The sequence below is a fragment of the Rhea pennata genome, chromosome 1 (genome assembly GCF_028389875.1).
Source record: "Rhea pennata isolate bPtePen1 chromosome 1, bPtePen1.pri, whole genome shotgun sequence".
Lineage (NCBI taxonomy): Eukaryota > Metazoa > Chordata > Aves > Rheiformes > Rheidae > Rhea > Rhea pennata.
The window spans coordinates 189,566,514-189,710,692 of record NC_084663.1 but is presented as its reverse complement, the minus strand read 5'-3'; positions in this window follow the sequence as shown (position 1 = coordinate 189,710,692).

Genomic DNA, 144,179 nt, shown 5'->3' with positions numbered 1-144,179 from the left:
TAGCCAGTCTAGTAAGAAGGGCTTTAAACCAGGAAGGATGGGGGAAGGGGAGAGTTACAGAGACAGGGTAGTCAACAAAATGCAGCTTAAGTCAGGAGGCCTCCAGTGGTGCATGCAGCCGGGGATACGCATATGAGATATGGCTATGGGGGATCCCCTTTGATCCCCCCTGCGAAATCTGCATGCACAACTACCTTTCTGAAATGCCTGTACACCAATGCATGCAGCATGGGGAATAAACAAGAGGAACTGGAGATCTGTGTGCAGTGGCAGGGCCATGATCTCGCTGCAGTTACAGAGATATGATGGGATAACACATGACTGGAATGTTGTCATGGATGGCTGTGTGCTTTTTAGGAAAGACAGGCTAGGAAGGTGAGGTGGTGGAGCTGCCCTTTATGTGAGAGAGCAACTGAAATGCATGCAGCTTTGCGTACAGGTGGATGAAGAGCAAGTTGAGAGCTAATGGGTAAAGATTAAAGGGCAAGCTAAGATGGGGGACACTGTTGTGGGTGTCTACTGCAGGCCACCTGATCAAGAAGAGGAAGTCGATGAGGCCTTCTACAGACAGCTGGAAGTAGCCAGAACTTCCAGCTGGAAGAACCAGATCCGAGGACAACACAGCTAGACACGAACAGTCCAGGAGGCTCCTATAGAGCATCGATGATAAATTTTTGTCATAGGAGGTTGAGAAGCTAATGAGGAGAGGTGTGCTGCTGGACCTTGTACTAACAAAGAATGACTGGTTGGAGATGTGAAGACTGGGAGTAGCCTTGGCTGCAGTGACCATGAGATGGTGGAGTTCAGGATCCTGAGAGGCAGAAGCAAGGCAATAAGTAGGATTGCAACCCTGGACTTCAGGATAGAAAACTTTGGCCTCTTCAGGGAACTACTTGGAAGAATCCCATGGGTTAAGGCCCTAGAAGGAAGGAGGGTCCAGGAGAGCTGGCTAGTATTCAAACATCACTTCCTCCAGGCGCAAGAGCGGGGCAGGTGACCTGTATGGGTGAGCAAGGAGCTCCTAGCAAAACTCAAACAGAAGAACTATACAGAATTTGGAAAAATGGATAGGCCACTTGGGAAGAACATAGGAATGTTGTCAGAGTATGCAGGGATGCAATGAGGAAGGCTAAGGCCCATTTGGAATTAAATATTGCGATGGATGTCAAGGACAACAAGAAGGATTTCTTCAAAATACATTGGCAGCAAGAGGAAGACTAGGGAAAATGTGGAGATGCTACTGAATGGTGTGGGTATCCTGGTGACAAAGGATACAGAGGAGGCAGAGTTACTGAATGCCTTCTTTGCTTCAGACTTCACTGCTAAGGAATCCCAGACCTAAGAGATGAGAGAGAAAGTCTGGAGAAAGCAAGACTTTCTTTTGGTTGAGAAGGATTGGGTTGGAGATCCTTTAGGCAAACTTGACATCTGCAAATCCATGGGCCCTGATGGGATGTACCCACGAGTGCTGAGGGAGCTGGCGGATGTTGTTGCTAAGTTGCAAGGTCATGGAGAACTGGAGAGGTGCCTGAAGACTGGAAGAAAGTCAGTGTCACTCCAGTCTTCAAAAAGGGCAAGGAGGAGGACCCAGGGAACTTCAGGGCAGGTAATCTCACCTTGCATTCCCAGAAGGATGATGGAACAGCTTATTCTGCATGTCATCTCCAAGCATATGGAGGAAAAGAAGGTGATCAGGAGTAGCCAGCATGGATTCACCAAGGCGAAATCCTGATTAACCAATCTGATAGCCTTCTCTGATGGAATGATTGGCTGGGTAGATGAGGGGAGAGCAGTGGATGTTGTCTCCCTTGACTTCAGCAAGGCTTTTGATACTGTCTCCCATAACATCCTCATAGATAAGCTCAGGAAGTGTGGGTTAGACGAGTGGACAGTGAGGTAGATTGAGAACTGGCTGAAAGGCAGAGCTCAGAGGGTCGTAATCAGTGGCAAAGAATCTAGTTGAAGGCCTGTAGCTAGCGGTGTCCTCCACGGCTCAGTACTGGATCCAGTCTTGTTCAACTTCTTCATCAATGACCTGGATGAGGGGACAGAGTGCCTCCTCAGCAAGTTTGCTGATGATACCGAGCTAGGAGGAGGAGCTGACACACCTGAGGGCTGTGCTGCCATTCAGAGAGACCTGGACAAGCTGGAGAGTTGGGCAGAGCAGAACCTCATGAGGTCCACCAAGGGCAAGTGCAGAGTCCTGCACTGAGGAAAAAAACAACTCTATGCACCAGTACAAGCTCGGGGCTGACCTTCTGGAAAGTAGCTCCGCAGAGAAGGATCTGTGGACAAGAGTGATGGACGGGTGGACAAGAAGTTGACTATGTGCCAGCCATGTGCCCTTGTGGCCAGGAAGGCCAATGGTCTCCTGGGGTGCATTAGGAAGACTGTTGCCAGCAGGTGGAGGGAGGTGATCCTGCCCCTCTACTCAACCCTGGTGAGGCCACATTGGAGCCTGTGTCCAGATCTGGGCTTTCCAGTACAAGAAACACAGGGTATTTTCATCTAAGATTTTTTTTATAGTCACTAGAGAAAAATAAGCAACTTTAAAGTGTGGATTATCTCATCCTAAAGTAGAAATCTACATATAATCAGAGACACTCTTTAAGACCCTATTTCTCTCCATTGACTACAAAAGGAACTGGGAGTGATGGGGCTCAGATATAAATCCTTACGTTGTAGCTGTCTAAAGATAAATAAGATGAAGCATATGTTTGGTATGCACAGTCCCAAATTATTGCAACTGAGAGCTGCACTGAAAAGATGAAATAATCATTCCAAACATTAGGTTCCTACTTTTGGCTATATGTTTTCTCTGAACTAATTCCTGTATGAAATGCAGCACCTTTTTTTTTTTCAGAAAAATGTTGATTTTAAAAACTCAGTGAGATAGGATATACTGTAGTTATTGGTAATTCATTGCAGTAAACTGAAAATAATAATAAAAAAACAGGCTGGCTAATTCTGCTTAACAGACTGATTTTGTTATATCTCTATAAAATCCTCTACTATCAAACTTCTATTCCTTGTGTAAATAATTATGGCCTTTGAGAAAGCAACACCACAACCTGCCCTTTAAATAACTAGTAGATGTAATTTATTGTGTGTTTCAGTCTCAAAAATGTTTTTAAGCCCTGTAATACAGTGGTTTCTGAATGAAGGCTTGTTGTTCCCACTGGAATTGCAAACTCAGAAGTAGAAATGGAAGAGGGATTGCAGTTCTGGGAACAGGGTCACAGGAGAAAAAATACCCCACGAACTGTTACACTGTGCTGTAATCATCCCCAGAGCTCTTATCTGAAGCTCATCCAGCTGATCAACATTCTGCTTGAACTAAGAACCCAGCAGTTCAAGGCCAGCTGTGCAAGCAAGAACTGTATTCAAATCTAGTGATATTTGAAAAATACAGTATTTTTATTTTCACTTGAAGGGGGCAACATCATTCTTGATTATTTTGGAATATACCTCCGATCTTTGTGCCATCTTTAGCAGTAAGTGCTACATGGCATACAGAGACTGATCTTTGCAGAACCTCACCTGAAAAATGTTGGTGTGATGTGTGTTTCCCAAAAACTCTCTGGCAGTTACATTTTGAAACCTGTCACTCAGGTACTGAACCAACAATATATCTACTTGTTTTTAGCTAGAATTTCTTTTGTGTATTTCAAAGAGTTTAACATTAACATTCCCTTTAGACATTTAAAGCCCACCAAATTTCATGGTTGTTGTCAAATAAAAGCCCATCTGATGTAGAGTTATAAAGAGAAATGAATAATATCTGCTGGACTGTAGCACAAATGAGATCTGTAGTCAGAACTGCAGTCAACTAGAATTTGTAGGCTTAGAAGTTACACAACAGTGCTGCAAGCCTCTAGATCTGACAAAAAGAAAAGTAATAAGTAAAACTGACTTTTTAACATTTCTATTCAAGAAAAAGCAACAGAACAGCAGCTGAAAATATTGTTAGAATTCTCAATTTTTAAAGTGGGCAATTAAGTATCCATTTCAAGTTCTAAATAATTTCTCTTTAGTACTGATGTACAAATATTCTAATTTATAAATTACTTGGCTGTTTTGATAAATTGTTTTTCTTTGGAAAGGAAACCCAGACAAATTACTGCCATGTGAAAATCACAGAGAAAATATGTGAACTACAATATGTTTTACTGAAGGACTGCTTTTGTCAACAAGTATTAACATTTGAATTCATCTGTACTCCTTGAAAACAGATGTTTAAATGCTGTCATGCCTGACTCAGCCTTTTGACCTTTTAGGACAGACAAGCTATGTATTGTTGTAGGTCTTTTCAGTGACATCTAAAAAAGTCTAAGTCATCAATGTCTCTATGAGAAGTAAAGGAGAATGAGTTTGTTCTGTATCTTCATCCAAAACAGCTTTTATTTCTGTGTGTTGGCTATTTTCCTGCTTGCCACCCTTGAGATAATTTAATACTGCTTTATATAGTTACTTTGTGAAATGGATAAGCTGTAAAGCTGCTGGGAAACTTTCTCATTGGAAAGTCATTATTTTAGTAAAATCTTCATCAAACTTCCTGTTTTTTGGAATTGTTTTTGATTTTCACACAAGCCACTCCAAACCTCAAAAACTTTGTCTGGAAGAAAAAAAGTAAAGATACGTTTTGATTCTCTTGAAGTGCTACTGTGATGCTTCATCTGACTTGTTTTTTGGCAATTCCAGGAGCCTCCTTGCATTTCTAGGCTCAGTACTCAATCTGCAAACTTTATAACCCATCACACACCATTGCCATATGACTGAGTTGATTTACTACTATGCATCATGATGAATGACGGGAGGTGTAGTTTAGGACAAGAACTTTGTCTAGGCAGGAGGATGGGATCATGAATTGTCTCATTCAGTATTCCTGTGAGGCACCATGGGTGCATTTTAGAAATATTTTGGAGCCTGTGTTTGTTTTGTAACTTTTATGAAGTCTGAATATTTTCTATGAAGAAAACATCTCATTTTCTCATCAGTTTTTAGGACAAATCTTGAATACATGTATCCCACCATTATATAAAATCCACTACAGACTTTATGACTTGTATGAGTTCAGTTGTTCAATTCAAAAACAAAGGAATAGTGGGTCTGGGCAGATGCATTCTGTACAACATCTTTGTTGATCTCATGCCTTACAAGGTTAGGGGCTAGTACAACAACTAAACTATGATGCAGTTAATTCTCAGAAGGTCAGTACCATAAGATGAGTAAATTTGCATTGGTTGAAATAAAGCTTGAGCTAAAAAGGTGGAGAAATGCTGATCTCAACAATTTACAAAAATGCCCTGGAATGAAATGTAAAGCTAAAACTGATATGCTGATTTAATTTTTTTTTTTTAAAAGGCTTTTGTGTCACATACAAGCAATCTATTAAGGACAATTGTGTAAGGGATAGTGAAGAGTATTGGTACAGAGTGACTGGGAAAAGCTGTGCTACCAGTTTTAGGGGGAAGACTGTCAGTAACACCTGGGATTTCATTTAGAGACATCAATTGTAAGAAGAGACATTAGGGAAGAACAGATCAAAAAATGCCTGAAGGATGCAAAAATGTAAGATGAGGGTCGGAGATGTATGGGCTTCAGATAAACAGAAAAAGCTGTTACGGCTGACATTTTTTGTCAATCATACACGCCAAGTCCAGCAAGAGGGTCTCTGTTGATCACTGAGAAAAAAATGTCGTTCAGCAACAAATTAATAACTTCATTTAAAATTGCTAAGAAAACTAACAGAAACCAACCTCTGATTGTATTTGGCCTGGACAATTTTTTCGAAACCCCTGGGACTGCATTGTTAGGTAACATGCTAGCTAAATAGCTTGAGTAGCTATTTAGCTACTCAATTCAGCTCATTTTGTGAATGTGCTGAATTCTGCTCCTTGCTACAAGAACGATTTTTTTAGCCTATGATTTTATAATGTTAAATACATTCTTGAGACCTGCTCTTTCTTAGCTGCTGCTGCAAATTTTGCGGTCACATGTTGTAAACTTTTTGATTGTCTTTGTTACAGCCCATGATCCATCATTCTTGGCATCATGACCCACCTTCAACACTGCAGGATAAGAGAAGGTGAAGCAGACAAAGATGCAGATATGTGTCCTCTTGGACTGAGGAGAGAATGAGATTCAAATCTCTCATTTCTCTGTTGTGTGCTCTGCTAACAGATGAGTAGCAATTCATATAGCTTTTTGTTTTTTTCTAATTAAGGGTAGTTGCAGCATTTTGGACTCAATGCTTTCAATGTCTCTTAAGCTTAGAGCAAATCTAACGTGTTGGACACTTCTGGGTATTCAAGTGGTCTTTAGATACCTCTTTGCAGAGCCCTTTCTGCTTTAGGTTTAAATCATGCCAAAGCACAACAAGAACTAAGAAGCATCTTCTATACATGCTTAGGTGTACACTGAGAAACCTGGGGAAATATTCAGTGTATCCATATAGCAAAATAGGAGATGTCCAGGGAATAAGCTTGAAAATCACATCTCTCCCATATGTTAGCCCTCTCATTGTCTCTGTTTTGGACCTCTCCTGCTACCTCTTGCCAAGACAATACCCAGGTGTGGTCAAAGGAAAATCCTCTTAGGGACCTCCAGAGAATGTGGACAAGATTGTGCTAGGTTTATCTCCATGATCCTTGTACAGTCCTCCAAAACTATCTCAGCAGGCTTTATACCCTCAGAAACCCATATATACCCTCAATATATACCCTCAATCTAATACATCCTGAATTTTGCCGTCTAAGAACATAACTCAGGTGGCCATAATATAACCCTTGCATTATTTTGGATGCTTTAAAATGGATGAAATGCACAATATTAATGATAAGCCACACTAATGGGCTACAAATGTTAATGAATGTCCACACAGAAACAAAGACATAGGGGGCTCATCTGAGACATAGGTTAAGTTCTAGTTTATGTGGAAATGATCCAGGTATCATGTGGCTTCAGGACGGCAAGTGGTTCATGATCCTCTTTTTTATCAGTATAAACTTAGTCTTTGAGTCCAAAGCACGGGCATCTCCAGGGTTATGGAACCTGTGCTTCATACTTCTTTCTGATACTTTGATACTGTAAAGATATTCTGTATTTCAACCCAAGTAATTTATCTCAGATCCCATAAGTACCCTTCTGTAGCAGAAAAGTGAATTGATCTCAGAACTTTAGTATCTAAGCTAACTGATGAGCTAGTTCATTTACCCACACCTTGCCTCAGAAAATCTCTGGATTTCTGGTAGCTGGAAAATAAATACTTTTTGATCAACCATCTTACCTCTACAGTCCGTATTCTTGAAACTAGTTTATTTTCTGGGGATGATTCTTCATGTTCAACAATTTCAGGCTTCAGGGGCACCCCTCCTACCTAACATATTTTCCCAGGGCCAAGATTATGTACTGTTAAGTCACTTATTAAAATCAGCCCCAAACAGCACACATATCAGTCTAGTTGTCAAGTTTGAATTTTATCTTTTCTCTCTAGAAATACTGAAAAAATACTCAAAAAGTAAGTGGGAAAAGTTGCTCACAAAATGCCATTCTTGACTTTGAATTTCTTAAAAGGCTACATATGACATCATGACACTGATACTGATTTATGCTGGGAATAGGCTTTCTTCAAATATAGGAAAAAAAGTAGAGAATTAACAGAAAAAAACTGTCAAAACTGTGTTCTGAAAGACAACATAAGAGATGGACTGGACTTCTTTTTGTTGCCAGTCCTCCAATGGCCACTAGCAATTATTCTACAATATCTGCAGAAACAGTGGAAATAACTAACTTGCATCCCATAGTCAATTTGCAAACCCCAAGCTTCTTGGCATTTTTCACATTTTTTCTTCTGACTGTAAAGAGACTAGTCACTGAATATTTTGCACTTGCCCCATGCCCTCCACTTTAGCTAAAACCATATTTCAATGCTCTTAATGTGTAATGTGTCCCAGCTTTCTGAAAAAAAAAAGTGGCTGAATATGATATTTTGAAAATAGCATTTTTTTTGCTATAAAACTGAAATTTGGTCCTGAGAGAGATGCAAAAAATGGTGTGTATCCCTCAGTAATACTGTGAATGGTTTTGGACCAGATTCTACATATTTAACTGTATATCCCTGATTACTTGCACTGACTGCAGTGGTGTTACTCACTAGGAAGAATTTAAGAACTCACTCAAATATTAGTGGTCAAGAAAAGTAATTTGTGTTAAATCAGTCCATCATTCCCAGCCCTTGTCCATGCTTAGCAGTCATTGCTGGGGTTTCTGCTAATGAAGTGAAACCCCCCAAGCAATACCTCAGAGTACTAGCTTTGATGGGTTCAAGAATTACTTAGAAACAAGACTAGGCAGGACAGTAAACCAAATCCATCTTCCACTGATTTAGCAGGAATAGCCATTTGAAACTGCTCTAGTATAACTACTAGAGCACTATAACACTTTGCTATAGCTGTTGCTTGTCAGTATCTCCAAGTTTAAAACGTGTAGCAGAAGACTATGAGACTTATGAAAAGCCATCAACTTTGGAATAGTTCAGGCCCTCATGGAGAAGGACTGCTGAGAGAAAGAAGTCGAAAGCCTGGATTTGTACCACCTCACATCAGGTGTGTATGTATGTATAAGGTATGTAAGATACTGTAGTCATGCTAAGCTCCATCTGTAGTCAGGGGAAAGAGATATCTGGGAAGATTTTACCACACTTTTGATATCTAATATAGGCACTTTGAGAATGTAGTTGATCCTAATGCAGATATCCAGAGCAGATCAAATAAACTGTATTCAAAAGATAGTTATTTTCTTCCACTGACAATGAAAAAAATCTAGAATGACTATCTCAGATAATAAACATTTATACTGTAGTTATATAAAATTAGATGAGCTGAATCCTAACCACCTAAGTGCTAATTAATACTCTCTTGTCAGTTAATATGCAGAGACCCTGAAATAGCTACACTATTAAGTGCCTCGCTTAAGTGCCTAAATTTACCTGCAGCTGCTTTTCTGCAGGAATTGGCAATAGCTAATCTTTGTAAATCAGTGGAAGGTGACTGTAGAACTATTGTAGGGTGATTTGAAGGAAAGAACTGAAAAACTAGGATATTTCCTGCTATTACTGAATGGTTCCTGAGAAGCTATCAAAAGGACAAACCCAGACCAGTGTGACTCAGTTTTGCCACTGACAAGAAACTGTACAGAACCAGTGAGGGTAAAGAGGAAGGAAAAGAGGGTAGGATACAAAGGATCTGTTTTCTCACAGTCGGTGGACATGTACTTGCAGAAAGAGTAGCAAGGGTCCAGGGATGGTTAGAACTCTCCAGTCTGTGATTAAAACAGAAAACAACCATGTACTCAAGGCTTTTTCTTTGAATAGATTCAAAGGGCTATGACATAGATCTTTGTCTGTAAGCAGAGATATTTTATATCTTTTTATTCTAGCTTTCGCCTACTGTTAAGCACAGTGAGGCCCCTAAACACTGGTAGGTCAAAACCCAGCAGCCAGAAGTTTTTTCTTCCCCTAAATAAATTGCACAGAAATTAATTTGAACTAGTTATCTACACAGGGAAAGCTAATCAGACTGTTTTAATTTTAAGAGGTTCATGCTCTATTTCCATAACTGTGCTATACTTATATAAATATTTATTATAGAAAACAGATATGTTAACTAGCACATCATGCACCCATGTGGCTTTGCATTTTTTATGAATAAAAGTTTTTTGGGGCTTCTTCTTTTTTTTTTTTTTTAACCACATGAGCTACTTCCCACAATGTTTTGTAATCTATATAAATGCTTACTTTAGCAAAGTTTCTGAGGAATCAGATTGTCCTATAAACTCTCTCATGGCTAGTATGCAGAGAAAGTTGCCTGAAAACTGTTGTTCTGCTCCTAGGACCGTAAGTTAGATGGGAAGATCTGAGTCAGTAATTGTAGACATATGAAATAAGATTTATTTCACCTTAATTGCACAGTTGTAGAGATTACATAAAAATGTAAATAATCAAAAGCAATTGCACCTTCCATATTTTTTATATATATACACATATATAATTGGCTGGCTTTATCCTCGCTGACACAGAAAAGTGTTTATCGCTAAAGATTGCAGATGATACTGGCATCAGCTCCATGGTAGCTCTACCTTGTTATTTCTAGGATATTGATTCACTCTGGGTCTTCTGTGTAATAGACTTTTAAAGGCTTCCCTAGATGCCTTATATCTTCCCTGCACCAAAGAAATGCTTTTCTATGGACACTACAGAGTAAATTAAGCACAGTATAACTTAAGGTTAACTCTAAGGGTATTGTAGATTTCTAAAATCCTGTATTTTTTTAATAGTTCTTCTTGGGCGGATAAGTTTTCTTCTATTCTTGCATAAATCACAACAACAGCAGCCACATCCAGTCATATGATCTTGGATTGTGGAATCACAGTTGGTAATTACATATACTCTTTTTTAGGGCAAAACTGTTCCAGCTTAATTTCCACATTTTGAAGAGATTAGAAGGTGAAGTAATGACAGTTAGGGAAAGGATTATATCTCTGCCAAACTACTTGAAACTGCTGACATTTTAAAAATTGCCTCAGGCAAAGCTTCACTTCAGATGATCTAGTGGGAAGCATACAACATTTTTTCAATGAGGAAAAAATCTTAGCATTAAAATCAGTGGATACAGTCAATGCCTGATCAATGTTTTTTAGGATGTCACTGCTAGGATGAAAATAATTAAAAATATGTTTGTATTCTTAAAAAAAATCTTTTATTTGTTTAACCAGAAACTATTTCTTAATACCTAAAGCTTCTGAGCATGCTATTTGCCATTGATAAGCAACATGGATAATGATACCTGGAGATGATCAATTTCCCTGCACTTTCCAGCTACAAGTTCCCTTGAAGTTTATAAATGTTTTTAAGCTCACATACTAGTAACAGTATGTAATTAAGGAAATCACTTGTATGGAAACAAACAAAACCTTCCTGTTTATCAGTTTTACTCAAATATTTATGCTGATAGTCTTTCAAAAACAGTATTTGCTTTCATAAACAGAACTGTAGAGTTAACCTGGTTAGATTGCGCTCTTGAAGCTTATCTTACTGAACAGTCTCCATTTTGAGAATTTTTTGTCAGTGTGACAGAGCTTGCTGTCAGAAATAGAGTTTTCTGTTAGAAATTTCTGTTGTTTACCTATCTATCTTGGAATTCAAAAAAAAAGTGTCTAAGCTGTACTTGGCAGAATTACCACAGTAATAGTTGTATTGTTATTCTAGTGTTTGTATTGCAGCAGAAAAGTCCTACTGTACTGGACAAATGTATAACAGAAAGATGTTCCCTGCTTCAGGGTATTTAGTCTTAAAAAATATGTTTTTGTAGCTAAATTCCAGGAAAACTATGGTTCATTCTGCTATCTTGACCCCTTGACTATCAAATTTAGAGAAACCTTCTGGCCTCCCCACTGCTGCCCTCTTAGCCTGATTCTTGGATGTACTTCCAATTGAAATCTGTGCAAGTGCAAGGAGGACGATGCTCAGTAGCTGGGTCATGCTTTGATATGGATTCAAGTTATTTTTCGTGTTTGCATCCCGAGTTAGGACCTGAGACATGGTGGTATATTACCTCTTTACTATTATTTGTTAGTCCAAAAAAATGTTATTAGCTATGATTACATTGTCGTGTTCTTGGTCTTACTAACAGTTAAAATATCAACATTCTGTTGTTACATGATCTCGCCAGTGTTAAATCAACCAACTGGCATGGTGCTACCAGTACTGCCTAACACTTTTCATTATGGCAGGATGGATGTCTGTGATTGTTAAGATGAAGTTTCTAGTTTAAGCACAGCTCATGTACTATTACCTTACAAATCTGAACTTAATGTGGTGTGAAGTTCAAAAAGCAAAAAGATGTGAAAATAATAACCATATTTTTCACATTTAGTGATTTCAGGTTTCATTTCCAGAAAATTTTGTAGCCCTTTGTAGGGGTCACTGGGAAAGGGAGAAGTCAATAACATGATTTTCAAATATTGTGATCATCATCATTGTGATCACTTACAAGGGAACTGCAGATGGTCTGCTGGAAGTTGATTGTGTTCATATGATTAGTCACAGGATTGCTTGTCTGTCAGTCTTGAAAGAACAACAATATCAGATCGGTCACTACGGTTCCATCTTCCAACAACAGGTAGGAAACAAGGAAACCAGCCAATCAACCAGAGTTGTTGTTGGTGGGTTGTTGCAAAGATCATTTTTTGTATATCTTCTGCACAAATCTGGACCATCTTAACGAGGTACTTAATTTTGATGCAAATACACCTCAAAATGCAATCTTTGGATTTCAGACCTTTGTCTAGCAGGGTGATCCTAATTTCCTATGATAGCACCTGGATGGAGGCCCCTGAGAAACTCTGAGGGAAAGAAATGCCCATTAGGAGGCCCTGTAAAAAAAGTTTCAGATCTAGCCAGTAGCAAGCAAGGTACAGAGGTGGGTATCTACTGTTTTTCACAGTTTTAACCCCACAATTCAGATGTGTGAACATCAGGTGTACTTATAATTCAGGGTATCCTGCTGGGAATGGAGAGGCAGAGTGCCACTCTCTAATGCAGCGTGCAAAAGGCACAAAATTGGAGAGCCCTCCTAACAAGTGGCACATTTTAGGTGCAAGTCCTTCCAAGAGAAGGCATATATGAACCTGTATTGCCATCACTATCAGGCTAGAAAGCACTGCAAAAAACTGGTAATGCCATACTGTTTGTTAAAAACGATGATGTGGGGCCAGAAGATAGCACAAAAGAAATAAAACAGTGGAAAATCTGTAAAATTCCCCTCTAGCTCCCAGTTTGTAGTTAGCACATGTAGGCAAAATTAAAAAAAAGTTTGGAACCATCATGCTGGACAAGGAGATGTCCTTTGCTTTAGACAGTGCTGCTGGGAACTGGGGAGTAGGTAGTTAGGATTGCTTTCTCAGATTAGGTGCTTCTAATTCACTTGAAGTTCTGATTTAAGTGATCTGAATATAGCCTGTGAGTGTTATTGTAGTCATAAAAGGTTTTCAGCTCAGTCAAGCCCAAGTACTCATGCTCATTTACAAATGATAGATCATAGTACCTTCAGCAACAGGACAGTCAAAAAAAGAAAGCAGCACTTCAAAAGAAAAGTAGCAATGAGAGAGTAGTGTGAGCTATTTGAACAAATTTGCTTGACAGGGAATGAAGGCAGCAAACCTAGACACAGACTGTACAGGAAGTGGTTGGATGGCATAAATTACTGTCCTAAGCTGCGGTATGCTGAAGTGTAAGGCTGAACACAAGAACTTGGGTACAACATGTGCCTGGCCCCTTTAGCACCTAGACTGTAAGGCAAAGAGGAAGGAAAGACCACATAACTTGGATTTTCTTCTTGCTCGTCTTGCTACTTGACACTAATCATGCTGCTATAATTTTTTCTCTTTTAGCTGTAAAACTACTTTACTTGTTTTCTTTTGAACAAGGGCAAGCATTAAGAAAAGCCAAATGACACAGCAGCTTTTGACTGCTGGAAGCTAGAATGCAAACAACTTTGCAGACATCCTAGTAAGAATAGGAAACTAGTAGTGTTTCTTTTTCCTTTGTGTTTTAAAAATAGCTCTAACTTAATCACTCTTGAGGACAGACTACCTCAGGGAATTGCTATGAATACATGGAAGCCTGTCAACTCAGCTGCATTGGTTTGAAACTCACTATTATCAAAAATGACTAAGTGCTGGACTGGAAATGCATTGATTTACTCAGCCCATATTGAAGGATATATGCCTCTTTCATAAGAGCTATCACTGATTTTCACCTTTTGGCACTCTGAGAGAAGAAGTGTCTCATCTCTGAAGGGGGACTTTAGCTGGAAAGAGGTGAGTGTCAGGAAATTTGTACTTCTGTAATAACAGTTGAAATTCAGGGCTTGTAAATTTGCTGCTTGAAGTGACGCAGGTCTTGATCCAAGGTTTAATAAACTATGAGGATATTTTTTTTTGGTAACCACAGTGAATTTTATTAGACTAATAGAGATACTCCTGCAGTAACTCCCCTATCAAGAATGGAATCTCCTCAGTGTGGCTAGGACCTGCCACAGCTGAGCCAGGAGCAAATACTGATGTTGCCCAGAACTACCTCAGAAAACAAAACTGGAATGAATTACAGTCTGGGTACTCAGAGCCTGTAGGGCCTGATTGTCTGGATTTCAGTTCTAATGGAGAAAGACTCTGTGCTGTAGCGTGCTTCCTTATGGAAAGTACTGGATTAGAGCACAGACCTTGGCACTGTAATTGCAGGATCTTAAAGTCTCTAGGACATAGCGTGAGGAAACCAGATGAGTTACATTAACCATATGTCCGCAGCTTCTAAAACTGGCATGGGCTCATGTTTCTTTCCAGAACAAGGATCTCACTGATAGAGCAATGTGACCACTGAGATATATATAAAGATATATGAGTGCATTTATATATGTACATACAACATAGTTTTTGGAATATATAAACACATAAAAGTATTTTTAAAAACTCTTATAAATGGGAATCAGTGAGAACTTGCCTGCTGGAGACTTGCCTCACTGAAGATGATGCCAAAATATGTATAACCTGGTGGATAATATGAAATTAATAATCTCAGGCCAGAGGAGTCACATGCCTCTTGCACAAGAATTTAAGCACACACATTTTAGCTAATGAGGTGCTTTTTCTTGGAGAAAGATTATGTGCAATATTTATGGTCCATGAAAGCATTCTCCTATTTTTCCTTAACTCAAACCACAGTCATAGGGATAGATTTTGTCCTTCTTTTATGATGAATAGTATAAAGTTTGTTTGCTCACCTTTCATTGTGTGTTTTGTTAAAAGTTATTCTTGGGCAGCAAAGTGGATGGCTCTTTTCCATGTCTTGGATGGTGCATTCCGGGTTGGGCAGATCTCTCTGAGAAAGGAGGAAATTCTTCTTTCCACAAGAGCAATAGTAGGCAAGACAGAGGAGCTTTAGAGTACAAGGGGTCATGGGAAAGCGCATGCAAGCAGAGGAGGAAAGAAACAGAAAGCAGGGTGTGTGCATCAGGAATGCAACTTGAGGGACATCTGACTTCCTAAAGCACCTGCTCAGGACTGTGTAGCATGTTTAAGCACAGGACAAAAGAGTTGCCGGCCTGGTGGGCAAAACGGATGAAAAGGCCTCTCTAGGAGGTCCTTGCCATTTCAGAAGGTTGTGGGTCTCCTAGAAGTCCTCTCGCTCCCTTGTGGATAGCTTGGATAACGAAACTTGGATAACTCCAACAAGGTTTCAAATATCAAGAGGAACCTGTGGTTAGATAAGTTAGTCAAGCACCTAGTCAATACAGTCAAATGGAGTCTGGAGTGAGTGCAGGTAATGAAACGTTGCCTAGTTTGGGCTGAGCTAAAGAGCTTTCCAAACTTCGCTGACCATATTGACTGGATGTCTAGCTTATACTTTATTGTTTAGTTATTATCTAAATACAAATGTATACAATTTTGATTTGAATTTCATTCTAAATATAGAAAATATTTTATATTGCAGGGACCCCTGCTGGCCCAGGAGAAGCTGGGGCTTCCAAAGATCCTCTGTACACAAGGCTTTGGCTTAAGCCTCAGCAACATGGTTCCACAGGTTGTGTCTGGCACTCTGCTGACCTTTCCCTTTCCGTTTTAGATTGCCTTCCCCAGGCAGGAGGAACACAGCGTGGCTTGCTGCTGCAGATAGCACCATTGCCACTCACACCTTCAGCAATACAGCGGTGCCAATGGTGAATGGGAGGTTCCCTTCTAGCAGGAGACATCTGGAGCATAAAGCCTGGCTGTGTCGGGGGCTGTGCAACTGAATGCTTTTGAGCTGGGTGCTGCAATTACAATACTGATGACATTCATTGGTTGTGAAGGCTGGGGCAAGGAGAGGAAACTTTTCCAGATAAGCAGAAGAGGAATAAGAATAAAAGTGGGCAGTGGAGAATCAGCCTACTCAAGCCTTGCTGGAAACTTGATGAGCCTGGTTATGCAGGCAGGAAAGCACTCTCGCACGTCCTTGCTCTTCAAGCCTTCAGACACTTAGAGGGCAGGAACTGGGAGTTGTCTAGGAGGCAGTGGTACACACAAGTACAAAGCTGTGTTCAGAGCAGGGACCTCTTAGGGTCCTGAAGTCTTGGGAGAATGTGAGGAGAGGTCCCTGTATACCCAAAGACAGGATCAGGTCCCTAGCACTGGGAAAGGGCTTTGCTGTGTAGTGGTCAGGGAGCAGCTCAGCCAGGAAGATTTGGGGTCAGGAAGCCAGTCTGACCTAGAAGAAGAGAATGGCTTCCCACTCTGACAGACGAACTCTGCAGACACCTGCAATTTGCTCTATTACTGCAATGAACACTTTTATTCTCTCCAACACTCTCCCGTGGGCTCCAACCAGAGCTCTTTGCTTCAGTGCTGGCCAACCTCCCATAATATGGCTCTTTCATCCCTGCTGAAGGTATCAGCTTCTTCAAGAGTCTGTGTATTTCTAGAGATTTATTAAATCTATTAAATCTCTTTTGGCACTATGCAGGTTTATATATAATGGTCATGTGCCCCTTTCCTGAAGTGTAGCTTCAGGTGAATCTGAAGTGATGCACTCAGGATTATACAGTACAACAATCCTGTGGTGCAACCAAGTTTCCTTCTGGGTGGAAAGACCCCAACCCCTGTAGTATTACTTTGTTGCTACCCGTATATATTAGTGATCCCTTCAAGTTTTACTGTATTGTAGAAATCACAACTTTGTTTCTGCTGCTGTAATGTCTCCTTATCCAGATACCTGGTTCAGAGGTTTTGAAGCCTCAGCTCTTCTTTTACTGTTAGCCTTCTCAAAAAGGAAAGGGTTCTCTGGAAGTGTTCTCAGCTGCTTCTTGATTGTTACCACAGTAGTGAAAGTGAAGTCTTCAAAATGTCAGGATCAGATGTTGGGAAGTACACATGGTTCCTGGACATACAATAGACGCATGCAGCAGAAAACACGTTTCTGGCCCTGATGGTTCTCTCTAAGACAGGGCTAAAGGCAAACTCTGTGTTTGAGCAGGCAGACCACTTTATGTGCCGTGTGTGCTCTCTGATTAAGGAATTTGAGAAATAGAGGTATTTGATGACGTCTTCTTCCTCCAGATGACAGTTCCATTCACAGCTCAGGTATCTATACTAAAGTTACTTGGAATTTATGAGCTACCAAAATCACTGGATTACCTCTATGCTTCCCCCATGACTTTAGTCTGAAGTGTTGTAGCCTGGAAGAGCTCAACTACTCCAGACTTAAAGAACTGAAGTGCAGCTGAAAAATCTAATTTGTTAGGTAAGTGCAAACAGTAAATCAAGCAGTTACCAGTCACTAGAACAGAGGAGTACAGATTAAATTATATCCTTAGCCTCTACAGTAGCCAATGAACATTAAGAGTGAAACACTTTTGGTTTGATGGATAAAAATACTTCCAGATATTTTGAAGCTGAATGTTTTAAATGGAAAATTCCTATTAATAGAATTAAAAATCTGATCTTACAATACGTGCTGCCCTCTCACACCTTAGTAGAAGAGAGGCAGAAGAAAGCTGCTGAAAGCCACTACCAAAGTAAGTTATCTCCCTTTTTCCTTCCCTTTTCCTTCTTAATCCTATAGCAATATTAATTTATAATAGAATGAGTGACCTGTTACAACTGATTAAATAAGATGGGAAATGATCCCATGAAAGGAGGAAAAAATGGTTGTGAACATCTTCTACTAGAAATGGTGTCCATTGATCAAAAGTAACACAAAAATAGAGCTGTCATTACTGTGTAAGTAAGCAAGCTAGAGCTATTACAGAGCTAGTAGAGAACGTAAATATCCCACTGACAGAAGATGGAGATAAAGAGACCTAGTAGAGAGCACAATATATTGGCATAGCATATGGAGGGTCAGCAAACATTGCAGAACAAGCCATTTCCTATCATATTGTCAAGGCACATTGTTTTTTCAGTGTGTTATTTTGTGGTTTCTTTACCATTTAATGGTCTGAAGAATCTCTGCCTTAATGGTAGAGTATAATCTTTCAGCAGATTGTATTCTGCCTTTGACAGATGCACACTCAAAGAGATAATCAAGGGGACTAAGCCAACATACACAATAAGGTTCAGAAGAAGTAGCTAATGAGTAGAATGGTCATGTGAGTGGGAATTCACAGGTGGGGAATTCTAAAATTTTTTAATACGTTTTTCTTTGAAGGCTGGGAAATCTGAGACAGAGATGAAGATGACTAACAAGACAGCACCTTGGGCAACTTGTGGGACAAAAGGAAGACCTATGGGGATATGTAACAATAAAGGTAAAGTAGAAGAGACTGTCTGGTAGAGGAGAAACCTAACTGAAACACAGAAAAGTCTCTGAACTGTGAAGAAGGACATACAAAGACTGTGCTGAGAAAGTATCACTATGGACTTGTCCTTCACTTACTATTAAGCATCTGCTGTTGCCCACAGCGGCAAGATACAAGGCCAAAGGTACCTCTGTTTTGACCTAGTACAGCAATTCTTATCCTCTTTCATTTCATAGCAAAACAACAGTGAGCCTTTCAAAAGACAGGAAAAGACAATGGACCACTAGAAGGCAGGCACTAGAAGAAACAAGGAGTAAATACAAAGAAGGCTGTGACAATGATCCTTGGAACAAGCAGGGAAAGAAACTGAGATTCATACCAGCACAAAGAAGAGACAGGTCTACATGACTCCTGTTAAAAACAACAAACTCTTAAGGAGAATGAATATGACTATTAATAGAGCAGAACCAAAGAAAGAAAGGAAAAATGTATGTCTACCATTAGTATGAGTTACAGGATAAAAAAAAATAGAGATGATATCATGGAAGTATTCATGTTTTAAGTTGGATGTTGAGCAAATCATATTGCATGGCTCCCACTGGAACGAACTGAGATAAACTACAGCAGAGCTAGGCAAAGAGCTCAAAAGAGTAAAGACTAAAATTTTCTTAGCCAAAATTCTCTCTGGACCAGTCTTCAACAAAGGCAAGATAAGCTCAGTGCCCGCACATTGAACTGTCCTGCGTCCACACAAAATTTTTACTGTATATGACAGTTCACCTGAAGACATATGGATATCTAAAATAGAAAGTAAACAGCAATTAGTGAAGGACAAAAATACCCACAAATAGATAAGCATAATGACTACTGCGAAGAATGACAAAATAGTAATGTATATAAATGGTGAAAGCATTGTACCTAATCTGTTTAGAGAATCCCCAGAAGACAGTCTTGGAGAGAAGAGGGGGTCTAGGAAAGCTGGTTGATTTTCAAGAATAATCTTTGCCAAGTCCAAGAATGGTCCATCCCAACAGGCAGGAAGTCAAGCAAAGGTGGCAGGAGGCCTGCACGGACAAACAAGGAGCTCCTAATAAAACTCAAACATAAAAAAAGGAAATATAGAAGAGAGGGAAGCAGGGACAGACTATCCAGGAAGAATATCAAGACACTGTTGTAAGGTGCAGGGATGGGATTAGGAAAACCAAAGCCATCTGGAGTTGATACTGGTGAGGGATGTGAAGGGCAAGAAGAAGGGCTTCCACAAGTACATTAGCCGCAAAATCAAGACTAATGAAAATGTGGGCCTGCTGCTGAATGGGGCTGGGGATCTGCCAACAAAGGACATGGATGTCTTCTCAATGTCTTCTTAATGTTGATCTTTACTGGTAGGATTTGCCTTCAGGAATGCCAGGTCCCTGAGACCAGTGGGACACTCTGGTGCAGTGAAGACTCATATTTTGGTTTTCAGAGGGACAATGTTGATTGTCCTAACTAAAGGAACATGCCAATGAAGTTACATAGGCTATTGAGCTCTGGGATGGAAATATGAAGGAAACTTAAAAAAGATGGGTAAAATTTATCTGGAATTTATATTCAAGTGGATGGAAACAGCTTGTGGGAAAGATATCCTAAAGTAATTAGATAATTAACCGCAGAAAAGGATATTAATGACAGAACCAGAGAATCTACTAGGAGTGGAAATCCAGATTGATCTGCAGAAAAGTTTTGTCCTGGAGATCAGAATGTGCAGGAACCAAGTGAGAAACTGTAGAAAATGAAGATGAGCTCAGCCTTGTAGCAGTGAAAAAGACACTAGTGATTTCTGGCTCTTTTGGGTGCAGTCATTCCTATAGAAAAAGAGAAACAAAAGCAGCAAGGCACAGGCATAGCCTTGCCTAGTACAAGACTGCCATCCACATGCATAAAGGAAAAATTCAAATTGGATGAAATGCAGGTCTGCTGACTAGCTGAATACCTGATAAATTGTGGGGACAACCTGGGGAACAGGTGAAGACAACACAGGAAAAAGCTGTGAAGATGGGATCTACACCTTGACATCTAAACTACCTGTCTAAATGAAAAGAGACATATAGGCTCTCTGGCACACCATGGAGATAGAGAGGTAACTGGAAGGCTATCCATCTGCACCCACTGCAACCTTGGGCCCTTGATAAACACCAAGGTGCTTGTAGCCACATGGGGACACACCGTGTCCTGAGTGAGCTAGGTGGCTTCCCTGCCTGTGCTCGTGCAAGTTCATTGCTTGCACAGACTGCAAATCTCCTTCTGGGGTTATCAGCAGGGTACAATACAGATACAGGTACTATGCTCTCTTGGGAAAGAAAAGGAGTCTGGAGTATAGAATGAGAGAAACCAGTTGTATTCCTGAATGGAAAAACAGAAAAATCTTCAGGTTGACCAAGACCTGGAAAGAAGAAGACATCTCTGTTCCTCTCTATATACAGCTCATTAACTTCACTGAGATGGTAGAGACATCACAGGATTAGATTCTGTATCTTTTTTCAATCACTGTTCATTCAAATTCCTAACTCTGTAAAACCATGTGGGTTTTACAAAGAAAAATGGGCCATGACACTGGTTTAATTGTCTTCACTATGTTTTTAAACCTAATTTTTTAATACAAATATTTCTTTTTAAGTATATCAAATCCAAGTGGTCAAGATTTCTGTGAACCATATAATATAAAAAAACTAACTCATTTGTTGTTGAAAATTTCCTTCCAGATTAGAATTTGATTAAAAAATGTTAACAGATGTCTTTTAAGATATTTTTCTAGTAATAACAAAAAGAAACATGTCATGAAGTGTCTTTATTTGTTTCTACAGCCATCTTGACATCCAGAAAGAATTGAATAAATTAAGTGGACTTTTGTTACAGGAATGACAAACAGATCTTTAATTTACTCTACTTAAATAGATTCTTTTTTATTTATTTTTTACATAGGATCATCATATTATACAAGTATCTCATATTTATCATTTTAATAAGCACAACAGGCAAAACCACAAAGATAAAGGAATACATCAATACTGGACAATTAGAACCCAAATGTGAAGACTGAAGAACTGTGAATCCTTTTGGATTTTGCTGTCCTTGTCTGTGTCTCTCCTTCGTCTGCACAAATCAAGAAATAACCCAAGTCTTAGCTCCGGTTCCATTGCCACTGAACTCTGTGAAATTTGGGTTTTATCTTGAGGTTTTGAGTGAATTTGTCCTCAGTACTTATTCCAATCACTCTGATGCATATGTAAAAATATATTTCCAAAACATATGAACATATACTCAAAAAGAAAAAGACAACAAAACAGATTACTACGTAGTCAGGAACTATCTGTTCGTTCACATTCTCTGAAATCTCCTGATATAAGGCCTCATAGTTCACGTGGAGGGCTATGGTTTTAGCACAGTATCTAGGATATCAAATTAAAGAAAAATCCAAACATATAGGGTTTATTGGGGTTTATATATATTAGATAAAATGCCTGTGTTTATGAATAAAACCAAAGAGGTTAAAAGGGTTAGGAGGTTATATAAATTTCATCTGAAGCTTTGAGTATGTAGGTTTTTTCGTTAGTTCCTTCAAAAATATGTATCTCTATCTCGCTATATACCTACACATACATATAGGTATATATACACATATATATTTTTATATACATATATATACACACACACACACACACACACACACACATATATATATATCAAACACATGACTTCACTACCATGAATGAAAGACTCGAAAAAACAGAATCTGTATAGCCCTCCTGATTCGCTTTGGTTAGCTGAAAGTTTCTAAGTTCTTTGTGTGCTTGCAGTTGGTTTCACCTTTTTGGTTTTTGCACATTACCTCAAGCATCTAAACATATTCCTCTAGGCAGTTCTGCTGTACAGTGGGTCTAGAAGGAGAGATTCGGCTACTTGCCTCCCTGAATCAGATTTTCCTTAATCAAATTTTCCTGCAGAAAAGCCAGAAGCAATGGCAGAATACAATTAAATAACTAAAAATGAGAAATGCAGAAACACTAGATTTCTTCTGCAATGTCTCCTGCAGTCTTTAAGATTGTTTTAAGCAGTGCTTCAGCCTCTGGAAGTGGAAAATCACACTGGAGTGCAACAGATTACCATCCCAAAGACACATAATCTCTACTGTACCTGTTGCTTTCGGTAACTCTTTTATGTGATTAATTTATACCATATCCTGCTTTATAATAACAACCCAAAATAAGTTCAACAAGGATGTTTGAGTTGGCAAGCTGTTGTATCTGTTGACTTAGTTCCTACCTTAGCACACCCAACCTTTCACCCGAGTGAGAAAACAACATAGGGCTACTGATTCAAATAAAGAAAATTACAGAGGGAACAGAGTATGTCCAACATGGATTTGCTGGGAAGGCGGGAAATGCAAAATGATGTTTTTCCACAATGCCCCCATGAGCTGATATGGTGCAAGAATCTGAATCATGAGGAGGCAGCTGTGCAGTCTCTCTCTCTCTCGCGCCCTCATCTCTATTCAGATCAGCATGCCCCTTGGTATTCCTTGTGCTCTGCACCTAGGATTAACATTCCTTCCTGGAAGACCCCCACAGCAGGAGAAACACACCCAGGAATGTTTTTCATAATCTAGCACTAGATCAGAAGACTAGTTTTGGAGAAAATACTCTATTTTGATCTCTGAGAAGATAGAGCACAAGATTAGTTCAGTGTTTTATAGAGGACATCCAAAAGGGGAGGAGAATTAGAATGGGAAATTCACAGAACATGTCACTATTGCAAAATGTTGAATTCTGAGAAAATTTGCAAACTTTTGAATTTTCCAGTAAAATTGGTTTTAATTTATAAATAAAACTGTGCAATTATGTGCATCTGTATTACGTGATACTTGATGGGAATGGTCCGTGTTGTAACTTTTTAGTACCTAGAACAATACCACTATGTTAAGCGGAATACAAATAAGTAACTAACAAGGTTTTGGAAATCTGTGAGAAAGAACAGCGGTTGGTTACATACAGATTCTGTGGCTAGAAGCCACAGAGTCACCATGAGAAGCAGTCAACATGAAGGTCAGAAGTTGAACAGTAATGAAATAGTGACCCCCAAAGTCAAATGTGGCCCCCAAAATAAGTCTGCACGTATGCACAGTATCATAGCCCAGTTATGCAACTGGGGTGGAGTTGGGCTAGACTCCCTGCACTTGTTGACCCCATGTGTCAGGACTTCTGCCTACCTCAAATAATCATAAATAATACCGGAACTTTTCCGAAGGAGAGAGAGGCTGCTACACAACAGAGGACCACGTTGCCTTCTCGGGGACGCCCAAAAAGATTGTGCCTGCTGACTCTCTCTCATCATGTAGATGATTGGGACAAGCATTGGAGTGGTCCTTCTCAAGATTACCATTGGGTCGGTCTGTTTGTACATATCTACTAATAAACTGCTTGCTACTGAAGAGCGTTTGTGTGTGTGTGTGCATGTGTTTGTGCTGGCTTGCCAAACTGGATGTTTGGCCCCCGGGAATCTAACTAGAACATTATGCAAGAAATTTGTCCTTTTTTCACCTGTTCTGGGGATTAAAATACTTTCACTAATTTTCAAAAAAAAAAAAAAAAAAGAAAGAAAGAGAGAGAGAGAGAGAGAGAGAGAGAGAGAGAGAGAGAGAGAGAGAACTGTTTATCCAGAGTTGCTGAAGTATGTGCAGGACTCTTACATGCTAACTTTTTAAAAATGGTAACTTTGGTATATGAGCTATTTACTCAGCTCATTTACACTGAGAAGCTGAGAAGCCAAAGAAGTTCACAGCACTCCATATATACAAATAGCAATGTACAGTACAGGAATGAGGCCCAGCATCTCAATTTTTACTGTCTCTGAAGGTTTTCAGATTTTTCCAAAGCCAAAAATCAAAATTGAACTAAAGAAATGTAGTTCAGACCGATAAAAAATAAAATGATTTTTCTAAATTTCTGAGTAGTTTTTTTGAGAAACTATATAGCTTTTCAGCTTCTTTTTCAGCTGACCTACTTAATCTCCTAGCAATTCAAGATTCTGTTAATCTAATCTCTTTAAATAGGTGTATTTATCACAAAATGGCAAATGCATTTAGCATCCTTCCTGCTGTTAAAGGCACCATTGATCACAAATACTGCAATAGCATTTAATATAGGCTTTTGTACAGGGGACTGTTCCAAATAACAGAACATTGAGTTTTGTCTACCAGCACAATCATCTGTGCATCTAATCCGTATTATAAGTAGGTCTTATGAATAAAGAACTAACCAAAAATAGTTTTTATGTTCAAATCTCCTATGACAGCAGGAGTTTTTAATAGCTGTTTGTAAGAACATTTCCGCATGTGGGAAAAGCACAGCAATATATAGTTGTCTATCAGGCAATTTGTTAATTATATGTCAGTTTTACAACAGCAAGTATTTAAAAGACTAATGATAAAGCATCCATACTCACAAATCTCTTTTACTGTTTCTTTATTTTGGCACTGGAAGATTTTCAAGCATTTCTTGTACATGTAGATTTGTAATTCATATGCCTTTCTGCTTTGATTATCTTGCTGTAACTCATAGCTTGTGTCACGCTGTTTTGGTGATTAACTATGAAATTCTAAACTTCTGTGTTCTGGAATATTTAAAATTGGCGCTCCTTCTGGCTGACCTCGCCTACAGGACTGCCACAACCTCAAGCTCCCTCCGACGCCACTGCAAAGCTGGCTAATTTCCATCAGAGTTGTGTCTGGCTTTATTGTTGGGTGCTAGAGAGAGAAGAAAGCTACTTTATAATAAAAGCACATAAGCTGACACCTTTCCTTACCTGCCGTTTTGTCTGTTTCGGTAAGCACTGGTTGTGAGGCTGCTGGCTGTTGTGCGGAGTGATGGTGCTGAGGAAAGCCCCGCGTTGCCGCCCTGGCGGTTGCAGCTCTGCTGCCCACCCTGCCAGGCGGGAGCATTCGCACCATGTGCCGGGGCACGTGTAGGGACAGCTGTTCTCCCCAAGAGCCTTAAAAAAACAGACACAGAGCTACAATAATTTAATCAGAAACAACCAGTAACGCACCTAATTCTCTAGTCTTTAACAGTGTTGCCAAGCTCTGTCTATAAACAGGCAGCGGGCTGCGCCCGGCCCGTGCGGGAGGCGCCCTGAGCTGCCCTGGGCCGGTCACAGCCGGTTCCAGCCGGCTCTGGCTCTTCCCGTGCCCAGCCGCAGCCGCTGCCCCTGCCGCTGGGGGCAGCCGGGCGCCCCATCACGCGGGTTAGAGGGAGGGCGGCAGCCCGTGGGGCGGGCGGCGGTGCGCACCCCGAGGGGCTGGGCTGCGGGGGACCCACACTGCCTTGGAGACGGTAGCAAGCAGCGTGGCGGGACAACCTCGAGAACGAAGGAAGAGCAGAGAAAACAAGAAGCCCGGAGTGGCAGGAATAAATCAGTAACCGAAAAAAAGCAGTAGACAGAAGCCATTATGCGAACAGGCGCAAGCAGCTATGCTGCCTGTCACCTCCTCAGAGAAACTGGGACAGAGCCTAAAGTGAAAATCAGAAAGGTGAGACTAGGAAAGAAATTTTCTTTCAGCTGAGCCTGGGGAAGTAGGAGGAAAGGTTTCTACTTAAGATTTTTTTTTGTTTTGTTTTGTTTTTTCTAATCATCACTGAATCAGTAAGCAGGATTTTGTTTTGATGTGTGCTGGGTAAATGAGTGTGAACTCAGGTTCCTAAGTGCCTAACTTCTTGTTTCTTGCTCCTAACTGTCCTAAGTACTGGAGAAAAACCACAACTTCTTGTGTTGTGTTTGTAACTTCTTGTAAAATACAAATGTATTTAACAAATCTATGTTTTCTACAAGTACTCCGTCACCCAATATTATGCATTCATATGTTTTGTTGGAGATGTTCCGTTATATATATCAGTATTTGCAGTCTTTACGTTTCATAATGTTGTTCGTTGATTCTATTTTTCAATGATAATGTTTATTTCCATAAGAAATTACTATTCTAAAATAGGAATACAGTGCCCTGCACGCTGGCACTCCAAGGAAAACAGAAACATGCCTTCAATAAATGAACAAATAATAACAAACAAATGAGTACATATTACAGACAACTCACAGCTGGAAGTAAAATCTGAGTTCTGAAAAGCTTATGAGAAGCGCTGGAACTAGATCATATAAAGAACTGAAGGCTGTTCGCTTCTGGAAATAATGCTTTCACAACTGATTTATCTGGAACAAATCTTAAGGGATTCTTGGTTAAGACCATTTTAAGCATCTGGAAGTTGCCCAAGAACTGAATTCAGAAGTATATTCACAGAAACTCTAGAGTTCAAAATGCACAGACAGACCCCTATCAACCAAAAAGAGTGTGAGGCCACAGACGTTCCGTCTTTTGCCACCTTGACTTCTGACACATTTCAGAATTTAGTTTAAAATAAAATTATGTATGTAGATGTACATCTGTATGATAGTTGAGTATTATGTATGTATTTATATATATACACACACATATACAGATACACATGAATATGTATGCTGACAGGAAGCAATATATGCATCTTATTAAATGAAAACTTTCATTTCCCAAAGGCCAGTCTTAGTCCAAATAGCCTGGGCTGTGCACTACACTTCCATTTTTTTCCTAGGAAATAGACAATGTGTAGCACTGTTCCGGCATATCATTTCTTGTTAATGTATCAGTTGCATTTAGGAGTAGATAAAGATGAGAGAAAGAAGTAAAATAAGATTAACCTTAAGAAAATAATTAGTGTGTTCTTTAAGGCTTGGATGACAGCCATGAACGAATAGATGCTATCTAAAGTAGAACTGCACCTGATACTTTTTTTTACAGTAATCCAGCATAGTAGGTAAATGTATTGCACTAAATCTTGCGGTGCCTCTGGTTAGGAGTGAAACTAAGAAAACTTCAAAAGGGAGACTGAGGTAGTATTACCAAGTGGTCAGGTTTCACAATTTTCATTTTTCTACCTGAAAATCTTAATGCAAAAGAATTGGATGACATTTTATGCTTGTCTAGGTTTTCTGGACAGTTGGTAGGCCCACTGGAGGTACTATACCTCTGACTGCATTGCTGTGTGTTTCTACAGAGCACGTACTGTACTGATCACTGCACAGTGTATCTACAGTTAGTCCGGGAAGGTTCACATACGCTGTGTCTGTGCACACACAATAAATCCAATACACCCTGATAGCATGAAATTTACTGTATGTATTTCTCATCAATTATTCAGGATATACAGAGACTATATAGTGTTTCATTCATGCATGGAAAATACAGTTGCCCAGAGAAATGGATTTAAATCTCAGGCTTCATCTTTTGAGTTTTTTTCCAAGGTGTGCACACACATGTGTGTGCCTGTGTGTGTATATAAGTTTGCCCCATTCTGAGCCTGTCACTGACAAGAATAGAGTGGATGTAGGTAGACTTTAACCTGTACTCACATTTCTGTGAGCACAGTACCTTATTTCTCTGCTTAAGTACTATTGAGAATGCTCTTTGAAAAGACAGTTGTTCAGAATCTGATTCTGTAGTCCATGACAATGTTGTTGCTGCGTTCAGCATTAGGTCAGGGACTTTATGATGGACCACATCAGGTATCGTATTAAGAAAAAAAGACTTTTTTTTTTTTCAGATCGTTGGCTACTCAGAAAGGTACTTGCTGCCAATGCTGTTCTTCATGAGCTATATCCACCAACTTTTCATCCTAAGTATATTTGTTCATTTTTTCTCAAGTTTGGCTGATACTGTTCTGCTACTTTAGTTAAAAACAAGATATGTAAAACTACTCCTTTGAAGGGAACTGACAACAGTCTCGTGTTAAGTAAGGCACATTTTGGAAGAAAAACTCTTTTAGTAAAGAGACAGTTTTAAGAGTTATTATTAATTGGCTTCAGTTTGTACTAGAATTTCATAGACCTGTTTTAATTTATTCCAGACTGTAGACAAATTTTTTTATCTGCAGTAATGTACTCTCCATAGAAAAAATGACTCAAATCCTTACAACTTGTATGTGGAGTATTTTTAACATGAGGTAATTCCAGATTGTATTATGCTTAGGAAAATCCATTGTGCTGGTGTCCTGATTTTTCTGCCATGGGAGTCAGTGACAAAATTCAATGGATCTGTGAACAGATGAATAAATGAGTTTCAAATAAAATGGGGTTCCCCCTCCCCCCCCCCCCAAAAAAAAAAATGTGGCTGGGGTTGCTTTTCTGAATGGAGGCATTAGAGCAATGCAAAATGAAAGTCTAAGACCCTTTTGCAGGACCAGGGCCCGATTACAAACACTTTTGAGAAGCAAAATATAAGCTAAATTAGTTGGCTAGAAACCAAGTTAAAAGGCACTTTGTGTAGCTATCTTTAAGCATGTATTCATAGTCATGGCATGGTGCAAAGCTGGGCGGATGCCTGAGCTCAGCCTGAGCTAAAAGGCCCTGAACAATCAGAACTGATGTTGAAGCTGGTCCTGCTCTGAGCAGGGGCTGGACCCAGTGTTTTCTGAGGTCCCTTCTCACCTGAATTAGTGAAAGACTCTGTGTTCCCAGAAAAATACATAGCTTCTCATCAGGTGTAAGCAACAAAGAAGTTCAGAGCTAGTCAGATGTCTTTACAAGGAACTACCTTTTGCTATCCAGATCTATTTTATCTGCATGTCAGTGATGAAAATTGTTCCCTGACTTGTGCTCTTCTTTCTATTGCATAGCGAGAAGCCTACGGTGATGCTGGGCCTGACTGAGGTACTTCCCTGAGCAGTTCAAGTTAGAACTCATCCAGACCTTTGACCTATCGTTCAGGTCCCCAAAGGCACTCAGACTCGCATTGAAATAGATACTAATGATCTTTAATTACTAACATCTGAAGACTTATGGTGTGTTCAGAGCTAGTCTCCTTTAAAGCAGTCTACTAATATACTGCTGTAGCATACAGTAAAGCACTTTGAAATGTTAACAGTGGAAAGTGTAGTTAAAGGTTTAGTCCTGACAAAGCGCACCTTGGGATTTACAGTGTAAATCTGACAAATTGATCTTTTATGTAATTCCTCTACCATCAGGAGAGTTAAGCTAGGTGGAATATGTAGGCGCACATGGTCTGTCAAAAGAAAGAAGCACAGGACTATCTCTGCCTTAGGACTGGGTCACCTTTGAAGAAAGAAAAATATGTAGCCCCAGTGCCCTATTGAGAAAGATAAAAAGCATGCTACTTGAAAGTTCCCTGCTGCCTAGGGAGTGCCTTGTGACATGCTAGGAGTGTCTTGGCTCTACTTTTTGTCACCTCCTTGCAAAGGGGGTCTGTATTAATCATGAAGTCAAATTTCATCTGTGAGGTGTCCCTCATGATACCAGTTTTTGTCACCTAGCGGGAGATGGACTCAAAGTCTTGAGATTCCCAAACTTAGCTCATGTTGCCACCCCCCCCCCCCAGCATTAAATTTGCAGTCACTGCAATTTCGCTACTCCCTGGCTTTGCTTCCGCTCTCAACTCCAGACAACTGACAAGGTGAAGGAGTAGAAGATTATTCTAGCAAAACAAATAGTTAATTTCTTGGTAAAATATTAGAGAGTTGCAAAAAGAGAAAAGTGAAACAACACAAACTATTTCAGAAAGTAATTGAGCTGTTGTCTGAGGCATATCTTGACTATAAACAAGCTTCTTGCTCCCCACATTAGCATTGCAGCTGACTGATTTGGCATTTGGAGTGCGTTCCCTAAGTAGTTTCTCTCTACTCTCTCTTTTCTTGTCCATAGTTCATGGAAAGGGGTTTACTTGAGAAAGAAAAAGGGAAAGAGAGGGTTAATGTGGCTTTAGTGACTCCTCAAACCATTGCTTGGTACAAATGATGTTCTGTTCAATGTGTGGGAAGAAGTCTGTGCTTGCCTCCGCTGCAGCCGGTTGCTGCTGTCCTCTCTCTGTTTGGACTTGATCTGAGGCCTATATAAAACATTTAATCATAAGAAAAATAGAGATACATTTAATAGGTTCCTTTAAATTGAAACTCATTTTTCTCGTTACCTCAGGAACCAGTTACGAGTTACAGCAATTTGCCTCCCTTTACCAGTGTTCACCTCTCTAATATATGAAAAGTAATTCCTGTATGCTTACAGCTATTTTTCAGGAGGTGAAGTTGCATAGTGAGTACAGCAGTAGTGTATTACTGTGTTTGAATATTCTTTCTCTACGTCTGATTTGGGAAAGCTTTAAAGAAGGGAAACAAGTTTTTCAGAGAGATTATATTTACTTCCTTGGTCTTTTGAATAATATTTCTCATCACTCCTGAGCCAGTGACACTGTTTTTCATACATGTCCATGGCTAACACTCACTGCTCTATTTTGGCACCTTTCTCGATAATATGGCAATTGACAAATACTACAAGAGCAGAAAATGAATTTGCAGATCTCACTGTGAAAAACACAGGTTGGTGCCTACAAAAACAATTGGGACAAAGCTTATTGGGATGTAGGTAGGGTACTTATTTCACAAAATAGATGTTACTGACTGAGCTAAGTTGCAACAGCCTGTTTCAAATAACCTTGCTTTAAGCAACAGTTGTATTCCATACTACATATCCAAAAAGGGTTTCAGGACATAGCCCCCTCTTCATCTTAGCTGAGTCAAAATACTTTACTGAGGGCATGAAAAAATGTTTTTCTGTGATATACTAATAAGCAGTAAAGAATCTACACTGCTTATTTCTCAGATCTCAAGGCCATTATGTGAGAATTTTCCATGTGCTTAGCAAAATGAAGATAATATCTGCCCTGATCTGATACACGTGCAAGGAGACTGTTCAAAAATTATAAAAAATATAAACATAGAAGAGAAAAAAAAGACATAAGTCCATGACAGCCTTTTGTTTTCCATTAAAAAAACCCCAATATTTTCCTTCAGAAGTAGGACCTGGATATCAAGCTATTTTTTCCCAGCATCGACTGAACAGTTCATAGACTTCTTACTGCACTGTTGCATTTAAGATGCAGCTGATTCTATCATATATTATGAATCCAGAATGAAGAACTCAGAATCTGCCATTCTAGTACTGAATTAATTCAATTAACTTGATAGAACTTAAAATTTTTATTTTTTAATCTTCTGAGGGCTATATGAAAATAAGTGGCATATCACAATTTAATGTCCGTTGTAACTTAGAAATGGAATAAAATAAAAACTCCCGGGGGGGGGGGGGAAGCCCTTCATTTTGTTGTGTGCTGAAACTATAACGGAAAACTATAGAAGCATTTTGAGCCAGACTGCAAGATATGTGTTAAAGGCCATGTTTATGTGATAGATTTGATAGTCTTAAAAGTACTTCAAAATGAGGAATTCTGTCTTGAATCCTGAAATTCACTCAGGTTGAAAGAACATTTCATCCTGTTATAAACACTCATCTGTGTTTCATACTGTTCCATGAAGGAGCTCTGGTAATGTGTCTGGCAATTGCTACGTTGCTTGGGTGAACAAGAGAACTGTGGAGAAAAGTCTTTTACATCCATGCCCAGCTTTGCGGTGTTTGTGAAAGAATATTTATACTGAAATGTCTTTGGGATTTGCCTCTCCTTAGTTTACCTAAATGCTTAACCCTCAGAGGGAATCTGCTCACATAGCTAATTCTGGTTATTGTTTAGTAATACAGTGGTTTCACTGTTTCCATAGCTTTGTTTAGTATTTTTCCTTGGGCGATGATCTCTAGAAGACTAGAGACTAGATCTTACAGTCTCTAGAGGTAATTTTCAGAGAATCTCATGTTACTAAGATGCTTTGAACTTACAGATTATTTTAAATGTTCAATGAAATCTGAGGTTCACTTTAACCTAAGTATGTCGTCTTGATTTATTTCACATTTCTATGTATACAGAACCTCATGTCTTTGGCCTCACAATTGTATTATACTCTGCATGCTTTTTTATTATTATTACTGGCTTTCATTGGCAAAAAACTTTGTTTAATCTGCTTTTCATCTAGCAGATATATAGAACTCTGTACTCCTCCCTGGTTGAGCCTTTTATTAGTTCTTTTATGAATTTGTTTGCGCATGCATACACAAGATTCCAACAGCTCTCTGAAAAACTGACACAGAGGCTCCGTAGACAATACTGAATTCCCTGAGCAGAGCAAGTATGTTTTAGGCTGTAGGATATGAGAAAACTTACTTCTGATGCTCTAAAAAGGAAAGAAAGGAAATATGTCAAGACTAATGATACCTGTCTCACTTCCCTCCTCTATCTTGTGCAAATCTATGGTGTAAGAAACTGGAAAAAAATCTGTGAAAAAAAAACTTTTTCAGCAGAATTTTGAATATCAAAATATTTGAATCAACTTACCAATCTTTAATGGGATGTGCAGGTTGGGTACTTTCTGCTGCCATTTTCCATAGCTTGAAGCAGACTGCTACAACTTGGTCTTCTGAAGGTGAAGAATGGTATGTCATATTAAATTCAAGCACTAAAAATTACAGAGGTACAGAGTGTTCAGCTGAGCCTATATTAAGCAGTTCAGTGGGATCATGACCTCTAGAAAGCTATTCAATGATTAAGTACTTGTTTCCCTCCTTTCACAATTGATCTGTCCAAACTAAAAAATCCTGGAAATAGGATCTGACTCTGCAAATAGCATGCTAAGCTGCTAAAATGGTGAAGTGTCCTGTGGAGCTTTTCAGTGAAACAGACTTTCTTTAGAAAAAGGGAATTTACTGCACTAAAAGTTTTTTGTAGAAACATCTGACCTGCAGCAAAACTTTCATGAAGACAAATTGTTGTTGCTAAGGTATGTTATTTCTGGTTAAAATCAGAAAGTAAGCAAGATCAAGAATAACCAATAGCTGAAAGGGTAAGATATTCCTTCTGGACTTACACCAGAAACTGAAAAACTGTCTTGCATATCCCAGTCAATGCTGCCTATTCTCTCTGCTGTTTTCAGTTTTTAAAATTGCACCACTTTGCAGAAGTAAATATTCATGGGTCTTGGGAATGGGACCAAGGTCTCTCACATACAAGACAATGAGCATAACTGCTAGCCTGCAGGATCCATCGCTTGACAGTTTCTTGCTTTCTTTTTCTGTTTACTTGGCCTTTCCTTCCTTCTGTCCTCCCATCATCCCTCCCATCCTCCTGTCCTCCCTCTCATCCTCCCTCGTCCTGTCCTCCTTCTCTCCCTTCCTTCCTCTTTCCCTCCCTCCCATCTTCTCTGCCTGTAACTGACCAATAACCCCTGTAATGAAAGAAGGCTCAGAGAAGATGAACACATGCAAGATTATCTTCAAGCTCAGAAAGATGCAATTTAGTAATCACTACTCTTGGATGACTTTAATCTTAACACAAAGGGGGCCCGGAGAGTGACCTTTGTTTTAGATAAGTAGCCATAAATTTGGTGAAGAAAAAGGGTGTTTCCTTCTGAGTTGAACAAAAGGTGTGAATGTCTCTCTGAGATTAGCCAGACCAGCATGGGGGAAGTGAATATGTGGCTCAGCCCAACACAGAGTATAAAACCTGAACAACTAAAAAATGATTTTTTGAAGAGAACAACGGGCTGGGGCTGTCTTCAACCCACTTATTCCTTACCGATGATTGGGGGCGCCCAGCGTTGTGATGGTGAGCGTATTATAGAGACTGATAATAGCAATTGCACTTACATTGTGATTTCAGTATATTACTGTATCACTCTGCTAAATCAAAAATCCCATCAAATATCTTTAAATAAAATTTTTATATTAAACATTGCAGTTTCTGTGTTTATGGAATATCTAAAAGAACCTGGTCAGAGAGTATTGGACTCTGAAACTCTCTCCCTCCCTTCCTTCCTCCCTTACATCTTCCCTCCCTCCCTCCTTTCCCTCTTCTCTTCTCTTCTCTTCTCTTCTCTTCTCTTCTCTTCTCTTCTCTTCTCTTCTCTTCTCTTCTTTCTTCTTTCTTCTTTTTATTCTTTCAAAATTCTTCAAAAGCTGTTAGGTGTGTCCTAATGAGGGCTAGGAACATTTCTTTAAGCTCATAAAGTTTTATGAGTTGGAAAAACTGTTTCGAGGTAAACTCTGTTAGGAGTTCCTAGGTTCTCTATAGCATAAATAGGTCACCAGTAGGCCAGTTGCAAGTGTTGCTAACTGGAATTTTTAGCAACAGACCTAAGACTTTTTGGTCAGAAAGTACAAGATATTTTAGAGGGAACTATATTTTGAGGCTAGGAAACCTCTTGGAATCCTGGAAGCACACATGTTGTTAAGCTATATGATAGAAACTTCTATTTATCAATATCCGTAGAACTATATTTTTGTCTGTGTTGACTAATCACATGCCTATCTCCTCACCTGGTGTTGGCAGATGTCCCAATAAAATGGCAAGTCCCAGATTTTGGTCCTCTGTCCCAGTGGAAATGCTGAGTTTTACTGGCCATGTTCTAGCAGCATGCCTAAAACCATTTGTAAATCATTCTTCATAATTGCTGCCTTCAGTAGGCAAGACTAATCACTAGGGAGTAAAGAGGATGTGAGGTGCCTGAATTTGTGTGCAAAAAATCCCATTGCTCAAGCCATGTGAAGTGAGTACTCCTCCTGATGTAGATAACCCGTTTGATAAAATTTTTAGCTGTGGAGCAATTACAGGAGACAGAGGGCTGAATTTGGTTCACCCTAAAATAAATACAGATGGCTTTAATCAGTTGCCTGAATATCTGATCCCTAGAACCGGATGCATTCAGTGATAATTTGGCTCGGACAAAGCACGATACAATCACTCCAATCAATATTAACACATGACATTAATGCATAATCTGTACATACGCATATCCTTCCCAAATGAATAAAAAACGCAAAATTTTAGCTGAGGAGAAGCTAGGAGACAGCTAACCACAGATGATAGATCTGTGGTCGTTACTGGGCTACTGGAAACTGCTCAGATATAATCATGAGACAAGTACGAGAGCCTACTGAGAACAAATGGAATGAAATAAAAAGGATGTATGACTGAGGAGAATGAGAGCCATCAGTTCTGTGAGGTGACCAGTCAAAATAGTAATGGATTCTGGGATTCTTCTATGCAAGGTAGACTCAGAGTTAAGATTAGAATTCATTAAGTTTATGAGTGAAGGGTTTTCTTACTGTCTGCACTCCTCCTCTGAAGGACACAGGTTTTTTTTTCTATGTCAGGGAAAAAACTCGTATCAGTCTTCCTGTAAAAGGGAAAAGTCCAGTATTTTTGTACACTTCCAAGTATTGGTAGCTAGATAGCTATTGCTATCTAGCTTCATTCAAAAATTCTTTTACCAAAAAGTTTTATGTGAATGTGGAGATGTAGTAATTAACTTAGAAACCATTCTGTACAGGTGAATTAGTAAAGAACAAATAAAATCCAAATAAATCTTTCTTTTTTAAATTTGGGCAATTCTGGAAAAGTGTTAGATCTCTATGTTGCTGTCCAATATTTCATGCTATAACATCATTTAAACTAAACCATTGAATAGCCGTGCCTCTGGCAGTTGTCACTGCAACGTTTGAATATTAGATTACATTTTCATATTAGTAGTTCATTAAATGCTGCCTTGGGGTAAGGGAATGTTTCTTTTCATTTTTTTTTATTTATGCCATACAGACTTCTGAATAAATATATTTTGTTTTTGAAATCAAAATTAATGTTTCTAACCACTGAATTATTTTAAAAACTTCATATTATGACTACTCATTCTTCTATGGCAACATTTTTTCTTGCTAATTTGTTTTTCAGCTGTTAAATGACAGTTTGTGTTAAAAACATTTTCTAAAATCTCAGACTCATTAATGGCTTGATTTATTTTATTGCTCACATATCTATTGAAAAAGATGGCTTGAATCACCTATCTCAAAAATGACCTCTTTGTGTTTCAGTAGGCTCTTGGAATATGCAGGAAGTACAAAACAGTCCTGTCCAGCCAGAAGCATTCCTCCATGCTGAGGAATTCAACAAGTAGAAGAAATCTGAGTCTGAAAGACTGGCCCTCAATTAGCCAGTCCTTTCCTTAGACTTTGTGAGTTGACTGGGTGTCAGGTCCTTCATATCCCAGTAGGATTCAGTCTCCTCTACTTCCTTCAAATCTGTTAAAAGGGTAGGAGGGAACAGAAGAGCCTATTCCATAGCCCCTTCCTTGGGGGACACTTACCAAGTTCAAGGCTGTGCTTAAATAGGTAACAGTTTATCAGGTAACCTTTTGCAAGGTCAAGTCCAACTGAGTCTTTTGGTTAAAATCAAATAATCTGGTTGTATACTTCGTGATATTTGTAGACGCTTTAAGAATTTATTAAATATACATTTATTTTTAAAAGACTTAAACAGAAATGGAAAACACCTATTAGGTCATCTAGTCCCTGTCTTTGCCAAAAGGGGATTGTTCCCTCAAGTACAATTTCTAGGATTTGGAAAAGATTTCCAGGATTTCCTCCTGGTATCCTCTTTTAGAAGTGAACCCAGGATTGTAGCCATATATCTCAGATTGTAAACTAAAGCAGAATGTTTCCAAGCTATTCAGGCTGCTGATCCTTCTGGAAATTTTGCTCCATTTCAGCCTATGTTCCTGTGGTAGCTGGAAGAGAGAAATGTCCATTATTGTCCATTCAAAATAATCATTTTGAAGATGATAATGTTTCCTAAACCAAAAAAGAAACCCTCTATTTCAGCAGTATTTGTTAATGCTGTGAAATACTCAGCTGTCCAGCATTCTGTCACCTTTCTGTAACCTTTCTGCTTTAGGCTGAAAAAGATATATTTCAAACATAACCATGGATCAAAGAAAAGTTGGCTTTTCTTGTTGAACTATAGTCCTTTCTCACTTACTGATCTCTCGTTATATTTCAAAATAAGAAGTATTGAAGAGAAATGCGGAGAGTCATCCAGATAGAGATCTAGTTGAAGAGGGGGTTGTTAATGTGTTTCTATGAGCTAAATATTCTTCAAATTTCTTCTTACTTAAAATTAATGCTGTTTTCTTGCATTGAACTTTTTAAAGAAAAACAGACTGTAATGTTTTGTTCAGTGTGATATAAAATATTTCCTGTTCAAATTTGTTCAGCTTAATGCCTCACTTCAAGTGAAGTCACATCACTCACTCACAGTGACTAAACTGAATCAAGTGTTAACCCCAGATAAATGTGTGAAACTAGTCACAAAGTTACACAAAGACTGAAGAAAATGAATTAAAACAGAGCCATAGGGATAATCTTCAGTTGCAGTGTTGGTATATAATTACTTACAGAAGCATTTCACCTTGAAAAATGGCCACACTTGTCCTGTGATAAGAGAGATGTGCATTCTGTGAAAATCTTAGCTCAGCTTAAACAAACGCTCTACTGATAAATCATCGAGGCTGATACATCAGCAACTGTGCTGCCATTCAGGGAGATCTGGACAGGCTTGAGAACTGGGCAGAGAGGAACCTCATGAAGTTCAACAAGGGCAAGTGCAGGGTCCTGCACCTAGGGAAAAATAATCCTATTTATGCATTAGTACAGCCTAGAGGCTGATCTGCTGGAAAGCAGCTCTGCAGAGAAGGACCTGGGAGTTTTGGTGGACAAAAAGTTGACCATGGGCCAGCAATGTGGCCTTGTAGCCAAGAAGGCCAATGGTCTCCTGGGGTGCATTAGGAAGAGTGTTGCCAGCAGGTGGAGGGAGGTGATCCTGCCCCTCTCCTCAGCCCTGGTGAGGCCTCATATCAAGCACTGTGTTCAGTTCTGGGACAGGAGAGAGATGGAGCTACTGGAGAGAGTCCAGCATAGGGCTACGAAGATGAGCAGAGGACTGGAATATCTCTTAAATGGAAAGGCTGCAAGAGCTGGGCCTGTTTAGCCTGGAGAAAAGAGGAGTGAGAAGGGATCTTATCAATGTGTACAAATACCTTAAGAGAGTGTGTTGAGAGGATGGGGCCAGACTTTTCAGTGTTGTCCAGTGACAGGACAAGAGGCAACGGACACAAACTGAAACACAGGAAGTTCCATGTGAATATAAGGAAGAACTTTATTGTGAGAGTGATGGAGCACTGGAACAGGTTGCCCAGGGAGGTTGTAGAGTCTCCTTCTTTGGAGATACTCAAAACCCACCTGGACATGTTCCTGTCTAACATGCTTTAGGTGACCTTGCTTGAGCAGGGGTTTTGGACTAGATGATCTCCAGAGGTCCCTTCCATCCTCAGCCATTCTGTGATACTGTGATTCTGTGATCCTAATTACAGTGAACTAGTTGATGAAATGGGAATAAAAGGCTGAAAACAGATTCCAGAAAGATTCAGGATATAACATGAAAAACTGTCTTTGCCCAAGTAAACAGGGTCATAGGCTTCTCAACTTGCAAAAAGAGCATCCTACGTTTGCTTCTGCACCTGTTCTTTTGGGAATGCTTTCCTTTCTTCTTAGCTAACTCAGCTTTCTTTTTTCTCTCCCTTGAATATTTTTACATTTGAGAACTTGGCTGCTTTTATCATTTTCTAAAGAATTTATCTAAATGTGAAGGAATGCTTATCCTTCTTTGGGAGTATCTGTGTGGGATGTGTGGGGTATGTTTTTTTTTTTTTTTTTTGTTCATTCTTACATTTAACATTTTCATTATATTATAATAAAAATAATCGCTTACCTACCAGAGATGGGTTTCTGGTTTATTATTTTAAATCTAGTTTATGATTTAACATTAGTAGATAACTTATTCAGTCTGTTTCTCACTAGTTGGTCTATAAAGATGCTATGGAAGACTGCATTGAAGGCCTTGCTAAAATCAAGGTAGACAATATCCACTGGCTCTCCTCTTGTCCATAGAGCCAGTCCTTGCATTGTAGAAGGCAAACAAATTGATCAGCTGTGATATGCTGGCTGTTCCCAGTCACTTTCTTGTCTGTCATGTACCTGGAAATAGCTTTGAGGAGGATTTGCTCCATAACCTTCCCATGGACTGAAGTGAGACTGACCACACTGTAGTTCCCCAGATCCTCCTCCTTGCCCTTCTTGAAGAAAAGTGTGATATTTTCCTTTTTGCAGTCATCAAGAACCTCCTGATCACCATGACCTTTCAGAGATGGTAGGGTGAGGCCTGTCTTGGCCAGCTACTCTGGCACCCTGAATGCCGCCCATCTGGTCTGGGACTTGTGTATGTCTAATGGAGTAAGTACTCCCTAACTGTGTCTTCCTGTCCTGTGGGTACTGCTTCACCCCCACAGACTCTACTAGCAGGTTTGGGGAAGTGGGAGACCGGAGGGCAAGCCTTACCTGTCAGAACTGAGGCTTTTCCCATGTCCTTTGTCACTAGGTTTGCCGCTGACGGCATTTTCCCTAGCCTTCCTTTGCTGTCAGTGTACCTGCAGAAGCCCTTCTTTGCCCTTCCTATCCTTCTCTACTCTAGTTTTAACTTCAGATGAGTTTTGCCTTCCCTGATTTCATCCTTGCCCACTTAAACAATGTCTCTGTATTCATCCTCTGCTTTCAACTTTTCTGGAGTTTAGTTAGGAGCTCCCTATACATCCGTGCTGGGGTTCTGTCATGCTCAAGTTTCTACACGCTGTAACATGCGCTGAGCTGATAACTATCCTCTCTTGCTCACGAGGAGACATGTATAAAGTGGTCTGGCCCATCTTGATTTTATCACAAGCATTTTAACTTTGTGGGTTGTGCAAACATAGCCCAGGGAAGAAGAAATTATTTTAAAAATGCCAGTGGTGTGAACATAAACAAAAAGGCAAAATGAGCTTCAGGAACTTGAGTCAAGTAGTAATTTTTAAAAATGTTGCCCTGTTAAGATAGAATCTTTAGAACAAACAATGTTCTGTCATTATTATTTCTAATGTCTGAAAAAGTTTGAATGTCAAGAGTTAGTGTAGTCCAGACTGTGACTTCAATTTCAGCTATTCTAAAAGTAGAGTTGTTTGCAAATATGATATCAGTGTTTGTACTTACTGTTCCTGCATTTGCTGGTGTCGAGATGGTTTGCATTGATCCGTATATTTTAATTCACAATCTGTAAGTGATCCCTCCTAAGTGCAAGAAATGGAGCTAGCACCTAAAATACATACATTTCAGCTGATTATTCCAGGCCAGCAATCCTCAGCTTGGATCTAAAAGTAATAGAAATGAAGATTCAGAAGACTCAGGATTCAGTCATCATACTCATTCCTTTGAGAAAACAGGTTTGCCTTCTGGATTCTCTACTGTCTAGTCCAATTCCAGATATGCAACAAGCTGAATAAAGAACCGACATGGAGAAGCCAGATGACTTTTTTCTAAATATTATCTGATGCTGCTTCATCTGGAAATCTTGAAAAACTATAGTCCTGAACAGAAATAAAATGGAAGAGAGATGAGTCTAACAGAGCAAATATGTGCAGAGAGGAAAAAAATAATCCAACCAAACAGCCCTAAGTATTGGGCTCTTTTCATGAGGCATATCTGAAACTCATAGGATTTGGGTGGGCCTGAAGTTTCATTATACTGGGTAGTAGTTTGGATGGATCTGAAATTTCATTACACTAGGTAGTGGTCGATGGAATGAGGTGTTCTGTCAAAGAACAGTAATGAGAAGATCAATCAAGCCAAGCTGCTAATGTATTAAATGCTCTGTCTGTAGGTAGTGCTATAAACAGATAGGCACTTGCTCTCATCAGTCGTAAATGGATAGTGTTCAAAACCAAGTTTTGAAAATTTTTATATTTTTGGGTTTTAGTGTGGTAGTGAGGTCTTAATTCCACAGACTCTTCTTTTAGCAGCAAAGCTCATTTAAGCTGTTCCTGTCTTCCTTCCCTGAATCCAGACTTATTTCTGTCTCTGTATCATCTCATTTGTGCCACTAGAAATATTTATGGTCGTGTGTGGCAAACCAAATTTGGCAATTAATCACACATCCATCAGTCAGTTGATTCTGAATGAAAATGTGCCTCCCCCCTTTTTTTTTAAGTGAAGTGCTATATATAACCTTGGCTCTTTTTATTCAGTTCCTCAGTTTGGTTCAGCTCAGTCTCAAAACCAGCTGTACAGCACAACTTGTGTGTGAGCAAGAAGGAATACCTCTAGGCAAGGGCAAAGAGAACTATTTACACCAGATGAGGTGCCAAGAGAAACATCCATGGGACCGCAACTTAAACCACTTGATTTTGATTAGGACTGGATGAGGCATGTTGCCATATACAAAGTAAGAATTAATCCTTGCAGGGAAGAGTTTATAATGGAGAAAGTCAAAACAGAGAAAGGGCTAAAGTGTCCCACTTGCCTGATATGGGCTAAAATGTAAATGCCAAAAAAGAGAGAGCTGGTGTAGGAGTTACGATCTTTAGTCTCTTTTCAGAGAAGGAACAGGGACTTTCTCTATCTGATTACGATTAGGGAAATTAGGATTAGGAATTAGGGAAAGCCTTGGGATGAAATGAACTTAAAAAGTTTGCTAAAGAATTGTAAGGTGATGTAAGACTGAAATGTTTTTTACTGTTAAACATTTCATTGTTATAGACCATAAATTCTTGGAAAGGAAATACATTTTTTTTGTTGTTTTTTAATAAAGGAAGATGAGATTTTTGAAGTCTGGAGGTTTGCTGATTTCTCTGTCAAAGCATCTCTTTGTATGGCTTCTTAGAGTAATCGACATAATACTTTCTTTAGTTTCATGGAATTCAGATTTATTTACACTTGTTCTTGATTTGAAATACACTACTTCCCATTTCTTCAGCCCATCTTTGGAGGGTTCTTTAGCTTGATAATCAATTCTTTCCTGTCTCACAATTACCTTAGTCCAAGTTTAAGTGATCCATGGCCTAAGCCCCAAAGGTGTAAGACCCCCATTCAGAAGGACAGCACAGAAGGAAGTCTCTCTCGTGCTAGCACAGGCTTCTCTGAGGACCCAGAGATCATCCCAGGGTGAGCCCCATTGGGCACGATTCCCCATGATCTGCTTTGACCTCGTCTTCTCTAATGTAGACATATAAGGGTGTATATAGAAAGCAACAAACAACTGTCAGACCAACCGTAGGAAAAAAAAACGTAGAACACTCAAATAAGCAAAAAAATTCTAATACCAAAGATGTTTGGGGGAGAGTTGGAGACAGCATGTTGCCACGTGAGTCACAGTGGAAGGCACAGATGGAAGGAGGTTGGAGTCTGGGGTGATCAGTGTAATGCGAAAGTTTGTACAAAATAGAACACAGTTGAGACACTGTTTCAGAAATGAGACTTCTCAAAGTTGGAGCCTTTGCTGTTTGTGTTCATGCAAAGTATGATCCTAGTAAAGTAAAGAAACATTGTTCTGTGTTCTGTAACTTACGCTCAAAGTGATGGCATTGGAGCTGTACGGATTGAACCAGTTTGAATATTTTCCTCAGCCTAAGTAATAGATACACTTCTCAGTGAAAACTGTTGGTTTGTTCCTGACAAGCACAGTGAATAACAAAACTGAGAAGTATCCAGGAGAGGAAGAGATGTGGTAAATATTCCTGATACTTCTGCAAAGGAACTAACTTTTCACACCTGCAAAACTGGAAAATGATTTAGGAAAATTCAGTTTGTCCTTTTTGTAGAGAACAACGTGAAACATTTTAGGTTAAAGTATTGCTTTTCCAAAAGCTATTGGTTTGCTGGCTAAAACAAAAAAAGTGAGGGAAAGATAGAAATTACAGAAATTTGTTTCAGGACAACCAGAAAAATAGTGCTTCCGTCTCTTCCACTGCCCCAGACACAGAAAAAAGCTAACAAAAATAAAAACAGAAAATAAAATTTTGTGGTTAAAAAAAAGGGGGGAGAGGAAATCTTTCAGCTTGAAAAATGTATTTTCTTTGACCATGGCCAGCTATGTTGATTTGGTTTTGTTTGGGTTTTGCTTTGCAAAAAGCATTGACAGTTCTTATCACAAGCATGTCATTTCTCAATGAAAGCTGAAATATTTAAAATGATAAAATCGAAGTATTTTAAGTTTTTCTTTATTTTTTCTTTATTGCTTTATTTCTATTTACAAGAAATAAAGCATTTCTCTTGCTACATGGCCATTAACAGGATGCTCTTATGATTTCTTTGTTCACTGACCGTGTGGGTGAAGGTCTCTTACAGTTCTGGCACTGGACTAACATCATTCTGGGACTAAGGAGACACTGCATGAGGAAACACACTGAGGCTGTGGTAGCTAATGCTTTTCTAGTTCAAGATCTTGGAGCTCCCATTACACTGCAATTACTAATCACTGTCAAGATCAAACACTATATCTAATATGCACTAACTTCTAGCTGCATTTTTGTATTTTTGCATTTATGCGTGCATATGGGACAGTATGTGACACGTAGTGCTGGCTGATGTCTTAGAGAAAAGTTCTCCTGGGAATACTATCTCTTCTAATCAAAAGATAGTCATTCAAAGTGTTCCATGAATGTTTTCCATGTCTAGTTTTCTTGAAAAAGAAATGAGAGGCTGCTCTCAGGATGAGAAGCAATGGGCATAAACTGAAACACAGGAAATTCCACTTGAATGTAAGAAAACAGTTGTTAACTTTGAGAGTGTTTGAACATTGGAATATGTTGCCTCTGCTTGAGCAGATAATCTCCAGAGGTCCCTTTAAATCTCAGCTCTTCTGTGATACTGAGAAAATGATCTTGCCACAGAAACAAAGCACGCAAAATCATGGAATGGAAGAGCTAAAGGTTTTAGCAACAGCTCTGGAGGAGTTATCTTCCTGTTTTCATTAGTTACAAGCTATTCAAACATGAAGATACGCTCAAATTGTTAAAATATATCAAGTTCCTTTAGAGGTGTGCAAGCTTTGAACATCTAAACATCTAAGTTGTTTAGAGTCTTATGAAAAAAACTTGTATCCTCTTGATTATAAACACAGTAGTTACACAGATTTTATAAGAAAAGCAAAGTGAAACTTGGGTAGATGATGTGATATACATGTGAAATACTAACACTGAATACTTCTTTGGATTAACAGATGCAACGTATTTCTCAGCCAGCACTGAATGCTTCTTGGGATTAACAGATGCAGCATATTTCTCAGTAAGCAGCCTCAGTTCAGTTCGAGTTCTCTGCTGTTGTTGCAAACTGACAGAACAAAATTTCCCAAGTAAGAGGCAGTTTATGTGTGTCCCCTTGTTATGATAGTAAGTATGCAAGTATACATGCATGTATTTATATAAATATATACACACACACACACATTTATGTATACCTTAAGAAACCAAACTGAAAATACTGGCTTTCCTAATAGAATCAGACACTGCAAAATGATTTTCAGATGTAATCTATTTGACTTGCATTCCCTAAAGCCCCTTGTAGCCAGAGAGTCCACATTTATCATTTCTTCCTTAAAAGTCTATTTGCAGGAACTTTGGAAAGCTAGTGGGGAACCTAAGACATGTACAAAAAATCACTTTTTAGCTTTGTCTCTGAGAAGAACTGAAGACTGCTGTTGTAGGAACTCTGATAGAAAAATGAGTAGCACAGTGACAGGTAGGCATTGTTTATTACGCTGTTGTCAACCCTATCCTGGCTCCTGTCTGCTATTCTGTTAGATTACTATTGTATTTATGTAACTAAAATTAATACATGTTGATTGTGCTCCTCTCTGTCTCTTCAGAAAAAAGAGGCTGACCTATTGCCTGTGGTCATTTTCTGCCCAAATTCTATCAGCAGGTTCTGAGAACTTCCTTGCATATCTCTGAATTTTGCAGTAATAGTTTACATAAGTGTGGCTGGTTTTGATCATCGTCTTCAGAAGTGCTCAGATGACCCTTCAGCTTTGCCAGCCCTTTGAAACATATGTATTTCCATGTCAAATCTTAGTCTGTAACTTGGACTCTGAAGGAAACGTGTTAGTCTAATGCATATAAAATTGCCAAGACATTGAAATAGTCACGTTGAATCATGTTTCTGGTGGTAATTTTTTACTCATTTTCACATGTACCATGGAGCTGAATTTTGGCCTGTTCAGAGCCAGCTCTTCGTTGAATGTCACTCTTACAAAGTGGTGTATTGATAGAGTGGACATTGATGTGTTTTTACCCATTGCACAGTTCTATTCAGGAGCATAGAGAGGAATATATTTATGCGTTAGGCATGAGGAAATGCACAAATACATGAGAATATCCTCATAGTGCTAAGAAATTGGTAGCAAAGCTGCATATTGATATTATGCATACATATAAAATATACTAGCATAAACCACTTCAGTGTATGATATTAGTATAACACAGTATCACAGCAATTTCCACAAGTATGTTTACTTTTGTGTGTGTGTGTGTTTGTGTCTATACAGAATAAAATGGAAGGAGCTGAGTGAACTCTGAATAATTTGCGTAGGGGCCAACAGAAGATTAAATAGGACAAATGCCCAAGTCTTATTTGTTTGCAGAGTGAATGGTTCCTAGTGGATTTCTACCTAAGAAAATCAGTGTTTTTTTTGCACTCCCTACTAAGCTTTCACTGGAATGCCTTTTGCAGAAAAGCGGTACTTAAATCATCATGAGCTGACTATTCAAAATGTCATTGAATATCACTTCAAAAAGAAAGTAATTTGCCTGCAAAAGCATTGACCACACTACAGAATTAAATGTGAATTATGTTATAGAATACAAGTGGGAGGCCCCATACACTAATTAATCCCTGAATTGAATATGCTTGCAGATGAGCTATGTATGACATTGACTCGGTATTCTTAAGATGATCACATATTTAATGAAGGGGAATAACTTAAAACAATATGAGGCTAAGAATTTCCAAAAATATTATTTGCAGAAAATGATAATTTTTTAGATCTGATAACACGCCAACAGAATTCAGTTTAAATTAGAAACAGTTTGTATTTTATCTGACTAATGTGTTTTTTTTTTTGGCTCAAGATCATTTAAGATGAGTACATAGGAGCGATTTTGATTTTGCTTGCTGCCAACATCAACCTTTTTTTGTCTATTGATATATGAAATTTAAATAAAAGATTTTGCTACTTTGATGTTAAGTACTCGAAAGCCTCCACTAAATCACATACAGAAAGAGTAATGGTTCTGTATCATTTTAGGGATATGCATCCCTAATAGAGGAAATTCTGGTTTTCAAATGTAATAGTTTTCATTAGGCTATGGAGACGCTATATGGAGAAATACTTGCTTTTATTTGACATGTATGTTTTAAATCAGACCATATCATCATTCTTTAAGTTTCCTTGGGGAGATAAAATTCTAATATCCAGATTAGTCAGCTCAGGAATATTTTTTGTGAAATTCATATGTTTACTATATGAACAAGGCAGCCTTTTTCTACTTCAAACACTGCCTCCCATTTTGGCTTTTTGTGTGCAGGGGTTTCAGCACCTCAGAAGGATTTGCTGGGAAACCCATGGTTATTGAAGAAAAACTGAATGGGAAAAGTTTCAAAGTGAAAATTTTAAGATGGTATTTAGGAGGCTATGTATTTAATATTTATGCAGTGAGTTAGGAAATCATCTGTTTAATTATTTTAAGTTGTACTATATACCATATTTTTGTATTGTTTATGTAGAGTGACTTCATGCAGATAGATACCAGCAAAAAAAAGCAGTACAAGGAAAATAGTTGTTAATGGTATTTTGAACTGTTATATTGCCTATTTAATGCTTACTTCTGCAAACTGAATAACATTTATTCATAGAAGCAATTCTATTAAAGACCCGAAAATTACACACATACTCATCTTTACGTCCTCGGAATATTCCCACTGAAATCAGTGGAAATACTCTCAGGCCTCAATTCTGCAAGCTAATGTTATACAGCAAAGTACTAAAACATATGCTAAAGTCCCTTTGTCTTTTAAAGAGGTGTAAGGACAGATTTATAATTAAGTAGAGAGTTATGAATTCTGTTTCTCAAGCTACATGTATGTAGTTCAGCCAACATCTTTGTTTTTTTTACCTCCCCTATGCATATGGCTATGTTATACAGCAGGCTTTTCAAGTGAAAGAATAGATTCCTTTAAACACATAACTATTAACATATATGTAACCACAAATACACTAAAACAGAATGTCAAAGATAGTGAAAATTAACATGCAGGCCTTAATTTAGGGAACATTTAATGGTGAATTTATAGGCATCTCATTTAAATGTTTATATATACATAGACCTAGTGATAATATCTGTATGTTAATGGGAAAGGATTGTCCTCTGGCCCTAAGGCAATTTCCACTGTACATCTTGTGTCTATAAAGCCAAGCTGTCTTACCTCAGCTGCTCCTCCAAAAACAGATTAGCTGCATCCAAATTGACTAAGAGAAATGGTCCATGGAGCACACTCCTGAACTATGCCCATGAATTGCTGGAAGAATGCCAACTGGTGAGGGCCAAAAGCTTTGCAGAAACGGTGCTGAGGAGTTAACGTTATGGATGGTGATGTGCCACTGTTCAGGGCTAGAGCTAGTTAGTTTTCTAGCACAGATACATCTGTTAAGGCAGTACTCTGGAGAGCAGAAGCTTACAAATAAAAACTTAAATAGCAGCCTGGCTGTGGGTAAATTTCATGAATGAAAACAAAAGGCCATGGCTGTTCAGATTTCATGTTAATACTAATCGTCCAACCACTCAGAATAAAAGAAAACAAAATCAGTTATGAATCAGAGAGGCCTTTTTTCCCTTTGACTGTCAAACCTTTTACACCACATTTGTGGAGTAAGATTCCTCACATCCATCTTTAGCCTTATGAAAAAATAGGTTTCTAAACCAATTGTCTAGGATGTGTCTGTGGTCTATGAAGAAAGAATGCCTTCCCTAGGCAATTCCTTTCATGTTGAGCCGTGTGGCTAAGCTAGGAGCGATGAATTGCCTATTTTTCTGGAATTCCACTTTCAGAGATGTTTATGGAAACCTGTATAATGAAGGAGCATAGACAAGATGCCTAATGTTTAGATATCAAAATTTCGATGAAATGAACCTCATTTTGAACATCTAGCTTCAATATAACATGTATGACAGTCAAAAGGTTTACTTAAGAATAGTAGTATAAATAAAATGAAGGCAAGTGTTGACATATTACAATTGCAACCAATATAAGTTATTAAAATACAGCAATATTTATTATTCTTCCTACAGTATCCCATATGCAATTGTAAATTAGCATTATATTTACAAATACAACAAAATTATCCTGTCACCTTTACTACATCCAGTAGATTTTGTCTGCTATTGATAAGGTATAATGTGCTAAAGATGTTTCTCAGGTAACTGTAGAAGTCCTTGAGATACTTGTCACCTTAATATGTTATTTGAATTATTAATTGCAGATATATTTCGTAACATATTCAGCTTTTTCTGTCTTAAGAATTCACAAATTCTTTCCAATTCTTGACAGTGTTTGCATCTTTTCAGGGGGCTGAAAATAGTTCTCTCAACATACTTCTGCCTTTGGAATGTTCGTGAAAAGCTTATTTAAGCTGTGATTTTCACTGATTTCTATTTACTCTTTGTGAAATTTTAACTACTGGTTAAATCATAACCATATTGTTCCCATTCGTCAGTAAGAGGAGTGAAAGTTTAGGAGGGCTCTCTCACTGAAATCTTTAAAATGGAATAAATTTGTCTTGTTATTGATAAATAATATTCACCTTCAGCTGAATCATTTCTAGTCCACTGAATTCTGAGTCTGGAAGAACCTTCATTGAGGAGTATATTTGGCATGAATACAGGTAAGCATTTTTGTCCTCCTGCACAAAATGGAAGTGGTAAATTGCCAGTAATCATTTGTAAAAATTTTCCACCAACTGCTGTTTGAAATACTCATTCAGCTTTATGCCAGTGTTAATGCTGTATCTTTTTTAGTTTAAAATTTCTTTCTCTGGTGAGAAATGTATTCAGTTAAAATTGAAAATTGACTAGATCTATGTGAGTTGTGGGTTGAATACTTTGGTGTCAATAATATCCAAGCCATTATACTACACAGACATGACATTTGATAATCCTTCCCCTCTGATTTTAGCGTGTTCATCTGTCTAGACAGCAAAAATGTAACAGTGCTATAGTATAAGGTCATTTTCTTACACAGAAGTCTCCTCCTAAAAGCTCCAAAATAAACAGTAAAAAGTTCTCTACAAAGCTTCTTTTTCTTCCTTCAACTTTCCTCACCTATATAATTTACCAGAGGCAAAAGGAGCCATACTGAAAATTGAATTAGGAAAGAAAAGGGGGCAGAGGCTGTGACATCTCCTGCTACTAAAGATGTACCCACACTTGAGGCATATAAAAAAAGTCTGTAGGAAAAAAAAATGTTAAAACACCAAAGAGGATACTTAAAAAGGAAGGAATTGTCTAAAAGTTAATCTTCAGGTTTTGAAAAGTTATTGTTGTCAGGCATAGGCTAGTATGTTTTTGCATAGAAATTCAAAAACTTTGTACATTTTTGTCTTCATTTGTGGTATATTTTATAATAGCTTGTTTATGTGGAAAATTGTCTCCCTCAAATACATCAGAGTTGTTTTTAAAATGATTTGGTTCAGTCACATTTCAATGTTAACACTTTTACCAAAAATGACCTCAACTTGACATGATTTAATTTACTTGGGAAGCCAATAAAATAAATGCAGGTAATATTAAGGAAGTTTAATACTGCATGAGAGTGACTTTACAAAGGCTTAATGTAGTATGATGTAGTTTAAAATTCACACCTCGAGCCAATTTAGATTAACTCTCCTGAATTTCACATTAAGTCCAGAAAAGTAGCTTTATCATACATTTTCTTGTTCTTTTCTCTAATAGATAAGTAGAAAGGCCTGCAGAAAAGCTTTTATAGCCCAGAATATAACTGTAGTACAGTGCAGTGCTACAAGTCAGCTAATTAATCTACCTCCATCTATTACTGTATCCTTAGAATCCTAGTAGGGATATTTTTCAAAGATACAAACTGAGGTTGCCTAGAGAACATTGGCTTCCAATTGACTATTGAGTCTTAAGCATTTAACTGCTATTGATGCCCTAGAGAATTTACCATCAGTTTTGTAAATTCTAAATTAAAAGTTTTTTTATGATTACCTAAGTATCTTTGGCTCTCTGACTTCAGAGGCTCAACAGTATTTAGGAAATGTTATCATAGTCCAGTTCCCATTGACTGCAGCTGATGCAGCTGATTCTTGTGAATCTCAAGGTAAGAGCTATGCGACTCTGGTAAGCAGGGTCTGGACCTGCACACGTGCTGGATTCAATCATTATCCTAAAGCTGGATACTGGAAGGTTTCTTACCTTCTAAATCTGATCACCATCTCATCCAGGCAGAGGCAAATCTCTTTCACTGGACTGGTTCACATAAAAATAATCTGGTACAACAGCCTCTGAATTACCTAATTTTTCAAACCACTGTGGAGCAATGTCCTCACCCTTCATCCCTCCTCTCCCACACTAGGAGCTAAATTGTTGGAGAAATGGCCTAATTATTTGCAGCAAAAACTCAGAATTCCAGAGAGCAGTGAGTCAAATGCCAGGACTTATCTGGCCCATGCTATGGCCCTAGAGAAGACTGTTCACGTGTCTTGAAGGCAGCATTGTTACGAATCAGTTAACCAGTGAAATTACCTGTTGACCATTAATATGTTAGCCCTGAACCGCTGCCTGTATCATATGTGGCCAACCGGATCATCGTAGTTTTTGAATGCACTTCAGGAGGTGAAGTGCATAGACGTCCATTTGGGACACTGTGGGAGGAGAAAACCCATAAAATTCTCCGTTCAGCAGGGCAATTACTGAGAAAAATAAAAGTTACAAATTATATCTTCAACTCTGTAGGTCCCACATTTACCCAGCCTGTGAGATAAGATCACCTCATAATACCTTTTCATACTTTCACATTTCAGCAGGAATCTTTTTGTCCACTCATTCATGCCAGTTAGTTCTGAAGAGACACTTACCAAACTGAAACACAGTCTCCCAAACTGGGAACATGCCTTGACCATTCTCCATACAGTTATAACTTGAACACAGGGGCTTCCCCTTTTCTCTCATCTCAGTTTCCTGCCATCGTATCTGGGCACTTAAAATTCTGTATTCACATTCAGTGCACGCTGGGGTTTAGTAACCTGTCACATTTAAGGCACAGGTCAGTTAGAAGAGTATGTTGTTTAGCCCGTCATTACACAGATAGGCAATTTGTATGCCTTTCCCACAAATCTTAAATGTTTTTTTCAGCAATGTATTTTTTGCTACTTTTTCAAATGTGGCATTACCATCTTCTTCCCTAGATAGAAGGATCTCTCTCTCTCTCTCTCTCTCTTTTTTTTTTCTTTCTCTTTTTTTTTTTTTTTTTAAGTCATATGCCTGTATTCAAATGACTTCAGTGCTTATGTCTGTAAGAAGACCCTGGACTGTGATTCTCCCCACCACAGTATTATGCAGATGCAGAACTCAGGAGTATGAGGTCTTACGGTAGCACTGAAAGGTGGTGGGTTTTCAGACATGCCTGTCTTCTTGACATTTCCTATGGGGTAACTCACTCTACTCACTGGAGATCTCCTTCTGAGGCATTTAACTATCCTACTGCACCAAATAAAGTAAGTAGAAACCTAGATAATTTATAGGAACTGCTTCCTAAAATTGAGTGTGGTTTCTGATGCTAAGCACTTTAATTCTCTTTAAGGATGTAATGTTGGCAAGTTAAAGGTTATTCCGTGGTTCTTCATTAGGTAATGTGTTTTATTTAGTGTTAGTTTTGCATATAGTACAGGCTATTTAGAACCATGTATTGGATTGATTTGACCCAGTATGGAAAATTCTCACATCCTACTCTTTCTTTTCAAATAATCAGGGTTCACCCCTTAATCAATACAGTGGCGGATCTACTATCAATTAAATATGTAGGAAATTAGTATGTAAAAAGCTGCATCATTACGTTATTATGCAATGTGAATGACATTGCTGATAGTGTGGGAGCTAGTCTGCTTTACTGGTGAACACTAATTTTAAAAACATTTGAAGAAACTTAACTGTCTAGAAAACCCCACGAAAAACATATTACCACTGTATACTTGAAATTCTAATACTAAAATCTACAAGAGATTCAGCTGGATGATCTCCATTGAGTTCAAAAGCAATCATCCAGTCCAGCTCCCATGCATCATTTTGAATTATTTTTAGGATTAGATGTTAAGGTATTGAGAAAGAACCATACAACTCTTTGAAAACTAATCCCTGTAAGTGTTATTCCAGAGTTTTTAGTCTTTTATATTAATTCATGAGTTTTTGAAGTATCTTGACATTTGATTCCTAAATTGCAACAGCTACTGGGGGTTGCACATGGTTCCAGTTCTGTCATGTGCAGAATTTGATGCTTCATATTAAAAGAACTGTATACTTTCAACTCTTTATTTTGAGCTGGAGTTGAGATAGGTCTCCAGGATAGACGTATTGCATTGAAGCAGTTGGTTTGTGTGAACCCAGGACTACCAGGGAGCAGCAAGAGTGGGGCTGCTCTGCAAGGGAAGGTGAGCCGCCGAGGGTGACAACAAGACAGGCAGGGCAGAGACCCACAGACGGGCCCAGGCCGCCATACCCCAGCACGGGGAGCAGAGTAGGTCTGGTGACAGTAACGAGGTTGCTGGACAAGTCCAAAGTGATGGGGCAGGTCTGCTGCAGGTTTGAAGTATCTTGCAGACTGTGGATGAGAGAGAAGGGGGAAACAGGACACAAAGTCTGGTGGATGTGCTATGCCTTTAGCAGGGGCATCATCGTTCTCCAGGCAGACTAGATGCTGACAGGATAGTAAGTACTAGAAAGATAAATTTAATAGTACCTGGATCCTGGTCTCAACTGACCCCAGAAACAGCTGCTTTGGTATGAATGAGGTAAGTGAGTGTGGGGGTGTAGGGAAAGCCAAACATCAGAGAGCAGGGCAATGGCAGCGCACAGAGAATATATTCCAGTGAAAGCTTTACATTATGCAAACACAATCTGAGAAATCAACTGAGAAAGGAGATCAGAGGCGAATGTGCTCAAAGGCATGAGCTGAAGTGAAAATATGTTTTTCAAACTTTGCTGTTTGCATACAAATCCATATTAAAAACTTAAATGGGGACTGTCATGAGAGTCACTTGCAGATTTTCTCTTTAATAGATATTTCAAATTTATCATCAAAAATGCTGCTTACTCGGTTTTGTATTTTTACAGTCTTGTGCAAATCAAGTGCTTGATTCAAGCAATTGTATGGTTCTTTATGGAGGTCAGCTACTTATCAGAGTTTTACACACAGGATCTCTGTGCCTGAATTACGTTTCTGAAATAGCAAAGAAGAAATTGGAGTTAATTTGAAGAGCAGAAAAGAGGTGAATGGAATAGATTTATGCAGAATTTGGCATCTGTATCCCTTTCTGCCTCTAAAAGATGGATTTGATTTGCTTGAATAATGACAAGTGTGAACCCCAAAGCTCCTGTATTTATTTTTGTATGCTTTGGAATTGCTTTTTTGTCATAAAAATTATATTCCTACTGGCTCCTCCCTTTACTGTATTTTAGCTCTGTGATACGGCAAAAGCTTGAAAATTACCATAAGAAATGTAGCGGTAACTTAAAGTGCAGCTGTTACAAATGTTTTAAGATCTGTGATGTGGTTAATGGAGAGGAAGTTCAGAAACAGACCAATTTACTAATTTAAGTAAAATAATATGTCCTCCCTAGTGTGACTCTTTTGGCTTCATGCAGTTTTTTATTATTTAGTTTGATGGTTAGCAATTGCAGCTGTGTAAGATGAAAGTGGAGAACAGGTCAATGAAAGTCATGCAGTCATGAAGATCATACCTAGAAAAAGGAAGTGGAGATACATTGCTCCTAAAATAACTAGTGTCTGACATCAGCTGCTCTCTTGCCACATTTTACTGTTACTCAAATACCATTTTGAATCATAAATACCATTTTCTCCTTAGGAATAAATCAGTAACATTTGGACTATCAATGCCAATTATCTACATGAAAATCTTAGGAACCAAACTGCTTCTTGAGAGAAAACAAAAACTCCACTGCCACTGAAGACAGATTATTTAATGACTTAATTCATCATAAATTATGAAGTAGGAGTCAAAAATAATTCTAACTATAAAGTTACACTTTCCCAGTGGTATATACTTGTGGCTGGGGCACGGCATATACTCAGAAATGTAACCAACCTTGAAAGCCTAGTAGTTTCTTTACAGGTGCATCATTATGCCTATCTGGCTGTTCCCAAAGCCTCACTTTTCAAACCTTGGGTAAGACTGCTTATAAAATGATGATAATTGGTGCAGGCTTTTCTGAGAAGTCACAAGATCCCCTCCAAAGGACCGAAGCAGATATAGAAATAGATGAGTGGAAACTGATACCCTGAAAACTCCGTTCTCTGGGAAACTAAATGGCATAGGAGGATTTTCTTTTTTCCCATACAGCATTTAATTATTCCCAAATAAGGGATAAAACGTTACTGGTACCATGCTATATATTATGCTTACTGAAACACAAACAGTGAGTGAGGGACAAACTCAAGGAAGTGAACAAATCCATTGTTAGCAGCTGAGAAAAGCTGACTTTATCTTACCTTCTCAGCAGGCTAAAAATCGGGAAAACAGTTGTGAAATGTCTTTGTTGCTGCTCTTTGCTTCACTATAATTTTACTTAGCTATTTATGCTCTGTCAAATTCCCTTTCATTGTTTCAGTCTGTAAAACGGAATAAGAAAGACTGAAGTTAAGTAAATGTTAATAAATATTCAAAAGACCAGTCATTTTTATTCAGACACTTAGGTTTTCATGGCAACAGATCAGAGTCTCATGAAAGAACAGATTTTAGTGTCATGGAAAAAATAAAAAACTTATAGTTTCTTCCTGTTATCTTAGGTCCTTTTAACATATTTGTTCTCCGTAAGACTGAACTACTGTTATGCATTTGCACTTGTGATTGCTTTAGATGAACCTCTCTCTTTGCTGGTGAGAAAATGTCTTTCTGGTCATGGGTCATTTCAAAATGCAAGAAATGGGTGTGAGGGAATCAGCTGAACAGAGTAATTGTAGCTGGTTTCACTTCTACCTTGGGGAAGAATTGTTGCAGATTATACTGAATCAGCCAAACCTGAGTTCAAGACCCCATCAAGGGTGTTGAAACTCCTTGGCAAAGGTAACTAACATCTGCAAGAACTTAGGCTGATATTATTTATGTATAGCTACAATACAGTAAACACACATTGCAAACTGTGTGTTCAAAATTACCTTTTTTGGTATCTTTCAGCTGAATATAGCACATCTGTAAAAAGAACAATTCTGTAGATCTTTGTGAAAATTTTCTGGGCTTAAATACACATATATTTTTACATGTGCTTCTGTGTGTGTGCACGCGTGCATTTATACTGCTTCATTGTTCAAAATACCATCTTAGATCTAAATCTTGATCTTATTACATTCAGTAGGAATTATACCAAGTGAACAAGAGAAAGGTAGCAAAATAATATCTACAAAAAATACCATCAGGTCTTCTAATACTATATAATTTTAAAGTTACGTCTAAGTTTGTTTAAAAGATTGAGTTGAATCAAAATGTATCTGCTGTTAGTTTAGTCTGCTGTTACAGAACTGTTATAGGCCTAAGTTCAACTGTTATAAAACCATTTCCTCGGGTTTTAAAAATCAATTTTCTTAATCCCCTGAAGCAATGTTAAATTGATTTAACTCCTTCATGTTCTGTACAAGATACCAAGTCCGGGGGCCTCTTTGGAACATACAGACATATGATTGTCACTAGGAATGCCCTAAAGGGTTCAGTGCTTCACTATACAGAAGGATGTTGTTGCCCCAAGAAGTATACAAATACTTCAGCTATCTTAATGCTAAGTGTTCTGATTTGTAAAACAGGCATGCTTATGTAATTTTAAACATTTGATTTTTTTTTTACTGAGTCTCAGTAAACTGAGAGAGTCATCTGCACATTATAAGGTCTGACCCTAAGTACATGATGACATAGGAACTGGTAAAACAAGGAGGCAACAGTTTTGAGAAGGGAACAGGACACCATAAATAAGTTCATGTAATTCCAGGAAAAAAAAAATGGAGCTTGAAATTGCTCACCCTTGTAAAATCTTGACATTTCAAAACTAGTATTTACTTCAAATATTTTAAATGAAACAGTGTTCTTAAAATGGAAATGTATTATTGGAGGTCAGTTCAGCACTGAATGTTATCTGTTTGAGCTAACATACTGTCTTAGTAGACTTAAAATTAACATATCTTACCTATGTAGCCTCCTATATGTCAAGCTTCTTGGATAGACAACATCTCTATAATACACTGTAGGCATGAGACTTTCACCCCGTAATTCAGGCAGGGGGGATCCTCATGAGTTATAAAAGATGTAGCATGAGTTGGAATCTTATCTCGGGGTGGAGAGATTATGATCAACCAACATATCTTCCTAAGATTTAAGGCAGGCACAAATAAATGTTAAGTTGGTCCAAAAGTAAAAGTTTTTAAAATAGAAAACATTTAGAAGTTAATCAGCCCTACTCCTGAAATCTTGACCATTATGAATGTCTCTTTGTGTTCCTTAGATCATGTGGGTGGAAAATTATTTGTTTTTTTCTAATAGACCTATCTAAATAGTTTTATTTGTGAAAATGTAGTGTGCAACCTGTGAACACTGAGTAGTGAATTGAATTGGAATTGTGGGATTGACAGAGTTGTCTAATTGTATATGCACTGCAGCAGAAGTGTTTCTTAATGTTGGACTTGAGTGTGGGCTTTTGTGCAAGCTCAGGAAGGCCATTACATACATGGCATGAACAGAAAGTGGAAGAACAGGAATGAAAGTGAGATTATTGGAGGGACAGCAGGCATGCACTGAGACTCAGGAAGAAATGCATTCTGATGATTGCATTTTTAAAGAAGTTTTCCTTTTTTTTTTTTTTTTTTTTTTTTTGGAACTATCCCTTATGTGAAGTTTTGATATAATACTCTTTTTGGCTGGCACTGAGTGCAATTAAATATACACAAGTAAATTCTGGACTGTTCGTACATATTTGACCCAAATCATAAAATTGCATAAATTGATAAAATTGATCTGGATATGATGAGATTATCAAAAGAAAAGTTTTCAGCTCTACATTGGATTTTCTAAGTAATATGACACCCACTGGGGTGGAGTTTTGGAGTGGAAAAATATCTCCATGGATGGAAAAAAAGATTTATGCCTAGATCTAGGCTTGATCAAAGTATCTGTGTATGTGAAAGTATGTAAAAGCCTTCTTTCTTAGCTTAGGAAATCAGGACTCATTCAGCCTTCTCTCTCTCTTTCTCTTGGCCTATCCTTATCTTTTTAGTCCACAGACAGAAAAGAAGAGCTATCAGAGCTATTAAGTTCTGACAAGCTCCTTAACAGAGAGCCCTTATTAATTATCTCAATGGCAGAAATCAGCTTCATGCATGTCAGACTCTGTAAAATATACAGAGGTACCTCTTCAAAATTTAGCTTCTTAGGACATTAGGTTTCACTTGCCTCAGTGCTCTTGAATGCATTTCTGTAAATGCATTTACAGTTCAGCTTGGACAATAAAAGTCCTCAGAATAAACTGTCTTACCCAGGGATATTTTTTTGCTATTTTTTCTAGAAACACAAACATACCACCACACAACTGTACTAGGAATGAGTTCTCAGAAGCTTGTTGTGTGCTCCAAGGGACCAAGCTCATCAATCAGATGAAGTCAGCCAAAGGAAACGAGGAGATCAGTAAGTAAGTCTCTCTGCTTGTCCTTGGAGGATAAATATGCTGAGGTCTGGGAACTTTCCAAACACCTGCACCTCTCTACATACAGTACTGGAAATGTAAGTGTAATTAATCTACAGAAATGGATCCTAAATGTGCACAGAGATCTCTTCCCTGGAACATAAACTGGCCTAGCAGCACCCTGTACCCTCCTTACCCTCCGCTCAAATAACTCTAAAGTCTACAAGTATTTGCTTGATGTGAACTGGGACCAAGTGAAAGGATTTGGCTGTGTACAGCTTGGCCCCTTTTGAAACTCAGCAGTAGGAAAAGTTAGGGAAACCAGCCACTAAAGGTAGACATGAAAGCACTGATGTCTGAGGCATCTGGCTCTTCACTGGCAATGGACTAACAGCCAAGAGCAGCAAACAAAAGAGGCAGAGATGAAATTGGTCAGCTACTATTTTGCTGCACAGAGGAGTTCAGCATGAAGAAAGGCGTGGAACTATCCTACATTCAAAGAATTTAACTGGCAAACAGAAATCCTTCTATGCTCTACCTCCCACGGGACAACCATGTGATGACTCACAAAGTCCATTATGCAGGTCCACAGAAGGAGAGGAACAACCCACGCATTTCTCTTACATGGACTAAATGAAACCTTATCACAAAAATTAATATTGTGGCCCACTGCCAGAATAAGAACAGCAAAAAGTTGATTTCAGTTTGCTTGAAGTATTTTCTTCAGCCCTTTATTTTCAGATGCTTTTGTTGGTTCCACAGCCAGTGTAGGCTAACCTTTGATTTGAATATTTGTTCGATGGATGTTTTCAAAATGTTATTAAAACATTTAATATAAAACATACATGAGTAAAAAAGATAGGCTTATCTCTTATCAATCAGATTATGGAGTCATTTTATTTTCCCCTACTTTCTCCATTCCTCAAATCCAGCAAATATTTAACTAATTGCTCATAGGGGCCTGGCTCCAACAAAAAGGTCTGGGAGGGACTCTTCTTCCTTATGCTCTGTAGCTTTGGGTCTAGGGTATCTGTAAGAGGAATAGGTTTTCTTTTTGCTGAAAGAGGAGAGATTTGATGCTAGATGTATTTCCTGGTGCATTTCCTGACCAGCACGCAGTAGGGTACAAAGGCAGTTTATGCCTGTCAGAACCTATTTGTAAAAGCAGGGCTGATGCCTACGTCTTCAACTGTAATTTTGGCAGAGTGTATCTAAAAATTGAGACTCCTACTGTTGCTTGGATGACTGCATGTCAGCTGAGCTGTGCAGCTAATGTCTTTTATCCTTTACAACTTTAAAGTTCAAATCTTTTTTTCATTAAAACTTAAATGTTTCTTAAGATTGAGTTTGCTGCAGTTGCTACTGGCTAAAGCACAGTTCCTGTTCTAACATGTTAAGTTGTGGCAACTCGCTTGACTATCCAAGTTTTTTTGGGGTTGTGAGCATGACATTCCATACTACTTCCTAATGGATATCTTAAATTTTTTTAAGTTCTTAACTTTGCTTATCAATACTATAGATGGTCAAGGCTCCTTGCCCAGTGCTGTAAATACATTTAGAATCATAGAATCAGTAAGGTTGGAAGGGACCTCTGGAGATCATCTAGTTCAACCTCCCTGCTCAGCAGGGTCACCTAGAGCATGGTAGACAGGGTTGCATCCAGGCGGGCCTTGAAGTTCTCCAGAGAAGGAGACTCCACAACCTCTCTGGGCAACCTGTGCCAGTGCTCTGTCACTCTCACAGTGAAGACTGCAAAGCATTATAAAAGTTAAGTGCCTTTGTAAATCTATTCCTTGGTTTAGATGTTTACTCTCCTGGTTACTTGTCATGATCCAGGAAAGGGTAATACCAACAATGGAAGTGGCCTGGAAAAAGCAGTTGATTCTATTTATTACAAATTTCATGGGTCTCCTTCATAATACAGAGCATTTCACTACTGCATTGGTTTACCCAGTTTGTAAAATCTGTAGTATTTGTAATATATCCATTGTATAGGCATTTTAAATTGTTAAAGACCTCAACTACCAAAAAGTAGAATTAAATAATTAATGTCTGCAAACTACTTCTATGTTTGTAGAAGACAGAAAGTGAATGGAAGGGTGAGCCTATTTGATTCAAGTAAGTACAAACACTGATTAAATAGACCTAGAGCTATAACCTAAGGTAGTAAACATGCTTTCTCAGTTCCCTGACACAGAAATGCTGTTTTTTTCCTACTCTAGCACTCAGCATCCTCAGCTCCTGTCCTAATAGTGCAGATTATTGATGTATTTACTTTTATACACAGTTAAAAATCAGTTTTTAAACAAAAGACTCCTCATAGTGTGCTAACACAAATCTTAATCCTACATCTATTATTAGCTAATTTATGGTTGTGATTAACTCAGTCTTTCTCAGATATGTAAAACAACATATCCTAAAGGCAAGAACATTATAATAATTTCAGGCTTAAGGGAAAAAAATAATCTCTAAATCCCAGGTAGATTCATGAAAAGCATTCTGTCACATCCTTCTCTTATTCATATCTGTCACCATCACCAGCCATTCTTTGACTATTCTTGTACAAGTATGGCAATGGGATAATCATTCTTTCAGCACCTTTATGGAATTACAGGGCAAAGCTTATGCCTTAGGTAGAATCCTTTAACTGTTAGAGAGCCAGTGCAGATCCACGGTTTCTTATGCTATCTGTTATTTGAAAAAAATGCAGTATAGTAAGTGATCCTCTGAATTCTGCACCAGCCTTAGCTCTCAAATAGATCTAAGATTTAGCTTATGTGATTTCTGTACTAGTAGTCTAATATATAAGTCACCAAGGCATGAATGACAAGAATTGTAAGAACTGCTTCTTAAAGAAAAATATTGTAACTTTTGGGCTACATGGAAAGGAAAGAAAAAAAAAAAAAAGACAGATAAGGCCATAACAATATTTTTCTTTCCAAATAGCAGCTGTGAGTACAACTCAACCCTAAAGACCTGCTCCCACGCTTCCCTCTAAAGTGACCGTTCAGTTTTCCCTATCTTTTTTTGGCTACTGTTCTCAGCTAATAGCACCCCTTTAGTTTTCCAGACTGAGCTGCAGCCAGCTTAGTCTTATGTTTACTCTAACTTCTTTCTAACATTCATATGTCCACAGAAGATAGCCAGATCAGATATTGTAAAGTAGTGGTTTTCATTCTTTTTTTGTTTGTTTGTTTTGCAGAGCTTAAATCCTTTTTTTCCAGTGAAGTTGAAGATGGTAGTATATCAAATTTATCCTTCTTGATAAAGGTCTTGCTAACTTAGCATTTCCAGAAACAGTCCGTGGACTCCTGGGACTTTATGGACCACATATTGAAAGCCACTGTGAGAGAAATACAGCATTAGCTACTTGTAAGGCCAGGGAATGACTCAGAGGCAGAGGTCTGACTAGAACTCAGAACTCCTGTCTTCCAGTCTTTTGTTAGGGCGGCTGATGACCACTGTCTCTTTCTATGGAGCCATGAATTTTCTCCTTGTTCCTTATTCTTACATTCCACCTGGCAGAAATACTCCCTTTGAATTGGATGTGAAGCTCTGTTTTGTCTGCACATTTATTTTCTTGTGTTTTCAACTCAGTTTATTAGATATGTGTAGACGGGAGGGGGTCTGGGATTATGCTGCAATGACTGAAGAGCGTTTTCCACTTGGTGTTTAGTTTGGCCAAAGTCCTGCTAAATGCTGCCAATCCTGCGAGTCTTTTCTAAAAATCATGCATCCCTGTTGTAAGATATTCCTACTGCTGTTGTAAGATAATTCCAGATTTTCAGCTGCAGAGCTGGCATGCTGATTACTTGGCTTATACTAACTATAAGTGGCCAAATTTTCCTCTCTGAGGAAGAGATTAACAGAGGATGGCATTTGGTCTGGCAAAACACAGGGAACTGTAAGTCTGGAATGTCTAATCCTCATAATGTAAGTAATAGATGCCTGAGTATTCCAGTTAGCCAGTCAGAGGGTGCTTATGGGCTTAGTACAGGATGTAATCTCAGACAAAACACATCTCTAACATTTTCTGGTCTTTTTGGCACTCCCTGCCAGAAATATGCTCAGGTATAATGTAAGATGGAAAGAGAAGCATCCATGAATACGCATAGTGCTAACCTCAACCTGCACTGAAGGTATAAATATGGGGATCAAGTGTTTGAAGGTGTTTATATTCCAAGTTTTGATTCAGTTCATTATAGAGAGTAACCTGCTGCAAAGTTCAGGTCTAGTAAGACTCAACTTTTGCATTTTTGTGAATTCCAGTTTGTAATTCTGGACATTTATCAATACTGCATTTTATAAGCCCACCGCTACTTAACTGTGAAGAGTTTAAAATGCAAGGTATAGGAAAGGGAGGAAAAAAACCCTCCTAAATTTAGAATTTTAGATTAAAACTACTTCAGGCATTCTGTTTCTTTCTGAATGTTATTTAACTGAGTAGATATCTGATCTATCTACATTAACTCTAATGTTTTTCAACTCCTCTCAGCCCCCCTGCATTGCCATCCCATGATGTTCATATCGTGGTATTAGTTGATGATATTAATAGTAAATTGAGGAGGGGGCATAAGGGATGAGGGAAAGTGCATGACATGAATAAATTTTTTCAGTTATGTGATGAAACAATTTCAGGGAATTTTTCACGATTTTTCAAATATTATTCAAAATTATTTCAATTATTATTCAAAATACCCATGCTTCCTTTCTTGCTGAAGAGGTTAAAACCTCTTTTTAAGTACTGTAAAGAAGAAATAAGAAGAAACATGGCTTTAAACTAGTGTAAAGTAAATTAACAATAAGAGATTCCTGTAGCTTTGAGTGAACAAGACTGGTGTCTTTTATTCTTAGTCTTTTTCTTCACTATTTTAATTCTCTTGACTGCAATAGTATTTGGCTTACTTGATTATACTGAGATATACAGAGAGTTTGTAGGTAATATAGGTAGCATTTCCTTAGGTATGTAGGTGTTTGGGTGACTAAATACCTTCACGTAGAAAACATCGAATTCATAAAGACATAAGCAATTAACATTAATTTCAGGTCAGGCTAACGGTTCATCTTTCCTGATACTCTGTTTCTTTTGGTAGCTGGTAGTAGGAGCTTATGCAAAAAGTATAAGATTAATGAAAGCACAGACGGAGTTTTTCTTATACTTCTCTAGCTCCAGAACCTTAAACTTAGGGACTTCTTGAATCAGCAATATGTCCAAAATATTCATTGCAACTGTAACCAAAATTAATCGTTACATGAAAATACGTAGATGCAAACATAAATTTGTTAGGCTTAACAGGCCAGGACCTCCATAGGTGAAGAACGTGTTTCTTGTCGCAAGGCATGGTAACAGTCACAGGGCTAGGTTAAACTGAGTCTGTGTTTTTTTTCATATTAAGTACGAAATAGGCTCTGCAACCAAACTGGCACTTGATCATAACAGTACAGGGGACTGGCTCTTGCATTTACTCTTAGAAAGAAAAGCTGGATGTTCAGAAAATGAAATCACTTACTTCAGTGTTTAAATATGAATACAAGAGTTTTAACTTCTGACCAACGGTTACGCTTATGCAACTTGATTAATGGGCAGTAGGATTTCTCCCCCATCATATACAGCTTTTTCTTCCTATGATAACCCTTTCTCTATATTCAGAAGCAATTTAGTTCTTTATCACCTTTTCCAGTGTTATGTTTCTTAAGGACAATGTATATTAACTGCCAGTCAAATTGAAAGGATTTTCCTATATGAACATCCATTATTTCTCAAAATATTGATCCCATTCTATGGGATCTCTATATTTTTCTTCATGAGTTATTTGATTTTCTTCTTCCATTTTGTGGTTGCAGATCTTTTAAAAAGCCCAGATGTTTTCCTAATAAAACAAGTTGTTTGAATCAAAGAAGATGAGCATTGCCCATTTCTTCTATTCAAACTAAGGTTCCTAGAATTTTTGACACCAGAATTTTTGAAAAATAATTTGGTTGTTCATTCTTAATCATACCAGAGTTTCCAACAATTTAATATTTTGATATCTTTCTTGCCTTGTCCCAGGCACGTCCTTTAGTCTCAGTAGGTGTGGATTTATCAGGGATGAAGAGAAGAGTTAGTTCCAGCTAATCTGTTTGTCGAGTGTCGAGGTTATGGCCATACTGATCTGCAGCTCCTCAGTTTAGATTATGGTTGTGTCTGTGCCTGCTTGTAGCTGTCATTTCATGGTGTCCAGAAAACTGAAGGAATCCTTTCTAGTACTGTTATATATGAATTTCTCAGAGTTTATGGAAAAAATGTATCTATAGGATGAATTTTCTACATCGGCAATAAATTCTATTCTGATAGTGATAATGTAGGCATATAGATTAATAAAGCTGGTGTAAGTGTAGACTGATCAGATTTCTAATAGATTATAAAGAGAACAGATACTTTATTTCTGTTTCTTTCCTTTTTTAAAATACCTTGATCACATTACATAGTACAACATGATGAAAAGTCTGTGTAGAGTTGCAAACAAGCTGAGACCATATAAAGATACAATATACTGCTTTGAAACTTCTTTTACCCTTAGACTATTTTGCACACACTTACATGCTTTCATATCATCATCACTGGCTACAACAGAAATACGCTGTTTATAAGATGAGCTTTACTATTCTAGCATCATGTTTGATCTAGAGACTGAAATTATTGCTGAAGACATTTGGTGCTCTCATTGTTTTGCTACAGAGAGCTAGTGCCCTCAGATTTCTTTTGATGGGTGCAGCGCTTGTATTACAACTACATTTGGGTAGGAAAATATGATTAGTAAAGAGAAAAATATTTCTGTTCTCAAGTGATGAAAGGATGCACCAAATACACTAGTAGCAATCATCTATCACTCAAACTTAATCATCCAAACGCAGAAACCTCTGAACTTCCAATTAGGACCAAGTATGGTCACTCAGCCCTGTATAAAATATTACTGCTGACACGATTTCCTTCCTGAGGAGCTTACAGCATAAGTTAGACAGACTCCACAGTTCAAACATAGGTCTCTTTGTTTTTCAAGTCTTTTTAAGGCATTATCTCACAGCATTTATTAAGTGATGTAAAGCTGTGTGAGCTGAATGATTATAGGGCACAATGCAGTCCTGGATAGAAATAGAAGTGTTTGTCCCAGAAGCACCAAGCTGATAATTTGACCTACTCTTCAGACATCAGAAGCTTCCCTGTTATGCTCCGCATCTGAGAAATTCTTGCTGAATTAGATCTGTGTATGCCATGAAGCTCATGCAAACTCAGACCAAAATGGCTGAGATACACTGGATCTATAATTCCTACAGTACCAAGGTGGTTTGTCCTATTTTATATAGTTCTGACATGTTCTGTGCAAGACAGACATACAACATGTAGATAGATCAGCTCTAAAACAGGAACAATGAGTTCAGGGCATCACAGAAAATGTGCATGTGTCCTGAACTTAATTCGAAGTGTAATGAATCTGGAACATGTTGGAATGATTATATGTACACAGGTTATGTGTGTAGACCTGATGCATCCTCGATGTGTAGAAATCACTGCATTTGAGTAGCAGAGATTGTTTTAGTATATTTGTTGGTTGTTTGAATGGGAGTTTTGGCTGCTGGATGGAACACCAAATTATACAGAGAATCAAGGCTTTTGCTAGTCCCAGATGACACAGCTTTCCTACCTTTGACTTAGAAACTAGCTTATTCAGAGCTAACTCAGGTGTCTGTACCTGGTACTGCCTGGTACTGCCTGCCTTGTACAGACAAGTCTATATGTCTTAGGATAAACTTTTTCAAGGAAAGAGAGTAGGTGCAATCCCACTCTATAAGGCAGTGCGATATTTGATCTTTTACACAGCTGGCTGACTTTCATGGCTCCTGGAGAGAATGAACAGAAGCTAATAGTTCATTTGGTCCAGCTTAGAGCGAAAGTTTCACAGTTCTTTTGTGCCTGCCTTATGCCTGGCTGGTTACAGGAAGGAGGATTAGTGCCCTGGTCATTGCAGATATCGTGTGATGCTTGTTCTGCAAACTACCCATGTAGCTTTTCCATCCTTTGTGCAATGCCCATCCTTTCCTCCTTTCCACTCATATTTAAAAAATGCAAATCTGTGGGTTTGACTACTTTCAGCTCTTGCGATCTGCTCTAGTCCTGACAAAATGTACAGCCATGTTGTCCATTCAACCCACCCCCTTTGAGTGACCTAGCAATAAAAAAAAAAAAATAAAAAAAAATACAAAAACAGGGTTTACATGCTGATGGTACTTGGTAACAATCCTACAATTCTCTGCCAGCCCTCTTCTTCTCGGAAGTGGATTGGTACTTCTTACTGTCCTGTGAGGCCTTTAGTTTTCCATGATTAGCAAGCCAAAGATGCCTTCCAGACAGGTATCTGTAGGAGAATTCAATTTTGTTCCTATGTGGGTATGGAAAGAATACTCTTAGGAAGAAGGCTTTTAACCGGAGTATAAGGAATATGCACCATCCAATGCCTTCGTACTAGGACCCAGTGCTGAGGGTGGATCCAGCATCGATAGCAGCTCAGGCCAGACAGGGCACTCTGGCCCACAGCCTGTTGTGTGAAAGTGGAGGAGGTCCGTCCACTGCCTTCCACGGCCCCTCTATGAGGATGTCATTCTCAGAGATCTGTCAGGAGTCATACAGTCTCCACTGAGCATAGGCAACACAGAGAGTGGTCTCTTCTGGTGGACTGGAGATTTCCTTGGGGTCTTTCATGAATGAAAGCATGGGTATGGCTCAGGACAAGGCCCTGGGCACTCTGATCTCATCTTGCACTTAGCCTTGCTGTAAGCAGGAGGTGGGAATAGATGACCTCCAGAGCTCCCTTCCACTCAGATTGTTGTACAGTAGAATTTTATGATATTACTGCCCAGAGGGACACAGGGCATGAAGGTGCTAGAGTGGAAAATGTTGCTACCATGGCAATTACTGCTGTGCAGCTAGTTTAAGTGTAAAACAGAAGAAAAGTAGTGGGATTATTTGAAAAAGTAAAATGAGAATAATATAAAAAGAAATCAAATCACTGGCCTTCAGAGGATCCTATGATATGTGTCTGTTAAATTACACAGAAGAAAGCAAAATATGAATAAATGTATTTTTGGATCTTTGTATAAAGATTTCAATATGAAATCTAATAAACACTGTACTGTAATGACACAGGGTATAGTCACAAAATGACATATTGGGAGGAGATATAAACATACTGACATATCAGTCATTGCATTACTTATTAGACTTAACAGTCAACTAAACATTTTAGTACAAATATTCAATACAAATCAAATGGAGTAATTACACAACATCATATTAAACATGTGATACATTTTTAACATTTGTAGTAAACATTACAGTCTTCAGAGACTTGACATCTCTTTCTTAAAGAAATGCTTCCCCAAACCCATTTGTTTATACTCATCCTACAGTTTAATTGATGATTAATAGCAGAGATTTTTTTTTTAATACTAGATTTTATAGACAATATTGTTTTTATTCTCTGGAGCCTAAGCACAGATTTGTTAAGTACATTGCGTAATCCATCATTTGCCCATTTTCTGTCTGGGCAGATGATAATGATAAATTATTTTTGTATTATAGTAAATCACTATTGTTGTGTCAAACTGTAAAAATATCTAGATTTTGTTTGTCTGAGAATGAAGTTTTAACAACCTATTTGATTTATAAGCTGAACTCTACACAGTAATGGTAATTTATGCATTATTCTATTTCCAGTAAAAAGTATTAGTTTTCTTTCTAAGACAATTCTAACTCCACCCTTCCCATCTGAACAGCTGGCAGAAGCACTAGCTGCATGTGGAAAGATGTAAGAGAGGAGTCTACTATATCAGACCATGAAAATCACAACTGGCCAGGAGATAGTTGAAGATGCTTTAGCATTTCTTAATAAAAGTCAACTACAAAACAGAGTTGTACTGCTGTTGCTAGTGAGATCTTTAGTATGTATTGCGCATAAGTTTGTTAAGACATTAGATTCTGTGTTGGCAGACCAATTCTGTAGAAGTGGCTATGAACAATAAAAAGAATGGTGATGAAGGTGCATCTATTTATTGGATACTTCATCTCACTTAATTTAGTGAAACAATACAGTCAGGGTCAACTCATACAGCCTCTACTAACTTTTATAGAATACAGCCATAAACCAAGACTCTGGAACCCCAGAGTCTGAAGATAGTTCAAACTGGAATAAATATTCTGTAGCTCGTATTTACCATGTAATTTTTCAAAAATTAAAGTTAAATTACAAATGACAATTTTTTAAAAACTCATTTCTTACCCATAAATACAGGCCTTTAGTGAGAATCAGTGGGAAGGCATGGAGTAGAAGCTTAGCTGAGATTTGCATATTCAGTGTCTAGAGAGTGAATGACATATGTTTCCTGCTCAAGTGAATTCAGATTGTGTGGAGCTGGAAATAATCCAGCTTTACAGAAATATTTTTCTAGAGGGAAAGTTAAGGCAAGTGGCTGCTATGTGTACCTCTTATTTAAACTAAGATCAATGTTAGAGAGAGAGAGAAGGCGGCAGCAGTCCAGCTGTGACCACGTCATTAAAGGATGGGCATGTGAACACCGTTGTTTAGGTTTTTGGATAAGCGATGATGATGAAAGAATTAATGTCCTCAGAAAACTTGACTGTCTGGTCAATATGCATATTCCAGACTGACTGGGCCATGTGACATACACCTGAGCTACCACTTCAGGGTCTATGAGTGGCTCTAGAGCAGTCTGTTGCAGAGGTGACTCAAGAGATTTCCATGCCAGAACCTCCAAGCTCCCAGTCTCTGGACAAGTGACTCTGCCAGCTGCAGCTAACCACTGAGCTCTTGGCCTCTGTATTACCCAGTTCTGCCACTGTTGTCCTCTGGTTTTAGAAACAAATGATACAATTCAAATATATTTTGGGCAGACAGGTAGCCATGAACTCAGATCTTTCTGTAATTCAAAGTTCAAGAACAACCAGTTGTTCTATATGTCACAGAAGGCACGTTTGCACTTCCAATTTGTTTTGCTCCCTCTTGGGTCATTGTTACAAGGTCCACACTGCAAAGATGTTAGTTCACACTTGGTAGCTTCTCTGCAATGAGTTAGGTAGTTCTTCAAGAAAGTTGCCCATGTGCAGACCAAACAATGATCTCCGGTGAAGACTATGCTGATGTACAGCACAGATGTGAACTATTTTACAAAGGGACACTAAGATGCTGTCTGGTGTGTTGACTGCCAACAAGACAAAGGTAATTGATGAAAGTAAATTCAAGACTATAGCTTAAAATTTCGCCTTAGTGTTAACAAGTGTATTTAATAATGATCTCTGTCATGGTTTGTACAGAAACAAGATGTGGTTGTCAAAAATGTTTATTGAAGGTCTAACTTTGCTTTTTAAAATTTCTTCTAATAATCATACTTCTTTTAATTCCACTCATTGTCTTGCTACAAAATGTGTTGTTTTTCTTAGGAAAAACTAATTTCGTTAGTAGAGTGCATTCTGGATAGTTCATCCACGGTTACTATAGAATAATATTTCATTTGTGTGCATGGAAACCATATGATTATGGAAAGTTAAAAGCATAGGCAATTGCGTTACATGTTACATAAACATATTTTAACTGGTGGAAAGTATTTTAACAGGACACAGATTCTACATACGATTAAAATAAATCCAGCAACATCAGAATCAGTATTAAAGACTGTAACTGACAAGCACATTTCTGGCAACAAAAGTTCAGTCAAGTGACTGATTAAATGCAGTGTTTATGGGATAATATCCTTCATGGGGAAATTGAGCAACTCGCCGTAAATCTCAGGGACTGTATCTCAACTGTTTCTGTTTGCTCACGTGTACACTTTATGTGTCACAGGAGAAGGAAACAAAAAGTGTTTTCAGACAATGATGGTTATCATCAGCTTGTCTCAGCTCTAGTCAGATCATGTGTGGAGATGTTTACAGAAGAACTAACAAATTACTGTGAGAAAACTACGTACAAAAGCTGTTAGAGCTGTTTAAAGAAAATACTGCACCCTAAAAGGAGATTGAGCCCGTGGCCAAGGCATGCTCAGCACAGCAGAGGAGGAGCTCACCTTTGTGGTTCTTCGACCCTGGCCTGTGTGTTTTTTGGACCAATGAGTTACAAGGGCTAGCTTAGATCAGGATGTTTAAACAGAATGTTGCTTAAACTATATACCAAAAGCCAGTGTAGCAGAGGGTACGTCAGTTATACACAGGCTACTCCTGTTCTAGCTGTTCTATGCCATTAAATTAATTGCACACTTCCTAACCATTTCCCCTCTGTTAAGAGACTCTTTTTAAAAGAAATTCCTAATCCTAAAAATTCCTTAAATATAAGAACTATTGCTATTACTATGACTGAAAGTTATTCAGTAGAATGCCCATATACCACATTTAAGCCTAATGACAATAGATATTGCTTTTCTTTTGCATGGCTCTCAAGAGTAGCCAAACACCAGTTTGAAATCCACTGCTCGAAAAGATATTCTGGCTTTCAGTCACAGATGTAGGTTTGGTGCAGAAACTAATGGATCAAAAATGTGTGGGCTTTTTTGTGAAAAAGGTCAAACAACATGATTATCATAACTTTAAAAATAATGGTTTCACACATGAAGAGTATTCCTTAAAGTAGAATAGTGTTCATTCTAGAAGTTTGTCCTGATTCAAGGTTATGAATAGATTAATAAAAACCAATTGAATGCATTTTTATTAGCCAATAAAAGATAAAAGAGTAACTCTTTTTTGTGATATTAGTCTAGATTGAGGAAATTAATTGAAAAGTCTAAATGTTACTTTATAAGCATTTGCCAAGTCCCCTTGACTTTTTCTTTCTGCTTACTGGAGAATCAGTTAAATAGTACAGAGTATACAACATTTTAAGCACTGCTGATTAAAAGACCCTTTTAATTTATCCATATATATATAAAATGACACTGGAAGTTTGCCATAGGCATGTCTAAAATTTGATATTGGTGCATGCTCCTAATTAAAACAATGTCTTTGATTGCAGAATGTAATAAAAATATTTTTTCTCCACCAGCTGGAGAAACATCCTTGCTCTATATGGTCAGAGATAAAATCCTAAGCACAGAATGGTTCATCTAGGACTATTTCAGAAAAAAAAAAAACAATATATTTTCTATGGAAAGAAGATGAATGCAAATACATTGTGAAGTGTACTGCGTATCTGTCTTCAACAACAAGGTGACTTATCAAAAAATCAAACTTTAAGATGCTTGGAATGCAATTACATGATCAAAGCACATAGCTATAGGAGTAGTGTCTGCCAGCATGCATTTAAGAAATACTTCCAAATATTTTCCTCTTTTGCAAAACTAAGCCACTATCCAACAATACAGCTGCACATCTCAACTGCATTTTCACCACCATTAACAATGTGGAAATAGAAAGATTTCTGTAAATAGTACTTTAAAATTAAGCCAATGGATTAAATATAGGACTTACGCATCTTTCTATGGGAGGTCCTGGGTTTGTTGCATGGAGAAAACTGTAAATGAGAGGTACTTCATAGTAGAAAACTTAAGTTTTCTTAAACTCATTTTGCTAATTCAGCAAAAAACAGCTTGTTTCAGAAATAAGTGAGACTTTCTCTAAAAAGAAAATACAGAAATATGAGCACTGTGAACACAAATGCAAGTAACATAAACTAGAATGTCTAGGAAAGTGTTTTAGAAAGGATATGACTCTTCCTCAACCTAATAGAGACTGTGATAGCACAAAGTGTTCAGAGAATTCTGGTGTAAATGGACATACATGTAAATGGACAAAGATGAGGGGGGAATGTGATGGAGCTCACAAGTTATTCATGACCAAGAGAAAACAAATAGGAAAGAATTATTTGCTGCCATAGAGAACAAAACATCCACAAAAAAGTGTCAGTCAGTAGGTTTCTAGCAAAAGAAATACTTTCCAATACAAGAGGCAATGAAAATGTGGGACTTCAGCATGTTTATGGAAGAACTATTTATCATGGCTCTTGAATGTGGGTGCCACTTCTTTCTCAGGAGATCCCTAAAAGCTGATTGCTGGATGTTTGTAGAGTAAACTAGGACATATATCTGCTTAGCTTGCTGCTTGTAGCTTTTCCCTCAGCACTCTCCTCTAAGAGACCAGACACTGGGCTACATGTACTTTCAGCTCATCCAGTGCACCTCTTCCTCCTGATGACTGTCCTGGTGGCCTGGTAACCTCTGGCTTGATACTGAGAGCATAGGACTATCAGATGAATATCCTGCTACATACCCTGAGTGGTGCTCTGCTGCAACATGTTCCTGCCTTCACCCATGAGAGAAAAAGAGTATAAAAGATGGCTCTACCATATGATCAAGTTACTGCTGGTTTGTCATTAGTGCCACCTAAGCCCTAACAACTACCTGAGAGTACTCTCAGCCTGGGTCAAATGTAGTATTCAGAGAAACTTATCAGGTAATGAAAGATTAACCCAAATCACGTTACTTTGTGTTTGAAATAGGCTAAGGACTCATGGATGGAGAGCTATGTGGTAAGTGATAGCATGTTAACCAGCAGCACAGCATTTTGGATCTTTGGATCCAGTTTGAGAAATTGTTAATTTCTGTCTCATAACCATGCAAAATCTGCAGATAAGAGGACTGATGACAGAATGCCAAGAGCAGAACAAAAGAATATATTAAAAGCTACTAATATTACAAATGTAGACTGGAAAAAGAGGAAATAGTAGGAGACAATGTAGTGCTAATATTAGAGGCATCAGGTTTTTAGCACAACTCTTAGAAACACATCTCAGGGAACAAAATGCTGTTATGAGAATGGGTTCCAAACTGAATAGCATATGAAAAAAACAAAACAAAACAAAACACATTATGCTTGCAGTTCAGGGGAAATGGCTTTAGAAAAGACTGATCTAATAAAGAGGAAAGATATAGAATCATAGAATGGTAAGGTTGGAAGGGACCTCTGGAGGTCATCTAGTCCAACCCTCAGCGTAGCCCATATGGAGACTGAACCCGCAACCTTGGTGTTAGCAGCACCACGCTCTAACCAGCTGAGCTAAACCTGCCTGCCCCCAATCTCTCAGAGATGCAATAAGTCTAAGTATAGCACATAAAAACAGCATTCAATAAGAGATCAGGAATCTAAAGAGCTTTACTAGAAGAAAAAATATGGAAAAGAGGAAAGACTGTGAAACACCAAGATTCAGATGGCAATAACATCTAGAAAAAGAGGTGAAAGTCTGGAGCCAACACAAGGACATCTTTCTAGGAACTCTGTCCTCAGCTGAAAGGCTGGACAAGTTGTATCATGAGACACAAACAGAAAGCTAAATGATCAGAGCTAGAACTGCTACTGGTACTATGAAGGTAAAGACAGAAAAGAAGTGCAGTAGACTAACAGGTGCCATTGATGTGCTTCTAGAGCTATATTCCAAGTTAATGGAACTGGCAGTAAAATATAGAGTGTGATTTGCTTTTGAATTTACTACAGAAGGATCTTTCAAGATGACAAAATAATGCAGATGACTTTTTATAGTTTCCATAAAAAGAAATATGTTAGCTCAGTGTAGCAAAACCCCTGTAAGGCAACGGGCCTGGCCATCAGTTTTGGACCCCATTTTGGAGTTTATTTGCATCATGTGGCATCATTTCATAGTGCAGGTACAAGCGGAAGTTTTCAGCTTTGGGGCTACCTTGCTCATTGTTTGTTCTCTAAGGACATAAGACAGAAGGCACTGGACAAGATGAAATTTTACTCAGAGCAACAAAGGCTTATACAGAGTTCTTATTTCTGTCTTGTATATACTTACTTTATCCCAGCTGTAGCTCCAGAAAAGGTATGGACTTGATTGAGGAGCTTCTGGGTAACATCCTGCTGAAGTTAGACTGAATGACTTACAGTGGAGCATTCTGCTTTGCAGTCTACAAAAATAGCCAGTTTGTGTGAACATTAAGCGTCTTTGTATTTAAATGCTAATTTTTGATATGTTCTGTTCTGTTGTATGTATCCTTGGTCGTGACTAAACTGAGCAAAGGGAACACTTTAAGGAAAATCTGTAGTCAGAGTGGGTTTTGCATGACTAACAATTGAGGTAAAGCTGGAAAATTATTTCAGAATCTGGTCCTTCTAAAAGAGAGTTTGACTTTCCATTGTCTATAGTCTAAATAACTTAAGGATATATTTAATTCTGAAGATACTTAAGGATCATCTTATTTGAATTTCTTTTGCTAGTAGAATAAACAAACATAACCTTACATCTGCATGCAATGCCTAAAGGGTTTATCATAGTGTGAGCTTTTTAATGGAATTCCATCTTGAGAACATTATATAGAAAAAATGCTTAAATCAGGCCAGAAACATTCATTTGAGAAGTAGAGCAGAATGTTACTGAACATTTGTTGTCACTGTTCCCTAAATGCTTCCTCACTTGCTTGGGTGTGTGCATCCTTTCACAGACATCCCAGATGCCCATGTGCAATTCTCTGAGGTTCCATCAGATTTCATGCTAGACAAGAATCATCCAGTCATCTTGACACACCTAGTAATTTTTACTTCATATCCCTCTGGACAGTATGTCTCATTACCTCTCTTGCCTCCTAAATAAGCTTTTTATGACTTTCATCGGAGCTTTTATTTTTCCACTCAGTGCTGTTTGTATACTGAGAAAGACCAGAAGGAACCACACCTCCCTCCTTCATTGAGCTAAGGCTGGAACTGTGCCTCACATTTAATTTTCCCTTTTAATGCTGTACTAAACATTACTAATATTAGTGTTTAAATATTACCATGCTATGTGCAATATATTTATAGCTTTAGTCCTGAAACCAAGGCCATCCTAAGGGATGTCAGTATCTGCGGCCTTATTTTAAGAGTGCTATTAAAAAACAAATAGTATGATATTTCCTAGTCATACAGGTAGCACAAATTGAGAAAGGAACATATTGTGTGTTTACTAATTTTTCTTGAAAAGTAGTAAGGAATTATAGACGATTACCAACTCATAATCTTCCTTCATTTGTCTGAGATCTATAAATACTTGAATCTCCATATCAACTCATCTAAAAATAACTCAGAAAATTAACATCCTGTATAGAAGATGACATCTCCACATCAGAAAATTAGGTAATAGTAGTCAATGAGGAGTTTGGATCAAGTGAAAAAAACGTAGCTGCTGATCTAACTTTTGCTGTACATACCAAATTCCGCCTTGATTTATCTAAAAAAATTTCATAAATTAATAAATTACCCCAAATTAGGAAGACTCCTCTCTCTATAAGACTGCCCCATTCAGTTTCTGAATAGGAATATCACACTAAGCATTCATCCTGTCTTTTGCTCTTTGATTCAGCTTCAACACTGAGATCTATGTATAAAGGGTGTTTTATACTTTTCATATTTATATTTTCTCTGTTAAGCTTGGAGTGATATTGTATTCTTACTTGAAGCTGCTACTTCATCCTCCTCCTCCTTCTGAAAGCAATTCAGCTTTTTAGGTTCTCTCACCAATCTTTTGAGACTTGGTTTCTAGACAAACTGTTGTTTCACAGCTGGTTATCACAATAAGCCATAAAAACATGGAATCGTCCAGACCATGGACCTATATGAACATCTACCTTCATTTCGAAAGTATATGCTCTTGAAATTTTTAGACTTCTGATGTTTCTTTAACAAGAGATGTAACATGGTGGTCAGTATTTATGATGGGGAAGAAAAAGCCAGACCAAATTAGAGGGTTCCTTGCTCAGTGTGATGCTTTTGTGGAGCCTCTTCTTAGATACCTAACTGTCTTCCAGTGTTGGGCAAGGCTGAGGTCCAAGGAAAAGCTTTAGGGACCTCAAGTTAGCCAGAGAGCAAGCACCAGCTTCTGTGAGCCGTATAGAAACTGTACACATGACCTTAAAGGCCTGACTTGCCATAGAAGTCAGTGGTTACTGGAAAATGACACTCGCAGAAAAATTTCTTGGTTGGTCCAGCTAACTTGCTTCTGGACCCGAAGCAGCTGTGCGACTTCAGATACCCAAGGCCAGAAAAATCTTAGGTGTTTGCCAATTAGGCAGAGTCATTTGGACTAGCCTTTTGAGTTCATATGCCCAGATTCTGTCTAAACTGCGCCTCAGGAATTTCATTCTGTTTTTGTCTATGTTACGTTCATTACAAGACAAAAAGTCAGGAGACCTTTTTGGTTCTGGTCCTATATGAGCAGTCACACAGCTATGTTGTGGTAGAGTGAAGAAAATTTATTTCTCTTTATTGTTGTGGTGTAGAACATCTATTATTAAATGGCCTTAATTTTATTAAATACCTTTACTGAAAAATTTGCTTCTCCTTCTCTCTTCTTGAAATTATTTTTCTTTGGTGCTACAAATTTTCCTCCTATAAAGCTTAGATGATCCAGGAAGTGATGTATCTGCAGTGCTGATTGCCACAAGCTGAAGACTGATGTGCAGTTATGCAGAGAAGGAAATTTGACTATTTTCTCTTCTCCATGAGAATATCTTTTCTCCATTTTCTCAAGAAGAAGCAAGGTCACATAACAAATATGCACTTGAAGAGGAGGATAAGAAAGGGGAAGAAGTACGTACATGGGATTTTCCCCCTCAAGATCTATTATCAGAAGGCAAGTTGTATCATTTTCAAGTTATGTAGGCACATTTCTGTATGATTCTATTCATAATCAAAGTAGGATTTTGTTGAGGTAAGCATAAAAATATTAATATACTTATCACACAAAGTATATCCTTAGTGGTTATTTTGCTTGTAAGAAATAATCTTCTTAAATTCAACCCTCTCTCCCCAACTCCAGCATTTCTTTTTTTCTCTAGTGTAAAGCATTTTATTCTTGCCAGAAATGATTCTGACTGTGTCCAACTTTTTATGAGTCAGAGCTTGGAATATATTCCAGTAGATTTGCTGTGTCTCTTGGATTAGGTCCATATATTACAAAGTGTTTTAATAGGGCAATGTAGCTTGCTTGTTTCATTTCATTTTTATTCTGGTCGAAAAACACAACAGTTACTTTGTTCTTAGATGGAAGTTCAGTTTTCCACAAGCCCAAGACTTAACAGTTTTCTCACTATAAATTATTAAAGTAATTTCTACATTTTATTGGAAAATTGTGGCTTTCCTTAGGCAAATATAATTTTGTATGTTATGAAGATTCTGAGTCTTATGCATAACATATAAAATAAGTATGCTGAAATGAAAATCAACTGTTTCTCATGTTTGATTTGCTCTTTTCAAAACAATGAAATGATATTGGTTTGTCAGCTTAGCAAAAGAAATGAATGTTGCATAATAATACCTCCTCTAATCAATTTAATATATATACAGTTGCACTGATTTCTTTCAGCATGTCTTGAAATATTTCCTTTGAGGAACTCATCAAATCTTTGTCAAGAAAAAGCTGAACTATAGGTCATTTATTTCAGACCTTCATTTTTGGTCAGAAACTTTACTTGGCCAGGATCAATACAAAAAACATGTAAATCCACATGAAAGCTCTGTTACTGCTTTGATGGGCCTATCTTATCACTTATGATGTCAGCTTTCACCCCTAATTAAGTTCTCTTACTTTGTGGATTTTGATTTATGTTTGATTTATATTAATTTATATTGTAGTTCAGAGATAGCATTTTTAAAAAGAGGCACCTGTTCCAACCTTTCCAATAAATGATATGAAATCGTTATCTCTCTAAAGTTAATGCTAATAAGCCCATTGACTTCGTTTGAGAAGACTTATTGACTCAGCAACCAAAACACATACAATGTCATGGCCAAGTGGTTGTTTTACACTTTAAATGGGAGTGTACAGCAACAGAACTTAACACATCAAGGAGAAGGCAATGTGTACTTGTCAGCTGAAGTCACTTCCATCCTAGAACACAACCAGAACTAGCTCAGGAAATTGCAGAATTTTATCAAGAGCTCTAAATAAAGCTATTAAATCAGGATCTGTTATACCATTGGAAAGACTGACTGTCCAATATTCTGTTTAAAAATGGAGGAAGAGGTAATGACTGAGCTGGACAAATACAGTTCTGCTTCTCTGACATGCAAGACTAGTTAAAATCAAGGATGTTAATGGAAAATAAGTGGCATTTATTCCTCCTCAAGAAAAGTGTGCCTGACGTATACTGCTGAATTTCTTTAATAACTCTTTTTTTATTACAATAAAGACAGAAAACAGGACCAAAAAGGGATTGGGAAGGGTCATCAAGTCTAATCACTCTTGAAACCGACAGACAGAGAAAATGTTCCTTTCATATGCGTATTTAGTATTATCTGGAAACTAAGTGGTATTCTTTTCCCTTCTATTAGAAAGATGCTGTACCTGATCTTTAGTAACCACCATACTCTCTCCTCCACTATTGTCTGTAGGGGTATTTAAACGAAAATTGCAGATGGCTAATTTCTAGCCGAAACACACGGCCAGTTTATACCTATGCATTACCATTACCCTCCAATATCTCCTCCAGTACCTTCAACATCCATCTTGGCGTTTACTCCCTTGTGAGTCAACAGGTAGTAAATATATCTCTTCTAAAGCCTCATTTTGCTAGGCTAAGGAAGTCATCTCATTACATCTCTTTACATGTGACCACATTGTATATGGAACAGGCATAATGAAAAAGTTTCTAAGCACTGGGGCAATGACATTCTGGAACAGCTTTTCAGTCAGAACTCGAGGGAAAAAATAAAACCAAATATCACTAGTCTGAAAATGGAGCTTGATCCATTTTTAAAAAGAAAGGAAGGGTCTTCCTCTCCTTTACTTCCCTCTTCCCTTAGAGATGGAGAATCTCCTTCAGATCTCAATTAAAACAAAAAAAGAAAACAGCCAATTAAATCAAGAGAGCTATTTTGATGTTAAAAGAGAGATGAGACCAGAGTGTAAATTAAAGAACTCTTCCCTATCTGCTGAAGAGACATTTACTTTTCTCAAATAACAAAAATCAGAAAAATCATCATTGCCAAAGCCAGTACCCATGAAGAACATTGTTTCTAAATTTAGACAGAAATTGGAACTCTGGAGATTCAGGTTCTGTTTAACTGTAGCAAAATACATTTTTGAACTGTTGCATCTTATATTTTATTCTTGTAGTATTCCTGGAAGAAGAAATAGAAATGTTTTCAAGATTTTGCAATCACTCTTTGGTTTTTTGCTAGCCCAAGTTTCTAGTTAGCTAGAATAGCATGTTTTGAAAGCTGTTTTCTCACAAAAATATTTTGCAAAATAACAATAATTTTCACCAAATCCAAAAAGGAAAAAAAAACACTCAAGCTTTTATTAAACCTAAGTTCTACAAAATTATGCTAAAATACTCATGAATCAGTTGGTATGAGAAACCTCTTTCCCAAGATGTCTCTTTCATGACCAAACAGATTCTGAATTTATCTTTCTTATCAGATATTATTCTAAAAACAATAAGCACCATTTTCTTCAGAATTTGTGAGAAAAGACTTCCTCCTTAAGGGAGAATACATTTATGACTGCTACAGCCAATGTACTTAGAGATTTTCCAAATCTACTAGAATTCATTTCAATGACCTGTGCAAGCTTTGAATCAGGCCATTAATTCATATAACTAGCCACTAAATTAAAGTTTCTGCATCTTTGCGTTGCCAGGTGTCAAAGGCAGATTCTATCAAACACAAGCAAATGATAGATTCCTTTATAGAAAAAAGATTCCTGTCAAGAAAAATGTAAATGATATTTTCACAATCACTATAGCTATACGAGTAGTGTCTGGTTTGGATTTAAGTGAAAGATGTAGAGCAGAAAAATTATTACTTGCAGGCCTACATAAATCACTGTTCTTAGCACTTTGTTTTGAGACAAGGCAAGTTTCTCGTACAAATATTGCCCTTTTATGTGATTTTAATAAGTACATAATTTCCTCCTGCGTAATTTCAAAATATCGGTTTGCTAAATGTTGTTCAGGTCTCCTCTGTGTCATGGAAGGGACAACATAAATCAAAGATTATTTTAGCTAAAGCATCTGTGGATGGTACTCAAACCATTGGTGACTCCAATTTCTACTCATCAGTGAAGAACCAGTCTGGAGCTTTTGACATCGAAGATGAGGTATGCAATAATTGAACCAAAGGATAGACTACTACACAAGAAGAAAAAAGATGGTGAAATTCTACAGCAAAACTGAAAATTTTCAGGAAAAATCATGGTTGTTTTTCTTCCTCTCTTTCTCTCCATTGAAAGCCAGCTAATTTGCCTAAAACTGGAATGCAAAAATTTTGATGAAGCCCTTTCAGGAAAATGTATCAAGTCCATGAAAAAGTCCTCTGATACAACAAAGCTTCACAATTAGGAAAATTAACTGGCATGTGGGGAATGCGATAGAAGTGTCAACTGATATTTTATAATCTGTAGAATCTTTGACCAGAGAAGTCAGGACCCACCAGAAAACAGGAAATAGCTTATACACAGTCTTATCTGTGGAAAGATAGTGTTCAATATCCTCACTGAGACCCTTGTGGAAGTCAGCAAGAGCAGGCTAGAAGTGTGATCTAGATATAATGTCCAAACTACATTATGACCAGATATTTTTGTCTATTATCCTGATGCAAATATGGACAAACTGTGCTGAGGTCAGTGGAATTATTATGTATGCTCAGAATCTAGACCCGGTATAGTTGCATTTGGTACACTCAGTCTAAGTCTAAGGCCGCATATCATAGAATCACAGAATTGCTAAGGTTAGAGGGGACCTCTAGAGATCATCTAGTCCAACCTCCCTGCTCAAGCAAGGTCACCTACAGCATGATGGACAGGGTTGCATCCAGGTGGGCCTTGAAGATCTCCAGAGAAGGAGACTCCACAACCTCTCTGGGCAACCTGTGCCAGTGCTCCGTCACTCTCACAGGGAAGAAATTCCCCCTCACGGTCAGGCAGAACTTCCTGCGCTTCAATTTCTGCCCATTGCCTCTTGTCCTGTCACACAGGACAACTGAAAAGAGTTTGTCCCCGTCCCCTTGACACCCTCCCTTCAGGTACTTGTACACATTGATAAGATCCCCCCTCAGTCTTCTCTTCCCCAGGCTGAAGAGGCCCAGCTCTCGCAGCCGTTCCTCATTGGGCAGGTGCTCCAGCCCCCTGAGCATCCTCGTAGCCCTGTGCTGGACTCTCTCCAGTAGCTCCATGTCTCTCTTGTCCTGGGGAGCCCAGAACCGGACACAGGACTCCAGATGAGGCCTCCCCAGGGCTGAGGAGAGGGGCAGGATCACCTCCCTCCACCTGCTGGCAACAGTCTTCCCAATGCACCACAAGGGCACCTTGCTGGCTCATGCTCAACCTGTCATCGACCAGCACTCCCAGGTCCTTCTCTGCAGAGCTGCTCTCCACAAGGTCTGTCCCCAGCTTGTACTGGTGCCTGGGGTTATTTCTCCCTAGGTGCAGGACTCTGCACTTGCCCTTGTTGAACCTCAGGAGGTTTCTCTCCACCCAGTTCTCCAGCCTGTCCAGGTCTCTCTGAATGGCAGCACAGCCCTCTGGTGTATCAGCCACTCCTCCCAGATTGGTATCATCAGTAAACTAGCTGAGGAGGCACTCTGTCCCTTCGTCCAGGTCATTGATGAAGTTGGACAGGATGAGACCCAGTGTTGTGCCCTGGGGAGCTCCACTAGCCACAGGCCTCTGGTGAATCCGTGCTGGCTGCTCCTGACTGACAATAGGAACTGGCTACTACTGAAGAAACTGGAATGGTCTCTCAGCTCGCATAAACTAGTGGCACTTCAGTGGTCCAATAACAAACTGGATTTGACAATATTTTGCATTTCATCTCAAAAGTTGTTAAGGAAAAATAAGTAACTTCTAAAAATACTTGTGTAAAAGTGTGACAGCTAGACAAAATGATCTCAAGCATAAAATTTTGTTGTTCTTTTGAAGTTTTTTTATAGCACTCAGATGCAAAGATACAGAAGATATTTTCCAACATTCATGTCTGCTGTCCTGGCAATATTCAAGAGTATTTCAGCTGGTGACCAATGGGTTCATTATGGTTCATCTACTTGGTCAGAATTTCTCATTTACTGGCCCATTTAGTTTTATCTGATTTCTGTTCAGCTGGATGTGTCAAATAAATAGTGTCCATGCTGTCTTCTAGATAGCAAGATTCTTCTTACTGATATCAGAAAACTCAGTGCCTCAAAAAAATGAATTTCAAAGAAGACGTGTGTGAGGAAGAAATCCTTTGCACACATGATTTGCATTTGAAAAAAATGCTTGGTGTTCATCTAGCCTTCGGTGAAACAATGATCGCACATCTACGACTGGAATTTGTAACCATCCTTAGACACAACAACAAGCACAGGAACCATTTTGCTACAGTAAAGTATTGCAGACAGTAAAGAAAAGAAATGGACGGAGGTAAGTAGTTACTTTTGCTCTCTCCTTATTTCTTAAATTTAATTCACACTACATATTTCAGCTGAGTCAGTTGTGTAAACAAATAATGTGATAATGATAACAATGAATATTATTTAAAATGTGCTGTTTATACTCTGAATAAAAAATTAACAGCTGACACTCTAGAATGTTGGATGTATAAAAAGAGACATCAGGGCTCATAGTTTCATCCACTTCTTCCCTTTACTCCTATCATAGTCCACTTCCTTTATTTATTTATTTTTTATTCTGCCTTGACTTTTAATACTCATGCAAGGAATTGGTTGACAGATATAAACTGTGGAGAAACTCATGAAGTGTTGTTCTTCATATTCCTGTCTATGATTCCCCAGTGCTTTGTCTGTGGCTGATGAAAAGTGATGATAAACACTATAAGACAATTTTACAGCGTATACAGACACTCTGTTAGGAAAAAGCCAACACCAGCAAACTCTCCTTTGAAGTCTCCAGAACTGAAAAATATGAGACGAGCTAAACTCAGGCTGGAATGGAGAACATTCAGCAGGTGCTCACCACATTGAAATAACATCGAGTCATGTTATTTACTTTATGTCTCTACTGTTTTAGAGTTCTGTAAATAACGACGTTTAAAGTTGCCAGACTTCATTATTCTGGATAGTAAGTGAATGTTCAAATTCAGTAGTGAGGTCTCGCTAGTTTGCAGCACTTTTGATGATCAGAGTATCAAAGCAGGGCAAGCCAGTGAATTTGGCTTACAGGCTCTGGCAGAATGTATATTCATTTTTGATATTCTTGTATGCCACACAAGATTAGGTGAGGCTAGACAATGTGTTCTGTGGGTAGTTATTGATGTATGTATATACTATGTATGTACTATATATATACTATATATATATAAAATATTTGCATATAACTCTCTTACATTAACAGTTACTATCTAAAATGGAAAGGGGAAGAGCAAAATTTCTGAGCCTAGAACTGTCATCACATCTCCTTTTCTCCTTACAGGCAGCATCAGAGATACTGCATTGATAGACCATGAAGACAAAAAATGCTGTTCCCTTCTTTCCAGTCATCAGATTTTAGATAATTTTGTTGTTTACTTCAAAGAAAAACAGATTATTGAGGCTATTCCTTGTCTCATTTTCTTAAACCCAATTTTTAAGGATTTAAATAATAGATTCAGAAACTTGTAGAAAACTAGAATGTAAAGGGGCTTTGAATGGTTTTCTCATCTATCTCTGTCCCCCCTTTAGGTAGCAGGAAACACACCTGTGTTATCGCTGACAGATATGTGGAATTGCCACCATGTCCCTTGGATAATCTATTCCAGTGCTTAACTTCTGTAATTCTGAGCCACTTTTTCTAATGTTTATTCTAAATATTTTTTCTTCAATTTAAGACCATAATTAAGTTACATGTTTTATAGACAGCATGTGCATCTTGATAAAGCCAGTAGGAGTTTAGCTATAATTGTGCAAATGATTACTTCTATCTGTTGTAGGACTTCTGGTCTTCTTGAGTTGAATATTGTTTTTTTTCCAGAACATGTATTTCACTTGTCAAGGTCATTTTGAGTTCTGTCTTCCAGTTTGCCTGAAGATGATCTGTAAATGTAGAAGGTATACTCCCTAATCCAGCTGGTGAACTGTTAATGAAAATTTTAATACAATTGAGTTCAGAATAGCTTTTAAGAATCCTTGATTGAGACATCATTTCAGTTTGGTAGTAATTACTACTATTTTACAAACAGCTTTGCTTTCAGTTGATGGCAGCTTTATACAGATATTGCTTCCCTAGTCTGCATATGAGAATGTTAGTTTAGGACATATGTCATCTGTTGCATATTACTTATCCACAAGATTTGTTACTTTGTTAGCATAAATTAGACTGCTTGGATACAATTTCTTCCCTACAAATTGATCTTGGCAGCGATATAATTCTTTACTTTCTTCTGTGTGTTTACAGAGAGTTTTCATTATTTTTCTGAAATTCAAAGTTAAACCAACTGGCCTATTATTCCTCTGTTCCTCCAATTCTTACTTTTTTAAAGACAAATATTCTCATTCTCTGTGGCCTCAAAGAGAAATCCTAGCAGGCTGAGGTTACTTCAGCTGATTTGCTAGATCTGTTTTGGAGAATTTCATCAGGCACAGGCAACATCTGACTTTTTTAAGTATATCTTAACCTGTTTTCTCACTGTTTTAATTAGATCTTTGTCACTGGTGTTAACTATATTTGCGGCTTGACAGATGATTACTGAATGACTTAGTGAAGACTGAAGGATGAAGACATAAAACACTGGAACAGGCTCAGCATCATCTGCCAACAACTTTTCACTTCTCTTGAGCTGCAAACCCTTTCCTTCACTTTCCATTTGTTTTTAAAGCATAACGTGTGTTTCTTACCTTTTATATCCTTTGTTGTTTTTATCCTGTTTCCTACTTTGGTCTTGCTGATCATGCTAAGTTATTTTATATACGGACACAGACACACACACAAACACACACATTTATAGGTATTTTTGTAATTTAAACTAACTTTCATTTCAGCATATTTATTTTTGTGTTTTATCACTGAAGAGTTTGTGATTTTTCCATTTGGTTCCTTGACTTTGCAAAGTTTACAGTTCAGCCCTTCGTTATTTTTTTTTGAAGGAAAAGTTTTGGTATCCGAAGAAAATGTACTTGGAGTATTCTCTGAAGATACTGCAATCTGAAATCCTCTCTTCTCCTACCTTCCTTTCCATAGAATCACAAACCCGGTCATGTTATGATCACTTGAACCCAGGCTGCCTTCTACCACTGTACTCTAAACAAGTTCCTCCTTGTGGATTAGAATCTAATTAGGAGAACGTACTCCCTACTGACTTTCTCCATTTTCCATATCAAAGATTGTGGCATTACAGGTCTATCTGCATGGTCTTTGTGCTGCTGTATTGCTTGGTCAACACATGTGAATAGAGGACATTTCCCATTACTACCAAATCCTGTGTGCTGAGTGACTCTACTCACAGCTTGTAGATTGCATACGTCTCTGTGGACTGGTGGTCTGCACCAGCCACTCCTCTTGCCAGCAGTTCTTCTATTTCCCTTTCTATTGATAGAACAGGCTATCTGCATGAATATGACTTGCTTCATGCTACACAAAGGTTTAACAGATCTATCAAATTCAGTATGTTTGAAAGAGTGTCCATGTCATCGTTTCAGAGCTTATTCTGCTGTACACATCACTTCCAAATTATATAAATCTTCGATCAGTCAAATTTACCACAGAGAGGTCTTGTTAGAGAGATAGTGTTAGAGATTACTGGTGCATTGAGTACTAAGGCATACACATGGACACTTAGGAAACAGATTTGACATACAAAGGTATTGATTTAACAAGGAAAGACTCTTTTTTTTGGTCTAGCATTATTTGTGTTTGTTAAGTATCTACATTTCAGAAAATAGGAGTATGTGAAGCTGTAAAATGTTAAATAAGTACATAAGTGCACACACCCTTACACACCCTCAACACACAGTGAGATGTTTTAATTAAATAGTATTTAATTTCCTGATTCATCTACATCTATTACCAAAGATATCATTTTGCAATCTTTAGTAAGTTATTCTTCATTATATAAAATGTTTGCCAAGACTCTTGTCTAATCCAGAAATGAAATGGTTTGATCACTACAAAACTGTTTTTTTCTTTAGAACTGCTTCCACAAAGCCATTGGCAGGCTGCCTGTGGGTAATTTGTGTGAGAGGCACTGTTGATACATCTGTGCGGCAAAGTCTGTAATTAATTTTTCTTCTTCTGGAGTCTAAGAAAAAAATACAACAAAATCTTTTATTTATTATATGTTATACTCAGGCTATTTCTCTTTTTGTTTACTGACTCAGTAATATGTGCCCTGTGGAGTCTACTGGTACAAGTCTGAAATGACTTCAGGTGTAATGTGGATGGTAGTTCTGTTTGCAGACAAAGAAACTCAATCTGCACAGTGCTCTGGTGCCCAACAATATTTGAGGTAAAACTGAGCATCTAGTTTTGAAAGAGCAATTCAGAAAAACATTAGATATACTGATCACATACTGCGAACTCAAAAGCTGAAGGGAGTTTGAAACCCATGCTCCAAGAGCATGGAAATAGCCCAGCCACCAGCTAATGTGTGAAGGTATTCCCCTTCCTTTCTCTAGAAACTTGATCACCAAAGAAAGAAAGGTGCCAGAAAGTAGAAGGAGACCAGAAAAGAGGGCTGCTCACTAGAGCAGTCTACTGGCTAGGGAATTTGGTCTGAAATATGACTCTAGTTAATCAAAAATAAACTTAATATTTGACAATTTTTAGGCAAAAGGAATAAATTACTCAGGCTTTTCTTCTCTAAGCTGAATGGCCTGACCGTACTCTTGGTGACCTAAGAACAAGCAGCAAATTTAAGCTCTTAGTTCCAGTTTTGCAAAGAAGCCTATCTGTAGCCCTGAGATAAGTATCTAATCACATGCAGGATACAAATTACAGGCACATATTTCTCTCTTTGATTGGTTTCAGGGTCTACTGCTGAAAACCTGGACATGGCAACAGCTTTCTTGCAGAAGATTGCAGTGTCCAAATGACTGCTTCGGATCAAACACCATAATTTACTTTTCCACTTTCCGAGAGAGCTTCAGTTCTTTGTCTTGAATCACCATTTATGAAACTCTGTCCTCAACTACCCATTCATCCGTGGCAATCATGAAGTCTAGGACTTTGGCAGGAGCTGCAGAAATGTAGCATGTATCCTATTCAACTCTCCCATACAGATCTTGTTTCCTTCTTTGCTCCTAGTTGCATCATGTTTCCATTCCAGATTGCACTGCTGATAAGATTCTTTTTAAGACAGAAGATTGAACTATTTTGGAGCTCATTGGCAATTTTGAGCTGACAACTAAAGTCGGTCTGCAGGATGCCTGTCCCTTCCATTTTGGGCTGTATCCACTAAGAATCCCCAGAAGGTGAGAATTGTTCATGATTTGACAGTAACCTCAGGTGTTTCATTGAATATCCAGGCTTCTTTTCTTTTGTATCCCAGTTCATTCTGAACATGCGTTGTGTGTTCAGGCTTCAGCTATTGGAATCGTGCATCTGTTTGGTCACACTTGGCCTTTGTTCCTAATACAGTGTACCCCAAAAGATTTTGTCACCCATGAACTTGTCAGAACCTCTTGTTCAAAGTAGCATGCAAATGGGGAGTGTCATCAGTTGAAAGAAATAAATTCTGACAGACTTTTAACAATGTGGCAAGAATGGATAGGACAGATGGATCCATTACTCAGATGATCCACAGTATTTACAATATGAGGAAACACCAAAGAAATTTGATATGTCTGCTCTAGAAAGAAGACGACCAAGAGGACAGGCCTGATAACAGATTTTCTGTGTGTCAGAATTTGTAGTTTATATAAACTTCTGTCACTATTCCCAGCACATACTCTAAGCCATCTTCCTTTTTAGTTTGACAGCTTTTTCATTTTTTCTGCACAATATCTCAGCTTCATTAGGAAATATCAAAATGACGTCACAGGGTGTCCTTATAACTTCCACAGAACTTAGAATAAGACCTAAGTACATGTCACAGAATAGTCAGATTATAGACACCCTGTTAAGAATTTTTAAAAAGATTACTCATAGAATGTAACTTCAAATGTCCCAGAGTGCTTATGACTACTTCTAAAGAATCACAGTTAGGTCATTTCAAATGTTTGTGAAAGACTGATTTTCCACTTTATTTTCATGCAGTATCAAGAGCTGCCATTTCCTACTTCTCTTTAGCAAGAACGTTCTTTGATCTGAGAGACATAACCAAATATATCAAGAAAACAAGGAAACAGATAGACTGTCATTTCTCTATTCCTCAGTGAAAGCACTGTGGAACAAAAATTTCTACTTTTTTTCAATAGATGTCTGAATTGCACTCCTGTTTTCCTTTGATACCTGACTCCACATTTATGAATTTTAAACTTTTTTAGTTTAAGTCTAGATAAGAATTTTTTTATTAATGAGAAACTTACAAATTTCTGCTTAATGTGCACTTACATATATGATCTCTTAATTAGAAAGTTAAACATGTTTTCCCAGACCGATTTTTGCAATCCAGGAGTCTTAGGAAAAGCTTCTTCCAAATCTTTTTATATCCTAAAATGCTGAACCAACTTGACTATCTTTTCTCTGAGAAAAAAAAGCCAACCTAGCTAAAAAATAACTCCAAAACCTTTTAAACATGTAAATGAAACTGAATATGAGATTTTTTAGAACTATATTCAATTCTATTTTAGACATGAAAAACTAGATTTCAAAGGACCTTTTATTTCTCTTCCTCTGCCTCCTTATCTTTTCTTACTCTCTGTCTCTTCTGGTAAAATACTCAATGACATTTTTAGTGGACTGATTGCTATAGGATATTTTAGTTTACTTGAAACATCATTTTCCAAAGCAATAACAAGTCCAAAGCACTAAGCGAAAGATTTTCCAGAAATTTGCTGGTCCTGTGATGGTCATTCCCCTTTCTCCCTTTCCAGCTTCTGCACCTCTAGTGCAGTTTGGTCTGAGATATCAAGACCTCACATCTGGACTCTATTTAATTAAGAGAGTCTTTAGATTCCATTCATTCTACCGCTTCAGGTACTGTGTTTTGACAGCTAAACTGTTCAGACAGGTTTCCTTTGAGAATAAGCCTCCTTTTCTGCAGCCACAGACTCAATGGCAACATTGATAACTACGAGAAATGATCCAGTTGTTAGCAGAATATGCAGATTTGTATCTAAAAGACATAACTGAGGTTGTGCAGGCTAACTAAGTACAGGGTACAGAGATAAAAGAATTATTCCATGGACTTCAATGGAATTACATCAGGACTGCATTAGATATATCTTCTGGTGAACTCATCAAGCAATGGAAATGCTTTGTTAAAGCCAAAATTCCTCAAAGGCTACTATAGACATCACTTTCCTGTGTCACAATTCTGGAGCTTTGTAGCTTCTCATTTCTTCCAATAACAAAATAAAGCAAAGCTCTCCACCTCTTCAAGTGAGTTTTCCATTAACTTTACTTGTTACAAAATGCTTTTTGCATAATCTTTTCTCTCTAGACTTTTATTTGCATAGAGTATTCTTTACTCTGCAGTGTGCGTGTAACAATGGCAGAGAGATGGGCTGCAGATTTCTTTCTTTGGATTAATGGTGGGTCTTTTAGGCCTTTTAACCTACTTTATAGCATTTCTTAGAAAACGTATATGCTTATTTTTAGACTAAAATATACCTCAGAGACCTTGCCTGTAACTGAAGTTGACGTGGGGTGTCCGGTACTGCCAACTTTCCAAAACCTAAAGAAAATTCAGGTACATTGCTAGTCAGCTTGTCCAACTGTCGTAATTTTTCTCAGTACACTTAAAAAGAATTTTCCTAGGAAAATGTTCTATGGTACTGTAAATCATTATGGTTATAGAAAACCATATACTGATCATGGAAGTGAAACCTTGCAGGCCATGGAGAGTGGATTCGTGTGGGCAGATCGGTGCGTAGGATATGGTATTCATGATTTTCCCCATTTTGTATTTTCAATATTTCACACAGATAGCACTGATGGATGTACTACAATGTCCTGTCACATATACTAGTTTCCAGAGATGTCTGTGTGCTCTAAACAGGATATATGACCATTTCTTATCTTTGCCCACATTCTGTTTCCTGAAAGTTGCTCTGGGTTACTGTGAATTTATTTTATCATTCGATTGAAATTCTGGATTTCTGGGAGAAAACATATGTTTTGAGCAGTATTAATCCCACAATCACACAGTTCCCACAAGGATCACTAATTAAATGTGGTGGGAATACATGTTGGAGACTACAGTCTAGTCTTAGGGCTGTGTCTTTTGCTTAAGAAAAGAGATGTCAGCAGTGGATTACTTGTGGACTCTAGAAAAACAAATGAGGTCATTTAATATGTTCTTGTATATTAATACAAAGAATGAAATGACAGAGTCATTCATTTTTGGATCCTAATAGATCCTAATAGTGGATATTGTCAAGTGGAACTGAATCCAAAGGACTGCGCAAATCAATTTTCACTACAAGGCTTGGCCTGTGGCCATTTAAAGCAATGTTTTCCCATAGGTCAGGATACCAATGGCAATGATAAGCTGCTACTCTGAAACTGAATCCTCAAAATGTAATTATTTAACCGAGATTAGGCAATTTACCTTAGGCACAGTGTCAGTGGGAGGACAACTGCTGCTGACAAAGGAAATGGGGCTGGCAAAACCAGACGACTTCCCAGACGCTGGTCCCATTGCAGAAAAGCTCTCTACCGTGTGCGTATTGCCATGACTGAAAAGAGGAGACCACAAAAGGCACCTGGGAAACATATCTCCTCAGCTAGGTCAGTCCCCTAATCCATCTCACTGCCTCGCTGGAACAGACGAAGGGTTGATACAGGGGCAGGAAGAAGTGCTTAGGGCCAGAGCAGGTTTGGCTTGGTTCTTTCTGCAGCACTACCAGATATTCTGCCTTAATATGTTTGTCACATTATATCTCTATGCATCTAAGTTGGCTTACTGTCAAAATATATGCTTTTATATGTAGGTTAAAGGGTCTAGAAAGCAGGGAGGAAAACACAGTAAAAAAGCAACATGATCATGGTTTTGGGAGGAAACTGAAGGTAGGAAAGAGGGCAGGAAAGAAGTCATCTTTTGTGGCACAGATGAAAAGATTTATTCAGAAAGTATAGTTAGGGAACACTTGCAAAGGTTTAGATTCACTGCACTGTAAATAAGCAAGCCTGCATCGAAGAAACATATGTCATAAAATCAATATTTCTTCAGGAAATGCTCTGACATCCAATATCTTAAAAAAACAGAAAAGTTTTTTTTCCACCTATTCCATATTAGGAGAAGTTGATGATGTTTTGTTATACTGATTGTTTTAGTAATTCAATTTCTGAGAATTATTAAATTAATTTGGTGCCTAAGAAGTGAATTATGAAAAATAGTATTCCATTGTGTTCCTTTGGCCTCTCTAGAAACAGAAGTTCTATTTTTATTTCATACCTCCGATTAGCCTGCCTTTACATATTTTGTTTTACAGCTCATAATGGGCTCCCAAGACTGTACATCTTGCCCAAAAGCCTATTGAAATAACATAGAGAGGATAAATTATATTAAGTTTTAAGCTTTTGGCACACAAACATTTGATTTCACAAAGTGGTTATGGAATACTCATTTTGAAGGTAGCCATTTCATTTTGATTGATGGGATTTGGGTTCTTTTCTCAGATGAAACAATTTTTGCTGAAATTCAGACTTTTTAGTCATATAATCTGTGAGCATTTTTAAGGCTAAACATAAAGTAAGAAAAAACATTTAGAAGATAGAGACATTCCAAATATAAATGATCTTTCAAACTTTCTAGTACAAAGTGTATGTTGTTTGAAGCATAACAGTGTAATAGCAGTGCATAGCAATGTTTAACAGCTAGTGATGTTTTTAATGCAGGCTTTTAAATTTCTTATGCACAGAATTACCTCTACTACTAATTAATGTAAATGAGATTTTAGAATACCCTGTCCTAAAGGTATTTAAATGTCATATAAAAGTATAAAAATAAAATAACTCCTCTTGGCAAAGAGCAGAGTTATATTTCTGGGACAAACTACGCCCTAGGTCTGTGTAATTTCTTTGGGCCATTTCTAATCTCAGTTTTGATTTGGTATACTGAATGCTTAATTACCTTACTTATATCACTAATGTCTCATTAATAAAGTGGTATTGACAGAAAGCTGGTACAGGAGCTTGTTAATGAAGTATAGATTCATAAAATAGATTTCAAGCTCTGTTTTAATATTTAAAATGATTGCATTCCTGGCTCAAAGGGTGAGATAAGGAATGTCCCCTGCCAGGTTTAAAGACTCTTATTAATGCAATCTCTGATCCTGAAATGAGTCTTTTGAAGTTTCACTCCATGATGGAAAAAGCACAATCTACTTTGCTCTGGTTCAAAGGGGCTAAAGAGACAAAAGACATAATGTTGCATAAAATAAAAGCCATGATGCAGGAAGACAGGCTCAACCCAAGAACAGACTGGCATGCCTGTGTGATCAGTCTACTGGGAATTCCACATAAAAGATCAGGTAAGTTAGTCATACAGATAAACTATTTGTTGTTTTCCATTATTTTGTTTCCTTGTGGCAATTTTGTTCTAAATAAACAGTCATTTGCTTACAGAGAGAGATCTCATTGCTGAATAACCCTCCAGGAACATCGGAAGTTAGTTACTGTGACATTGAGTTAATTTCTGGAATCTGCAATCAGTTTAAGGTTGCAGAACCTAAACTTGTTTCATGCCAAGAAGGAGGCCTGAGACCTCTAGAAGCATCTCAGAAGAAGCCAGTATGAGCTTGTACATTAGTTGATCTGGGGATCTGGACAGAAAGGTCTTGTTTAGATCCAGACATTATCAGGTTTATGTGAGGTGCTAAGAAGAGCAGAACAGAGCTACTTTGCATCACTGGTAAAACTCGTGAGCTTGATCTCAAGCTGTTTGAACTGAAAGCCAGCAGAAAGCTCCCACCGAGTCAGTGACTTTTTGAAAAAAAAAAAAGTTTTATTGTTCAGATGCTAAGAGCCAAGGCACCCTGCCTGGTGCTGAGTTCCCTCATGCTGCACAAGGGAAAATACTGAGCAAAGTTCAGCAATTGCCACTTCCATTCCAGTCAGAGAAAGTTAACTTGAAGTTCTTTCCCATAAACCTCTTCCTGCTTTCAGATGAAGTATGAGGAAGGAACTATTGACAGAGCTTGGTCTGGAAGGAACAGTAAATGAGGGTGGAAGTCTTCAGATCTGGCCCACCAGTGCAAATGGGGAAAGAGGGTCTCAACACCACATGACTGGGCTCAAAGATATTAAAGTAGAACTTGACCATATTAGGAAGTTCTGGTGAGTACATGACAACACTTCTTAAATAATTCAGTCCTTCAGGAGACTAAATATGCTGGCTATCATAGGTGGGTTTCTGCCAGGTCTTCCTGTGTTCCAAGCTCTGCAACTTGACAAATAAAAATAGTGTTCACATGCGGTAGTTGGTCCCCTGAGTCACAGACGTGAATGAACAATGTGCTTTTGTTTAGATAACTATTAAATCCTTGATTTCTGCTATCCAGTTGGACCATTTTCGTTAAAGAAAGAAGCCGAGCGCTGAATCCTGTGCCATAGGAGACCAAATGTTTGCATGTTTTCCAACTACTCATAGCCAGTAAGCGAAGAAAAAAAATGCAGTCAAATCCTCTCCAGCAGATCCTAGTCTTATCCAACAGGCCTTCTGTCTTCCAGATTCATATATTAACCTTTCACTGTATCATGTATTAAACTCCTTTTAACATTAAGTTTTCTAATATGCTTGTGCTGTCAAGGGGAAGATTTTTATGTTTCTTTAACAGCAGATTAAAAAAAGAATTCTATCATTCTGTTGACTTATGAATACACATTTGACTAAGGCAGGAGTTCATGTAGGAGCAGATGTTTCAGACTTAGATAAACTCTCTTCAGTTTTGAGGTTTAGAAGAAGCTATAGTTAAAAATCAGCGGTGATCCAATTCACTTTCGAGTAGAGATCTAGCACAAGATCTAGATACTTACTTGAAGTTCTGTGATAAATATTGCAGCCTCGCTGCACCCCAACCATCTATGTAACATTACCAGTGAATGTCCCTGGACTTTGTACTGACTCTGTGCAAGAGGATGAGTTTTGTAAGAAACAGAAGTATGAAGTAAGGAATGTGCAGCCACTTTGTTCAAAAAAGCAGCTACAGCTTCTTCTACAAATCTTTTGACTTGAAAAAGCAGCATTTTCAGTTTGAGGACCAAAACACGATCTGCCTCTTGATCTCATCTTGGTTCCAAGACGAGAATTTTTTATTTCTGTAGTTTGTGACTGAACACTGAAAGAAACTTTCCTTTCAAGAATTCTCACCAGGCTTATGAGCTTGGTAATTCTATTTCATGATTTCCTTCAGAAACACTCATTTCTTTATTTACAGGCTTGGCAACTTATCTCACCTTTTGAACATCTTCAGTGCTTTAGGAGATGTTGACTTAAAAAGAGTGTTAATTCCATTAACACTCTTAAGTTGTTATATTTTATCGACTCATTTCACAATAGCTCTGAGAGATGCTTGAAGACTTTGATAGTCTCCTAATAACTTTTAGCTTTCTCTTTTCACCTATTTAATTTCATATTTGGTTTACAATATGTCTGTCAGAGTCCAGCATAAGATGAGGTTCTTTCAGATATTCCATGTGTAGAGAGCATAATGTTTAATATAAAATTTACTTATTTGAAAAAAATTTGACAATTTTGGGGATTTTTGGTTTAGCAGAGTGATACAGTAATATGCTGAAATCACAGTAAAAAAATCACAATACACTTAACAAAATACGCAATTGAAATATGCAGTTCAATCACAATACAAATATAATCCACATTACTAGTTTCTATAATATGCTCACTGTCATGACTCTGTGTGTTCCCAGTCACCAGGAAGGAATAAGCGGGCTGAAATCAGTTGAAGTCTGCTGCTCTCTTCAAAATTCTTAGTTGTTCAATTTTTATACTCTTTGTTGGGCTGAGCCATGTATACGGTCCTCCAGTGCTGGTCTGGCTAACTCAGGAAGATATTCACAATTTTTTGATGAACTCAGGGAGAAGCACAATTTACAGCACAGTTTGATCTGTTCAACTGTGATGTGGTCAGCTAACCTACTCAACTGATATACCTGTTTATCTAAAACAAAAGCCACCCTCTGATCCCCTTTGTGTGGAGATAAAGTCACTTTTCTTTGCTTTCTTTGCAATGGCTGCAATCCATCACACCTTGCTTTGGTCCCTGAGTTTCATGGGCACATCACCCTTGCCTATCTCCTTTAACACTTCCTCCATAATAGGGGCTTATTGCTCAGTCACAATATCACACATATTTAGGATCTTTCATTATTTATATACTTGGTCATATTTTTGAGGAATAATAAGGTCCAGTAGTTCAAAACAGCATCCATAAATATTAAGACATAAAAAACCATAAAGCAACATGTAGTGAGGAACAACTTTATTGACAAGCTCCTATTTTATAAGTTGAAGGGAAAGATTGTTTCTATAAACTTAGACAGAAGGATCAAATAAAGGCATTTTTATTCTTTCTAAGAATATTCACAGAATCAAAACTTCTGATACTTGAGTCCAGACTCCCTCTTAACTTAACTGCTTTGATGATGCTCAGTAGCTACGTCTTGTGCAAGCAAATGGGACAGTACAAGTCCCGCTTGTACTGTCTCCATCGCAGAGGCTTAATGCTTATTTGAAACTAATTGCCACCTAAAATTGGATACTGAAAGTAATTGGATACTGAACTTCCTCCTTTGCCATAAATGTAGGGTTTACACATGTGCTAGCTGTCTTCTACTTGTTTCAATGTTTCTTCTTCATGCCATAAATACTGTTCCTGCTATCAGGAAAAAGCTTCATTTTACTAATCTAAGAGCATATGTTGTTCATCTGGGCAAAGACTAAGTAGAGGTCCTCCAAGCCACAGCGAGGTTCCCTACCAGAACAAAACTTGAGGCCTTCCTTCTACCTCGTGTGCTAGCACGGAGCTTAGCAGAGCAGAGAGAGAGGAGAATGACCTGAGGAGGCCAGTTTGTTTGCTCTGAGTTGTTGAGATGATCGCATGTTAGAAGAGATCAGAGTGCTGCAGTGGGAGCTGGCACCCTGTTAGGAATGGGACTTATCAGCTCTCACCTGGCTTGCAAAGCCTGCACCAGCATCAGGCTGAAAAGCAACCAGATCTCTGTTCAAATGATTAATGAATCTGAAGAAAGGAGTTATGTATAATGTAAACATAGAATCATAGAATGGTAAGGTTGGAAGGGACCTCTGGAGATCATCTAGTCCAACCCTCAGTGTAGCCCATACGGGAATTAAACTCCCAACCTTAGCATTAGCAGCATCATGCCCTAACCAATTGAGCTAAACCTACACCCAAATCTCCAAAGACAAAGAGTGGAAGTGTTTGTAAGCAGGACTAAAGTGTTATAATCTACAAAAACACCAAAAAATCTGCAGAGTGTGTCCTTGGTTATAATTGCAGTGGGAGTGATCTGTGACAGATGCAGAGCAGGTCCTGCATGCTGCTGGCACCTATCTGTGGGTAAGTGGAAGTGTTATTTAGAATTTAGCAGAGACAGTGGTCTGTTTTACTTGAAAATCCTTTTATTTGAGTCTTTTCTTGATGTTCTTAGAATGTGTTTCAGTGTAGTAATGAGCAAAGTGGAATGCATTTTTATGATGTTTTTTAGCTCTAATTAGCTCAGAGCTAGAGTGCAGGTGATTAGTGGCAGGGTGTGAATTACAGCAGCCTGTCCCGCACCACTCACTGATACAGAAGACATGGAAGGGAACACGCAAATAACAGGAAAGAACAGAGATAAATATTATTTGTCTCTGCTTTTTGCTGCTGTTGTTGATTCAAAGTGTTTGAAATGGGAACTGTGCTGCAGCCCTTAGCAGGAGGGCAAGGATTTGTCATATGCTCCTGCATGTGGCGTGAGGGTCCATGGGACTATTTAAGGGTGCAGGGCCTGTTTGGATTGGAGAAGTGTGTAAAGAGAAAGGAGCCAAACTTGATATAGCCTTGTCTATGGGATTTCTGGAAACAGCTTCCTACTTGTTCCTGGGCACTGTCCTGGAGAGAGCTTGTTGTGCCAAGCAGTGTCAGGGAGAGAGCAAAAAATTAATTTAGGTGTGCACTCATGGGTCCCGTGCTCAAGTTCACTCTTCGGCCCTACGTCAGTTTTCATGAGGTGGATGTAGCTTTACAGAGTAAGCCATAGACTTATGCTTCACCGACTGGTCTTGCTTATGTCTCAGCTGAGCATCAGCCTACGTGTGTCAGGAGTTTCAAATGTGTGAGCGTCCCTCTCTCAGTATCTGGGGTCACAGAGAGAGGATGTATGAAGAGCTGAAAATTTGGGAATCTTTATATCTGTTCTGTGAAACCTGACATGCTGAGGTCAGAATCTGGGATAAAGGAAAGCTATATATTTCTGAGGTGCTGGCACATGGTATTGCACAGAGTCCTGTGATCATGGATCAGAATTATCTTGCTGCTCTTTCCTCGTGAACCTGCTGTGATGTGTGACTTAGTGCAGCTGAAGGAATGTGGGCAGCTAGAATATTTCAGCAAATGGATAGTTAAACATAGGAAGGAGCTTAGCCTACTTTTTTTCATCAAGACATGCAATGGTATTTTAACAGGATATACAGGGTATACATTATTAGTCTCATCTCCCACAAGCTGGAATGAGGAACTTTGTCCCAGAAAAGATTTGTATTTGTATTTGTATTGTATAAAAAGGAATTACTTTGTAGAGGTAGCCGAATAAAACCCCAGGATCTGAAGTTAGGATCTAAGCCTAGTTTTGTGTGTAAGTTTGCAAATCACAGACCTTTAGAAGGAGACAAACATAAAACAACCTCAAAATCAGTCTCTACGGGTCTATGACATTTATATTCATGGTTCTGGCTTATGTCTCCTCTTTAAAGATTTAAAAAATAAATCTTATTTTCTTTAACTTATTTTTCATCTGCCTGTCCAAATTGTCTTTTTTTTTTTTTTTTTTTTTTTTTTTTTTTTTTTTTGTATGCCTCTCCAATAGAAAACAGTGCACTGTGTTCTGCATTTCTGTGTATATTGGCTGCATGGTGTTACTGTCATTTTCTTATCCGTTGAGGTGGAGTGAGTTTAACCAGAACTTCCTCAGAATTTCCTGGTATCAATGTTCATGTAGCATGGTTGATAATAGAAGTTGCTTGTCAAAAGGCTTTACAGGAAAAAAAAAAAAACTCTTTACAATTATGTAATATTCACGTGGGAAACCTGAAGTTTCTGTTTCTGTTGCTTCTCAAGCATTGAAAGCCATCTGCTAAGAGGAAGTAGAAGTCTCAGAAGGCAGGATTTAAATTATGAAAGTGCAAATTGTTGAAGTTTTTTTAAAAAAATTACATTTGTGTTTCTCAGTAAAAACTAAACAATTTCCAGAGAAGTATAAGTTTTTCTGCAGAAAACTATTTCTTCTTTCAAAATCGAAAACGTTTACACAGAAATTACCCCTTCCAATGACTATTTCTTTTTATCATACCATTTTTCTGTCTAAGAGCAAAGCATTTTAAAATCATTGTGTCTAACACTACTGCTAACAAACGACACTGGCAAAGTAGGCAGCTGGCTGAGGACAGAAAATCAGTGATGAGAGCAAAAAATCCAGAGTAAGTCTGTCTACAGAGCCTGGAAAGTTGTGCTGGGTCTGTAACTGCTGGAGGATCAGATGGAGCATGTGGGAATACACTGATGTGCTTCCCTGAGCAATTGCATCACTTCTGCTCCTCATAGGATGCCCTCCCCATAGCAAGAGCAACAAGAGCTTGGTCCATCCTCTTCGAAGTGAAATTTCTTTTTTTTTTCTCCAGTTCTGAGAAATGAGAAATTCTGAGTTCGCTTGATCTGGCTTTGTCTTTACATCTTCATTCAGAGCCCTCCAAGACAGGATGCAATATTCAGGAGAGTGGTGGCACACTAAGCGACTCAAAATCTGTTGCCACTGCATGGTTAGGTACCTCCCCCCCCCCCCAAAAAAAAAAAAAAAAAAAAAAACCAAACACACACTAGGATGATTTTTTCTACATAAGATACGTAAGGAAGAGGAAGTTCACAAACACTCTAAGATCTTCTTACCAAATTAAATATTTCCTTAGAATGAACTTCATCCTTCCACTTCTCAGAGAGAAATAGTATGCAAAGGATGGACTGAGAAAACATCTGAAATAAAGAAATAAGATAAACCTAAGCCTTCATGGGTGGCTGCTGTCATTGCTGCCTCTCAGGAGGGGGAACTTTAGGTCCTCATGGATGAATGAGCAGGCACAGGGAAAACAGATGAGAGGCTGGAGGGAATAGGGAAAAGGGAAATATCTTGACCTTGAAAACACCTGAGATGAGAAGGAGAGAGTTTGATGGGCATCAAATGGCAAGTTCTCTGGCTGACAAAATTTCACTGTGGTGGTGTACACTGGACATTTTCTCTAGTTAAATTATGATTAAGGCTGAAGTGGGATGTTGGAATCATCTAAAACTTGCGCTGGACTTGTGCCCAGGGAAAATTCTCCACTATAGCAAAGCCTGTGCAGCCATAATGTGAAATATCTCCTATGTCTGGAAGCAGATAGTAACCACGTTCTTTGGTAAGTCCTCATTGCTGTTGGGTCAGAAAAGACACAGCTGCACTCATTTCCTTTGAGAGCTCTCCAAGAGGAAGTAAAAGCATATTCAATGCTCTGTATTAGGTATACAGTGTTATATTCTCATTGGTTCCAATAGTCACAATGTCTGAAATCTTTCCCATAGTATCAGAAAATGTTTGTCTAAGCAAAACTACATCCCATCTCTTGTTGAAAGCATTTGTAAATTAAGACAGTAAATATGAATTCTGGAAGAAGATTAATATGCAACAGCACCCAATTATTAGAAGTATTAGAAACAGACATAGCATTTAATTTTTTCCATCCTGCACAGTGGAACTATGGCCGAAACAGAGTGAAATCAAACAATAAACCTGGATTTGATTCTTACAAACACTTCAGAATATTTCTCAAAGACTGTTCCCTAAATGCATTCAAATGAAAATACATCACGCAGAGCAGTGATGTAACAGTACTTTTAAATGTGGACATATTTGTTTCTCATATATGAGAAATAGGGCAACTATACCGCTAATTATAAAAACTTTATTTCTGGATAAACTTTCTTTCTCCGTATTTAGCTTGGCCTATGCACAACTGACACACAAAGTCTGATCCTGACTGGTGCTGAAGACTCAGTGCAACACTCGCTAAAGTCAACCAGAGTTAAAGAAGGAGTCAAAGTCCTTCTGAGTCAAGTTTTAAAGATATTTCAAAGTCTGCAGTCTCTCTTGATGAGAGAGGTAATTAGAGGTAATTATTTCCCAGAGAAATCAATGGAAATTAGGGTGCTAAATGTTTTATATACATCTGGCTGCTATGTGTGATACTGACTGCCCCCAGTGTGATACTGACAGCAGAGGATAGAGCTCAATATTATCTGGAGTAAGGATGTTTCTATTACTCCACTTTAATGTATGTCTTTAAAAACGGTGGGAAAGCAGCATTTTCAGCTGCAGCAAATTTCAACAAAATCTCATTACTATGTAGATTATAGTGGGCTTGATCCAGAGCCTGCTGAACTAAGTGGATGGACTCCAGCTGAATTAAATGGGCTTTGGGTTAGGTCCAGAAAGGCAGTAGGGAGCTGCAAACAGGCAGTTTTACTTATCATGAGTTTGTCTCAGAAATTCTGCTCTCAGAAGGCTGTCCCATCTGGACAGGGAAAGACTTGGTCTGGTAATAGATGCTCTCAGTTCTGCCAATGTGAGTAGTTTTTTTCAGTGAGTATAAGCTGGGACCAGCACTACTTCTTAATGTCTGGAATTTGATTAAAAACAACAGTATCTTCAATTGTATAATATGGCTGGCTTTAAAAGGAACTTTGCCACCCACTAATTTTGACTAGTAAGAGTTTAAATTTCATGAGTTGGAAGACAGCAGGAGCTCTGAGAAAGATAACTACTAAATAAACACTTCTTTTGAAAACTTTCAGTCTATCTTTGGTGCTAGTATTGATTTTTGTCAAGAATATTTTGAGAAAATATTCTGCTTTTCTTAATGCTATAGAACTATGGAAAAAGTCTAATCCTATTAAAAGATAATCTTCTAGGTTTATACTAATGATATTGTGAGTAGACTAATTTTATTGTCATGTTTAACCTGGCCAATGTAAAATATTGCAAAACTTAATTTCAAGGAGAATATTCCCAGTTTTCTTTGAAACTTAATTCATCATTTTTTTCTGAAAGAGAACTGTACTAAAGATTAACTTGTTTCAGTTCTAATTAGAGTAATTCATTTAAGATATTAAATACAGTTGGATCTTACATAGTTTTGTAAAAACTAGGTTACTTATTAAAATAGCAAAGCTTTAGCATACTTCTTGAAAAAATCATGGCTCAGCTAAGTTTTAAATGCATTTAAGTAAACTAGAAGAAAGGAAAGAAAGAATGGGACAAGACTAAGTTGGAATAAACTGAGTAAGGTTAAGATTCAAATTTAAAAGGGTATTAACCACAGATATAAAAAGAATTTTTTAGATATAAAAAGAGTTTCTAGACATATGGATGTAAATCTAGGTAATAAAATAAAAATACACCAGTGAAGTATTTTGTCTCAGAGTACTATCTTATATTTGTGTAACCTTTATTGATGATAGAGGCATTGAATATGGTTTCTCATCAAATATAATGTTTTCAAATAGATTGCCAACACTTTATTTTTGTGGCACAGTACATGTCATGCAGGCATATATGTGCTGTTCATATTTCCTTACAAGACTATAGGAGATGCAAGGTGTTTTGTATGTGCTGCAGATACAGGATTGCAGCGTGGCTGTTCTACAGCAGCCCTGATGGCATCATGCTAAGGGAGGCCTTTGGCTCCTACCTCTTCCCTGCTGTATATTCTCTTGCAGCAGCAATGGTTTTGGGCATTAAGCGGGTTTCAGAGGGTATGAATCTAGGGGTATGCGGTGGGACAATGGAAAATGGATGAAAAAGGGAATAGCAGGAAGCTTTCATCCATAGGTCACAGATTTCTGTTTAGGCTCACTTCAGTATCTCTTCCACAATAAAAAATTAATCCATTTATGAGCAGTTAAACTAGTAAAATCTGTTTTGTTATGTTGTTACAGTTTTCCCTTTTCCCTTTTCCTTCCCCTCCCCCCCTTTTTTTTTCAGTTAGGCTTGTCCTGCAGCAATGCTGCAAAGCATTCATAATGTCTTGCTTCCTCATATATTCTTCAGTTTCTAAAAAATGGTGAGTTCATGCTGAAGTATTTTCTTCACTGTGGGTGTTTATTTTCTCATTAAATTATACCAGGCTGCCTTTCTTTTTCATGAAATTTGTGTAAACTCTATACGTCTGAGATCTCTATTCCCCTGTCAAATCTGGTTGAGATGGGCCAACATTCTCCGAAATGATTTACAGGGATCGTAGATACATACCCGAAGAGATGTTGTAAACATTTTCCTTAGATAATCAGGTTTAAAAGCTATTTCCTGAACATTTTCAACATGGTGAAAGAGCAGGTAGAGGTTTTGTAAGGGGATACAAAAAAGTTGCATTTCTTTCTTTACATTGTTTGTAAGAAGCACACATACGGGTCATTTTGGAGATATTTCTGCCAGAAAAAAGTTCAAACATTACAACCACATGTCATTATTTTTGTTTCCTTCCTGTTTTTCTTTCTTCCAAGTCTTACACATTTTGATATCAACAAATAAAACTCCTGTGTTCTGACAGAGGACTGACTGTGGGTAAACGGTCTGTGACAGCAAAGGCCACTTTTGCTTTGAATGCTTTTCCATTCACAGTATGGGAACATAAATATATTGAGAGACCATGAAACAAGCCAGCAAATTATTAGCTTCACCTTTTACTCCCTTGTGCTGAATAATGAAAGAGACTCTAGGGTTGCTTTGTGCAGTGGATTGTTTCCCTCAAGGTATACTTTGGATTTCTTTACGGGAAATAACAATCAACAATAGTGAAGAATGCAGGAGAGAGGAGGAAAAAGGAAGAAAACTGGGGCAAACTCATAAAGCTGTGGGTTCCTGGAAAGACCCCAGCTCAGAAGCAGTCTTGCAGACACTGAAGTATATTTCATTTCTATTTAAGAAAAAAAAAGGAAAGAAAAAAAAAAAAAAAGAATATCTAAAGCATGTGGATTTTTAAGCCTCTGTTCAATACCTACTTGAAGGCAAGGGAGGAGTCTACCAGCTGGATCTCAAAATTTGGTCAGCTCATTGGTACTTAGCAGCAGGGAGCCCAGAGATTGCTTGCACATCCAGCCTAGGCTGCAAACACTGGATTTTTGCCTTAGCTGTGACAAGAGGATGTACAGCTCTTTTGCTTTCTACCATATGTGATCCCTGTGGGCAGTGAATGCCTGTGCTCCTCTGAACTAGCTGTATGACTCAAAACATGCCAAAATACATCTTGCACAGCTGAAATTTATTTAATTTTCATCATGTTAAAAGTTTTTAGCTTGTTTTTAATTTGGCTAGATTGCTGGTTCTGATACTAACCGTAGCAGCAGGGAAACCCTGGTATCTGAATCTGGCCTGTTTCTCAGCAGAGTGACTATAATCTTGTTTCTGTTACAACAACTCTCTTTCATTGTTTTCTGCACATACATCAGTGTTGTGCAGATACTCTCAGTATTGGAGACCACTTAAAACTCTCCTGCTTTGATTTATCTTCTCATTAAACCCCCATCAATGAAGCTTATGGGACTGAGATGATGTGCTAGAACTGCCACGATTTCCTTGGTGCTGCCATTTGTGCTGATGCCTGATTTGAAGCGTTGTCATTTCTAAACCTAGCAGTGTTTTTCTCCTTCCTTCTGAACACAGAAACTCATTTTTTTCCTAAAGGAGAACTTTTATCAGTCCTTCTTTATGTCTCACAGTAGGATGAAAGGTTTCCTCAAATCTTTTCCATTTTTTCCACCTATGACCTGCATCAGCTTTTTGGTCACCCCAAGGACCTCATTTTTCTCTTTTGATGATTGAAGAGATTCTGAGGGCATCTTCCTGAAAGAGGATTGAGCCCTATCAGAGAGTGAACCTTTACTGGTACTCTCTTAAAGACAGTAAGAAAATAAGGGAAACTATGAAGTGATTTTAGGCATGTGCCTAAATACTGGGTCCAAATGAAAGCCAAGCAATGACAAAAGGTTCCCATTCTTCTATAGCCCCAGGACTTTTATCTGTTGACTGCTTGCAATGTACTCTCTAAATAATGCCATCTCAGAGTGGCTGATCTTGCATCTTTGTCATAAGGTACACAAATCTTAAGGCAGATTAATTCTGTAGTGGTTATATGTGAGCTAAAAGTAAATCCAAGTCTTGAAATGTTTACAGGTATTTGGGAAAACAGAATGCCAAGTCTTAGGCTTAAAACAGAGCTATCACATTTCTGCATCATAAGGTCTCGTGTACCGACCTCTCCAATTACCTGACAGCAGTCACCAGCAGATCCCATTCCCTTCCACAGGCAGAATCATCTGTCTTTGGAACCTTCACCTACTTCTTCAGTAAGATGGAGCAGCTCTTGGTAATCTTTTTACAGTATTTGTGGGATTGTTTCACTCTCTTCTTGCCCCTTCATGACTCTGCGGCACCCAAAGCCTGCCAGCATTGTGCTTCCCATAAATGATCCCCTTTGAATCTATGCATCTTGTGTGTTGCCTCAGAAAATACAAGGCTTTGAGCAGCATCAGCAAGGGCAGATTTGGGTGGTATAAAAATATTTTGTCTCAGTGTATGGCTTTTCTGTAGAAGAGACTGAAAGTAGAGATATGCAGAACATAAAACCTCTGAAGAAACATTTGCCTGTTGAGTACAAACTGGGATACGTATGCCATTCAGGTAGAGCTGAGATGAAAAGTCTTGATTCAAGTGTCTGTAGGCTATGCATAAATCATAGTGAGAGTTCACCTATGACTGTGGAAAGCACATTTTGAAAAGCTACAGTAAATTACCTTCTGCACGTGCTTAATTAAGCCCTTCAATCTTTATTGTCTTCAGCAGTCTCGTGCTGGGCTAACAGCACCAAAGTTGATGGTTTATTTAAAGAACACGCAGACTGCAGTCAGTACTAATATAGGCTTCACAAAAAATATGGAAGGCATGGAGGAAAAAGGCCTTTAACTCTTCGTTCTTCCATATCTTCCTGTAGGATTTTTATAGAGAATTTTCATGTCCAGACCCCATGTGCTGAATTATGGACATTTAGCACTTTTCTTTTGGGGTATTTTAGTAGCTTAGATCTGCTTCCTAGAAAGTTTTTTGTGGTATTACAGTTGAATCTAAATGTTTATTTTACTTTCAGACCAACACTTCTGATTAAACTCTTTTACCACATATGCATCTGTTGTCTTTTCATTTTACTGGAAGTCCACTGTGATGTTATGGAAAAAAAAAAAAAAAAACAAAAAACGAGTAGCGCAACTGAAGAGTTCTTTGTCTGATGTATTTTAGTTGTTTTCTGAGGGAGAGGCTGTAAACTAGAACTGGTCAGCTTTTCTAGAATCCTTTATTAATTAAATTACTTTATGTAGAACAGATTTCAAAATTCAACACGAAGTCTATTTTTGTTTTCTATCACCCTGTACCATGTTTCAGTAGTACCTGTTTTCCAAATTTTCCCTTATTCCAGATGTATAGAGTTTTTATAGGTTATCCGATTGTACCTGTTAATTATCTAGCTATATTACACACCACGGTCTTCCTGAGCAGTATGTCTTTCCATTTGAAAGCGGGTATGAACTATTCTCTTACTGTTGTTCCAAGCCGTTTGGTAGTGCAAACAAACACTATAATGACTTGGCGCTTTACTGTAAAATATTGCTAGCAAAATGTTTTTAAAAGCCTTTTTTGGCAATCTTTTCCACCTACATTTATAACAAGATAAATAAAGAGAAAGATTAGACAGTGAAGAATATTGGGACACATCTTAAGCTTCTTGGTTGTATGTATATCAAAAATATTAATGAAATGATCTGAAACGGTATCTATATCCAGTAATAAATTTGTTACACAAAAAATATGTTGCAATTAAAATCCTATTTATCAAGCAATATGGCACATTTTACCATGATGTAGATACAGTGCATCAAGCATTGCACACACACAAAGGTTTAACACCTGTGGATTATCTTTTACAATGGCTTGCTTCAACACTGTATCACTCTGTCAAAACTTAATATTAATAAAAAGTTATTCTATTAAATACCATAGAAAACATTATTCTCTGCTCCAAGATAAGGTAGCTAAGGATCTCAGTTGAAACCGAAGAGGAGCAGTTCACCCTTCCTCACTGTTGAGCTGTTGTAGAACTGCTTCGCTTCTTGGACTTTGTGAACCTCTGCACCCAGCAGACCTCATCACAAATTAAGATAGGATACACCACCAAAGCTGGTGTAGATTGCAGGTTCTCTCTTCTGCCTTGTGTAATGTAGGAGCTCTGTAATCAAAAAAATATTTAGTAAGTTTTCAAAATGTTTTTTTTTTTTTCACTATGGTGCTACTATACGTTTCCCCAAATCTGTCAATTAATAGAAGTCTCTTTCCTTAGTTTTCCTGAATTTACCTGAAACATTGCAGCAGTCTTTGCCTCTGCTTGCTCCATACTCTTCTGCCAGAGATTACTGCCTCGTCATAGGGTGAGGAGTGTGTTCTTGTCTCAGACACTCCAGTTACTCCAGGTAATAGACTGCCACTATGGGGAGATAATATTCTGGCAAAACTGCACAGGGCGAGATTTTAAATCAACCCAACAGGATTCAGCAGAAGAGATTTGCCAGGGACCTTAGAAGACTCAGCAGTTTCAAACGTTTCAGTGGATCTGACCCTCTAGTCTATTAAAATGTCTCAACATCCATCACATATTCCATAGAACCATTTTCCTTATGTCGTAATGTAACTGTATAATTATTATCAGTAAGTAAAAGATATATGCTGTAAACTGTACCTAAATATAAATGTGTACAGATGGCTATGAAGAATAAGGCTTATGAAAAATGAGGCTGATTATGATTTCAGTAGTAGTTGTCTTTTAATGAAAATCACTTTTATCTATAATTTTCAATAAGGAAATGTTTTGAACCAAGCTCCAGAATTTGCCTCCAATAAGGAAGGCTATATAGACCAAGTGCCAGAAGGAGATATAAGTGCTGAGCTACTTAGCTATCTTTAGTTTTCGGGAATCTGAGTATTATAAAGAGTTTTGTAGTCTTTAGTTAGGTTTTGAGAAACCTTGTAGCATATATGGTAAAGTCAGATACCTTAGACTGGGATCCACAAAAAACCAACTTGCTGAGCAAATGACTAATTGTAAATACTGATAACAGGAGTGTGCCAGGAATTTTTCGGGGATTAGTAAATTTATTTACACAGCTACCAAAACCCTCCTTTCACTCAGGTTTGTCACCTGTATAAGTCTTTTCTTTCAAAAACTGTCAAAAGCTTAATAAGAGATGGGAGATGTTACCCTTTCCTTCAAAATATAACACCAGAAGAAGAGGAATGTTATGGTCTCTGCTTCAGTAACCAGGTATCTGGTTCATTCATCTGTGATAGGGGAGATGGCCCCTGCCTTTGCCTCAGGAGATGTGAAGCCACAGCTCTGCAGTGCAGAACAGAATTGAGGACACTTGACTGTCAAACCTTTTTGGCATCTGTTCCTCCTCCCAGCAAAGATGGGCCACCATGCAAAACAGAAGATAGAGTAAAAGTGCAAAGATGAGCATGGCTAATACAGTAATGCTTTCCGGGAAGATAAAGCACCTCTGCTCTTATCCAATAAGTAGGTACTGAACAGTCAATGAGTTGCTGGAAGAGAAATTACTCTCTCTCAGATGAGTGTTCAAATACCAAGGGCTTTGGTTGCTCCCTCTTATTGCAGCTCTTCCCAGACTATGGAATGGCTTTCAGTAAGATGGGCAGAAAATTTCTGTGCTATTCAATTTTTCTCCAGATGAATGTGTAACTGGGATTGTTTGTGGAATTAGATACTATATAGTACAAGCTGCCATCCTGAGTCCTAAGAAGAAAAGCTAGTGGCTCTGAAAGAGTCCTTTCTCCTATACAATATCAATTGGTCTAATGAAAACAGATCAAGTACAAATCTCTCTTACAGATCTTGTCTATATATTTTTTGTTCATCACAACTACACAAAACCAGCAACTGCTTATGTCCTGAATTTTGTTGAGTAGAGATATTTTTATTCCTATGATGCAATCTCTCTGATTAGATGGACAAATTACTAATTTTAGAAGTTTAAAGTATCGTGGTTGTCATCTTTCAGTCATAATGTGTAGAAGGGGAAAGTTTTAATAACAGTGAGGAGGCATTATCTTTATCTCTTATAACTGAAGATACTTGCAGGTCTTATAAGCAGCCTACAATCTATGTTCATAAAAGAATTTTTTTGGTATGAGATAGTTATGCTCTGCAGCATCTTTTTGACTAAAGCTGATTCTAATAAACTTCATAGTTGATTCTTGAAAAACAGCCATTGTCAGGCAGCAATAAAAATAAATAATGTGCTGTTTGATTCAGGTTCTAAATATCTGGATGCAAACTGTTTCCAAATTCTTGTCACAAGTAGCACCATCCAAAAGTGCTGATCCCTGCTTCTAGTCACATTCCAAGTGCTTTGGATGATGTTACAGTGAATAGTGGTGACTCACTTAAACATATAGTCATCAGTTGGATCTGGAATTTAGACTTCAGGAAAGTATCAAATAGATGCCAAAGACACATATTTATTTGATTTATTTGTATTTGAGGGGAGAAGGCCTCTTTGGAACCCCTCTCAAGCCTGAAGAATCCTCTCTTCTGTTTCCTCCCCTGCATCCTTGCGGCCCTTGTGGTCCTTTTGGCCAAAGAGAATGGGACACACCTTTCTGAGCTGCCAAGCATTTATCAGTCTGGGGTAAGGCTCTCTGCCATCTACAGCTAAGCATAAGAAATATAGAAGTACTACCCAGTAGACTTAACTACCTTAAGGATAATAATATAGCAGAATCCCTGTTTTACAAATGGGAATGAGCTTTTTTTGGGGTTATGGACTGCATTTGGAGCATAAACTTACTCTACAGAAGGGAACACATTGTAAAAGTGGTGTCATTTTAATTATTGTTAGGGCAATATAGGTGTGTAAGCCCAGATGGTGGTGGCAGTGGTGGTGATGGTGGAGATCTGAATTTCTTCTTTATGGCTGCTTTTATTAGCCTAATGAAATAATGACATCCCCTTTGCAGTTGCTTGCAAAACAATGGTTTTACCTTATGAATGCATCATATTCAGACAACCTAGAAATGAAGATATCAGATCCCATTTCCAGCGTTACATGTCATACAGATTATTTCAATTTCCTTTCAGATTGCCATGAATTAGTACATGAATTGTGTATAATTATAGCTACTTTTTAGCACACACACATGCAAGCCTGCAGACACACACACACACACGCGTGCACACACACACACACGCAAACATGCAGGTAATCTGTTGTAGTATGAAAAACAAATTTCAGCAGAAATGATACCTTTCATGAGAAGAAATAGGAGGCCTGTAAAGGGGAATGGATTCATTCTTAACTAAATGTATTTTGGGTTCAGTAAGAAGGACACCAGCATAGGCTTAATAAGCTTTGATAGCATGTGCCATTAGGTAGGCACATTTTCTCATACCACGTTTGACTTGGCTGAGATTGGCAAAAAACATGCTTTTGGTTAATGAATATAGGAACTGTAAGGTAGTAAGATTTTGTCTTTTGACTCAGCTATGCTCAATATAGGCAAAAAAGTGAGGACAGTATTTTAGCTGAGGCAGGTTTGATTATGAAGGGACAGCATACTCACAGTCTGTTCACAGAGTTAACTGTGTTTGAATTACTCTTTTTAGTACAGACTCAAAATTTCAGTTGCATGATACAGACTCTCAAAATGAGAGACGGTCCAACATAATTTTACAAGTGCATGAAACTACATAATAGTACTCATCCTCTCCTTACTCTGAAACTGCTTTTTAATTAAGAAATGCAGTATGATTATCTTTAAATTAAATTCCAGGTGTCCTAGCAAGCTGTGTTTATCATATACATGTCTCATGTCTGAATTGACCTGGATGCAGATGGAAATTTGGGAACATAGAATTTCTTAGAATTGTGTTTGGCAGTTCAAATTATTTTACTGATGTCATTCAGAGCAGTTTAAAGTACATAATATTAACATCTTTAAAGAATAAGAGCCTGACTTTTTCTAGCTGTCACTATTCTAATCATGCCTTCATCAGAAATCTAAAAATTTATTTCTAATGAAGCTTTTCAATAGCAATTTTTTTTAAAAAAAGACTTAACCATGCTTAGAAAGTGAATTAATAGTTAATGAAAGTATCGATAGAATCAAATACATTTTTAATTCATTAACTAAGTAATTTCTTATAACTTCCATAAGTATCAGATGGAATTCATCTAATTTGCACTAGTTAAATGTTTTGAAGTTGACTTTAAGTGAGCCATTTAAACTCCCTGTCATGTCAAAGAGAGAAAGATAACATCTCTAGAAAACAGGTTAGATAGGATGAAATGATCTCTTGGAGTGACTCTCTTTCTCCATTTGTTTTTGTAAGAAACCTACCTGGGAGACTCTCTTGGACTAGACACCTTAACCTTTAGACCACTAAAAAAGGTGAAATAAATTCCACTGTGACTAGTTATAAAGAGTCTACATAATTTTAATGGCAGTGCTTGTATGAGTTAGAAGATCATAGGATAGATTTATTTTCTCTGAGGACATAAAAATACATTGCATACATTTTTGATTTGATTCTATTTTAACTTTTGGAAAATGATAGATTTGATATAGAGAGCATAAATAGAGGAAATCTTCAGTCCATTTTTCATTACTAAGAATAAATATACAGTACACAATTTTAGACTTCAAATTTTGCATATTTGATAAGTATAAACTGGCAGAGAAATTTGTCTGGACAATATCTCAGTAAAGGCTTATTACACATGCACTAGAAAATGAAAGTATAGAAAATGTGTTCATAAAAGGTCTACCTTTACATAAGATGTTGAAATAAGCTGTGAAATGATGTTTCACAAATTTAGAAGCAGTTTTCCTGCTATCAACTTTTCCTTGTTTCAACAATCCTTTTTTGACAAAAATGATGTAGAATCATGCTGATTTGGGGCCAAAGCAAAACAAAAAACATTGTCAACCTTTGCTAGAGGTAAGAAAACTGACCTGAAAATTAAGACAAGGAAAAAGTGCTGTTCAATCTGAATCAAAACAAGAAGCATATCTTTAACATCTTATTGAGGTAGTGACCACAGTGGGATCTCAAGGTCTTCATGTGTAATAAACCATTTTATTTTGCCGTTAACTACAGCAAATATCAGGCAATGATCAAAGGCCTGGCAATGTAAGGCAAAAGGAAATATTTTCTTTGGTAACATGGGCTTTGGAGCACACCTTAGAACTGTAAGTGTTGAAGAACAGTAATTAGTTAGCAGAGCCCCGGTCCAGTAGGACTGGGAAACAAAATAAATATACTTTCCTATTATCTCAGTTAGGGTCTTGGAACAGAATGTGATGGCTGGCAAGAGAAGTGCCAACTACTGAGCTCATCATCAGGTTAGAGGCTTTCAAGTCTTTTCTCTTTACCCTGTCACACTACAGGAAAGAATTAAAAAGGGCTACGCTGATCCCTGTGCATCTACCTGGGCTTTGGAGAAGGAGGAAGTGCTGTTGCCCTGCTGGCTGTCCTCTCAACAGAGAGGGGCACCTCCTTCCCCAGGCCCTGAACAAGTGAGAAAAGAAAAGGCTTGAACCTTTTTCCCTCTGTGGGTGAAATTTGTCTTACCTAACTTTAGCCCTCTGTGAATTGGTAGCTAGTCTAAACCGTTTTTTTTTTTTTGTTTGTTTGTTTTTTTTTTTTTTTTTTTTAGATTTACTTGTGGTCACTAGGGAAATACAGACACTTCTAGAGATTGTTTATCCATCCACAGAAATTTATTTGACAGATGGGATGCCCTGTATTGAGAAAGAGCCTCTCTCCCTCTATTCATAATAAGGGTCTAAATTGCTTGTTTAGAGCAGATGTCCAACTTTCAGCTTGCTAATTTAGATAGGAAATATATCACTATTGTATATATATAAGCAGAGAAGAGTCTGAACATAAAGAGTTTCACCTTCATCTCTATTAAGGTTAAAAGGAACAAAGGAAAGACTGAAGACTCAGGTCCGTCACATGCCCAAGCCTTTTTTCAAAATTCTCTGTGAATGAATAGCAGCTTTTAAAAATTAAATAGTGCTAGGCTGTGCCAGCCTTGCATTTAAGATGCATGAGAGCTACCTACAAAGAGGAACCAAAAGAGAAACTCCGCCAGTCTCTTCTACAGGGTCCCTGAAGACCTACATCGAAGAGAAGCAGCAGATCATTGTCTCATCCATGGCTGGACAGCTGTTCTTTCCTGTTACTGTTGAAGGGGAACAAAGACAGGTTTTGCTCTTACCCTTCTTTTGCCCTTACCTTTCTTTAGAAGACTACTAGTGCATTGCAACTTTTCCTGTTTTCTTGCTGCTTTCCTTCAAACCACTTGATGCATATCAGGAAAGACAGTGTTTGTTTTTGGTCTCAGTACATACGATAGAGGGTTTATGGCATTAAAAATGGATGCTAGTTGTTGAAACATCAACTTTTGCCATAGTATTTTAGATATCTAAACTCAAGAGATTAAAAGGATCAGCTCAGTATGTGAATTATTTCCATAAATTAGAAAAATGTTGGAAGATGATCAACAATTCTCTGTTGTCCAATGCCATGAAATTGTATTTATTGTATATCACAAAATCTGGCAGCACACTGTGAATCCCTGATTCTTCTGATACTTAAATGAAGTTACACAGCTGATTCTATTTTTCTTAGGCTGGTTTAATTGGCATTCAGATGTAAGGAATACCATTGTTTATGCAGGTGACCCTGCTGAGCATGGAGGTTGGACTAGATGATCTCCAGAGGTTCCTTCCAACCTTACCGATTCTATGATTCTATGAATGGCAAAGAGGGTTGTGCTCTGTGGTGCAAAGTCTAGTTGGAGGCCTGTAGATAGCAGTGTCCCACAGAGGTCAATATTGGGTCTATTCCTGTTCAACTTATTCATCAATGACCTGAATGAAGGGACAGAGAGCACCTTCAGCAGCTGTGCTGATTATACAAAACCAAGAGGAGGGCTGTGCTGCCATTCAGAGAGACCTCCACAGCCTGGAGAAAAGGGCAGAGAAGAGCCTTATGGAGTTCAACAAAGGGAAGTGCAAGGTCAGTCACCTGGGGAAGAATAACTCCATGCACCAGTACAGGCTGGGAGCTGAGTGGTCAGACAGCACCTTTCAGAGAAGGACCTGGAAGTCCTGGTGGACAACAAGTTGAGTATGGGCTGTAATGTGCCCTTGTGACAAAGGCCAATGGTATCCTGAGCTGCATTAGGAAGAGCATTGCCAGTAGACTGTGGGATGTGATCCTTCCCCTCTACTCAGCCTTGGTGAGGACACGTCTGGAGTACTGTATCCCGTTCTGGGCTCTCCAGTATAAGAAAGATATGGAACAGCTGGAGTGAGTCCAGCAAAGCGCTACGAAGATAATTAAAGGACTGGAGCATCTCTCATATGTGGAAAGGCTAAGAGAGCTGGGACTGTTTAGCCTGGAGAAAAGAAGACTGAGAGCGGATCTTATCAATGTCTACAAATACTTTAAGGAAGGGTGTAAAGAAGATGAAACTGGACTCTTTTCAGTATTGCCCAGTGACAGGACAAAGCAAAGCTGGCACAAACTGAAGCACAGAAAGTTCCATCTGAACCTAAGAAAAAAGCTTTTTTACTATGATGGTGACTGAGCACTGGAATGGGCTGACCAGAGAGATTGTGAAGTTCCGTCTTTGGAGGTATTCAAAACTCAACTGGATGAGGTCCTGGGCACCCTACTCTAGTTACCATGCTAGAGCTGGGGAGTTGGACTACATGATCTCAAAATTTCCTTTCCAACCTCAACCGTTCTGTGAAAATTTCCTGTTAATTCTGTCCTCATGTTTCTCAGATGTTCTAATACTTTTCTGCAGTAATATTGAGGCAGTAAAGCGATCTTTCAATGTTACAAAAAGTAAGATAAGATTAAAAAAAGTGATGACTTGTTTCATGGATCTTATTCTTGACAGAGTATTTTGCTATGACTATAACAATAAAATAGTGTTATTGTTGTTGTTTATTATTATTGTTGTTGTTATTACTTTCAGCAGGATGAGTAATAGTATTCAGGCATACTATATATGTATATAGTATACAGGCACACATTCAGGCATATAGCTGAAATCAAGGCTACATTAAATAGGTGATGCACACACACACAAGGTGGGATTTGCATTCCTAACTTTAGCTATATAAAAGTTAGGTTTTAGTCTGAACTGATTATTTTGGTTGCCTTTACAGATGAGGCATCTCTATATGATGGCTACTTCCACTTCCTCTGAGCATTCTGGACCTTTTCTCTCTTTTTTCAGTTGCTCTCCTTTCTTTTTAATTTCTTCTCTAGCAATAGAGATAATACTGACTTATGGCTGCTGAGAATCAGAACTCAATCCTAGGCCCAGAGAGGTTGTGGAGTCTCCTTCTCTGGAGACATTCAAAGCTCACCTGGATGCAACCCTGTCTACCATGCTCTAGGTGACCCTGCTTGAGCAGGGAGGTTGGACTAGATGATCTCTAGAGGTCCCTTCCAACCTTACTGATTCTATGATACAGAATTGTATAAAAAAATAGTAGAGGGTTTAGGGGCATTTTCTGTATCTATCATCTTGCAAGATAACCAGAGAGAGCCTGTTTTACTGAGAAATGCTATTTTCTTATCTTTAATGACTAAGTTACTTTTTTTCTTTCTTTTCTGGAACTTAGTGTATTACAGATATTAGAAACAATTTAACATTTTCATACATTCCTTTGATCTGATTTATATTATTAAATTAAATTTACATTTTCCTTCAAAGAAGAGATGTTATGAAGTCAATGTTTTTGATTTCTTCCAGATGATAAGTAAATGCATGATTATATTCTTCAGAACATTATGTGTGCTTCTATAGAAGACTGAATGGTTTAAATTCATTATATGGACAAAATACCATGTTTTCTTAGATGAATAATCAATTCCATTTATTTGCCTGTATCCTCCAATTGGTATTTTTCTGCTGTTCTTGCTGTCCTTGTATTCAATTCCTATTGAATGGATGGGTGTGGTAGGCGACACGGGGCGCTGCGGAAGATCACGGGATGTGACGTCCCGACGAGGCAGGGCTAAGACAGGAAAAGACAGTGTGAGCGCGTATATAAAGAATTATAACGACGCAATAAACGCCATTTGCTGCATCCTCCCTAGGGAGTCAGTGTGGTGTGGCCCAGGGGCGGGCGGTGTCGCGGGCTCCTGACCTCACCCTAACTCTGGGTATTGTTGCGACGGCAACAAAGTGGTGACCCCGACGTGATAGGGTGAGGGTGGTCGCCGGGGCGACGGGGGTGGCGCCAGACAGACGATGGAAGCAGTGATTAAGGTAATTCAAATGTGCGCGAAGGAATGGGGAACTTCTGTGAAGTCGAGCGCAATTTCGGCGTGTGTTGAACGCCTAATCCAGGAGGGTGCTGTGCAGCGTCCTGCTGACATTCTTATCTCATCAAATTGGCCTCGGTGCTCCGAGGTGTTAGCGGAGCGGACTATGTCCGGCCACTCGGGAAAAGACCGTAAGGCTTGGGGTGTTGTGCTTACCCTGCTTCGCCGAGCGCGGGAGGAGCAGGAGGCTTGGCAGGCAGCACGGGGCTTGCTGTATGACTCACAGCCGCAGGGCACCCAAACGGGGGACCCCTCGAACTCGCCGGGGGTATCCAAATCGGTGACGCGAGCGGCTGACAGCTCCGATGAGGACCATTTGTCCCCATTGGAGCCGCAAGTTCTGCCGGTGCAGCCCGTGTCAGCTGCAGCGCCGCAAACGTGTAACCCTACACCTCCTGGTTATCCTTGGGAGGAGTTGCGAGCCGCCCATTACACTCCGGGCGAGGGAGGATTGCCTCCTGTCCAGGAAGAGCCTGAGAGTGAGGCAGACGCCTCGCATCCATCAGCGCCCATTGACAGGCGTCCGGTAGTGTCTGCTGACGAATGGCTACCGGGGTGCTTGATTAAACGAACGTGGAAAGACACGGAGACAGCGGGAGAAGAGGGAGATAGGACAAGAACTGACACAGACGCCTTGCGTCCATCGGCGCCCATCGACAGGCGTCCGGTAGTGTCTGCCGACGAATGGCTACCGGGGTGCTTGATTAGACAAACGTGGAGAGACACGGGGACAGCGGGAGGAGAGGGAGATAGGACAGAAGCTGACATAGACACCTCGCTTCCATCAGCCCCCATCGACAGGCGTCCGGTGGTGCCTGCCGACGAATGGCTACCGGGGTGCTTGATTAAACCTAATTGGGGAGCCGAGGGAGCACCGGGGGGAGAGAGGAGCAGGACAGAAGCTGATGCAGACATGCAGAAGTTAACGGAGCAGTTGCAGCGTATGCGCGGTCCATCAGCGGCTGCGCACTCGCCAGAGCGACAGGATGTGGGCACAACGAGGGCGGGGGGTGAAGGAGAATGGAAAGAACAACAGGACGTGGGGAGAGGTGGTAGTCAAGACAACCCAGGCAGTCAAGGCCACTCAGAACTTAGCTCAGACATGCGCAAGGTGCTCGAGGTGCTGCAACGATTGGAGGAAGAAGTTGGGAGGCAGAAACGTATAGTGCAGCAAGGGGGTGGGAAGCGAAGCAGTGAGACAATCCAGCTGCCCAATTGGGACCTTGTTGCTAAAGGTGTGTTGCTATCTGGTTTGGCCGTCCGCCCGGGAGCAGCAGTACAGATGTTCCCTGTGACTATAACCGCAGCGGGGATGGAGTGGCGGCCTTGGGATGCTAAAGTGATTACACAATTGATTAAAACAAAGGCAGAACACGGCCTGAATCACCCGCTCACGCAGGCAATGCTTGATAACCTGTTGGGTGCAGGCCCGGCCACCCCGGCGGACTGTCGCCAATTAGCGCAGATGATTTTAACACCGACTGAGAATGTCCTGTGGAAAGAGCAGTGGGTGAGTAGGCTACATCAAACGTTGATACAGGCGACGCAAGATCCGCAGAGCCCCCTCAGGCACTCCACTTTGGGGCGCTTGAAAGGGTCTGATGCAGGGCTAACCGCCCAACAGCAAGCGGCCGGTCTACGCACTGCAGAATTGAACGCCACAGCGCGGGCAGCCCGTGAAGCGTTCAATGATCTGCAGCGTTATGTGAAACCCCCCGAACCATGGACACAGGTGAAGCAAGGATTAACGGAAAATTTTGTCGATTTTTGCAACCGTTTGCAGGCCTCCCTAGAATCGGCAGCAACCTTGCCGGGGGAGGCCAAGAACGCAATTATGCTGGAGTGTATTCGTCAGCAGGGCAATGAGCAGACTAAGAGCGCACTGCTCACGGCGCCAAAAGGAGCGTCGATAGGGGCAACCATAAAGCATGTCTTGGAGCATGCCCAGAATGTGCCGTCCGGAGTAACTTTTCCTCGCAAATGCATAGTGCATTTGTGCCCCACTCTAGTGTGCTAGCGGCCATGATAACGAAGATGCGGACGGCCGCTCTGCGTATGTTCGGTACCGAACCCTCCACTCTCTGGCTCCCGTATAAAACCCAGTGCTGGGAGGAGCAATTATGCAACCAAAAAAAAAAAAAAAAAAAAAAAAAAAAAAAAAAAAAAGTGCTAGCTTTAGAAGGATACCCTGGGAAGATACGATGTGGGCCAACGCTCCAAGCAAGGTTGGACTCACTTGCGCATTATTCACCCATCCGCGTCAGTCCAAGTACTGACACGACCTCAACCAGGCCTGACAGTCTTTACAGACGCCTCGTCACAAACGGGCCGAGCGGTAGTAGTATGGCAAGACAAGGGTGAATGGCAGTCTGTTTCTGCCCAAGATACCGCTCAATCAGTACAATTTTTGGAGGCAAAAGCCGTGTGCCTGGCTCTCGACTTACCGTATGAGGGCCATGTAAACATTGTCACAGATTCTATGTTTGTCTTTAAGCTCCTGGCCTCCATGGCCACGCCCGGCTGGGCGGGCACGGATATTGCCTGTATGCTTGAGAACCATCTACAGGATCGCGGAAGTACTGTGTCCATATTACATGTAAAGAGCCATTCCAATGTCCCTGGATACTACCAAAGGGGTAATGCAGTGGCAGACCAAGCCGCGACGCGGGTGTACACCCTTCAGGACGCGCGCGCACTCCATGACCACTTTCACATAGGTGCACGTGGACTAGCCAAATCGTGCAACATTTCCATCTCAGACGCAAGAGCAGTGGTAGCCACCTGCCCATACTGTCAACATAGCCCTTTGTGGGGGGCGGGAGTTAACCCTCGAGGTCTACAGCCTAACCAGATCTGGCAAACTGACTTTACCTGGCATGCGCCCTTCCAACCGCAAGCGTGGCTTGCCGTCACCATTGATACGGCCAGCACGTACCTTGTAGCTACCTGTCACCGTAAAGCAACCGCCAAAGCCGTACAATCTCATTGGGAAACAACAATCGCTGTCTTGGGACTTCCTGAGGTCATCAAAACAGACAATGGAGCCGCATTTGTTGCTCATAGTTCCCGGGAGTGGGCCAACAAATGGGGCATCCAATTAAAACAGGGAATTCCATATAACAGCCAAGGTCAGGCCATAGTCGAACGTACGCATCAAGTTCTGAAGCAATGCTTACGGGCGCTTGGGGAGGGGGACGGATTGGGCATAGGTGGGAAGCGTGTCCCCTTACCCCTCCAGGCCAACCTTTTAGCTCGCGCAGTATTTGGCCTGAATCATTTTGTGCGCGGGGAAAATCGAAATGCTCCGGTCGACAAACATTGGGCCAAAGCAGCGGTGGAAGACGGCCCTCCAGTCAGGGTTCGAGATCCTGAGTCAGGGGTCTGGGAGGATGGTTGGACCTTTATAACAGGAGGGAGAGGATACGCGGCGATCCGCAAGGGAGAGGCAATACGCTGGGTACCAGCGCGGTGGATACGTCCTGATGTCCATCAATAATACTCACCTTAGTTCTCAAGTGTCTTTTGCAGGTTCCGTAAGGAGGAAATACGTTCTTGTGACTGGCTGATATCATGAGAGCAGCGTCGCGGGAAAGAGAATGATGCCGAGTTCACAAGGATTGGGAGTTGCTATGCACGCTTAGCTTTGCTTTAGGGCTTTCACACTGGCTTGAGAATTACAAGGCTGCAGCCCGCTTACAGCACTGGCATCCCTGGCTTTGCCGCATGTGTACGCAGCTTGCGGCGTACAATTAATGAGTTACGGCGTCCTCACTCTGGGTATCAACGTCTCCTGATGATTCAAGAAACAACGACTGTATTGTAGCATGGAGAGGGGGACTTGTGGTAGGCGACACGGGGCGCTGCGGAAGATCACGGGATGTGACGTCCCGACGAGGCAGGGCTAAGACAGGAAAAGACAGTGCGAGCGCGTATATAAAGAATTATAACGACGCAATAAACGCCATTTGCTACATCCTCCCTAGGGAGTCAGTGTGGTGTGGCCCAGGGGCGGGCGGGGTTGCGGGCTCCTGACCTCACCCTAACTCTGGGTATTGTTGCGACGGCAACAGATGGGCTGTCTTTCAACAGTGGGAGCTGGATGGAGATCTTGGTGTCCTAAGTAATGACATCTGGCATTACAAGAAAAGGACAAGATCTTAATTTGAGAGATTTTCCATCAAATCATTTCCCTCCTTCTTCCCTTCCTGCACCTTGTGCAGGCTCTGCAGGGAACGGTGCTCTTGCTGGGACGTGAACTCCCCAGTGGAAGAGTAATGACACCATAAGTTGTGCCTCGGTGGATATTTCTTTTCCTGCTGGTGGAAAATGGTCTGGGAGCTTGCGTATATCATAGCAAAGCAATGGCTGCTTTGGCTAAAGAAAGAAGGTAGCCTTAGAAATATGAAGGTGGAGTACGCACAACAGAAAAGTTTGCAGGCTCACTGTTATGTCCCTTATGCTATGTCTGTATTTAGAAAAGACATGGCATAATCAAGAAAATCTGCAGTCCAGTATAAGCTGAATTCATTTTGTTAATCTACCTCTGTGTGGACTTCTGTAGTAGACTTGTTTGTGTACTACACTCTTTCCACCGCTTATTGAGCCCTCTTTCACTCACATGGGCTATGTAAGGGCAGAAGAGACCTTTTTGGTAACTTATTTTGATAACTAGTGTAACAGATACTGCAGGGTGACGTTCCTATTGTATGGATGAGATTCATAGAAAGAATTTCTGATTTAGTCAAAAGCATTTTTTGTCTTGCCAGTGTGTCTACTTCCCCACTTATGATTTTCTTTCTGCAGCCATCTGAGAGAAGCTGTCACTGTAGGAATCTCCTCGCTGGCTGTTGGTTGTTGCCATCTCTGGAAGTAAGGATAATGTTTATTTTCCAGTACGAAACAATGTTGTTTAGAACAGGAAATGAAGAACAACATCACTGTGTGCTAATGAGGCAACAATGAGAGTTCCATATACTGAACAATAAGTTATAAATGCTGTTTAGGGCCATCATGATTTTAAGTAACTCAATCTTTTTACAATTGCACTCTGAAGAATATTTATACACTACATATTCTCATAGCTCCCTGAAAACTTTCACCTCTGCCTTCCTTATGACAGCTGCTGCTCCTAAGGTGTAATGTTTCAGCGGAGGATTTATTAACAGCCCCTCCATAAATTATTTTAGTTAAAATAAAAAATAAAATGTTCCTTCCCTCTTTGGCTCAACAGGGAATATGAAAGTTTTATTACTGCTATGGGTTTTTTTGGAAAATGGCAGCAACAAATCTACTTTTCAGTTCTGTGAATAACTAATGCAAATTGCTACCTGTGGCACAAAGGACTTGACCAGAATACAGTAATTCATTTGTAATTATTAAAAAAATTGGTTTAGCTATTTCAAGACTGTGCTTTGAAGCACTGTGGAATTTACTGGTTGCTTACCTGTTGCATATTCCTTCTTCTATTCACCACTATTTAGTGGACATTTGTTTCCATCACTGGTGCAAGTGCTTTTGTAACCACTTTAGTAAAGCTAGCTTTGCAATGTACACTTCATACAATTAAATAACAATCTGTTTCCATTTAAGCCTTTCTTTTTTAGTTTCTGATGCTAATTTGATTAGTACGTTTGGTATGAAAAGCTGCAGGTTTAAAATAAAGGTCAAATTTGCAAAGTCTGGAAAAATTTCATCAGACTGTTTTGTGACTGTTTGTTCTAAAATCTTACTTTTTGAAAATCCTTCCCTATTACAAGGAATGAAAATATTTGTTTCTTTATAGGTTTTCATATTTTGCATAGCTGAATTTGATGGAAGCCTTATGCATGTACTATATTTGAAAGAAAAAAAAAGGTGCCATTGATCTAAGTGTAACAATTACCACAAGTATATAAATGCTTTCCAATAAGCAATTTTTTTGAGCTCTGTAAGATCATAAAGCTTTTTAAAATTATAAGACAAACATGTTCCCTGGGAGTTTGCAGGTCTGTTCCTGTCACCAGAGGCTTCCAAACCATGCCATGAAGCACAGGAACTTACAGGCATCGCTCCCTCTTGTATGATCTACAGCTTGTATTGGAATAGGATGAAAGGTCCTTACTGTTATGTACAATTCAAACAAACAGCAACATTCAAGAGTTAGTAATTTCTTAAGCTTGAACAAACAAAGACGGTAAACTCCATGTCTACACTAGCTCTTATTACTGAATCTTACAGTCCGCTCTGGGAAAGCTGGCAGTATTTTTAAGTTCTTGGGGAAAATAGGCAGGGAATGATTAAGTCATTATCCTGTCTGAAAATTGTTCTCTAAGTTTTCCAGGAAGTGAAAAATACTTGGAAATAAAATCCTCATGCATAAAACTTTCTAAATGATTTACTGAGATGAAATTTCTCTGGAGGCTTCTTTGAAAAAAAAGTAAGACAATTGTGAGGGGCTGTTTACATCTTTTAAATGAGGCAGGTGAGAGATTCTTTATATCTCTGGGAAACTGTGAAACTGAAAATGTGTAGCTGAATATTCAAGCTACACAAAGGCAAAGCACAGATAATAGAAATCCTATGTTAAGCATTCAGCTGTGGATCCTGTAATTTGTGCCTCTTGAAGTATAACTGCAACATCTTAACAGGGGTAACTCTGGTCCATGTTTTACATTTCTGGGGTCATAGAGACAAATTCTAGTATCTAAAACATCCCTTAAAGCATCAGGGAAAATCAAAGCCATATCCTACGTATTCCTTAAAGGTTTAGAAAATACTTTCTTTCTCTCAATGTGAATATCTCATGCCTTCTGTAAAATGCCAGTCCCTCACTCATTCACATCTATTATTTTGTTTTTCATTTTTTTGTTCCTTTGTTTGGTGAAGTCTTAGTTTCATGAAGGTCCTTCTGAACCAATTTTATTCCTTCTCTTGGCCAGTTTGTTGACTTAACTAGGTATTTAAAGAGTTCAGCAGCTGGTGAGAGAAACTCAGCTCAGAACCTCTGCGTGTGGTTGATTTCCACTGAAACATATTGATTTAAGCATAGGAATTGAAATTCATTTTTTTTCAGAGAATGATTAAGTGGTTCTGTTCTTATCAGTTCAGAATTTCCTTATCTGGGAGGCAGCTTCCCAGTTCATGCTGTCTTGCAAGAAATCTTTTATTTTAGTCTTTATTTTAATCACTTTCAGTTCACATGCAATTGTGGGTTTTGTTATTATTTACACCATAGGGTCTATTTACTGCTGCATACAGCTTTCAGACCTATTATCTAAAACATTTCTCAGAACATGATCCAAATCAGAGATATCTGTAGAAGGTTCATCTCCCAGTCTAGCCCTGGTGTCGTGTCTTTTTTGAAGACTCTTCTTTTCCTCAAATTTCAGCCTGCAAAATCTCCAGAAGACAGAAACATGGCTCTACTTCAGAGAAGGATGTTTTTACTGCATATGTGATTTAGGTCAGCAACTTGCTACATATAGTTAGTTTTACTCCATGTTTCATTATGCTACTTTCTTCTTTTTTTCCTTAAACACAATTTACAAATTAAATTTGTTGAATTTTCCCATTGTAATTTTGAGGAACAATCTTGGAAAAGAAAAAATGACAACAGAACCAGAACACAAACAAAAATAGTCCCAAATTAAACTTCTGTAAGTTGCACACAAAAGACTTATGAGGTTATAGGAGCTGACTTGAAAATTGATGTTCTGAGTTTTACCCATCTGGATGTTTACCTCCCTTTGTTAATCTAAAGAAGGTATATTCTTCTTTATACATCTACCTTCTATTTCTCTAAACTTTCATTATTTGATAAGAATTTCTTATGAAATTAAGGTATTATGTTAGAACACATACTAATTAACAGATACTTAATTCAGAAACAGATACTTAAATATCAAGCAACAGAAAAATCATATTATGTTATTGCTTGCCAATAGGAACGTAAGTTTTGCTAATGTTGATTAAATATATTGTTCAGCGAGTACACTAATTTGCTAGACACAATGGCCAGGGCAAGGTGTTTTAGATGCTGGATATTTTTACTGTGTAATTGTGGAAAATAGTTGACATCTTTTTCTATTTCTAGTCAGGATAGACATAACTTTATTCCACTAAAATTTAGTCTAGAAGTTAAAATTTCAATTTGAGACAAGCATTTACACTCCTGAAGTAGTAAGTAGAAAAAATGCACTTTCAGAGAACATTTTTTTTTTCCACTTATAGACAATTATTTCAGAATGAGATGAGTTGCATTCTGGAAAATGGCTAATGAGAGAGCCTAAATTACTAGTTTACCAAAAGGTGCTGGTGCACCTTTTGAAATGGCTAAAATTAAATTAACATTAAGTGAAAATCATCCTTAATTAGTAATTCTAATTCAGTGACTGGATTAGCACTGAAATTCTAAGTCACTATTAAAACTAGAAGAGGATGTGATAAAGCACTAGATTATAGGAGAAACAAGGATGGGCTTGTTAAGAAGGATTCACAGTCCTATTAAAAAGTTACAGTTTTGCTGAGCTGGTAAATCAGGGTCTCTTAGCCTGCCCAGGCAAGGATTTTTAAAAAATAATCTTTAAGGTGTTTCCTTAAGGAAACACATATGTTATTAAACAATCCTATATAGCAAGAGAGAGAATCTTCCTTTCATGTTTTAGTAAACACAAAACTGAAATGTTTGGCTCACTCAATTTTATCATGGAGTCCCTGATTAGGTCTAAACACTAAATCCTAAAGAACAGATTTCTGAACAGTTAATATATTCTTTCATATTTTCTGCCTGGATTCCTTGGGAAGTTTTACAACTTGAACAATTCACAATAAACTCAATTCCTATGTACAAATATATGCTGAGAGACCATGTGTGTGTCTGAGTGGGGAAAGAGCAGCTTAAATAAAAATGTATACTTTAAATCAACAAGTTACTGTCTTTCAGCAAATAAAGTCAGGGTTCAGGATGAGGATTAATGCAGAATAACAAATTTAAATGGATTGAATTCTACTGTTATCCATGGCTTAGTCTTCCAAGGATCCATATTTTGTTTTTCCTTTATATCTTTGCAGCTCCCAGACAGCTTCTAACTGAAAGAACACTTGAAATATGCAACCTTGAGTGACCTCTAGAGAATTGTAAATCTGTTGAGGTAAATAACTATAGATCTCAAGAATGACCAGAAGATGGTGAGTCATCACAGAGTCAAGTTACAGAGAATGATTCATCCCTTTCTTAAACAGGTGTCTAGCCCAGTTGAAACAGGTCAACAGGAGGATGTGCCCATCCCTTTTCCTTGATGATGTAAAACATCTAAAGTAACAGAAGACACATCTTGTGCTGTAAGGAAAAAATACCAAGTGATTAGACTCAAAGAAGCAATGCAGTTAAAATAACTGAATAGCTAGCACTTGATGTGCCTTAAGGAATCAAAGAAACCAAGTTAATAAAGATTTTGATTGAATGAATTTACGAATTCGTAGAAAGGAGCTGGTGGAACTTGGCTCTATTGAAATAAAAATAACTCAGACATTGATTACAGTCAAAAAGGGAAACATTTCAGTTCAGGAAGTTAACAACAGTAGCCAGTAACAAGGGCCAGAAAAAACACAACATGGAGAAGTCTTAAGTTCTATCTGACACATGCTCAACTTTTTGTTTTGAATAAACTAAACTGAAACTAGACACTGACAAGAAGGTTAAGGTCTTTCTCTGTAGCTTATAGGATTTTAAGGCAGCCTACAAACATTGAACTTAATGCTGTGCCTCCCAGTGCTAAGGACCCCTCTGCAGCCTCCTCTGAGTCAGAATCCATCTGTTTTATTCTAGTGAAATCATGTCTAAGAGTCTCTAAGAATGCAGAAAAAAAGAGAATGATTCTTCTCCCATTTGCAGATGATGACACTGGGAGTTATCATCATCTATATATCTATGGCTAGTTTAATTGCTTTTTTAGCTCCCATTCTCTTTTCCCTCTATTTCCATAGCCAGCCACTAGCTGGAATGTCTCGCTGTCAGCATCCAGTCTTTCTTATTCCTGAAATAAGTCAAGACTAAATGCCTCACAGCTATGTTTATTTTACCTTTTTGAGAAGATTGATTTTAACCCATTTTCTACTCCTTTTGATCACTGCCGTAGAGATCTTAGGGTATCATTCTATCCCTGATTTAGTGCAGAGAAGCAGTATCAAGTAAAGCTTCATCTGAGGCCTCTGAGGAACAGATGTAAGAGACAGTCACGTCTTCTCTTTCATTTATTTTAATACTCTCAAAAGAAAACAAGTAAGCATGCTAGAAGACCAGGCTCTGGTAGATAGAAGAAGGAAAATAACCAGGAAAGGGTGACTTAAAACTCCCTTAATTAGGAAAAAATAAACCACTGCTGATCAGAGAGTCTTGGAAATAGGAGAAATATCAACTTTCTTAAAAAATAAAGATTTTTTCAGGAACTTTTGATAAAGACATATGCGTAAAATGTTTCCAAGCTCAGCAAACTCTGTAGTGATTTTTTGACAGTAGTAAACATGCTTTCCTTCTTGTTAAGAATTTAAAGAACATGTTTTACCAGATCATTTGGCCTAATCTATTTTCTGCTATATTAACCGATCTTTAGCACAGAATGCTTTCCAAAATACACATTGTATTTTCTAGAAAGGGACATAAAAGATTTTTAACTCCAACCTTCATTCATTTTACATGAAAGACTAAAAGAATAGATCGCTGAGAACTAGATAGAAAAAAGGCATGCATCCAGCCTGAAAACACTTGAGTTCTTTAGAAAATACCATATTGTAGAATAACTTCCAAGATTCTTTATTTTTCCCAACTTTAAGTTTTCCAATAAGCATATAAGGTAAGATGGGGTTTAGGCAGTATTCATATCAAGAAAATGATTCAGATCTATTCACTGACATTGCTTCACCTAGAGACATATAGAAGTGTATACACTTAGGTTTAAAATTTCCTTAAAGAAGTTAAAAAGATCACCTTTTCTAAAGAAATGTTCTTATCTATAGGCTATGCAACCAGGCTTTGACCTGCTTGTTCCACTCTTGTATGTGTTTCTGCAGAGTGGTTCATTTTTACAAGAAGGGACGAACAGAGTGCTTTAGCTTTTCTGGAAAACAACCATGTATGTCCTTGCAGGTATCTGAAAGCATACAGTTAGATGGACTGTTAGTTATTCCCAGCCTAGAAAGATCAAATTTTATGGATTTGTATGCAATTGCTTAGGTTGGGCTTATTAGTTCACATCTACCAGATCTAGGAGCCATGGGCCAGCATAGGGAGTCATCTCTGCAGGAAGCTCAAGATGGTTTAAATCATCTGGAGCTTCTTCTGAAGGAAAAGTTTGCATGTACATTTTGTTCTGCATGGCTCTGTACATACTAGCAGCTAAAGATAAGATGTGATCCCAAAGACCCAAGGAGCTGTTGGAAAACCCAGCAGAACAAACACTACTTGGTTGTAGTTCCTGCAACTTGTCTTAGGAATCTCCTCAAAGGGTGGTAAACATCTAACTTAACTGTTACAGAGGGCAGTTTTGTGCTTTCTTGCCAGTTCTGACTATGCCTTAATTGTTTTGTCTGGGTGATGCATAAACAGAGTAGCACCGCAGGATGCGTTGGAGTTCGCTACAAAGGAACCTGGATTGCAAGGAAGAGAGGGGGGAAAAGGAGAAGGCTTTATCTGTTTAGCTAAAAAGGTTTTGTATTGACAGAGGGTCACATCAGCACACAAAGGTGCTGATGACCATAGATCCCATTGAAGCCTATCATAACATATCATAACCTATGTGATGTACTTGTCTTGAAGGGAAAGCTAAGGTCCTTGTGGTGCAGATACAGCTCTTTCAAAGTCTAAAATTACCTCTGGATATATATATGTAACTGGAGTTTATCTATGTTTCTCCATAGTGTTACTCTCAGGAAATTTTACTAGAAGTAGAACTGCCAGCTAAGGTGTAGTCCTTCTGGTCTTGGATAATACATGTGCTCCATTCTGCAGGGTAAAAACACCCAGATGCAAACATTAGCTGTGACCAGATGTTCCCGTCTAACCCTGTGGACATATGAACAGTATATATTTCTCACCTGCCATGTTTACAAGCTCCAGATATTATCAACATTATAAAATAAAGAACTCTCCTAGTCCTCCTCTATGCACAGGATACATCTGACCACCTATTCTAATTTATTTCTATATTGACAAGAAGTTTGCAATAAGAAGATAGTTTTACAGAATTCTCTAGAACGGTTCTTCAGGAAAATTACGCTAATTCATTTGCTATTTGCATGTTTACTAACTTTTTTTTTGTGTTGGATTTAACTGTCTATATAGCACGCTCTACACTTAAAAGGAAGGCTCACAATATAACATTATTCTTAAGCATTCTGCAGTTTCCAAAAGGTCTTATGATAAATTTGGAACTGTTAGCACCTTGTCTGCGAGAAAATTCACAATAATGTACTTGGGAAAGAAAAACTTAGCTTTACTCTAATGTGAATGGAAACATGCCCTCTTACTGATTTCCTATTCTCACTGCTATCTGCAAGTCAGGATTTTATGTGATATGAAATTAAAAAAAGCTTTTAAGTAACGTATCTGATACAAACACTATCCTCCAAAATAAGAGGAAAGACTTTGATATTAAAAGATAAAGCTGTTAATACAAACAGTTTGGAGGAGATATATTCATCGCTTTGTCTGTTTTGAAAATGAACCTCTTCACGTCTTTAGTGCTGAAGTTCTTAGAGAGAAAAAGAAGGTTTTCAAATTATAGCTCCTGTCAGGAAAAAATATTATATTTGGCTTAAACTATGGTGCCATGTTTTCCAACCTTGAAAATGATATATTAGCAGTCTTTTCAGAAGGCAGTATTACCAGGAAAGCAAAATTTGACTCATATACTTGTCTCTTGTGTAAGCAATGCTGAGTGCAACTTCCATCACGACTTAATCTTCATGCATCTCCTTTTGGGTTAACTAAAAAAGCAGTTTCATTTGGTTCATCTGGGAAAGCTCCTGACTTCATAAATACCTGTCCTAACACTTATAGACACCCCTGGGGGTGGACATGACTCTTGACTGGTTTGTGCTTCCTAGAGGTGCAAACTGTCAAGGAAGTAGAAATTCTTTACTGCTTTTATAAGCTACTTGGGAACTAAATATTTTCCTATCTCCCCTTACACTTAAGTTACTGCATACAACACGGTGAAATGGGTTTACAACAGGCCATGCAATGGGTCTCCAAATGTGCTATAGGAGAGGATTATATTGTGCTCTCTTCGGGAGGATATGCACTCCTTCAGTATTTGGAAATCCTCAAAAACTTGCTGGTCAAACACCCAGGAGGGAAACAAGGCAAATGCAGAGCTTTAGCTTCTGCTTCTCCTGTGCCTGATCTGTCCCCTTTACATGAATGATGATCTGGACCTGGTCTAAGGAGCTGCATATACCAGGCTATCCCCTCTGCAGTGTCCAAATAGTTTTGACTCTTAATGTGGGCTGTGAGATTATAGCGTGGATAGTGACAAAACATGGTTTGAGAACAAGTGGGAATCACTTGTTAAACCATCCACGTGCTTCCTCTGGGAAAGCCAAGCTTCACACTGATTTTTATTTTAGATTGCAGGTAAGGTGTTACCTTTACCTCAGGTAAAGTATGAGCAAACACACTGCTGCCATCTGAACTGACTTTGGTGATGGTTTTTGCTGAAGAAGAAGTGAATATGATATGTAGATTTTTTCGTATGAGGATTAGCAGAAGATCATCAAAGTTATTTACTAATGACATAAATTAAGTTTAGATTGATGTTTCCATAAGTGAAATTCTTTTGCATTATTAATTCACTGTACTTACTGCTTTGAATATATCTTTGTACTTTTTAAATTGCATCTGATGTAACAAAGGCTATCCAAACTTCTAGAGATTCATTTTGAAACTATTCTCAGAGAACCTGGTCACTTTGAACTACTGCCTACAGTAAAGATCTGCTTATTTTAATCTTCTGATTCACGGATCTATTTAATCTCATTTATATTATGTTACGAAGCTTGCTTTTCACTAGAAATGTATTGGTTTCCATGCAGATATCAATAGGACAGCTTTCTTAGGTACCAGATAGACACATTAAGGAGGAAAAGAAAAGTAGATTAATGGTTAAGTCAGAAGTTTCATTTGAAAAATCTGTCCTATCCTAGCTGCAGAGTGTAAAGCAAGACGATTTCCTGTTGGAGTTATTCCATGCTATATAAAAAACAAATGTTCTTCAGATCAGAGAAATAACTTACAGGAGCTATGACTTTGAATGAAGGTTCCCAGATGTCTCGTGACTGGCCTGCTCACTGAGATCCTGCCTATTTTGAGGTTGTGCTCTAAATGTATATTCAGTACATTCTTAAAGGTCTCAGTTGTACTGTGATATGGAATGAAACGAAACCTTAAAAGTTCCTGGCCAACTTGACATAAACCAATATCTCAGTGCAATCATTTCTCATTTACTTCCATGTAACTAAGATCAAGATTTAGCCTCTACAATAGAAATATCAAAAGACTAGAAGACCTGATTACCCTCTTCCCATGGGAAAAACTAGTTGCAATCCCATAGACATACATAAATTGAGCTGAGTCCAAAGTTCTGCACTTTACATTTCATATAAAAAACCTACAGTGAAACTACACAATATGGAAAATATGCATTGTTTAGGTACACCCTGACATATGTGACTGATCATAGTTGTTAGCATATGACACATATTTGCAAGGAAAACAGAGCTTGGGTCCAGTGGTAGATGTCTTATGAAAACGTTATCTGGTATGAGTACTTTGGTGTTTTTTTTTTCTTTAAGTAATTATAAAATCAATGAGGCATAAGTATCAGTTCATTAGTTTAAGCATTAATCCTATCCTGACATAGAAAAGCAGATATTTCATTCTAATTTCTCATGGAAATTGGATTAGGCTGTGACTTTTCCAGTATTTAAATACACATTTACTCAGTTATTGTTAGCACAATCAATAGTTTTTCATAAATGGCTATCAGTAGCCTGTGGAGGTCAGAAGGACTTTTCCAGGGGCTTTTTATAGCCTTCAAATTTATGATAAAGCTACACTCTGATGTATTTGAAGGTTTATGGACCTGGCTAATTTATTCAGTCAGAATTTGTTCATGACTAATCAAGACTTTTACCATTCATCACTTACGACAGCTACTGTGGACCAGACTAACAAGAATCAAAGGAGAAATGTTTGTTCTAAAAAATGCCTCTACTGCTACTGTTATTGTAGATATGTAGGTCCAGTGAAGTGCTCTATGATTCATCTGATTTCACTTCACCTTTCCAGTTGTTAAAAAAAGAGTAGTCTAAGCTAATTGTTTGGTCGATTGGCCAATGGAGAGAATAGTCCCCTCATGACAATTCATCCCGCTTGTTTCCCACTAAGAAGAGATGAGTCACACTGCGAAAGGGTCTGTCCTCTGCTGACTGTTGAGAAGGCCTGGAAAGTTACACTAGACAAGACACCTCAACCTTTGCAAATTAAATGGAATTGAATCCTGCTTTAGAGAGGAAGCAAAATGATTATAATTATTCCAGTAATTATAAAGCCTTGGTCATAAGATGGAGTTGCCCAGGTACGGGGCAAAGCCTGTATTTGCCAGCCTCAGAGTTGCTGCACTGTAACACTCTCTGAATTATAGGCCTTGGGGCTAGAACCAAAGGTATTGATTCTAGGTCAATACCTAGACTTATTTTTATTCAAAAATAAGGTTAGACTTATATTTATTCGAATGGCTGTTTCAAGAGATCGTGACTCTATAACTCCAAATCTTATATTTATAGAAACAGTTCATGTATTGATTTGTCCTACCAAGCCAAACACTTGGAGATAACTTTGCTAACGGACTCTGAAAAGCAGAAAGCAACTCAAGGGGATTGGCCAGTCCACAGAGAGGCAAGAAGCAGAAACTGCTCTTTCTTTCCTCCCAGATTTCTTTTTTTAATTTTTGGTCTCCATCTCTGTAACATCCTCATGGTAATTTGCATCCAAAATCCTTAGACATTTAGTGGGGTAGATATATTGGAGGAAGAAGTAAGAGATCCTCAAGTGTTTTCCTCCCTTGTTAGCGCTAGCAGGTATGAAACATCTTTTCCCTGTCACTTGACTCAGCTGCTAATGAGCACTGCACAATCCTTCACTATCATCCCACACTATCCCCTCATATCCACACCACTTCCTGGGAGTATAAAGTTACTTTCTGTGCTTATGACTGAATGGCCAGAATGAGTCAACTTCTTAACTCTTAATTTTTCCTATCTTTGCTGTTCAAAGTGCACAGACTGAGGCCATTTTGGCACAATTTCACTCGCAAATGAATGTTCATCTACTATTATCTTCTATTTAAAATATAACTAAACCAACTACATGTCTGAAAAATGTATTTTATAAACTGAATCTCATCTCGATAAATAAGGCCAAAATTTGATTTTCAAGTTGTCATATTAAATGTTGATAATATTGTTTAACATGAGCTAAATTTACCTTGTGTTGGGTTTTGTTTTTCATGTTTTTGAAGGAAATTAATCAGGGTGATGGAATGATATGCCACGTATAGAGTCCATCCAGAACAAGCTGTTAGAGTCAGGTTATAATGCCGTAATAGTTAAGATTTATAACCTCGATACTGGCAGGTGCTTAAGGCAGCTCTAAGGGTGCAACTTTATGCAAAACAGTAAAAAATCAATTGCCTGTGACCTTATGTGTTCAGTGCTCTGAAAGCCATGTGTTTCAAAGTTGTTTCCTCTCAAGTGTTGCCTGTGCTGCCTGTGTAGTGTGTGATGAGACCTGCTGCCCTGCCAGAAAAAAATTCCTATGACTGAAGGTAGTGCTGGGAGAGGAGCGTGCTGAGAAGAGGTCCAGCCCTAAGCCAGCTGCTCATGTGGCAACTTCTTAAACAGTTCTGTTGCTGATTTTCAGTCTTTGAGTGTTTTGTTAAATATAATGTATATTAAAGGTAATTTAGAGAATTGCTTTCATTTTGAGTTAATTAAAGCCCTTCCAGTGACACTGCTGGTGCGGAAACTTGTATATATATCATCTTTACATTGACTGTGAGGAACATCGCTTTCCCATTCCCTCACTACTTCATTGAGATAAGAGCTTCACCAAAATGAAACCTAAGGCAGGCTTGAATGTGTTGTTGATATGAAAGGAAAATTGTTGAAGGAAATCTAGTCCATTGTAGTAACTCTAATCTCTGACAGAATCTGCCTGACACTTAGTTTGTAAATGATTAGTCCAATAATACAGCAAAAGACTGATTTCTTAATGCCATCAAGAAATCTTTGATATCATGGATTTGGCTGCTGCATTGGGCACTGTGATAAGCAGATACTTTCTAAAAAACATGAAGTTTCAAACCAGGCATTACCACAAAGAAAATCCTTCAAGATATGGAAAATGCTGCTTGTTTGGTACATTTTCTAAAAATTCCATAAGATCATGAATTACAGCCACATAATAGAATTATGAGAGCATTATTCTATTAATTATGCTTATGCATATACTTATGCTATGCTTCCAGTTGTAATACAGAAGTAAAAGTAATGTTTCAGCAGTAAAATGAATCAAGTATCATAATACAATAATTATGTTGTAATTCTTTCAATGTACCATCCCTATGGAATAGAAAATGCCTGTACTGGTTACTGATTAGTGACTTACATTTATCAGTATTCCTAATACAAAAATCTTGAAAATGTGTATAAACATACAGTATTCCTAACAGGTGAGTAGCTCCAATGAGTTCAGGAAAAACATGCACATACATACACAAAGGTAAGGTACATATATGTGGTTACAAATCAGAATCTTGAGAAGAAATTCAATTACAGTCAATCTGTTGATGAAATAAAATTATTTATTTTATAAGACAACTTTTTCTCTTTTTAGGATCGTTTTTAATTTTCATTAGGATGACGTGAATGTTACAGCATCTTCTCTCACTGTGGATTTCTCTTCAGCTTTATAAGGAAAGGAGAACACTAGATTGTTTTACAGCCTGGAACTTAAGCTTGTATTTCTATGCAAGAAGAGATGAAACAAGATTATGTGAAAATGATAAAATAATCACTCAAGTTAAGAAAACTTCTAAATCAAATTCAAAGACAATTCAGACAATTGTCATAGAATTTAGTCTTAGAACGCTGAACAGATGATAACTCAATAGACTACGAAAGTCAAAGCAATTAAAATATTCTACATGCTAACTCTCTTAAAAGTAGAGCAGACTATGACCAGAATTGTGATAACGGCCTTTTATAATCACCGTTCTCTTTTCCATTCTAACATTTTTTGCTGCAGTAAGTACTAAGCAAAGTTTATATCATGCAGTTCCAGAGAGCAATTAAGTCATATCTGGTTGAGAAAGAATCAAGTCAACCTTAATTACAGTTAATACATCTTTTTCACCATTTGAATTATTACTATTATCATTATATTTTTGATATATTATCATTATATTATTATCAGATTCCTTTGTTATACTGTATGTCTATATCACACAGGCTTCTGAACAGCCTGTAGTAACAGTTTTCCATTTCTGTGCAATATATGGTAATCTTTTTATATAATTTAGTCTCCTCCACTCCCAAAACACACATTTGTAATTAGATCTACTAGTCCACACCCCTTAATTATAAGATTAACGAAATTCCTCAAAGATTCAAAAAAATTTCTTGAGATTATGTTAACAGATGTCACAGAACAATGGCATGAAGGATATAAACACATTAGTAAATCCTCCAGCTACTCAGTTTGACCTTTTATTTATACTTTGAGACAAGTTAAAAGGTTATTTTTGCTTGATAATTTAATGCACAAATGAAAGTTCAAGATTCAGAAATTGTTCAAATAGATGGAAGAGTTTAATGGGCTTTGGATTTGTAGAAATAATCTGCAATTTAATTTACCCCAAAATTAATTTAATTTTTGGATACTGCTATGAAAACTATCTATAGCTAATTACATTCCTTGAAATGAGTCACACATTTGTAGCTTGCCTGTGTCTCTGGAACTCATTAGTTTCATATGGGACAAAATCTTTTGTTGCTGCCTGTAGTTAGGCAGCAGTGTTGGTTTTATTACCATAAAGATGGACATAATTAGATTTGTACATTGCCATGTACATTGATCCCAAAATGACAGAACTGCACATTAAAAGAACAGCTGAAGTTGGAAGCACCTCTGGAAATCACCTCACCCAACCCCTCTCTCTGCTCAAAGCAGAGTTACCTAGAGCAGGTTGCCCAGAGCTATGACTTGTTGGGTTCTGAACATCTCCAAGGATATGTCCTTTCCCGTGTCCTTTGTTGCCAGGTCCCCTGCCCCATTCAGCAGCAGTCTGCAGACACCACAGTCTCATTTACTTCTACCTGATCAGGTGGTCTATAGCAGACACCCACTACAGTGTCACCCGTGTTGGTCTATCTGCTAATGCCGATCCACAGGCTCTCAAGCCCTTCACCAGTCCCCAGGCAGAGCTCCCTGTGTTCCTGCTGCTCTCACACAAACAGCAGCCCCCCTCTCCTCACCTTCATGGCCCGTCCTTCCTATCCATCCACTGCAGGACTCTAGTTGTGTAAGCTGTGATCCCAGTGGGATCATAACCCTGAAACTACACACAGATCTTTAATTCCTCCTATTCAGGCTTGTTTCCTAGCCCCCCAAAATCATGATACTGCTATAGAATACATAACTTCTTATAATTATTGTTTAAGGAGTGTTTTTTTCCACTTGCCTTCCAGTTTTTAAGTCTGTCTTTCATGCTTGCCTCACATTTTGAAACTCATGAGGTTTCAATTTTTTAAATTTTCCTTTTTTTTTTTTTTTTTTTTTAAGTAGTCTAAATACACAAAAAGCAGAGACTATGAGAAGCCCACATATTGTGAGATAAAAAGCTGTGGAGTTGTTAACATTGCAAGTATGTGCTTTAAGTACTATATCATATGTGCTGAAACTGGCTAGGAAATACTTATTTCTTCTTCCCACAGAAAAGAACTATATTTTTTAATATCCTCGTTTTTCTTCACCATATACTTTTTCGTGTCTGGAACAGGAAGATTAACTGGCAGTAGCTGAGGTGATGGGACTACACATGTTGCTCATTTTGCTTTTACTTTTGCCTTTTTTGACTTGCAGGAAGGAGAGAAACCCCAGCTAGACACCTCTCTTCCCATCAATATCATATGTGTATTGCACTCGCTTCACCTGCCTTGATAATATTCTGTAGCTGTTTTTTTTTAATTTTTTTTTTATTTTTTTATGACCCTCACTCGCAATCCTAGTTTCACAAAGAAGGAGTAAAGCTTTGCCAGCTCTGTCTCTTCTTACAGAGAGGATGTGCACAAACATATGTGGCCATATCCTACAACTACCTGCAACTGTCAACTGGCAATGCATGCCCCATGCAACAGAACAGTAATTTTCCTCTTTGTCTGGAAAACATAAAAACAAAAAATGGGCAGTTTGTGTTGCACACCCTGGCATGTGGTGTGGACACCTTGAAGTTTTTGAGGGAGGCAAGTCAACTTGAATAGAACTGGAGGACTGAACAAGGAGTTACACCAGAATTACACCTGGTGCAGCCCAAGATATACTTTCCTTTGAGGACAGTCCCTAGAGAAAACTGTCCTCAGATCCATAGCTCAATTTTGTTTTATAAGCTGTTTTACTCGGTTGCCCTGCGGGGTTGTGGAGTCTCCTTCTCTGGAGATCTTCAAGGCCCACCTGGATGCAACCCTGTCTACCATGCTCTAGGTGACCCTGCTGAGCAGGGAGGTTGGACTAGGTGATCTCCAGAGATCCCTTCCAATCTTACTGATTCTGTGATTCTACTCCAAGAGAAAGTCCCAGAATAGGCTGACTTCTCTGCAATGTGGATGATCAGGGAAACAGGACCCAGGAGAAAATTAAGGACCTCTGCTGAAAGCATGTTCCCAACGCTATCCATGTGTTTGGTTCAATTTTAGCAGGTTTTATAAGAAATTTAGATGTAAGGCTGTCTAATTCCTGGGTCACTAATGAGAAGTCAGGTGTCCACATAAGATCACCAAGGTTCTTCCTTTAACTTTCAGCAGCTGAAGTAATATTTTTCAGGTATATCATGTGCGCTCCAGTAGTATTTTTAGGTGCTTTTGGCACCTACAGAATTAGATAGGGTTTCTTTGTTGCTTTTTCTTTATTTTATGTAAAAGGCTAAATTCTACCTAATTTGCACTTGTTGTGCAAGTGCTTATTTGAAGGACTTGGAGTTCTCGTTTGCATTTTACCTTTGGCTCTCTGAAGTGTTATTTCAGAGGAATGACATTTCCATTACAACATAGAGGTGGTATTTCCAGAATAATTGAACGTTAGGGCCATTTTGACAGGTATGAACCATAACAGAAGAAGTATTTTATTTGTGGAATAAATGGATCATATATTTTGTTTCTTGGAGATTTGCCTATTAAAATAGAAACTATTTGCAAAACACAATATTCAAATCTCCTCTCACCTCACCAGTGTGATTAAAAACAATCTTTGTTAAAATCCTAAGTCTTGAAGTGGTATGTAGAAAGCAAATTTGCAAGGCAATAAAGTGTTTAAAGCATAAAATGCAGTTAAAATAGCAATTGAATTTGATAAATCACCAACAAAAACAACAGCTAATTTGTAACTTCTCATTCTAACTTGATCCAGGCTTTTATAACTGTAGAGAGAACAAATAATATATTAATATCAGGTCACTCTGTAGTTTAGATACTAAGTAAAATGAATTTCATTAGATAAAAAATGGAGTACTAATTGCTTATTTCCAATTATTTTATTTACCTTAGTTATGACCCTGTCTGTTTCTTTTCCCAGCTCTACCATAGTTCTGAGTTAAACAGTCATCAGAATTTATATCCTACTATGCTTTGTATTGAAATCTAAAATAGGAGAAAAAATTGCAACAACAACTCATTTCCAAATATCCTTTTGGCTATTTTTATGCTACCAGCCAAATTTTCACTTTATAGATGTTATGTATCTGCACACTTAGCAGCCAATCCATCAAAGACTTAGGGTACGATAATCTTTACACGTAGGGCAGTCTCTGTTGCCCCTGAATAGAGGGAGTTGTGGCTTTTGACACAGGTAGCCCTTGTTTAGGGTGGACCAAGTACCCTGTGGTTGGTAGTAGGGAGAGGTCATTTAAGAGCCAGGCCTGGAGTGCAGCTAACAGAGGCAGTGAACGGAGTCAGTAGTTTGCACGGTAGTTTGCGCAGGAGGAGCACAGTTAGGTGCATGAGGACATCTTTCTTTTTCCAGCTCTAATAGTACCCACTCTGCTAACATGGCTGTAACTCTCCGTAAAGCATATTTGTCAGTAGCTGTGGGAATTGCTGAATCAGCTGCGTTGGAAGCTTCAACCAAGACAGAGCCTCTTGCAGCAGATGCTGCCCTCCAGGTCGCAGGCTGCAGGGAGTGCTTGGTCTGCCCTCCTACAAGAGGTGTGCTGCTGTTGATGATTTGTGTCGTCAAGTCAAAGAGTTGTGGGATGAAGTCAGTAGACTGCGAAACATGCGAGAAAATTTTTGTGAGCAGGAGATAGACAGGGCATCTTCAGAGACTGTACTGCCCCTGGAGTCCCAATCGCCTGCAGCAGAGGAAATGCTGGAGGACTCTGTGAAGAGTGAAATAGTTCAGCACAGCACTGTTGAAGAAGGCTGGAAGCTAGTTGCTTCTTGAACAAAAAGAAGAAAGGCCCCTAATCCTCCTGTAGACCTGGAGTTATGGTTGAAGAACAGGTTTAGTGCACTCCAGGATGAGGAGAACCCAGATCTGACCTCAAGGGAAGCAACTGGGCTGTTTGACCCTGTGCCTTGCGTGACCACTTGGAAGAGGTGATGAGTGGTGGCAGTGGGTGATTCCATGCTGTGGGGGACAGAGGTGCCTATCTGCCGACCTGACCCCTCCTCTAGAGAGGTTTGCTGCCTGCTGGGGGCGAGGATACGAGATGTGTCTGACAGGCTACCAAGGCTTGTCCGCTCATCAGACTACTACCCTCTGCTGCTCTTTCACGTGGGTGCTAACGATACAGAGAGCAAACTAGAGACAATCAGGGAAGACTTCAAGGTCTTGGGCATGGTGGTCAAGGGTGAGGACACTGAGGCAGATTGAGAACTGGCTGAAAGGCAGAGCTCAGAGGGTCGTCATCAGTGGTGTGGAGTCCAGTTGGAGGCCTGTGGCTAGTGGAGGTCCCCAGGGCACAAAACTGGGTCCAGTCTTGTTCAACTTCTTCACCAGTGACTTGGATGGGGGGACAGAGTGCCTCCTCAGCAAGTTTGCTGATGATCCCAAGCTGGGAGGAGTAGCTGACACACCAGAGGGCTGTGCTGCCATTCAGAGAGACCTGGAGAGGCTGGAGAGTTGGGCAGAGAGGAACCTCCTGAGGTTCAACAAGGGCAAGTGCAGAGTCCTGCACCTACGGAAGAAAAACCCCATATGCCAGTACAAGCTGGGGGCTGACCTTGTGGAGGGCAGCTCTGCAGAGAAGGACCTGGGAGTGCTGGTGGATGACTGATTTACCTTGAGCCAGCAATGTGCCCTTGTGGCCAAGAAGGCCAATGGTATCCTGGGGTGCATTAGGAAGAGTGTTGCCAGCAGGTGGAGGGAGGTGATCCTGCCCCTCTCCTCAGCCCTGGGGAGGCCTCATCTCGAGTCCTGTGTCCGGTTCTGGGCTCCCCAGGACAAGAGAGACATGGAGCTACTGGAGAGAGTCCAGCATGGGGCTACAAAGATGATCAGAGGGCTGGAGCATCTGCCCTGTGAGGAACGGCTGCGAGGGGGGATCTTATCAATGTGTACAAATACCTGAAGGGAGGGTGTCAAGGGGACGGGGACAAACTCTTTTCAGTTGTCCCATGTGACAGGACAAGGGGCAATGGGCAGAAATTGAAGCACAGGAAGTTCCGCCTGACCGTGAGGGGGAATTTCTTCCCTGTGAGAGTGACGGAGCACTGGGACAGGTTGCCCAGAGAGGTTGTGGAGTCTCCTTCTCTGGAGACATTCAAAGCCTGCCCGGATGCAACCCTGTCTACCATGCTGTAGGTGACCCTGCTGAGCAGAGAGGTTGGACTAGATGATCTCCAGAGGTCCCTTCCAGCCTTACTGATTCTATGATTCTATGATATGGACCGGCTTGTGTGCATAAAGTAGAGCAATCCTGTGGTCTCATCTTGAGACTTCAGTCTTAGAAACACTTCTGTATGTGCCAAATGTAAGATGTATGAGCAACACTGCTTTCATTTCTTATGCCAGTTCATAAATGGTTATTCAAAATCAAACTCAATTTATTTTTCCGTAAGGCAGAGATATGAAAGTCATATTTTGTGTTACATTTTAGGTATTTTAATTGCTTACTACTTTTAGTATTTCCCAAGACATGTAGGATACATGTTTTTAAAATGTCTAGTGCTTTTTCAGCTTTTAACAGCTTTGATGATGCTGAAATGGTTTAAAGATGTGCCATCATATGAGAATATTCACATGACATATTCAAGGCAAATCAAAATTCCAATTTTGTGTTTCTCTTTGTTGACCAACTGCTCAGTATTCTGGAAGGGTCCAATGGTTTTAACACCTGGCTGTAGGGACTAGATAGACTAGATAAGGAACCTGGAAATCTTTCAATAAGCTGTAGTATGAGCTTTGTTGTTCCCTAAAAGCAGTTGCATGAGACTGGACTTTGTTTGAACTTCAAAGGCAGAGAAATGAACCTCATTTTAGTCTCATACTAAAATCAGCCCTGGGCAACTCAGCTATAGATACTTGAATTGTCTACTTTGAGGAAGCAAAGCTGGTTTGTAGGGTTGCACCTTTCATATTTAATGTGCTAAACATAAAAACTGGTAAACCTTAACTATGCAGTAAACGAATTAAGCCTTAGCTATATAATGAGAGAACACGCTGAACCTTTTTAACTGCTTTCCAGCTATTTGAGATGCACAAAATTGCATTATTTTCTTTACTCTGAGTTTCCTAGATCAGTTTTTAGATTATATATGACATAAATCTTGAATCACTTTAATATGCTTGTAAGCCACTAATTTAATCATATTACCTTCATGAACCCAAAGGTTTTGGAGATATAGAAATATTTAATTTGTAAAGTATCATGTAGGTAAAGCACTTAGAATTATGATTTTACCAGTTTCTGACTCATTTGCCTCAATATTTGGTATTTTTTATCACTCTCTGTATGGAATTTATGAATTCCTTAGCTTAATATGACCTTAATTTAATGTGTATTACGATGCAGTGAAAATAGTTCTAAAATAAAATCTTCACTACATCACAAATAATTACCTCATAGCATAATTACAGGCTATTTCATTTAGAAAAAAAATCAGTAAAGATGATATATTTTTCACTTTCAAGTAGTCATAGATAGCACAAATGAACCTGGTGAAATACTCAGGGTTTGTGAGAAAGTAGATAATGAGGAAGTACTTTTATGATATGCTCAGATGAACAACATACCTTTATCTAAAAACCTCACTGTACTTTTAGTAAAAGGAAGTATATCACAAGACCCAGGAAAACTTTTTCTGGAAAAATTTGTACCTATGATTAGAACTCGTATGGTGGGGAAAGTTAAGAGCAAGTTTTGGTCAAGATGTAAAGGAAAGTCTTAGAGAAGCATAGCTGACACAATACTGTTATTAAGTTGAGGAGTTATGGATACAGAAAACTCAGTCATAAATCTAAGAATTTTTTAAAAAAGAAGCTCTAGAAAAGACTATACATATTTCAGATTAAAAATATGTACTATAAATAAAAGAAGGAAGAAATTAGTAAGAAAAATGATTCTTGAAAACTGCAGAAAGTATACAGACTGCTAACAAATAAAACATGAATGTACTTAAAATAGATCTGAATATAAGGCTTAAACACACTAATACCTCTGCACTGAAAAAATGTGCACAATGCATCTCTTGAAAAAAGTGAAGGAGATAACAATCTCTGGATGAAAATTACAAATAATATATAATTTTTACCACATGAAATTATAAGAAAAAAAAATGAAGGAGTGCTTCAAGGCTGTTTGATAACTTGGGAGGGAGAACAGAAACAGATGGTGGGATGGATCACTGTGCACATGTTTTAGTGAAGACAACTATTTCATAAAGATGTATGAGTTTTAATGAGTCGTCACAGAGATATCTCTGAGTTCCAGGGGAAAAAGAAAGAGGCAAGGAAAGAATCAATCAACTTAAACTCCAGAAGGAAGTGTTTTGAAAATAATAGATTTGACCTTATTTTTGGAGATGGTGTGAAAAGATCCTTAGGCATAAAAAACTTGAAGAAACATTGCTAATTGCATTACAACATAGTCAAATTTTCCTGGAAATTACAAAAGAAAGTAGGAAGGAAGGCAGGCATGAGGAAAGGAGAGAGGGAGACAGGAAAGGAGGGAAGGAGGGAAAGGAGGGAAGAAATGAAGGATGGAAGGAGGGAAAGAAGGAAGGGGAAAAGGAGAGAGGAAGAAAGGGGAAAGAAAGAGCAAGAGAAAGAAAGAAAGGAAAGAAAAAAGAAAGAATCAAGCAAGCCCATTTGGAAAACAACATACCAAGAGAGTGCATGATCTCAAAGAGGCAGAATGCCAGAGATTTAATTTGCTGGAGAAATAATTAGCTCTTCCAGTAAAGTAGACCATTCTTATTTCTCCATTATGCCTTGTAGTTGTAGTGTCCACAAAAACAGAGGCTTGTAGGAATTTTCTAATAATCGTAATAAGAAAATCGTGGAAATTGTATTTACTGTTTTGAAGAGATTCAAAGTAACATTTTGACAAACTACTTTTCTGGTAAACTTGCACTAGTTTCCAAACAAATACCTTCCCTCTCCCTCAAAAAATATTTGAAGTATGAAGTTTTTAAAGAAAAAGTTACTTTGTGAAAAATAAATCAAAACTAAATTTTCATTTTGAAATATATGGTGTACCATTTTCTTTCTTTTCCATAAAATAAGCGCAATCTAGTTTACATTTGGTTTCCAACTTATCTCACGGTATAGAGAGGATATCACCCATTTTACAGTGTAGTTTCATATTGTAGCTCAGACCATCTAGATGCTCCTTGCTGCACATTCTCACTGCTTCCCCAGGACAAGCACTAGTTTTCTGTCCTTGTGGTGACCTGGTTTTGGGAGTGAGACCAGCAAAAAAACAGCTCTTCAAATTAAAATGACTAGTTCAGCTCCTTGAACTGGCTCACCAAAAAGAGGGCAGGAGTGATTGCCTGGAGGCAAGGAGCTAGCAATGTTGCTGCTGGCAACAGCTTGCTATTAAACAGACTTTACTGTGATTATAACACATACTCTTGGACTCTGTCTTATGAGAGAGTAAGTGCTCTGTGGGATTCTTCCAGCACAGATAGAGTAAATCTGCAGTACTAGCTTAGGCTAGTTGTTTTAGCTTTTAAAAGCTTTTATTCAGCTAAGGCATACTAGCAGCCTGTAAGAATTGTGTGTGTTAAAAAAAATAACAGCAGTAGAAACAAACCCTTAGTTTTGTCAATGCCAGAAAATGAAAATTAAATGACATGCTAGACAGCAAGTCTGTATGTAAAGAAACATATATATCACGTATCTTAACAATTGTGTCTTTCCTGATGGCCAAAGAGTAAAATGAAGAGTTTGTTATTTCTGCTGATAAGACAGCTGAAATGCGCAGCTCCAAAAGCCACAAATTCTGTATGTTAGGGAGAAGTGAACTTATGCAGGTCAAAGTTTTAAGAACTTTTAATTCTAATGGGATTCAAGAAGGCAATTAGAGTTTCTAAAATTCTGTGGAGCCTGATCATATCAGTTACATGATAGCACTAATAGAAGTACAAGGCCATCAAGAGTTATAATAGGAAATATTTAATAATCAAGAGTCTGGAAAGAAATGGAAACCCTCTTGCCTAAATTTTAAGCCAAACTCTGGCTGTTGAAGATTAAGAAACTTTCCTGCACACAACTTTCCCACACTATCTTGCTGTCTCCTGCCTTTCTTTGAGGTATCTGGCAAAGATATTTTTGGTGAAAAAAATGTGGCTTATATGCTGGCCTTATCCAATTGATAAGGTCGTTCCCTTCCAATATAGCACAAAATATGCCTTTACATGTAGAGATTAGCTTTGACAATCACATTGCCAGGGACCTTAATCCTTCCTGTTGAAGTTTGCCACAATATAGATAGGAGTCTAAGATCCATAATGTTAGAAGAAAAACTCCAAAGGGGAATTTGGTTGTTAGTCTAGTGTGCTTAGTGCATCCATGCAGGAGACAAGATTCCTGGGTACCCCTAAT